This window comes from Anomaloglossus baeobatrachus, chromosome 5, assembly GCF_048569485.1.
Source record: "Anomaloglossus baeobatrachus isolate aAnoBae1 chromosome 5, aAnoBae1.hap1, whole genome shotgun sequence".
Lineage (NCBI taxonomy): Eukaryota > Metazoa > Chordata > Amphibia > Anura > Aromobatidae > Anomaloglossus > Anomaloglossus baeobatrachus.
The window spans coordinates 535,861,638-536,005,816 of NC_134357.1; the positions used below are offsets into that span (position 1 = coordinate 535,861,638).

The following is a 144,179-nucleotide window of genomic DNA, read 5'->3' on the forward strand; positions in this document are numbered from 1 at the left end:
CGTTTTTGCAACGATGCAACATCGCTCATCGGTGTCACACGCAACGGCATTGCTAATGCGGCCGGATGTGCGTCACCATTTCCGTGACCACAACGAGTTCGCATTAGCGATGTCGTAGCATGTAAAGCCCCCTTTAGGCTAGTTTCACACTTGCGTTGAACGGTATCCGTTGTATTGCGTTGTGTGACGGATGCAACGGATGTGTTGCATATAGTGGCACAACGGATGCAACGGATGCTGAAAAACAACGCAATTCGTTTTGTTTTTTTACAGTTTTACCGTCGGCAGACTACTGTGAACTATCAGCTGATCGCTAACAGTAGTCGGCCGCCGGGTGATCAGCCGATCACTCACAGTAGCCGGCCGCCGGGTGATCAGCCGGTCACTCACAGTAGCCGGCCGCCGGGTGATCAGCCGATCACTCACAGTAGCCGGCCGCCGGGTGATCAGCCGATCACTCACAGTAGCCGGCCGCCGGGTGATCAGCCGATCACTCACAGTAGCCGGCCGCCGGGTGATCAGCCGATCACTCACAGTAGCCGGCCACCGGGTGATCAGCCGATCACTCCCAGTAGCCGGCCGCCGGGTGATCAGCTGATCGTTCGGTCGCCGACAATGTGTGCGGGGGGCAGGGGCGGAGTGCAAAGTGGGTGGAGCCGAGCAGATTCCATGGCTGAGGACGTCAGTGCCGCGGGGACTGCATCGCTGGGGGACAGGTGAGAGTGTGTGTGTGTGTGTGTGTTTTGTGTGTCTGTGTTTTGTGTGTGTTGTGTGTAAGGGAGGGAGGGAGGGAGAGAGGGAGCGGAGCCGAGCGGGGAAGTGTCAAGCTCCCGGCACACGTAACCAGGGTTCCTTGGTTACCCGATGTGTACCCTGGTTACGGGTGGAGGGAGCCAGAGAGAGCATGCGCAGTGAAATCCAAAGGATTCCGCTGCTCAAAAAAACGTTACATGCTGCGTTCCTTCCGCCCGACGCAGCGTCAAAATAACGACGCTGCGTCGTCCGGCGGATGCAACACTGACACTTGCGTTACAGTGCGTCATCCATACAAGTCTATGGAAAATAGCGCAGTGCGTTAACGGACTGCGCTATTCTCCAAAGTGACGGACTCCGCTGAACGCAAGTGTGAAACTAGCCTTAGGCTAGTTTCACACTTGCGTTGGCAGGACTCCGTCAGGCCAGTAGCTGCGTTACAACGACGCATCCGTCAAACAACGAATCTTCAACGGACCCACTGACGCGTTATTTTACTGGAATCCGTTAACAGATTCCAGTAAAATAACGGATCCGTTGCGTCCGTTGCATCCGTTATGCATCCGTTATCCGTCAAAAAAAACGGAATCCGTCGGGATCTGTTTTTTTGCAAATTGGATAATTAAGGGGCGTTCATCATGAAATTTGCATTTTCAAGTGTATATATATGAGAGGAGGCACAGTCTATCTAACACAGCCCAGAAAAGGAGAGAAATGGATGTCATAACGGGGAAGATTGTCCAAGCCTATATCAAATATTCCTATCAGGCAAATGTCTTGGCGTATCGATTTTCCGTAGATCAACAGCACCGTCGTCGTCAACATCGAAGGCGTCGCTATTGGGTTCACCCCATTAATGAAAGCAGGATTTTCCGTGGTGTCTTCTACACTCTGTACCTTGAATTGAGACGGCACCCTGAAAAATTTGTCAACTATGTGCGCATGCCTGAGGAAACGTTTAATCGTCTGTTGGAGCGGGTGAATCCTTTTATCAAGCGCAAAGACACATTTTTCCATAAGGCAATTAGTACTGCCGAGCGTCTCCTCATTACTTTGAGGTAAGCATGTGGTACACAAAATGTAATGTAATTATTTTCCATGTATGATTGATTATTAATTTTTCTTTTGATCTTTTACAGATTTCTCGCTACTGGAGAATCATACTCCTCCTTACACTTTCAATTCCGAGTGGGGATTTCTACAATTTCTGGAATCGTCAACTCCACATGCCAGGCTTTGTGGGAATGTTTAAAAGATGAATATATTCCTCACCCCATAGAACAGCAATGAATGGATACAGCTGAGAAATTCTACGAAATATGCAACTTCCCTAATTGCTGCGGTGCCGTGGACGGCAAGCATGTCAGGATTCTTAAGCCACAAAACACTGGATCTGAGTAATTTCTGTTGTGCTAATGGCAATTGCCGATGCACAGTATAAATTTTTGGCTGTGGACATTGGGGCATTTGGCCGAGCAAATGATTCACAAGTTTTAAAAAATTTGGCAATTGGACGAAATCTTTACGGAGGACATTTTGCTTTCCCGCAACCAAGACCGCTTCCCCAAAGTGAAGGACCACCACTCCCCTTTGTATGTTTGGGGGATGAGGCCTTTCAATTGTCCCAAAACTTATTAAAACCATACTCAAGTCGTGGGTTAACACATGAGAAAAAAATATTTAATTATCGTTTAAGTCGAGCAAGGCGCATGGTCGAATGTGCTTTTGGGATCTTAACCGCTCGTTGGAGGATCTTGACAACTGCAATAAATGTTAAAGTAGAAACTGTTGACGAAATAATCAAAGCCTGTGTCATATTACATAACTTTTTGTTGTCCAATGGCGTTCCTCCACTTGAAGAAGAAATGACAAACTGTTACTTAACACAATTCAGCAACGTATCCTTCCGCACCACCAGAGAAGTCTTGCGTATTCGTGACGAGTTTGCGGAATATTTTGTGTCGGATATTGGTCGCTTGGAGTGGCAGGATACAATGATTTGATGTACTTAGATTTTAATCCGTGTCTGAGAATTTATATTTTGTGTTAGTTACATTTTAATCCATGTCTGACAATGTTTATTTTGTAAATTGTTGTTATTTTGATTTTAATCCGTGTCTGAGAATGTTTGTTTATTTTTTTATTTTGTGAGTTAGATTGTAATCCGTGTCTGAGAATGTTTATTGGGTTATTTTCTGTGTTTATAGTGTAAATTTTCCTAAAAGTTCTTACAAATGATATAAATATTGCATTGTAAATTTGATATTTGTTATTGGTTTTTTTTCAAAAAAGATTTTTTTTAAAAACAAAGTTGGTTTCAGTTTTGTATCATTATGACTGAAACCAAAACCAGTTGAACTTCAGCCAAGTTCCTACAGTGACAGTGTGACACCCGGGCAAACCTGGTAGTCTGATGACTGTACCCCCCCTGTACAGGAATCGCCTTCCTCCTTGTGAATTCACACCACACATCACATCTGCCACATACGTCGTTATGCTATACTATCCCCGTGTCACCACAAATCCCACTTGGCCCTGAACTACACCTCCTCTACCCGTGTAGTGGCATGCATCTTGCTATCCCACAACATCGGCACTAGCCACTGTATGTGTACCATTATCCCATTTTTAATATGTATTTCAATTAAATAACTTAAAATATAAATAAAAACAAACACAATGTAAAAGAAAAAATAATGATTTATTAAACGTGTGGTGCAGGGCATACAGTTTTGCTGTCCCACATCAGTAGCAGGCACTGTAATTTATTAAAATATGACTATAAAATTTAATAAACAAGACAAAACACTACAAATTTTGGTAATGTGGGGTGGAGACATTGCTGAAACCGCTCGCAGGATTGTTCCCTCCAACAGTTGGGGTATGAAGTGTGGATTGGGTAGGTGAAGGTTGGGTAAGAGGTAATGGTGAGGGTGTAGAAAAACTAAGAGAAGTGGTTGGAAGAAAAGGGCTTGAAAGACAAGATAGTTGAGGGCTGGGAGATGGGTGAGAGCTGGTAGGAGGGTGAGGTATTGGAGTTGGTTGAGGGGTGGTATAAGGCTGAGTGTTAGAAAATTGAGAGGTGGAGGTTGGAAAACATGTTGGGGTTCGGAAGGAGGAAGAAGAATGATGGAACGGGTTAGGAAGTGCAGGAGAGAGTGCGGTTGGGGATGGAGTTGTGGAAGTGTTGTCGTGTGGGCTTGAAAATGGAGACGGGGAATAAAGAGATGTTTGGACTGATCTGGTATTGTGCATAGGGTTTCTGGAATGTGTGAGTATTGTAGATTGTGAGTATTGGGCAGGGTGCATGTAGGTTTGGGGTACTTGGTGAGTCTGTGACGGAGGCTGTAAGTGGACTGGGGGTGGCATCTGAGGGGCTGTGGATAGATGTGGTGCAGTGGTGGGAGGGGGATGTTGATGGAGTTGCTGGATGGCATTCTGGAAAGCCCTCATTACGTGAATTTGCTGGTCAGACGGTAGGCTTTCCAGCTCACCGATAACAGAATGGAAAAAATGTTGACTAGGTGTTTGCCTTACAGCTGAAAGCACCTCATCCATCTTGCTGGTCAACACTTGTAAACTATGGTTTACAAGGTTGAAGCCAGCGATTATTTGGTCTGATAACACTTTGATGAAACTATGGATTGATGTGTTCAGGTGTAAGAACTCGGGGCTGCCCCTATTCTGACCACTGTGTCGCTGATGACCCGAACCTAACGCGGTTCAAGTTTCGTGAGCGTCAGAGTGGTCAGATAAGGGAACACCTACTCGCTGACCAGCCTCATGTAATGAGGTTTGCCAGTATGCCGATGGGCAGGTTGGGTAAGAGGGGAAAGATGGGAGGGTAGAGAGTGAGGAATTAGAGGGATTGGTAGAAGGGAGGGAGGGCTGTGAAGTTGAGGTGGAAGGGAGGGAGGGTTCAGAAGAAGCGGTAGAAGGAAGGGAGGGATCAGAAGTGGAGGGCCTGTTGGAGGGTTCACCGGTGACATTCAGTTCATCAATCGCTCCAAGAGGGTTCAGTTGTGATGCAGGCTCCACGGTGCTACTGACGGTTCTGTGGAATGAGAAAAAACAAAAACATTAACATATATTATTCACATTTGCCGTAGCATGTGATCGAATACAAAGGATACATACATTCATACATGGGGAAATTAAACACCAAAAAAATATATACATACCTTCTTGGAAGCATGCTGCCTCTTAGGAACGCAAGGGCACGGCCATACCTGTATTGTGTGCCCTTGCGTGCCGCCGAACTGCTTGGAGCCTGCATCTCGTTGTTTAAGTCCCTCTTGGAGCGATCACGAAGTGAACGCCACCAGGTCGTCAGACGGATAACTGAAAAGAGAAAAAAAAAAAAAAAAAAGAATTAAATACATCATTGAATATGGAAAGTTTTGCAAAACATGTTTGTAATACTTACTCTTTTACGGTTCCTAGTGTCAAGGTCCTCCCACCCATCTATAAGTTCTGCTGCCACTTCGTCCCAGAGCCGCCGGGTGATGAGAGAATTGGCATGGCGGTTGTCTCGCATGTCCCACAGCGGCTCACGAGCATGGACGAGGTCGATGAGGAGTTCGACATCTATGCCACCTCCCTCCCCATCCGAATCCTCGTCCTGCCTCCGGCGTGAGACCTGTCAACGAAACAAAATTAAATATTAAAATAAAGTTAAAAAAAACATGTTTAACATTTACAAACCATGGAAGGCATCAGAAAAAAAAAAAAAAAAAACACTCACATTGCTGCGACCACCGCCATGCCGACGATGACTCTGGGAGCAGCGAGGAGGACCTCTAATGTTCGGAACATCGACCTGAAAAAAACAAAAAAAACAAAAAAAAAACCCATTAACTAATGCAATACAATAGCTAATTGTAGGTAGTTAGTGACGATACCTCCATAGCTAACGTAGCTATGGTACTTACGTAGTTACGGTGACTACGCATCGCTATGTGTGTAGTTAGGGTAGCTATGTGTCAATAGGTATGTAGTTATGGTAGGTATGTAGTTAGGGTAGGTATGTGTCGGTAGGTATAGTATGTAGGCATGTATAAAGCTATGTGAGGTATGCATGTATGTAGGTAGTAGGTATGTCGCATTATTTGTGATGTCAATCAAGTGGATATACTTACATCCTGCGAGCTCTCTCCATGCATATCTGCACCCCTTTCTCGGACGTTTGCTCCAACCTCTGGTGGTGTGGCTGCCGCCGCCGCCGCTGCTGCTGCTGCTGCCGCCGCCTCCTCTGCTGTAGTTTCCTCCTAAAAAATAAACAAAATAAAAAAATTGATGTAAGAAAAAAAAAAAAAGAAAAAAAAGGTATTTAATTTTAATTACCTGGAATAGGTCAGAGCTTGGTGGGCTTGGTTTGGAGGACATTCTCAAATAGATCTATTTGGTGGGAAAATAAAAATTATTTAGCACAAAAAATAATTTAGAAAAGCGGTTATTAACACTCAAAGTATACTTACATGTTTATCGAATTCAAAATTTTAAATCATAGACCACAAGTCTGAGGATTCAACCGCGTAGGAAAGAGCTTCTCCAAGGTGGCGATGAATCTTTTCTTTGATTTAACCTATATTTTGGGAAATAAAAAAAAAATACGTTAAAAAAAAGAAAAATAAAGGAGGGGGGGAGGTGGTTTGGTGGGGTAGGTTTGATGGTGAGGGTGTTGTGTGGTTAAATTTTAAAAAATGAAAAAAAAAAAGCTTGAAGTTTTAAAAAAATTTTACCAAAAAAAAAAAGCAAACAAAATTTAAGCCAGTGACAGTAACTGGCATATTCTACCTTCAATAGTGCAGTTAGCATGATAAAAAAAAAAGACACCTATGTTTAGTTATTTCGCTCAACCACAGAAAATTAAAGTTTAAATTGCATCTCTTTCCCAAAAACCATTAAACATAGACTAAACAAGAGATAAAATTACGTGAAATAATGCAACAAACACTGCTTTTGAAAAATTTTATTTATATTTTTTCTTTTTACTTTTTTTTAAAAAGGTAAATTAACTCTTTATTGATCAAAAGAAAAAAGCAATACAAAGAGGGGGAGGGGTTGAAGCCTTAGGGTGGTGGTGGGGGCTGAGAGGGGTTTGAGAGGGGTGGGGAGGTGACTGAGGGGGGTGGTGGCTGAGGTTTGGGGGGGGTGGGGGAGTGTCTGGCTGAGGGTGGTGGGGGAGGCCTGAGGGTGGTGGGGGGGCTGGGGCTGAGGGTGGTGGGGTGGTGGGGGGCTGAGGGTGGTGGTGGTTGGGGGGCTGAGGGTGGTGGGGGTCAGGAAGGTTGTCTTCTTTTCTCACCAATGGAATCCCTCGTCCGTCGGTCCACAAGATGAGTAGTCGCTCCAGGCAGGGCTCCAGGCAGGGTTCTTGGAGTGATTATCTTGATCTTGCTGCTTCTTGCCACCTTCTGAAGATTGCCTGCCTCTGAGAGGTTTATTTATACCCCATCACTAATTGGGAGCAAACAAGATAATTGCCATAGCAAACAAACCATGCAGGATTCCGTTAACGGATTCCACCTCTTAAGGCCCCGTCACACTAAGCAACATCGCTAGCAACATCGCTGCTAACGAACAACTTTTGTGACGTTGCTAGCGATGTTACTGTGTGTGACATCCAGCAACAACCTGGCCCCTGCTGTGAGGTCGTTGGTTGTTGCTGAATGTCCAGGGCCATTTTTTAGTTGTTGCTCTCCCGCTGTGAAGCACAGATCGCTGTGTGTGACAGCGAGACAGCAACAACTAAATGTGCAGGCAGCAGGAGCCGGCTTCTGCGGAGGCTGGTAACCAATGTAAACATCGGGTAACCAAGAAGCCCTGTCCTTGGTTACCCGATATTTACCTTTGTTACCAGCCTCCGCCACTCTCACTGTCTGTGCCGGCTCCTGCTCTGTGCACATGTAGCTGCATGTGCATGCATACCCGATATTTACCTTAGTTACCAAGCGCAGCATCTTCCACGCGGCGCTGGGGGCTGGTCACTGGTTGCTGGTGAGCTCACCAGCAACTTGTGTAGCGACGCTCCAGTGATCCCTGCCAGGTCAGGTTGCTGGTGGGATCGCTGGAGCGTCACAGTGTGACATCTCACCAGCAACCTCCTAGCAACTTACCAGCGATCCCTATCGTTGTTGGGATCGCTGGTAAGTTGCTTAGTGTGACTGGACCTTTAATGCAGAGCGCAGGAATCCGCTACCATAGGACAACATTAGACACCTTGACGGATTCCAACGGAATCCGTCATGGTGCGCTATTTTAACGATCAAAAAAACGTTACATGCTGCGTTCATTCCGCTAGATGCAGCGTCAAAATAACGACGCTGCGTCGTGCAGCAGATGCAACGCAAATGTGGCGCCCTGGACAAGCCAGGGGCCACAGAGCACAACACCCACACACCCCACATTCCCAGCAGGCACACCGAAGTCAGACACAAAACCCTTGTTGCCTTCCTTCAGGGGCTGATGATCACACCAGGGGGTGGGCCAGGCGGTTGGTCCCGCCCACCGAGGAGTTCACAGTCCTGGAGGCGGGAAAACCAGGCAGATTAGTTGTGGAGTTTGAAGTGGAAGGAGGAAAGTAGTAAGAGAGCAGCCTGAAGTTGGTCCGGGTGTGTGGCCCGGACAGATCAGCAAGGTTGGCAGACGGTGGTGACCGTCTGCAGGAGTGGCCTATCAGAGTCTACCATAAGGACCGTGGACGGGCGGTGGCCCAGCGGTACCGGACCGGTACACCAAGACAAGCCAGCACCATCTGGCAGGGGCTTTTCGGACCCCGGCAAGGCTAGGAGTCGCCGAATCCGTTAGTGAAGGGGACCTCCTGGGTTTCCAAACAGTCAAGTCCCGACAGAAGGCAACAGTCCAACCAACAGAGGGAGCCACCGCCAAGGCAACCGTTTCTCAGGGCCAGCGCCTGCGGGCAAAAGGGGCTCCTCCGGCCCACATCCAAGCCGGGGAGCGGGTTACCGGTGGGAACCCATTGGAACCGTTTACCGAACATAGGTGCAGGGAAAGGCGGTCATCACCAACCTGCCGGGAGACAACAACACCGCAGCCTTCTGTGGGACCCGTCCATCCAGCCGTGTTTTACCGAGAACTGTGTCCTCATCATTGGCTGAGTGAGTACCACCGTGCCGTGCGGCACAGCGCTGCCCCCGCGACCCTGCACCTCACCAGGCCCTGCAACCCGCCTGCCGTCCATCCCTACCCCATCACCGGGCCCCGGGACCACCAAACCCCGTACCCACGGAGGGGAGAAATAACAATCAAGCTGCTCCCTGTCACCGCTCCCGGGATCCCCGTCTAGAGCAGCAGTGGTGTCACCAATATCCCCACAACCGTGGGTGGCGTCACGGACAATAATTCCCCACAACCAAAATCCTTTTCACTCACGGGCGAGGAGCGCCGCTCGAGTCCCCGGGATCCGGCTCACCGCTCGAGCCACCACCGAGCAGCAGCGGCAGCCGCAGCAGCAGCGGCCGGACCCGAGCAGTGGGAGAGCGCAGCGTCCCCTCCTCCGCCCGCGACACAGACACTTGCGTTACAGTGCGTCGTCCATACAACTCTATGGAGAATAGCGCAGTCCGTTAACGGACTGCGCTATTCTCCATAGTGACGGAATGCGCTGAACGTAAGTGTGAAACTAGCCTAAAATTGCCATACATAATGTTAATAATTACAACCAAGCACCTTGTAAGTATCAAAATGTAAACATGTTTATTCAACAATCAAGTTAGACAAGGATAAAATCACAGTGCAATAGAAGACATAGTATGCAGGAAAAAAAGTCTCAGAGAAAAGTTGTTCCCAGACAAAAGACATCTGCCACAATAGAAAACCTTAATGCAACAACATGGGCAAGCAGCAGACCCATGAAGACATGAGAAAAAGATTTTATTCATTCCAATCACAATACAAATAAATAGTGCACTTGCTGCTTACCCATTAACAAAGTGCAAGAGTGCTTGGCCAGTGCCAGGGCAGAGATCCAGTACAAGGAGGAGATGTGTGAAAGGGGCCTAAGGGGCCCTTTGCACACTACGACATCGCAAGCCGATGCTGAGATGCTGAGCGCGATAGTCCCCGCCCCCGTCGCAGCTGCGATATTTTGTGATAGCTGCCGTAGCGAATATTATCGCTACAGCAGCTTCACATGCACTTACCTGCCCTGCGTCGTTGCTCTGGCCGGCGACCCGCCTCCTTCCTAAGGGGGTGGGTCGTGTGGCGTCACAGCGACGTCACACGGCAGGCAGCCAATAGAAGCGGAGGGGCGGAGATGAGCGGGACGTAAACATCCCGCCCACCTCTTTCCTTCCGCATTGCAGACGGGACGCAAATAGATGTTCCTCGCTCCTGCGACTTCATACACAGCGATGTGTGCTGCCGCAGGAACGAGGAACATCGTACCGTCGCAGCAGCCAAAATAATGAAAATGACCGACACTACACCGATCATACGATACCAACGCTTTTGCGCTCGGTAATTGTAGTTAAAATGATTTACACACTACAATGTCGAGAGCGACGCTGGAAGTGCGTCACTTTCAACTTGACCCCACCGACATCGCACCTGCAATGTTGTAGTGTGCAAAGGGCCCCTAAGTCCTGCATGTCACTGATTCTTTTAGCTCATGTCAGTGCTATCAGTGATACAACTTTGAGGGTTAGATTTATTATTTAGGCTTCCTGCAGGGGTTCAAAGGAACTCCTAGTTAGAGCATCTAAAACAAAGTTTAAGGCTATGTGCGTACGCTGTGTTTTTTTGACGCTGCATTTTTGTGCATTTTTTGCCGCAAAAAACACACAAAAACGCACCCGTGGCAAAAGACGCATCAAAAAAAGCATGCGTTTTGGTGCGTTTTTGGCTGCATTTTTGTTCACTGCGTTTTCATATGTTTTTTTTCAGGGAACAATGCCATTAAAGATTGGTGAAGAACAAAAAAAAGATCGGATGTCATTTACTTATTAAATCTGTTCTTCATTCTCCACTAGTGTATGCAGGAGAGCAGACAGCTGCAGAACTACAAGGCTCAGCATGCTCCATCCAGAACTGTATGCTGGAGGGAGATGCAGGGGGAGCAGAACTACAAGGGGGAGCAGAACTACAAGGCTCAGCATACTCCATCCACTAGTATATGCAGGAGAGTAGACAGCAGCTGCAGAACTACAAGGCTCAGCATCCTCCATCCAGTACTGTCTGTATGCAGTTTTTTTGCTCAAAAACGTTAAAAAAAAAAAAAAAGACGTGGGCTTCGCCATATTTTTGTATGCTAGCCAGGTACAGCAGGCAGGTACGGGCTGCCCCCAACTCCCAGCTGCCTATTTGTACCCGCCTGGGAACCAAAAATATAGGGAAGCCCTTTTTTTTTTTTTAATAATTTCATGAAATAAATGAAAAAAAGTTGCGTGGGCTTTGCCCAATTTTTGTGTCCATCCAGTTACAACTAGGCAGCTGGGGATTGGAATCTGTAGCGCAGGGTGCCCAAGCTTTCTGGCCACCCCCGCTGCGAAATGCAATCCGCAGCCGTCCCAGAAAATGGCGCTTTCATAGAAGTGCCATCTTCTTGCGCTGTGTCCAACTCTTCCAGCTGCCCTGGTGCCGGGTGGCTCGCTGGGTAATAATGGGGTTAGAGCTAGCTGTGTATTATCAACTGGCCCTAAGCCCGAAATTCATGGTGTCACGCCAACACTAGACATGGCCACCATGAATTTCTAGTAAAGTTTAAAAAAACACAACACACAGAAAAATATTTTAATTAGAGATAAAACACAACACAATTAGTGACTCCATCTTTATTGAAATAAACCCCCCCCCTTCGCCGTAGTCCTGGGTCGAGGGTCCCGTGATGTCCAATCCGGATCCAATATCATCTGATCGGTTTGCTGGAAGGCAAAGCGATCAGATGATGTGTAAGATGTTCAAGGACCTGAATCACATGACACATCAGCTGATTGTATAAAAGCCGTTTATACAATCAGCTGATGCATCAGTAGGAAAAAAAACCCAAAAACTACCCACTTCTGTGCAGACAGCATCAGCTGATAGTTTAAGCCGGCCGGGCGGTAAAAAGCCGGTCTCACCGCTGGACTTATACGATCAGCTGATGCCATCAGGTGACCGCATCATCTGATAAACGGCAGGTCCTGCAGCCATCGCATGTGTTTCGGGAGTCTGCAGACAGGTGAGTATATTTTTTTTTTCTACTGTTCACTTTTCATTTCGAAGATGCTTCCACCTCCCGTCCAGACATGGCGCCGGACGGGAGTTGGAACCAGGGGTGGCGGTACTGGGAGGATTCACTCTTCTGTGTTTACCAACACAAGGAATCCTCTTCCTGTACACGTGACTGTACTATCCACCCCTTGTGTTTATAGCTGCGTTTTTAGTCATAGAAACGCAGCTATATTTGCAATTTGCGTTTTTCATTGCGTTTTTGAACATCTCATTGAACTCAATAGGTGAAAAACGCAGGAATAATTTATATGCTGCTTTATTGTGGGCATCACAAAAACGCAGCTAAAAAAAACCCGCTGTGTGCAGACAGCAAAAATGAAAACTCATAGACTTTGCTGGTGAAGCAAAGTCATGCAGTTTTCTGAACAAAGACGGACTCGAAAAACGCCACGAAAAACGCCTAGTGCGCACATAGCCTAAATGCCAAGGTGGAATCTCAGGACAAAATATAGGATTAGACCTATGACATGACTTAATAAATCTTGCAATCCAGCTATTGTGGCCGCAAGATTGCAAAATGAGGGTCCTGCTCGCAAATACTTTTATGAATAGATGACGTACATAAATCATTTTGTCCCTCTGATGGTAACGGGGCTTTATAAAAAGCACATTCCTTATTCTTTCGTTTGGCCATCCTTTCCTAGGCCTCTCCTATTGGAAAAGGGACAAAATAAGGTGTCCGCAATTAGAAGAAAAACACATCGAAGGTCACTCACTACCCATTATAACTCAAGGTACCAGATCTGGAGGCTGGATTAGGTCATAGGATTGATAGTTACTGGAATCTCTGGACCTTTGGCTGGACTTACTAGCATTCATGTTTCTGCGACTGCCACCACTGCCTTTCTGAAGACACTGCTGCTGACTCTGTGGGTCCTGTTGGTCCTCCATAAGTGGCACCTGCAGCATCTCCAGCCTCCTCCAGGCTCTGGAAGTCTCCCTGCAGCAACCTGAGCGACATGGCACGCCATGTTGTGGTGGGTCATGTGAATGCGCCAGGCGGTTATTTCTGGGTTGCTCAGCTCTATGTCATCAGAATATGCCTGCCGTGCACCGCAATTCCAGTCTCCTGTCAGCATTCCTCTGCCTCCAGCCTGCAGGACCTCCGGACCTCAGACATGCACCTCCACCACCGCCTGACCAGATATGTTCAAACTCGTATCACTGACTTCTAGGCGCCGGTTAAGGTGTTGTCCCTATCTCACCTTATCATTTAATCGGCCATGCCGACAGAGCTCCTGTGCCTCACGTCCTGCTCCATTGCTGACCAGGCCACACGCTACATATTATTTCTTATTAAGATCTAAATTTCTAGCTTTGTTATTTGTCATTACTGTTACTTCCTCTGTTATAGTTTTTTCTTATACAGTTCTTGAAAATATGTGGTTTCTCCCCATGATTTTGTTGCTGGTAAACAAAATATGATTTACAAGTAGAACGTTTCTCACCTTTAAGGCAGGATACTAGTATCTTCCCGTCTTATATATTGGAATTTATTGTTACTGCTTCTTTATGTTCCTTGAGAGCTGTTTATCTTCAGTTCTGCAGGTGGAGCAGCGAGACATGATTTTATCCATTAATTGTCGTACTTCACTGTTACAGCTGCAGTATTACAATCACAGAGGAGTTTGGACAAGTATGTGTGTTTGTACCCAATCTTCACCGAAGGAATTACAAAAAAGGAATGGATCATATAGATTAATAGTGATTTGCAATATGAACATATTTATTACTGTAAGTTAGATAAGTAAAAGAACTTTGTTCACAGAGAGATTGTGTATTAAAACACTAATAAATGGCAGATCGCTGAGTTTGAGTGTTAGGTAGAAGAGGGAGGAGGAAATGTTGGGTATTGGTGGTGTTTCAGGAGCAGGGTTAGCAATACCTTTGTCGATATATTAATATACAATGTGAAATATTCAATTCTCATAGAATATTACTTTTTATTTCCTTTTTAGATAGAAATATATGCAGTTACTAATATCTGTTAATTCTAATATAAGTTCAAAATTGTTTTCCCCTTGTCTTGTCTTTACTTTCACTGTCTCATAAGCTTTTTCTTATACAGTATGCAACAATATATCATTTTTCTTCATATGAGACTTTCGTGGTGTCCCAACAAAATCTGAATTTCAAGTAAAACACTTATTTTCTATATGGCTTCTCCCCATTTGAGATTTGTGATGTTCGAGAAGATACCATTTGTGGGTAAAACATTTTCGACATTCTGAACATAAAAAGGGCTTTTCCTCTGTGTGAGTTCTCTGATGGACAATAAAGTAATTTCTAATTAAAACATTTCCCACATTATGAACATGAATATGCCTCTAAAAACTCTAGTGAAGTTTCTGGTGTTGATTAAGAGTTGATTTATGTGAAAAACATTTTCCACAATGTGAACATGAAAAAGGCTTCTCCCCTGTATGAGTTCTCATATGTCTAACAACAAGATGTTTATATACAAAACATTTTCCACATTCTGAACAGGAATATGGCTTTTCTCCTGAGTGCCTTCTCTGATGATCAACGAGATGAGATTTATGTGCAAAACATTTCCCACATTCTGAACATAAATATGGCTTCTCCCCTGTGTGAGTTGTCCAATGATCGGCAAGATCTTTCTTCCGTGCAAAACATTTCCCACATTCTGAACATGAAAAAGGCTTTTCCCCTGTATGAGTTTTCTGATGTTCAACAAGATGTGATTTACGTGCAAAACATTTCTCACATTCTGAGCAGGAAAAAGGCCTCTCCCCTGTATGACTTTTCTGGTGCTGATCAAGATCTGATTTTAGTGCAAAACATTTCTTACAATCTGAACATGAAAAAGGCTTCTCCACTGCATGTACTTTCTGGTGCTGAACAAGATCTGATTTTAGTGCAAAAGATTTCCCACATTCTGAACATGAAAAAGGCTTCTCCCCTGTATGTATATTCTGGTGCTGAACAAGATGTGATTTTTCTGCAAAATATTTCCCACATTCTGAACATGAAAAAGGTTTGCCCCTTGTATGTATTTTCTGGTGCTGAACAAGCTGTGACTTAGATGCAAAACATTTCCCACATTCTGAACACAAATATGGCTTCTCTCCTGTGTGAATTCTCTGGTGATTAACAAGATGCGATTTTCTAACAAAATGTTTCCCACATTCTGAGCATGAATATGGCTTCTCCCCTGTGTGAGTTTTCTGATGTCTAACACAATGTTCTTTATTTCCAAAACATTTCCCACATTCTGAGCATGAATATGGCTTCTCTCCTGTGTGAGTTTTCTGATGTCTGACACATATTTCTTTTTTTCCAAAACATTTCCCACATTCTGAGCATGAAAAAGGCTTCTCCACACTATGTACTATCTGGTGATGAACAAGATGTGATTTAAGTGCAAAACATTTCCCACATTCTGAACATGAAAAAGGCTTCTCCCCTGTATGTATAGTCTGGTGCTGAAAAAGATGTGACTTAGATGCAAAACATTTGCCACATTCTGAACACAAATATGGCTTCTCTCCTGTGTGAATTCTATGGTGATTAACAAGATGCGATTTTCTACCAAAATGTTTCCCACATTCTGAGCATGAATATGGCTTCTCCCCTGTGTGAGTTTTCTGATGCCTGACACAAGTTTTTTTTTTTGCAAAAGATTTCCCACATTCTGAACATGAATATGGCTTCTTTCCTGCAATAACTCTCTTATGTGTAAAAATCTCTGATTTCTGATTAATATTTTTGCCACACTCTGAAGAAGAAAATCTCTTCTCTGTATGATTTTTTTGATGTGTTCCAGAAGACATTTTGAGGGAAAAACTTTTTCCATGTTCTGCACTTGAAAATGTCTGTTTTGCTGTAAGAGCAGTTTGATTATTAACGCCAGTTTTGTGACTTTTATTTTTCTCAATAGTCTGTGATGAATCAGAAGATACGACCTGTTTAATACAATCAGATGATAAATTTTTGCTGTATAGGGATGATTGTATATCTGGAATATTGACAGGTACTGCAGTTATATCTTGTATGCTTGCATGTTCATCTGATTTACAAATTGCAGATCTCAGTTTTCCCTGTGATCTCGTCGTACAGGCACCTGACAAGAATAAAGATTATAATTTTTTAATAAAATAACCTTAAAAATTACATTTTGAAAAAAATTCTGAAATATCCATTGAAATTAGGATTCAATTAGCGAAATTCAATTAAGACAAAAACAGTGCACAAGTTAACAGTAGATATCAGAGTAGGAACCACTACAGCATGATGTCTGACCCTTTTTGATAATTCTGCCTCCCAAATATTAGAATAATAGGTCACCAAAAAAATGTTAAGTAGGAATAAATTATAAAATAAAAACTTCTAATATGTTCCACTATTATCTTCCACATGTTTAGCATTGCTGTACTGGGAAGAATGTACTTAAAAACTTTGCTGTGTGCATTTGCAGGGTTCTGCAAATGATGTCCACAAGCTAATCCAACATAATCTGTGTCCTGTTCCAATAGCCAAATAGCGTTCCAACCCTTTGGAGCCCTGCCATGTGATCAAACATTAGGAAATTGTTGGATTCAGAAGTAGTTGCAAAATAATGGAAAAAAAAAAAATTCTCCCCCTTTCTCAAGAACATGGACCCCCAACACATGGCAAGATGTCTGCCCATGTTGCATATGTGTCAGTGTCTCTGCTCGAATTGGAACAGTTTTCCACATCGTCTTCACCTTCTATTCATGGACCTTTTTACACCGTAGTGAGAGTGGCGACCCTGCATAGCAGTATCCGAGACACAATGTGTTTGACGTTTGATCGTTAAGGTCTGATAAGTTTCCTTGGCAATTATTGTGACACAATTTAAGGGTTAAGAAATGTATTGAATATACGTGGTTTTTGATACTATGAGGAGTGCAATTTTCTAAGGCCCCTCCAAGTTACTTTAAAAGGTAATTTAATCCCCAAATTTGGTGAATACCGTATTTTTAAGACTATAAGACGCACTTTTTTCCCCAAAATTTTTGAGGAATGTGGGGGGTGCGTCTTATAGTCCGACAGCTGCAGGGAAGGGGTGCGGTGGTGGTGAGGCGGGTCATCGGCGGCACGAGCAGGCTGTAGCAGTGTCTACCGTGACCACAAGGGCCTGCTCATTTCATATGCACCGCATCCTCCCGACCATCATCTCTCAGCGCTGAAGCCGGCGCTGAGAGGTGGGTGGGATGATGGACGGGGGATGCGCGCATAATTAACAGCCTGCCCGCGTGATCATCCCTGGCAACTACAGCCTGGAATGATCATGTGAGACTATATTCACTGCCCCCCCCCGCATTTCATCATCAGCTCAGCGTTATATAGTGAATAGAACAGAATTCTAGAATGTTGGTTACACTTTATAAGGGTCTAGCTGTCCATAGCAACCAATCAGAGCTGAGCTTTCACTTTACCTCAGCAGTTTCAATGCCAACAATTGCATTCTGGTTAAATAATATAAGACAGAGTCTTATTTTCGGGGAAACACGGTACTGTATGAACCCCACATATTCTCCTATATACTGTATGAACCCCACATATCCTCCTATATATGTATGAACAAGTCTCCTATATACTGTATGAACCCAACATATCCTTCAACATACACTATAACCAGCACATAAGCCCCTATATACAGTATACCATACTCCCATCGCTCTAGTTGCCCTATGCTGCACTGCACTGACCCTCCATAAAGCAGACACACTGACCGATACGTTGATTGCTGGAATAAGGGGCCCTTAGGCCTTACTCCACCAGTGTATGCACCAAAAAAAGAGTGGAGGAGGTGAGTGGTTTAAATAAAAATATATATATATATATATATATATATATATCTATATATATATATATATTATATATATATAGATATATATATATATATATATATACAGTACAGACCAAAAGTTTGGACACACCGTCTCAGCTCTAGAACAACTGTTAAGAGGAGACTTTGTGCAGGAGGCCTTCATGGTAAAATAGCTGCTAGGAAACTACTGCAAAGGACAGGCAACAAGCAGAAGAGACTTGTTTGGGCTAAAGAACACAATGAATGGACATTAGACCAGTGGAAATCTGTGCTTTGGTCTGATGAGTCCAAATTTGAGATCTTTGGATCCAACCACCATGTCTTTGTAGAAAAGGTGAATGGATGGACTCTACATGGCTGGTTCCCATCGTGAAGCATGGAGGAGGAGGTGTGATGGTGTGGGTCCGCTTTGCTGGTGACACTGTTGGGGATTTATTCAAAATTGAAGGCATACAGAACCAGCATGCCTACCACAGCATCTTGCAGCGGCGTGCTATTCCATCCGGTTTGCGTTTAGTTGGACCATCATTTATTTTTCAACAGGACAATGACCCCAAACACACCTCCAGGCTGTGTAAGGGCTATTTGACTAAGAAGGAGAGTGATGGGGTGCTACGCCAGATGACCTGGTCTCCACAGGCACCAGACCTGAACCCAATCGAGATGGTTTGGGGTGAGCTGGACCGCAGAGTGAAGGCAAAAGGGCCAACATGTGCTAAGCATCTCTGGGAACTCCTTCAAGACTGTTGGAAAACCATTTCTGGTGACTACCTCTTGAAGTTTATCAAGAGAATGCCAAGAGTGTGCAAAGTAGTAATGAAAGCAAAAGGTGGCTACTTTGAAGAACCTAGAATACAAGACATATTTTCAGTTGTTTCCAACTTTTTTAAGTATTTCATTCCACATGTTTTAATTCATAGTTTGATGCCTTCAATGTGAATCTACCATTTTCAGAGTCCTGAAAATAAAGAAATCTATTTGAATGAGGTGTGTCCAAACGTTTGGTCTGCACTATATATATATATATATATATATATATATATATATATACACACATACATATATAAAATTGTATTCTCTTTTCTATGTTTATATTTGACAATCTTAATAATAAGACTGGAAAAAAAAAAAAGAAATTCACAGTTGGCTCTCACTGTACATGGACTGTACAAGCAAGACCAAAACATACGGAAATTTTTCTTCACGCGATTTTCTAAGTTGTCAACACATTCTACGTACCTGGTCATTGGGCTTTGCAGATTAGAGCTATGGGCAGCTAAACGTCAGCATCTTCAAATCACAGGGGCTAGGGTTCACCTCGAGGCTGCATAATTTAACTAAAACCTGTCTCACTCCAGAAAAAAGACTTAAAATACCCAAAAGTAATGGGGACAATTTTGGGTGGGAGTTGGTGACCACTTCATTACAATATGGGACTACACTGCTAATAAACCAGCCACAGCCGGTGACTGAGAAGAATCTGTGACTTCTCTGCATTCAGTGGTCACTGCTCACCTGGGTAGTCATGTGTAGGAATCTCCTCTTTACTTTGCTCATCACTCCTCATATATGTCTCTGTAGTATTAATAATGGTCTTATCTTCACCCTGAAACAAATATTGTAAAAGTCACAGACAGATGGAGAACTCACATCTATGATCAGCTCTAATCTTGCCATCTCCACCGCTCTCATTACGCAAGTATAAAACATATAATACTGGCGGATAAAACTAGACTGAGCACAAGACCTCACAGCCGTCTACACATCATAGGGAGATTTCATGGCACCTTCTCTCCATCTACCTGATGATCCTGAGGAACATTGGGATCTTCTTGTTTACAGTCCTGTGGGAGAAGAGGATGGGGACATCGCTCTGGTGTTGTCCTTTTACTGGATAGAACTGGAGGAAACACATACAGGGACTGAATTTGTTCTTTACAAACAGATAATTAAAGGCCGTGTGCATTTAGTCCTGTCTATTACCTGGTGATCTGAGGGATGGGGAAACCTCCATCATGAAGTCCTTGTACAGATCTTTATGTCCTTCTAAATACTCCCACTCCTCCATAGAGAAATAGACGGTGACGTCCTCACACCTTATAGGAACCTAGCACATACAATGATACCGTCACGCCCCAGATCCCTTCATAGCATTACTGTATAATGTCCCAGCATTCCCAGCAGTGTCACCTCTCCAGTCAGCAGATTTATCATCTTGTTGGCGAGTTCTAGGATCTTCTGGTCATTGATGTCCTCATGTATCGGGGGGTGAGGTGGAGGCCCCGTGATTGGGCTCAGGGGTCTTCCCCATCCCTCAGACACAGGGGCCTGACAGCGCTCACTAGAGGTCTTCTTCACTACTGTGTAATCCTGGTTATGGAGAGACACAGTAATAAATCTCACTACAGACATTTCCAGAGTCCTCACCTCTCCAGTTCGGTCCATCTGTTATTCCCATAGATAAGAAAGATGTAATGTGACGTCATCAGAATTTCTCACCTCTCCAGTAAGACGGAAGAGGATTTCTAGGGTGAGGTGTAATATCCTCTCCATCATCTTGTCCCTGTCCTTATCCATCCTTGACGGGTCAATCAGGAAAATTCTCTTATATTGAAGATCTCCACTGACAGGATCCGATATTGTAGGGACCTGAATAGAGGTAGCAGCGTGTTGATTATTGCCATTTGAGGCAGAAAAAATAATAATACATTAGATTCAGTTTTTTCAAAGAATTACACTGTTTTATCCAGTTATTCTGTGTTTTTTTGTAAAAGACATTTTTGGGTATCACAGTAATGGTACAATTTACAATGAAAATTGCAAAAATAATTATGTAATTGCTATCCTTTTTCCATTTTGCAAAAATTCATCAATATAAATCAATCAGTGAGTTCTATAGACCAACATGGAGAAAAAATAGTAATCATTCTGTCAGGAATGGGACATATTATTGTGATGCTGGCGGCGTGTATTGCAGTGCAGGAAGCTGGTGGTCTCTGTGCTGCAATACATCTGAAAATAGTGTGTAGGCAGGCTTCCCTCCTGCATGGGCCTGGTTGTGGTTACACCTCCTGCCACCATGATTTCTACAATCCTGGTGTCAATGACCCTTGTCTGTGTTATCCTCCCATTATTTTGCTTCCTCTGGTAAAAATGACAGTTCGGTAATAGAACTTTTGAGCTCCACTTAGGATGAATTTGCTCAATACCGAAGATTGCTCAATAAGAGGCTTGGAAACAAGTGGAGTTTAAAAAAAAAAATAAGAAGAAATTAAACCAGGGGTTTAAAAAAAAACAAAAAAACCCAACAAAACATTTTAGGCCTGTGTTTCATTTTCCCAACCTTTTATTATTTTTAACGGTTTGTTTGGATAATGGAGGGTAGAGATGGAGGTTTTTTTTTATATAGGTACAAACAACTGAATATCGCTGGGAAGATGTGAGCATGTTGGCCATCTGGAATCTCATGTTAAAAATCTGGAGGAGTAAACTACAACATTGAAGGCGATTGACAATACTGAGTGTAGCATGCTGCTCGCTGAGCAAACAATTAGTGGGTAAGATACGGAGGATGGTGAATACCTAAGAATAATTTTAAAAAATTAGACAGCAAGTGCAAGGAAAGTACCTCAAGGGCAGTGTTCTCTGAAATATTACAGTACCTGTGCCATGTGCAACACAGAATAATGACATATGCAAAAGAATAAAGGGGGAGACACGGGAGGCGCTCCATAGTGATTGATTTGCTGCTTAGTAAAAAGAGAGAGAGAAGATGTACAGTATATCACAAAAGTAATATCTTAACACCACCTCCCCACCCCCTCCACTACCAGAAGGAAAATAAACCTACCAACAAAAAAATAAAACAAAACAAGAGGCCTCATTTTCTGTATATCTTTCCTTTTCGATTTTTATGTACTACAATGAATGTGATGTTTTAATCTACCGTATTTTTTGTTTTATAAGACGCACCCCAAATTTAGAGATAAAAAAAGGTAAAAGAAGGGAATTTTGTTTACTTACCGTAAATTCCTTTTCTTCTAGCTCCAATTGGGAGACCCAGACAATTGGGTGTATAGCTATTGCCTCTGGAGGCCACACAAAGTATTACACTTAAAAGTGTAAGGCCCCTCCCCTTCTGGCTATACACCCCCAGTGGGATCACTGGCTCACCAGTTTTAGTGCCAAAGCAAGAAGGAGGAAAGCCAATAACTGGTTTAAAGACCAATTCAATCCGAGGAAACATCGGAGAACTGAACCATACCACATGAACAACATGTGTACCCGAAAAAACAGAAAAACCCCGAGAAAACAGGGCGGGTGCTGGGTCTCCCAATTGGAGCTAGAAGAAAAGGAATTTACGGTAAGTAAACAAAATTCCCTTCTTCTTTGTCGCTCCATTGGGAGACCCAGACAATTGGGATGTCCAAAAGCAATCCCTGGGTGGGTAAAAGAATACCTCATGATAGGGCCGTCAAACGGCCCTCTCCTACAGGTGGCCAACCGCCGCCTGAATGACTTATCTACCTAGGCTGGCGTCTGCCGAAGCGTAGGTATGCATCTGATAATGCTTGGTAAAAGTAAGTAGACTCGACCAGGTGGGTGCCTGACACACCTGCTGAGCCGTAGCCTGGTGCCGTAATGCCCAGGATGCACCCACGGCTCTGGTAGAATGGGCCTTCGGCCTTGAGAGACCCAGAAGCCCAGTAGAACTGTAGGTTTCAAGAATTGGTTCCTCGAGCCCCCGAGCAAGGGTGGATCTGGAAGCTTGCGACTGTTTACGCCGACCAGCGACAAGGACAAAGAGTGCATCCGGGTGGCGCAGGAGCGCCATGCGGGAAGTAGAACCTGAGTGCTCTCACCAGAACCAACAGATGCAAATCTTTCTGAAATTGATGGACTGGACGAGGACACAAAGAAGGTGAGGTGATATCCTGATTGATATGAAAATGGGATACCACCTTAGGGAGAAATTCCGGAACCGGACGCAGAACTACCCTGTCCTGGTGAAGGACCAGGAAGGGAGTTTGTATGAGAGCGTTGCTAGCTCGGAAACTCTCCTAAGAGACGAGACCGTTACTAGAAGGCCACTTCCCGTGAAAAACGGGAAGGGAGACATCCTTCAAAGGCTCGAAAGGCGGCATCTGGAGAGCAATTAGAACCTTGTTCAGATCTCAGGGCTCTAACGGCCGCTTGTACGGAGTGCTGAGAAGACAAACTCCCCGTAGGAACGTGCGTACCTGAGGAAGTCGTCGTTTCTGAAAAAATACAGATAGCGCTGAGACTTGTCCCTAAAGGGAACTGAGTGACAACCCATTTTCCTACCTAGATTGCAGGAAGGAAGGAAACATAGACGATGCAACCGGCCAGGGAGAAACACCCTGCGCCGAGCACCGAGATAAGAACATCTTCCACGTCCTGTGGTCAATCTTGGCGGACGTTGGTATGCTAGCCTGTCTCATGGTGGCAACCACGTCCTGAGGTAATCCTGACGACACTAGGTTCCAGGACTCAATGCCACACCATCCGGTTGAGGGCCGTAGAATCCAAATGGAAGAATGGCCCTTGAGACAGCCAGTCTGATTGGTCTGGTAGTGCCCCCGGTTAGCCTACCGTGAGGCACCACAGAACCGAGTACCACAACATCCTCGGCCAATTTGTAGCGACGAGGATGGCGCGGCCGCAGTCGGTCTTGATCTAGCGCAGTACTCTGGGCAACAATGCCAGAGGTGGCACCTAAGGTAGCTGGAACTGCGACCAATGCTGAACTAAGGCGTTTGCCGCCAGAGCTCGATGATTGTGAAACCGTGCCATGAAGCTGGCACATTGTTGTTGTGCCGTGACGCCATTAGATCGACGTCCGGCCTCTGTCAGCGGCGCCAGATCTCCTGAAACCCGTCCGGGTGAGGAGACCATACTCTTTCGGCCACACCTCAGCGACTTAGGAAGTCAGCTTCCTAGTTTCCACACTTGGGATGTGAATTGTGGATATGGTGGATGCCGTGTCTTCCACCCACATCAGAACCTGCCGGACTTCCTGGAAGGCTTGCCGGTTGCGCGTTCTTCGTTGGTGGTTGATGTATGCCACCGCTGTGGAGCTGTCCGACTGAAGTCGGATATGCTTGCTTTCCAGCCGCTGTTGGAAGGATTGTAGGGCAAGATACACTGCTCTGTGTTCAAGAACATTGATCTGAAGAGTGGACTCTTGCTGAGTCCACGTACCCTGAGCGCTGTAGTGGAGAAAAACTGCTCCCCACCCTGATAGACTCGCGTCTGTCGTAACTATCGCCCAGGACGGGGATAGGAAGGACCTTCTTTTTGACCAAGAGGTGAGAAGAAGCCACCACCGTAGAGATTCCTTGGCCGCCTGAGAAGAACGACGACTCTGTTGAGGGACGTCGACTCCTCGTCCCATTGGCGGAGAATGTCCCATTGTAGTGGACGCAGTAAAACTGCGCGAAAGGAACTGCCTCCATTGCTACCATCTTACGTAGGAAGTGCATGAGGCGTGTCAATGTGTGCGACTGGTTCTTAAAGAAGAGCTTGCAGCCCGTAGTGAATGCTGTTTGTCTAGCGGCAGCTTCACTATCGCTGAGAGAGTAAGAAACTCTATGCCTAGATATGTTATCGATAGGGTCGGGGTCGGATCTGACTTTAAAAAGTTGATGATCCACCCAAAACTCTAGAGAGTCTCCAACGCAACGTTCGGGCAGTGTTGGCATGTTTCCTAAGAGAGTGCCTTGACAAGTAGATCGTCTAAATACGGGACCACAGAGTGACCCTGAGAGTGCAGGACTGTGACTACTGCTGCCCTGACCTTGGCGAAGACCAGTTGGACTGTCGCTAGCCGGAAGGTAGAGCTACGAACAGAGGGTGTTCGTCTCCTATAACGAAGCGTAGAAACGCTAGTGCTCTGGATCAATCGGCACGTGTGGATAAGCATCCTTGATGCCTAATGATGCTAGGAAATATCCTTGGGACCTTGAGGCGATGACATGGCGGAGGGATTCCATCCGGAACCGCCTGGTGTCCACGAGCTTGCTGAGCATTTTTAGATCCAGAACGGGACGGAACGGCCCGTTGTTATAGGTACCGCAAAGAATTTGGGGTAAAAACCGTGACCTTGTTCCTGAAGAGGAACGGGGGTCATCACTCTTTCTGCCTATAGAGTGCACCCTGTTTGCAGAAGAGCAGCGGCCCGGCCGGGAGGTGGAGAAATTCTGAAGAATCGAGTTGGAGGACGAGAAGTGAGCTCTATCCTGTACCCGTGAGACAGAATGTCTCACACTCAATGGTCATTGACCTATGGCAGCTAAATATCGCCAAGGCGGGAGAGCCTGCTACCGACCGAGGCCGCAAGTCATGAGGAAGCCGCCTTGGAAGCGGGTTTTCCGACTGTCGCTTTTTTTGGGCGAGACTGAGCCCGCTAAGAATCTTAGCTCCTCTGATCCTTTTGAGTCCACCTTGGACGAGGAAAAATGGGACCTGCCCGAGCCTCGAAAAGGCCGAAAACCCCGACTGCCTCTTGCTCTGTTGGGGTTTGTTGTGTCCGGGCTGAGGAAAGGATGAATCCTTACCCCTGGACTGTTTGATGGTTACATCCAACGCTCACCAAACAGTCGGTCAGCAGAAAAAGGCAACTGGTTAGGCAACCTTTTTTGGAAGCAGAATCTGCCTTCCATTCACTTAACGAGCAGACCAGGCTCTGCTTAAAAACACGGAGTAGCGGAGGCTACCGCCACACGGTTCGCAGAGTCCAGGACAACCTGAATCGCGTAAGAAAACAAATGCAGACATTTGAGAGGTTAAGGATGCCACCTGCGGCACAGATGTACGTGTAACCGTGTCAATCTGTGTAAGACAAGCTGAAATAGCTTGGAGTGCCCCAATGGAGAGAATGCCGGAGCCAACGGTGCGCCGACAGCCTCATAGATGGCTTTCGACCAGAGATCCATCTGTCTGTCAGTGGCATCTTTGAGTTTGCAGTTCCATCTCCCACTGCAACTATGGATCTAGCTACAAGTCTGGAGATTGGAGGATGCCGCTCGGGACATTGGGTCCAGTCCTTGACCAAGTCAGGGGACAGGGATAGCGTGTATCCTAAGCCGTTTGGAGAAGCGCATATCTGGATAAGCGTGGTGTTCCTGGACTGCCTCTCTGAAGGCAGAGTGGTCCAGAAAAATACGTGAAGCTGACTCCTCCACTGGAGGAGTTGTGAGAAATAACCCACATTCTATAGATGGACGCTATAAGATTATTTACTATGGCGTCACAATCAGGTGTATCCAGATTGAGAGCGGTCTCAGGATCAGTATCCTGAGCCGCTACTTCCGCCTCATTACACAGCGAGTCCTTCTGTTAGGACCCTGATGAAACCGAGGCCGCTCATAGCGAGCCCACTTAGGCTGTCTGGGACTGACGTCCGTGCAGAGCCGTGACTCTGGGATGCGTGTGACATTCCCGGAGCTGTTAGTTATTCACACTGAGGGGGGCCATGGATCAATGATTCAACAGTGCCCATATTGTGAGAGACATGTCCGGACTGCTAGGCTTCTAGTATCATAGCCATAGTCTCAGAAAAACTGTCAGTAAATACTGCAGACACCGTCCTCATCCCCTGGCCATTAGTGCATACAATGGGAGTCTATGTACCTGCCGGCCGTATAGCCGTACATGCTGTACCAGCTGTATAGAAAAACATGTGGTTCTGCACCTTTGTTTTACACAGAGAATATGCTGATAACTCCTCCGCATAATCCAGGAGGGTATATACAACGTGCGACCAAACAGTGCAATGTATATAGTACAAGCATATCTATAAGTGCACTTCTGCACTAGTGGGGTTAGCACCACAGGTGCTGCTTAACGCCTGTTACAGCGATTGTGTGACTATCAGAATGCCAGGGTCTTCCACACTTGTCTCTGTATCGTACAGAAACTGACACTAATGGCTGCCGGTGTCCTTGTAGAGAAGGAAGCCGTGGGCGTGCCTGAGAAAGTGCGGGAATCCGGATTCATAGTGCACACAGTGAGAGGGGTGGAGTATGCAAAACATACTCCAGCTCTCAGCTCTGCTCTATGCAGCGTCACGCCCCTACCCTGACTGTCAGGGCTGTGGGCGGTAACGAAGGGAGACTAGGCCCAGAAGCCGGGGACTCGAGTTAACAGCGCGGCCGCCGTAAAAGCGCGGGCCGCGCTGAAGTCCCCGGCGCACCACAAGTGCCAGCCGCGCCGCAGTCCCAGCGGCCGGCGCGACCGCTCTAGAAGTGGCCAGCGTCCCGCCCCTCTCCTGACTGGCAGGTCTGGGGGCGGGAACGAACTAAAGCAGGCCGCAAAAGCCGGGGACTCGAGTTATCAGCGCGGCCGCCGTAAAAGCGCGGGCCGCGCTGAAGTCCCCGGCGCACTACAAGTGCCAGCCGCGCCGCTGTTCCAGCGGCCGGCGCGCCCGAGTCCTAGACGTGGGCAGCGTCCCGCCCCTCTCCTGACTGGCAGGTCTGGGGGCGGGAACGAACGGAAGCAGGCCGCAAAAGCCGGGGACTGTAGTTATCAGCGCGGCCGCCGTAAAAGCGCAGGCCGCGCTGAAGTCCCCGGCGCACTACAAGTGCCAGCCGTGCCGCAGTCCCAGCGGCCGGCGCGGCCGAGTCCCATAAGTGTGCCTGCTTCAGCTAAGCTGAATGAGGCTATGGCACAGGCGCCGCAGCGCTGATGTCCCCCGGCGCACTACAACACCCAGCATGCTGCGGTGTGAGCGCCAAATGCACGGGGACACAGAGTACCTTGAGGAAGCAGGGCCATGTCCCTGATGTACTCCGCTCCATCCAGCATCTTCTCCAGGGGCTGTAGATGGAGCACGGTCTCAGTGCCTGGAGACCGGTAAATCCCACTTCACCCAGAGCCCTGTAAAAAGGGATGGGGAAGGAATCAGCATGTGGGCTCCTGCCGCCGTACCCGCAATGGGTACCTCAACCTTACAAACACCTCCGACATACAGTGGGGTGAGAAGGGAGCATGCTGGGGACACTATATGTGTCCTCTTTTCTTCCATCCGACATAGTCAGCAGCTGCTGCTGACTAAAAAGTGGAGCTATGCGTGGATGTGTTGCCTCCTTCGCACAAAGCACAAAACTGGTGAGCCAGTGATCCCACTGGGGGTGTATAGCCAGAAGGGGAGGGGCCTTACACTTTTAAGTGTAATACTTTGTGTGGCCTCCAGAGGCAATAGCTATACACCCAATTGTCTGGGTCTCCCAATGGAGCGACAAAGAAAAAAAAGAAAAAATGGGATCCGCCTTATATTCCGGTGTTGTCTTATCAGAGGATTGCGGCAGCGGTGGTAGAGCGGGGTCATAGGAGGCAGAGGCTGTGCTGGCAGCGGGTCAGTGGTGGCAGCGGAAGGTGCAGTGGTTGTGTGGTGGAGCAGGCTGGTGCGGCGAGTGTCCTAGTCTGTCTGTGGTCCGGGCTTCAAAGAAATTGCGCCTGGAGCAGCTCGTGCGCAGATGGAACTCTCATACAAAAGCTCCATCTGCGCATGCTCTGACTCCCGGCGCCATCATTTGAAGCTGGGACCGCGGACAGACTAGGAAACCCGCCGCACAGCTACCGTAGTCCGCATAGCCACCCGGCCGCACAGAGTGGCAGGCAACAGCCGGCCGCCCACCCGCACAGAGTGGCCGCCAGGACAGAAAGGCAGGCTCCACCGGCACCCGGTGGTCCGCACGCACCGACAGGCACCCTGCCGGCTGCGGACAGACTAGGAAACCCGCCGCACAGCCACCGCAGTCCACACAGGCACCCAACCGCCCAGAGTAGCATCCAGCAGGCCGCCCGCCCACTCGCACATAGAAGCAGCCGGCCGCCGGGCTGAGATGCAGCCGTCTGCAGGCACCAACAGGCACTGGGCTGCCCGCACGCCCCGACAGGCACCCTGCCAGCCGCACACAAGATCTGCACAGACAGCCCCTGCCAATTCACCTCCCGGTAAGCTACGGTATATTCAGATTTTAAGGCACATCCCTCATTTTCCTTCTAAATTTTTGGGAGGAAAAGTGCGTCTTATAATCCGAAAAATACGGTACTTCTTTTTGCGGTTGATGAAATTCATTCTCCTTTTTCATGCCTCACACACTTAGGATGGAGCCTCAAATTGTTCCTCTGCTCTGATTGATTTGGATGACACGAATTTCATCATCCACATACCTGAATGAAGTCTTGCGCCTGCGCAGCAGCATCACTGGCCACACAGATGCATTTTGCTCTGCCCTATTGCATGCAAAGCATAGGTCTTTTATGAGCAGAGAGGAGGAACAGACGCCTCAAGGTCCCATCGGTCCGGACCAGCCTCATTTAAATACTGTGCAGGACGAAATCAAATAGAATTTTTGGGGTGTACAGGGGAAGACATCAGACAATGTAATCATTTGTTAAATGCCTAAGAAAAGCAGTAAAAGGTTATTTGTTGTGATATTAAAAAACTGGTGACAGGCTCCATTTAGTAGCAGCAACAGTTGATGATTTTAAAAAAAGGCAACCATTTGTCATATGAATCTGCACACTGAGGCCCTGTGCGTACTAGAAAATGGAGGAATTTTTTTAAGAAAATTCCGCAGGCTCTCAAAGATTTCCGCACCTGCGGAAAAAACCCGCACCAAATCCGCACCGAAATCCACATGCGGTTTGTTCACAGGTTGTTCCCTGCGGGATTTAACAATTACATTAGTGAAATCCCGCAGCTACCTGCGGAAAAGAAGTGACATGCAATTGTTTTTGCTGCGGGAATCTCGCAGCAAAACCTGCAGCTGTCAAAATCAGCCTAGTGCGCACAGCATTTTTTTTCCCATTGGATTTGCTGGTGAATCACTGCAGAAAGGTTAAGAACATTTTCTGCAGCGAATCATGCAGCAAATCCGCGGGAAATCCGTGGGAAAATCCGACTAGTGCGCACAGAGCCTTACAGACAGAGGGAGAAGTCATGGCTCTAATCCTGCCATCTCCACCGCTCTCATTACACAAGTAGAAAACATATAATACTGCAGGATAAAACAAGACTGAGCACAAGACCTTCACAGCCGTCTACACATCATAGGGAGATTTCATGGCATCTTTTCTCCATATACCTGATGATCCTGAGGAACATTGGGATCTTCTTGTTTACAGTCCTGTGGAAGAAGAGGATGGGGACATCTCTCTGGTGTTGTCCTCTTACTGGATAGAACTGGAGGAGACACATACAGGGACTGAATTCATTCCTTATATACAGATAATTATAGGCCGTGTATATTTAGTCCTGTCTATTACCTGGTGATGTGAGGGGCTGGGGAACCTCCATCATGACGTCCTTGTACAGGTCTTTGTGTTCTTCTAAATACTCCCACTCCTCCATGGAGAAATAGATGGTGACGTCCTGACACCTTATAGGAACCTGACACATACAATGATACCGTCATCCCCCGATCCCTTCATAGCGTTACTGTATAATGTCCCAGCATTCCCAGCAGTATCACCTCTCCAGTCAGCAGCTCAATCATCTTGTAGGTGAGTTCTAAGATCTTCTGGTCATTGATGTCCTCATGTATCAGGGGGTGAGGTGGAGGCCCTGTGATTGGGCTCAGGGGTCTTCCCCATCCCTCAGACACAGGGGCCTGACAGCGCTCACTAGAGGTCTTCTTCACTACTGTGTAATCCTGGTTATGGAGAGACACAGTAATAAATCTCACTACAGACATTTCCAGAGTCCTCACCTCTCCAGTTCTGTCCATCTGTTATTCCCATAGATAAGAATGATGTAATGTGACGTCATCAGAATCTCTCACCTCTCCAGTAAGCCGGAAGAGGATCTCTAGTGTGAGGTGTAATATCCTCGGCGCCTTCTTGTCTTTGTCCATATCCATCCTTGAAAGGTCAATCAAGAAAACTGTCTTCTGTAGAAGATCTCCACTGAGAGGATCCGATATTGTATTATAATGAGATAATTACTGAAAATAATAAGGGGAAACAAATGAGATAGAACATGAAGATGTTATATTCTCGGATTCTATATACTAGAATATCATAAATACAGACTACTCGCTGCATTTGTTACCACTCAGATGTGATAATAAAGGGGACTCTGATTCTCACTCAACTACCGAAATAGGCTGCAGTGAGCTAAGTGAACAACCAGTTCACTCAGCAAAAAAAATAAAGTTTTAAAATGTTTTTAAGTGAATTTTTTTTTTTTTTTAAACAAGACAGAAAGAGAACATTCTCCATTCTTGACGAGGAAAGAGAAAAGGCATCTTCCATGTATCTGAGGTAACGGAGAGAGCAGCCATTATCTATCTGAGGCATAAAAAGAGATAGAGAAATATACAGCCGCCTCCATCTTATCTTACAAGAAAAATATATCTTTGTACCTCAATATCCAGTAGATAGAAAAATAATCAAAACTGAAAGATCTCAGTAGTTGATGAATGTTAAAGGTTGATTGAAAAGATGGAAACAAATATAATTTAAAGTGATGAAAATGTGACGCCCTGGCCTATCAGGTCGTCACAGAGTATTGTGCAATCTGCCCTTCAGCACAGTATCCACCCTCCTTGGTTACGGGTCCTGGTCCTTTGGTGTTGCTAACAGCTGAGCCAATCAAAACCCTAGGAACATGTTAGGCTATGTGCGCACGTTGCGTTCTATTACGCAGCGTAAATAGTCACTGCATGTGCGTCTCAGAACGCAGCCGAAAAGCTGCGTTCTGAAACGCATTCGGCAGAACGCAACGTGCGCACATTCCTGCAGAATTCAAGCGTTCTGGATGCTTTCTCTGCCATGGGAAAAGCATCCAGAGTGCACATTTTTGACAGTGCAGTCCCACTCGGCTCTGCTGCATCCCCATAGACTTGCAGCAGAGCCGACTGGGACCGTAATGCCAAAAAGAACACATGGCTGGCTGCGGTAGACAGCCGCGCGATCAGAATGAACTCGGGTGAACTTCACCCGACTTTATTGTGATCGCGCGGCTGTCTGTGTGCCGCGGCTTGATTTGCGGTCACAGGTGAAGGACTCACCTGTGACCGCAAATCTGAGTGACTGCAGTGAGCCACGCGATCACCGGTGCCGTCACTCAGGTTACCCGTGGCCAGCTCGAGTCCTCCACCCGAGACCTGTGGCCGCGGGTAACCTGAGAGACGTCACCGCACACATCCCGACATTCCCGCCTACATCCTGACTTTACCGCCTTCATCCACGCACACATCCCGACATCCCCGCACACATCCCGACATTACCGCCGACATCCCCGCACACACCCCGACATTACCGCCAACATCCCGACATTACCGCCGACATCCCCGCACACATCCTGACATTACCGCCTACATCCCGGCACACAATCCGACATTACCGCCGACATCCACGCACACATCCTGACATTACCGCCGACATCCCCGCACATATCCTGACATTACCGCCGACATCCCCGCACACATCCCGACATCCCCGCACACATTCCGACACTACAGCCGTCATCATCACAGCACACACACCGGCATTACCTCAGTGACGTCCCCGCTGACAGCGCGATTCAATTCAGTTTCTGCATGGAGCGGACAGGAGCGGCGGTGTTCTACTGCCGCTCCTGTCAGCTTCATGTAGCAGAGCTGGATGCATCGCGGGACCTCGTGGATTACGCCGGACCTGGAGGGGTTTTTGGGGATTAATAAAGTGGTGAAAGAGGGTGGTTTTTGTCTTTTATTTCAAATAAAGGATTTTTCGGGTGTTTGTGTTTATTTACTTTCACCAGGTTAATCATTGGGGGTGTCTCATAGACGCCTGCAACGATTAACTAGGATTTAGTGTTAGCTATGGGCTGCCATTAACTCCTTATTACCCAGATTGCCACCGCACCAGGGCAGTTCTGGATGAGCCGGGTACAGTCCCGGGACTGTCGTATCTAATCCATGCGGCAATTCCGGGCGGCTGCTGGCTGATATTTTTAGGCTGGGGGGCTCCCAATAACGTGGGGCTCCCCATCCTGAGAATACCTTCAGCCGTGTGGCTTTACCCTGGCTGGTATCAAAATTGGGGGGGGGGACCGCACGCCGTTTTTTTTTTTTAATTATTTATTTATTTTACTGCACTACATAGACCCGCCCACCGGCAGCTGTGATTGGTTGCAGTGAGACAGCTGTCACTCAGCATGGGGGCGTGTCTAACTGCAACCAATCATAGGCGCCGGTGGGCGGGGGAAGCAGGGAATACGAGATTGAATAATGGGCGGCCGGCATTTTCAAAACCAGGAGGAGCCGCCAGCAGTGTGACAGCCGTGCAGCTGATCGGTGAGTATGAGAGAGGGGGGAGAGGGATAGACCGACAGAGAGAGAGAGAGTGAGAGAAAGAGACCGACCGACAAGGAGACACAGAGACCGACAGACAGACAGAGACCGACATTACAACCAATACACACAAAAGAAGTGACATGTCACTTCTAAGAACGTGCGCTTCGGGCACCAGCCGAAGCGCTGCGCTTTAATACGCCACGTGCGCACGGCTCCTGCCTAATCTTCATAGATTATGCTGGGGACGCAGGACGCATGCAATTACGCTGCGGTGCAGATCGCAGCGTAACTGCATGTAAATACGCAACGTGCGCACATAGCCTTACACTGTACCCACCAGCCACACCATTGGGGAGCCTGAAGTGAATAGGGCGGCCCACATGGGGAGTTGGTAGGGGAGAGTGAGAAAGTGAGAGGAGAAGTGAAGTGGTAGTGGAAGGAGAAGGAAGTGACTCTCGTGAGGAGAGGTCACAGGAGGAGCAAGGCTCCTGAGTACTGGGTGGCAGACGTTGGTCTGGGCCTGGTAGGAGCTGGAACCCCGGTCGCAGGGGATAGTGTCAGGGGGCACGGACTGCAGAGGAGGGCAGCCGGCGGCCTTGAGCTATCACCGGATAGGGGCCAGGGCACAACGGGGTACGTGGACCCTAGGCCGGGAAGTAGCTTCATGCGTCCTAGTAATTTACCCGACGGGGGGTGAAGACTTCAAGTGTCATCCCCAACCCGCTCCAAAATCGGGGAACTAGCACACCGATGAGATAGGACTTTCCCAATACAGTCCAAAGAAATCCTACGCGTGAACCCTGAGAGTTAGCCATACGGGTGAGCGAGACCCGAAAAGTTTCAGACTTGAGGGTCCAAAGAAGAAAACACAGGTGCCAAGGAAAGGGTCACAGACTAACCACAACACCAAGGACACGGACCGAAGCGTGCTCCCTCCCAACTGCAGTGGTGCTCAAAACTGTGGTTTACAAGCTGTCGGTGTGGTTATTTCTGGACTGAGTGAGTGTACTGAAAAACCCTATGGAAGGGTTAAAACACCTTGCTGCCATACCACCGCCACCGGGCATCCCCAACAGCAGCGGTGGTACCCTAACTTACCACGCACCGTGGGTGGCGTCACGAACTTTCCAAATCCCGTGTATATACTCCCCCACTCCTTCTTAATTCGAGTGTCCGCGCGGACCCCTGGGTCCGGAGACCCCTTGAGCCACCGTGGCTCCGGATCCGAGCGGCTCGGCTGCTGCTACGAGAGCGGTACACCTCGAAAAACCTGGCGTCACGAACAGGAGACGAGCAGGATCCACTTACCTGGGTGACGTGCGCCTTGAAAACCGAAGACCGCGAGTCAAAATTCTGTTTCCCGCCAAGTCCGCCATTTTTTCGCAACAAAATACCGTCTTCTCCGAGAAAGCACGCAAAGCCTAAGCCCCGCCCCTCGTCTTCCTAGTGAGGCCAGAACTGGAAGTTCCCAGAGGGTCACGTCAGCGAGAGAGTGCTGTGAAAAGACCGAGGGGCGGACCAGAATGTGTTACTAGCGGAAGTGGAGCAGGGACGCCAGGACTCTGCGACAATGTTCCTGGAAGACGCAGTGGCAAGATGGCGGAGTGAAACTGGTCTCCAGAGCGTGCTGTCCCTGGGACCACGACATGGATAGAGGAAGAAACAGAGCAGCTGTGCCAGAGGATGTGGACGCAGTTCCTCTTCATTCTGAGCCACTGACGGGAAGAGATGAGAAGCCTGGCAGTGGCGGTGCAAGCCCGTGAGATCGAAATCCCACGTGAAGAGAGGGTAAGCGGTTACCCAGTCCCTATTGATTGCACAAATCTGGCCAAAGTGGCTGAGGGATCCGGACCGTCCCCACTCGCAGTAAGCGTTCCATTACCGACTACCCCGTCCTCGGCGGGCGCCGAGCTGCCCCCACCAACCCCGGCAGCGGAACCTTCAGTCAATTCATCAGAATCTCCAGCTGCAGAGATCCAGGTCGAGGCCCTCATTCAAGCCACGGCAGCGGTCGCCCAGACACCAGCCAGACCAGACCCGGCCGCATCACCGGGCCCGTTCTCAGAGGCGGAGCACTGGGGCCCTGCAACTCCAGCTGTGGAGCAGTCGGTCTATCAGTTTACACCAGCGGGAGCGGAACCAAGATGCCCACCTGTTCCGTTGCCGCGCGGTATCCCGGCGGCTGTTGGGGCCGCCAGAGTCCAAGTGAAACCAGAGCCAGATAGGGAGCTGAAGCCGGATGCTGATGTCTCCTACTGGGAGCGACAACAGTACCAATTACAGTCAGAAATTGCAACGACGGGAGCTTGCCGCCCATGATCGAGAAGAAAAGGAGCAGATAAGGAGCGCTGCTTCCCGAGTAAAAGGGCCGCGGTGCCGTGGCCTTGTGGAGTGGTTTGACCCCTAGTAAGAATGGGGGTTCATCCGTGAAGCAGGCTTCACAGCGGGGATGCATGTGTCCCGACGAGATGTGGCGCAGCACGTTCCATGGGGCCACCCAGAGCGTAATCTTCAGCCTGAAGAGATGGTTACCTATACCCGGCATTGCGGAAAGCGGGGCTGGTATGCCCTGGAAGTAACCAAAAATGTGATGTTTGAAGAAGGGTATGTGTCGGCGTCAGTAGCACGTAGTCGCAAGGAAGCATGGCTATGGGACCCGACAGTCTATTATTAGAGTGTTAAAAAAAAAATAAAATGTTACAGTATCAGTAGTTGCGATGCCATAGAATTGTTAGATATCGGTGTTTTCGTTTATTATTTTCCATAGTTTATTATTTTTCATATAGAAAATGTTAGTGAATAAGTGCCTAATCAACCAGTTTTAATGAAACGAGTGAAAGTTACCTGATTTACAAGTAAATTGCTGAAAATGTACAAACGGTACATGGACTCCGTTAAAAGTTTTAAATATATTAAGTAAATATGGACCACGGTCACAGGACTGGCGTGACCAACACGAACTTGTGTCTTATATAATAGTTGCACCTCCTGTGCCAACCAGAGTCGTCTAAAATACAACATCCGGGACCTTAACCCAGTCACGGACCCACCTTAGGTTTCCAGGGGGAACAGGCTGTTTGGGTGGCACGTTATTGGGGTCCGGGACGTTGGGACTGGACTGTCGCAGGAAGGGGCTGCAACGGAGTAGGTTGATCCTCTGTTAACATAAAAACCGGTAGCGTCCCACCGTTGGGCGACGAACTCTTAACAAACTTTAGTAAAGTTTAAGTGCATTGCCTCCCCTGTGTGGGATGGATCCCGTTTAATAAAAGTGTGTAAATATGTTACATTTTTCCCCTTTCTACAGTTAAAAGCAAAACAAAAAAAACCCTCTGGTGTCCTGTAGCTCGGGGACGAGCTACGTCTAACCAAGGGGGAATGTGAAGCCCTGGCCTATCAGGTCATCACAGGGTATTATGCAATCTGCCCTTCAGCACAGTATCCACCCTCCTTGGTTACGGGTCCTGGTCCTTTGGTGTTGCTAACAGCTGAGCCAATCAAAACCCTAGGAACACTTTACACTGTACTCACCAGCCACACTATTGTGGGGCCTGAAGGGAATAGGGCGGCCCAAATGGGGAGTTGGTAGGGGAGAGTGAGAAAGTGAGAGGAGAAGTGAAGTGGTAGTGGAAGGAGAAGGAAGTGACTCTCGTGAGGAGAGGTCACAGGAGGAGCTGGGCTCCTGAGTACTAGGTGGTAGACGTTGGTCTGGGCCTGGTAGGAGCTGGAACCCTGGTCGCAGGGGATAGTGTAAGGGGTCACGGTCTGCCGAGAAGGGCGGCCTTGAGCTATCACCGGGCAGGGGCCAGGGCACGACGGGGTATGTGGACCCTAGGCCGGGAAGTAGCTTCATGCGTCCTGGTAATTTACCCCACAGGGGTGAAGACTTCAAGTGTCATCCTCAACCTGCTCCAAAATCGGGGTACTAGCGCACCGATGGGATAGGACTTTCCCAATACAGTCCAAAGAAATCCTACGCGTGAACCCTGAGAGCAAGCTCACTCCGTTAGCCATATGGGTGAGCGGGACCCGAAAAGTTTCACACTTGAGGGTCCAAAGAAGAAAACACAGGTGCCAAGGAAAGGGTCACAGACTAACCACAACACCAAGGACACGGACCCAAGCGTGCTCCCTCCCAACTGCAGTGGTGCTCGGAACTCTGGTTTACAAGCTGTCGGTATAGTTATTTCTGGATTGAGTGAGTACACTGAAAAACCCTTCTCCTACCCCCAACGGCACCCCTACATCACCATCACCGGGCTCCCGGGGCAAAAACCCCCCTACCCACGGAGGGGTTAACTCACCTTGCTGCCATACCACCACTACCGGGCGTCTCCAACAGCAGCGGTGATACCCTAACGTACCACGCACCGTGGGTGGCGTCACGAACTTTCCTAATCCCGTATATATACTCCCCCACTCCTTTTTAATTCGAGTGTCCGCGCGGCCCCCAGGTCCGGAGACCCCTTGAGCCACCGGCTCGGCTGCTCCTACGGGGGCGGTACAAAAAGACCGGAGGAGTCTGGAAAGCGGCTACTTGTTACCATCATTTCACTCATTAACAGGAATCAACTACTGAGGACTCAACTAGGATTTGTTAGGGGTAAGAATTAAGTAACCTGAAATACTTAATTCAGCCATTTCACAGACCCAGATACATAGTCTAGTTGATGTAGCCTAACATACATATTTATAAATGCTTTTGCTTTCTACTAACACACATATCTACACTGTGTGCAGAATTATTAGGCAAATGAGTATTTTGATCACATGATAATTTTTATACATGTTGTCCTTCTCCAAGCTGTATATGTGAAGCCCTGGCCTATCAGATCGTCACAGGGTATTGTGCAATCTGCCCTTCTGTGCAATATCTACCTCCTCCTTGGTTACGGGTCTGCAACTTATGGTGTTGCCAAAACCAGCTAATCAAAATCCTAGGAACACTTTGTACCACACCCACCAGACACACCAGCGGACGGCCTGAGTGGAATAGGGTCGCCCACTTGGAGGGTTGGTAAGGGGAGGTCAGGAGTGTCAGGTGTAGGCCAGCGTAGTGTTGGAGGTGAAAGAGAGAGGAGGTCAGGAGCCGGGCTCCTTGGAAGTAACTAGGTAATAGAAGACTGTGGAAAAAGAAGCGCAATAGGGTCTTACCCCAATAGGAAAAGGGGTTAAATAATGTGGCTGAACTCACCTATGGAAGTTGTGACAGTCACAACTCCTATATAAGCATGCAACTCCAGGTTAAGGCTGCAGTCCCCGAAATGGCTGATAGAGAGTAATAGAGATGGGTTTTCCAAAACCGCACCAATGACCAAAGGACGATTGTAATATAAGATTAATGTTGCTTTATTTTCATGCTCAGGTCAATGCGTTTCAGGAGACTCAGCTCCCTTCATCAGGACAAACAGGCAAAAGAACATCAAATCTTATGTGATTTGTTCTTTTGCCTGTTTGTCCTGATGAAGGGAGCTGAGTCTCCTGAAACGCGTTGACCTGAGCATGAAAATAAAGCAACATTAATCTTATATTACCATCGTCCTTTGGTCATTGGCACGGTTTTGGAAAACCCATCTCTATTACTCTCTGCTTGGAAGTAACTAGGTGGCAGACGGTGGTCTGGGCCTAGTAGGAGCTGGACCCCCGGTCGCAGGGTATTGTGACAAGGGGCACGGAACTGTCGAGGAGGACAGCCGGCGGCCTTGTACCATCACCGGGCTGGGACTAGGGCACGGCGGGGTACGTGGACCCTAGGTCAGGGAGTAGCTTCAGGCAACCTGACAATTCACCCAACAAGAACGGAGCCTTCAAGATCCGCTCTCCACCCACTCCAAAATCGGGGTACTAGCGCAACGAGGGGGATATGACTTTCCACTCAAACGGTCCAGAAAATCCCAAGCGTGAACCCTGAGAGCAAGCTCCCTCAGTTAGCCACACTGGGGAGCGGGACCCGATTAGTTTCAAGCTATAGGGGTCAACTAAGTAGAGAACAAGGTGCCAAGGGAAAGGTCACAGATCATCAGGCAACACCAGCAGGGACGGGACCCAAACATGCTCCCCTCAGTGGCAGCGGTGTCCAGAACTTTGATTTACTAAGTTGTCGGTGTCAGCTTTATGGACTGAGTGAGTACGCAAGTGACCCTTACCTCCCCAACGGCACGTCCCCATCACCGCGCCCCGGGGCATTCCCCTCTACCCGTGGAGGAGTTGAACACCTAGCTGCCCACTCCATCGCCATCGGGTGCTCCCAGCTGCAGCGGTGGTACTCCACCTTACCACACACCACGGGTGGCGTCACAAACTCTAAATACACCATCCCCTATAAATACCCCCTTTATTTGAGTGGCCGCACGACCCCCGGGTCCGGACGCCCCTCGAGCCACAGCGGATCCGGATCCGAGCAGCCCGGCTACTGACGTGGGGGCAGCACATATAGGCTTGAGAGCCAACTACCAATTAAGTAAATCAGGTGATGTGCATCTCTGTAATGAGGAGGGGCATGGTGTAATGACATCAACACCCTATACAAGGTGTGCTTAATTATTAGGCAACTTCCTTTCCTTTGGCAAAATAGGTCAGAAGACAGATTTTACGGGCTCTGAAAAGTCCAAAATTGTGAGATATCTTGCAGAGGGATGCAGCAGTCTTGAAATTGCCAAACTTTTGAAGCGTGATCACCAAACAATCAAGCGTTTCATGGCAAATAGCCAACAGGGTTGCAAGAAGCGTGTTGGGCAAAAAAGGCACAAAATAACAGCCCATGAATTGAGGAAAATCAAGCGTGAAGCTGCCACGATGCCATTTTCCACCAATTTGTCCATATTTCAAAGCTGCAACATTACTGGAGTATCAAAAAGCACAAGGCATGCCATGCTCAGGGACATGGCCAAGGTAAGGAAAGCTGAAAAACGACCACCTTTGAACAAGAAACATAAGATAAAACGTCAAGACTGGGCCAAGAAATGTCTTAGGCTATGTGCGCACTAGAAAAGTGATTTTTCTCAAGAAAATTTCTTGAAAAACTTCTGGGAGTTGAAGATTACCGCACCTGCGGTAAAAAACCGCGGGAAAAACGCATGCGTTTTTCCCGCAGTTTTGCCGCAGGTTGGTCCCTGCGGTTTTTTTATGCTGTAACTGCAATAAATAATATAGATAATAGATAGATAATCGATAGACAGATAGATAATGGATAGAGGGAAAGATGGATAGAGAGAAAGATAGATAGATAATAAATGAGAAAGACCTATATAATGTCCCACCTCCCTGCATATTCTAAGCTGGCACCCTTTAGTAACTTTCATGTGGCACTAAAGGGTGCCTAGCCTTGTATTTAGCCATGAAATAAATAATTAAAAAAAAAAACCACGTGAGATCCCCCCATCTTTTGTAGCCAGCTAGGGTAAAGCAGACGGCTGCAGCCTGCAAACCACAGCTGGCAGCTTTACCTTGGCTGGTAATCCAAAACAGAGGGCACCCTACGCTGTTATTTTACATTAAATAAAAAATTTAAAACAAAAAACGTGGGGTCCCCCCCAAATTGGATCACCAGCCAAGGTAAAGTGGACAGCTGTGGTCTGGTATTCTCAGACTAGGGAGGTCCACTGTTATTGGACACTCCCCAGCCTAAAAATAGCTGGCCGCAGCCGCCCCAGAAGTGGCGCATCCATTAGACGTGCCAATCCTGGTGCTTCGCCCTAACTCATCCCGTTGCCCTGGTGCAGTGGCAAACGAGGTAATATATGGGGTTGATGCCAGATGTGTAATGTCACCTAGCATCAAGCCCTGGGGTTCATGGTGTCACGCGTCTATCAGATACCCGACATCACCAACCCAGTCAGTAAGAAATAAAAAAATAGACAAAAAAAAAAGTTTTATTTGAAAAAACACTCCCCAAAACATTCCCTCTTTCACCAATTTATTGACAAGAACAATCAATTCCACGTACTGCGTAATCCAATAAGGGTGGGGGGGGCGGGGGTCCCACGGCGACCCATACCATAGTCACTGTCCCAGTCAATGAAGAACTGAATGTTCCCCATTGGCTGGGAGAGCAATGCAGTGACCTGAGCTAACATCAATAGCCCAGGTCACTGCAGGGGATGACGAGCGCTGCTGTCAGGAGGATAGATGAGATCATTACCTGCTGTGATCATCTCCTGTACTGCTGACGTCAGCGCTGTCACTGACTTCTATGCCCGCCGCGTTGTCAGCAGTATCGCGAGAGCCCGTGACGTCACCGCTAGTGACAGTCTCGGGCCGCTTGCGAGACGGGCATAGACAGCAGTGACCGCGCTGACGTCAGGAGGCAGGAGATCGTCACAGGAGGTAATGATCTCATCTAACCTCCTGACAGCAGCGCTCGTCATCCCAGCGGCTGCACGCACTGCTGTGTGTCAGTGTCTGCCAGCACTGCAGCGTGACAAGCTGCTGATACTGCGGGCAGACACTGACACACAGCAGTGCAGGCAGCCGCGGGGCTGGAGCGGGACACAGACTGCACGGGCACATGGAGGTCAAACGGAAGTGCTTCTGTGCGGTGTCCAGGGAGTGTGACGTGTGTGTTTACTCTACTCCGCTTCCTCTTCCTGGCATAATGACATCACTCCTTGCAAAACCACAGGGAGTGATGAGCATTACCGCAGGTAAATCGCGGCTATACTGAGGGTATACCGCACATCATTTGCTACCTGCGGTATACCCCCGGTATTTTGCGATTACATTACAGTGAATGGAGTGAAATACCGGGGGTATACCGCAGGTACCTGCGGAAAAGAAGTGACATGCACAAGAAATTTTCTCAAGAAATTCTTCAGAAAAAATTTTCTTGAGAAAAAAACGCAGTGTGCGCACAGCTATTTTTTTTCCCATAGGTTTTGCTAGGAAATGTCTGCAGAAAGATTGCAAACATTTCTCAAGAAATTTCTGCAGCAAAACCGCAGAAAAAAACGCCTAGTGCGCACATAGACTAAAGTCTGATTTTTCAAAGGTTTTATGGACTGATGAAATGAGAGTGACTCTTGATGGGCCAGATGGATGGGCCAGAGTCTGGATCAGTAAAGGGCAGAGAGCTCCACTCCGACTCAGATGCCAGCAAGGTGAAGTTGGGGTACAAGTATGGGTTGGTATCATCAAAAATGAACTAGTGGGACCTTTTTGGCTTGAGGATGGAGTGAAGCTCAACTCCCAGACCTACTGCCAGTTTCTGGAAGACAACTTCTTCAAGCAGTGGTAAAGGAAGAAGTCGGTATTGTTCAAGAAAAACATGATTTTCATGCAGGACAATGCTCCATCACATGCATCCAACTACTCAACAGCATGGCTGGCCAGTAAAGGTCTAAAAGATGAAAAAATAATGACATGGCCCCCTTGTTTACCTGATCTGAACCCCATTGAGAACATGTGGTCCCTCATAAAATGTGAGATCCACAGGGAGGGAAAACAGTACACCTCTCGGAACAGTGTCTGGGAGGCTGTGGTGGCTGCTGCACGCAATGTTAATGGTAAACAGATCAAGCAACTGCAGAATCTATGGATGTAGCCTGTTGAGTGTCATCAGAAAGAAAGTAGCAAGAATCAAATATCCAGCATCATGGAGAGTAGAAATAAAACTTGCATTTATTTGGAAAAATATAAAAACATGCAGACTGTGCAGTGGACACAGAGGCACAAGTGCAAAAGGGTGGAATTATCCGACGCGTTTCGACCAGGGAGTCTTATTCATGGCATTTCCAAATAAATGCCAGTTTTATTTCTACTCTCCATGATGCTGGATATTTGATTCTTGCTACATTCATTTCCGCCCGGGCCAGGGCGTTCCTTGCATCAGTGCAGAGTCCAGGAGTGAAGAGGGGTGAGCTGACATATTTCTTCTTTTCATCAGAAAGAAAGGTGGCTATATTGGTCACTAATTTTTTGGGATTTTGTTTGCGCATGTCAGAAATGTTTATTTCTTAATTTTGTGCAGTTATATATGTTTTCCTGGTGAATATAAATAAGTGAGATGGGAATATATTTGTTTTTTATTAAGTTGCCTAATAATTCTGCACAGTATATCCTCCTAACATAGCCAAATCTAAAAAAACCCAACTCCAACTTCCAAAAATATTAAGCTTTGGGTTGATTGAGAACATAGTTGTTGATCAATAATAAAAAAAAATCCTCTAAAATACAACTAGCCTAATAATTCTGCACGGGGTGTATATAAAAATATATATATATATATTCAGTGATTTTAATTAATACAATATGTTAGCACATGTAACTCAAAGATGGCACCTGCATCATGGACAATGCCGAAGATGATAAGGAGATTGAGAACACCCAAAGTTTGGACCAACCAATCCAGTAGAGACGATGCAAGTTGCTGCACGACCCGAGCCCGACCTGAGATATTTGATTGGACTATATTTTTGCCTACACCCTTTTCTTATCTAGAACTATAAAAGTTTTGTGAACAATAAACTGAGCGGAGTCTTTCTGGTGTTTGTCATGATAGGAAGCTATTAACCGACCGCAGTCTGTTATTTCTTCCCGCGTGCACACATGACATTCCACATAATCAGAAAAGGGCAGTCAAACATTAAGAGACCCTTGGTGTCTCACCTCAACAGATTATTTTTCATTTCTTCTTATGCAAATGGAGAATGCGGTGAAGGGAGGCCTGTGTTCCCCAAAGACACATCCCAAAATATCGCAATGACAGCCGGAGGCCTAACAATGGTGTCCTAGAAAGTGACATTAAAATATAAAGCAAATTAAACAATAGAAAGCTAAAATACAGCGACACTGACTGCAAAAGATAAAGTTCTAGTTTTGGAATAATCTGTCCCCAGAAGGTCTTCATTACCGTGTACAGTTCAGACCTCAGATAATGGCCCCTCATACATCTATAACCCCTGCCGACCGCCGGATCCACCAAACTGGGGAAACTGGTCCGGGAGGTCGGTGCTGTGTCCTGGGGTCACCGGGGTCTGCAGCAAGAATGGGGCTGAGTGAGGACCAGACTGTGGGGGGTTGGCGGTACTGTGGAAACATTACACTGTGGGGGGAAGGCAGTACTGAGGGAACATTATACTGTATGTGAGGGTATGGCGGTACTGTGGGAACATTATACTGTGTGTGGGGGGATGGCGGTACTGTGGGTACATTATACTGTGTGTGGGGGGATGGCGGTACTGTGGGAACATTATACTGTGTGGGGGGATGGAAGTACTATGGGAACATTATACTGTGTGTGGGGGGATGGAAGTACTATGGGAACATTATACTGTGTGTGGGGGGATGGCGGTACTGTGGGAACATTATACTGTGTGGGGGGATGGCGGTACTGAGGGAACATTATACTGTGTGTGGGGGGATGGCGGTACTGTGGGAACATTATACTGTGTGTGGGGGGATGGCGGTACTGTGGAAACATTTCACTGTGTGGGGGGATGGTGGTACTGAGGGAACTAATATTACACTGTGTATGGGGGGATGGTGGTACTGCGGGAACATTACACTGTGTATGGGGCGGATGGTGGTACTGAGGGAACATTATTCTGTGTGGGGGATGGTTGTACTGTGGGTACATTACACTGTGATTGGGGATGGCGGTACTGTGGGAACATTACACTGTGTGGGGGGTTGGTGGTACTGCGGGAACATTATACTGTGTGTGGGGGGGGTTGGCGGTACTGAGGGAACATTACACTGTGTATGGGGGGGATGGCGGTACAGTGGGAACATTATACTATGTGTGGGGGATGGCAGTACTGAGGGAACATTATACTGTGTGGGGGGGATGGCGGTACTGAGGGAACATTATACTGTGTGGGGGGGATGGCGGTACTGAGGGAACATTATACTATGTGTGGGGGATGGTAGTATTGGGAGAACACTATACTGTGTGTGGGGGGGGGGAGGGATGGCGGTACTGAGGGAACATTACACTGTGAGGAGGCCAAGAAAGCAGCTCCATACCATGAGAGCAATTAGAGCTTCCTCACTTCCTGGTTTTCAGAGTCTCTATCAAAGGAAAAGAAAAAAAAAAAACATTCTTATTCTTAGAAAGTGGCAAAAAAACCCCACTCAAATAGTCTCAGAGCTGAAGGGGTTAATGCTCAGTAATGGGGAATCTCCACATACCTCTTCCGGCAGAGCCGCACACTAGATATATGGTTCAGTCTAGAATGTATGGGCTCCTGAAAGGTTAGTGGGCGTGGCGATGTTTCCTCCCATCCACTATAATCATACAGGCTCCGCCCCCTGCTTCCTCCCCCATCTGGAGCTCTCACCCCCAGACCCCACTTTTATTGTAATCATCTCTATGCCCACGTGGACTTAGAAAAGCAATGTTTATTCCATCTGGAAAAGTCGGACTACATTTTGAACACTCCTCCCATCATGTGACAGAATTACGTCATACCTGTCAATTCTAGCATCTATCCTAGATTATATGGTTATTCTGTGCTTACAGGACCTGTGAAGATGTCACATGGAGGGGAGGAGTCAGGGGTCACATGGTCAGCTCCTCAGTGTATGCAGGACTCTGCTGTGCTGGGTGTCATGGTGCTGGGTGAGGGGAAGGTTATGTGTGGGGTCAGGAGGGGTTTACAGTGTGGATGTAGCAGAGCCGAGAGTGTACGAGGTGTACGGAGCGGAGCCGCGTGTGTACGAGGTGTACGGAGCGGAGCCGCGTGTGTACGAGGTGTACGGAGCGGAGTCGTGTGTGTACGAGGTGTACGGAGCGGAGCCGCGTGTGTACGAGGTGTACGGAGCGGAGCCGCGTGTGTACGAGGTGTACGGAGCGGAGTCGTGTGTGTACGAGGTGTACGGAGCGGAGCCGCGTGTGTACGAGGTGTACGGAGCGGAGCCGCGTGTGTACGAGGTGTACGGAGCGGAGCTGCGTGTGTACGAGGTGTACGGAGCGGAGCTGCGTGTGTACGAGGTGTACGGAGCGGAGCCGCGTGTGTACGAGGTGTACGGAGCGGAGCCGCGTGTGAACGAGGTGTACGGAGCAGAGCTGTGTGTGTACGAGGTGTAGGGAGCAGAGCCGTGTGTGTACGAGGTGTACGGAGCGGAGCCGCGTGTGTACGAGGTGTACGGAACGGAGCCGCGTGGGTACGAGGTGTGCGGAGCGGATCCGCGTGCGTACGAGGTGTGCGGAGCGGAGCCGCGTGCGTACGAGGTGTGCGGAGCGGAGGTGTGTACGAGGTGTACGGAGCGGAGCCGCGTGTGTACGAGGTGTACGGAGCGGAGCCGCGTGCATACGAGGTGTACGGAGCAGAGCCACGTGTGTATGAGGACTATGGAACTGAGTCGCGTGTGTATGACGGGTGCGGAGTTGAGCCGTGTGTGTACGGTGTGAATGGAACTGAGCCGTTTGTGTATGAGGTGTGCAGAGCTGAGACGTGTGCGGAGCGGATCCGTGTGTGTACGACGTGAATGGAAATTTTTTGTCTGTCTCAGATCTACATTACTGGGAGCCTGTAAACGTATAAATCAGCAGGGTTGGATGAAATGGGCGACTCCTCAGGTTCTTTGCTTCTTATCTGGTGTTTGACAGTTTGGAAACAGAAAGACTCGGGATAAAACCCTTTTCTGAAAACACTGAACCTAATATGATTTGGTGGAACATGAAAAGCGGTGAGAAATAGTAACATATTATCTCATTGTACTTTTCAGAATATATTTTTGAGACATGAAGAGAATATGAAGTCTGGATTACAAAAGGTAAATATAAAGTATCACAGATGCCGGAGAATGGAAGGATAAGGACGATGGAGGAGTTGGAGGTGATATTCAGCCTGGAGAAAGGACAATGGTTAAGTCTTAAATTATGTCAGGTCTTAAAGTGGGGAAAAAATATATAAGGTATATACACAAAATTAGAGAACACACAATTTCCTAAATGTTAAGGTCATTTTGTAGTCCTATGTGATTATATCCTAACCAAATGCAGGAGAAACACTGGGCACTGCTGAAAAAACTCCAGCCGTCGCTATTTGTTGTACCTTTATGGAGTAGACTGGGCATCAATGACAAAAATGATCTGGCTGTTTTTTTGGGATCTGAGAGAAAAAGAAGGGGAAAAAAAGAAAAATATATATATTTTTTATACCGTCTTTAGAGATAAATTTTGATATGAAAAATTGCTATTTAAAATGATAAAAAATGTATAAGATTATTGCATAATTACATGGAACCCTCAATCATTCCATCTATGTAACTGGTATTAGTAAAGAGAACACATGTTTTTAATTCACTTGTTAACACGGAGAATCCACGTTCCCAATAAGAGGTGTGGTCTCCATGCTTTACGTCACAGGACCTGCCGAAGCACAGTTGTGCGAAACGTCGTGCCGACGTCCTCACCCCACTTCCTCTCCTCACTTCCCCCCACTGCTGATGTATTTGCTGTGCATTTACGAATAAACTGGATACTGAAGTACGTTGATTGCTGCCTTTCTTTCTCTGGATGGATATACTAACATGAGTAAACTAGCAGTATTTTAAGCAAATTTCATAAACTTGAAACTTTCATAAATGGGAATTTATTTGAAAGCACATAAGAAAAATGTAAATGAGATAAATGAAAAAGAACAGTGATCAAAATTAGAGAACACTTTCAGATACCTGCAAGTTATTGGTGTTAATCTGGCACCTGGTTCTAATTTCCTTGATTGCACTGACTTTACAAAAAAGGTGTGCCGTTCCAAAGGGACTGAATTCATCCGGCAGCAGGTTGTTCAGATAAAGTACAAAGGAGTGACCCTATCAGCCATAGCAAGAGAAGTTGGTCATTCCAAGCCTGTGATTTCAAGAATATTGCATGTTTACAACATCACAAACTCATTTCCCCCAAGAAGGCTGGTCGCCCTCAAAAGACAAATGCAAGAGAGGACCGGATAATGCGAAGCATCTCCATGGATAATGGTTTCAACACTGCAGCTGGAATTGCTCACCAGTTCAGCACTGAACAGGGTAAGGATTTGTCTCTTCATACAGTATCATGACGTTTAAAAGCATTTGGACTGAAAGCTTACTCTGCAGTAACCAAGGAGCATGTTGTGTGGACAGAGAAGTGGTCCACAGTTCATTTTAGTGATGAAAGCAACGTTAATTTATTTGGGTCTGATAGGAAACCTTATGTTCGTCGACAAACTGGGGAAAGACTGAACCCAAAGTGTGTTAAGAAGTCAGAGAAAGGTGGTGGAGGAAGTGTCATAGTTTGGGGAATGTTTCCTGCAGCAGGAGTTGGACATCTTATACAGCTACATGGCAGCGTGAATGCAAGTGTGGATCAGAACCTTATTCAACAACACGTGGTTTCTTACTTGCGTTCATCACTCAACCAGCAATTTTCATGCAGGACAATGCCCCCTGTCACACAGCAAAACAGGTAAAGCAGTTCCTTGAAACAGAAAACATTGAAACAATGAAATGACCAGCCTAGAGTACTGATCTAAACCCGATAAAAAATCTCTGGAAAATCCTTGGTGATAAAGTTACGGCCACGAAAGCCACAACAGTCAAAGAACTGTGGAAGAGACTGGAAGAAGAGTGGATCAAAATCACACCAGAGCAGTGTGAGAGACTAGTGATATCCTATGGCCACAGATGTGCTGAAGTCATTTAAAGCAAAGGCCTGTACACGTCCTACTGATTGGTGACTGCGGTTACCTTCAGAAAATTTAGTTCTATCTTTCTCTGTGCTACAGTCATTACTGTTTTCTAATTATGGTCTTCACATTTTGGGCAAAATAAAGGTTGCTTAAACTTTGGATCTTTGTGAAAAAAAACTATTTGTAGAAGGGACTTAATAATATATGTGAAGATATTTTTGTGCTGGATGATTGGTCAAACAAAGGAGACCATGTGGTATGACGTCTTTACGTTTTTAGGTGGGAAGAGTCTTCAACACCTAGCTATACACGTGCCCCCTTGACATCACAGTTTAAAGCCAATCATAGAGGAAATTAATATTTGTCACAGGCCCCTGTCCTCATATCTTGTGATGGTCTCTCTCTTTTTGCTCTTCCCCTTCAGCTCTTGCCTCACAAGGAACAACATGGACATGTGACAAACATGGCTGAGTATCATCTCATAAAGGAATAGATAGTATCATATTTTAGGTGGGCTCTAACCGTGTGAATGTTATAGTGGCTAGTATGTAATTGTGGGATTAATATTGTATTTGTAAAGATATTATTTACTGGTGTTTTCCTGTATTGAATGTGTATATAATTTAGTATATGCTTTTCATATTGATTACATGTGCTAGTATTATATAGTATATTAAGCGTAGTCTTGTTAGTGAATAATAAACTTGTTATATTTTATTATTACAACAAAGTTTCCTGAGTTGACGCATGTTTAAGATACACCAGGTAGATTGGGCAAAGCAGTAATTAACAAAGAAATTATACCCTTGGGAATATATATAGTATATCTGTGATATTGGGAATAGATCCTTTGTGCATGAAAAAGTATAGGTTTCCTGCCCTTTTATTCCCCCTTCCACAAAGGTAATCTAGTCTTTTGCACAGTGGCAGGATTATTCCCCCTTTAACAATAAAAAGAAGGTTTTATGTAACCCTTTTACAATAACAAACCAGCTATTATTCTTTTAGGCTATATTCACACGTGGCATCTTGTTTGCATCAAAAATGCACCAAAAATGCTCTGTGGCAAAAACGCATTGCATTTTTACCGCATTTTTCCCAATGTGTTTTTAAGTCATAACTATTGACTGGAAGGGCTCCAAAAACAAGCATATACCTTTCTCATTAAGGAGCAACAACCAAGTGAGGTCTCATCAACTGATCCTGAATCTTCAGACACTGAAACTAGGAAAGTCAGGAATAGCGGTTATTCTAGAAGAAGATGGAGAGGAAATACAGACAGGGGAGGGAGACACTTTGCTCCTCGGGATGGAACCCCGGGATCATCAACATCCTCTTCATCCTCTGTATTACCATTGGCCACTACACCGTCTTTTTTAGAGATGAGAGATTTGGGTCCGTATGACCTAAGACAAAGACCTCCTTCACAAAACAGAAGGGTCAGGTAGATCTCTATGATTTGCGAATTATAAACCTCTCGACACATGCACTTACTAATATTGAATGCTCAGTATTACAGTCAGGATTGTCATTTATACCCACTGTGAAATTTGATGCCTTTACATGGGTAAAAGAAATCACCCCCTTTTTAAAGGGAACCAAACATCAGGTTTTTCGTGTATAAGCTGCAGCCAGTGCAGTACTGGCACTATCATGCACATTGGGTACATACCATCAGGGGGCAGCTCGGGTGTTTAGGCAGCGAAATCCAACTTTATAAAGTTTGAAAATTCGTGCACTTTTTGATTGACGTGTGCACCTCTCTCCTGATGTCCGGGCGTGTTATGCACGTGTATCTCCGCCCCCCGCTGCCTGTTCCTCCCTCTGTCTGTCTGTATTTAAATTTCCCTCTTCAGTGACATGACGTCGGAGTGCGTAGCGCTTATCTCCGGCGCCATGTTACTGAAGCCCGCTGTACCGTGCAGCCGGGTGCACGAGAGGGCGGCGCATGCGCCCTCGCTTCTTCAGATCCCGTTGTGACCGCGGGAGCGCGCGCGGTTACAACAGGACTGGAGATCAGCTGACAGGAGGACGCGATTGCTACGCTACCAGCACAGCAGCCGCCTAGGACACCGGGGCTCAGGTGAGGTGAGTTCACAATGCTGTGTGTGCGCCCCTGCGTTGACCTGAGCTCACCTTCTGAATGCCAGGTCACCGCAGGAAAGCACTCACAGCTGTGTGTCTGTGCTATGTGTGTGATTCTGTGCAGTGTGTGTGCGCATGCATGTGCAGTGTGTGCGTGTGCACGCACGCTGTGTGGTGTGTGTGTGTGTATGCTGTGTGGTGTGTGTGCGCGCACGCTGCGTGTGTGTGTGTGCGCGCGCGCTGTGTGTGTGGTGTGTGTGTGTGCACGCTGTGTGTGGTGTTTGTGTGTGGTGTGTGTGTGCGTACGCTGTGTGTGTGTGTGCATGCTGTGCGCACGGTGTGTGTGTGCGCACGGTGTGTGTGCGCGCATGGTGTGTGCGCGCACGCTGTGTGTGGTGTGTGCGCGCACACTGTGTGTGGTGTGTGCGCGCACGCTGTGTGTGGTGTGTGCGCGCACGCTGTGTGTGTGCGGTGGGTGTGTGTGTGCACGTGTGTGTGCGCACGTGTGTGTGTGCGCACGCTGTGCGTGTGTGTGCGCACGCTGTGTGTGTGTGCGTGCGTGTGTGTGTGCGCGCACGCTGTGTGTGTGTGGAGTGTGTGCGCACGCTGTGTGTGTGTGTGCACGCTGTGTGTGGGGTGTGTGTGTGCGCACGCTGTGTGTGGTGTGTGCGCACGCTGTGTGTGTGTGCGCACGCTGTGTGTGGTGTGTGTGCGCACGCTGTGTGTGGTGTGTGTGTGTCCTGAATCCAGGCCTGGCATTACTAGAGTTTCCTCTGGTAGCCAGTACGACGCTGCACTGACGTGTGTAGGTTTTTTTTCTTTCTTCAGATGATATTGGATCTGGATTCGACGGCGCGGGACCCTTGACCCAGGATTACTGCGGAGAGGGGTTCTTTATTTCAATAAAGATGGAGTCACTAATTGTGTTGTGTTTTATTTCTAATAAAAATATTTTTCTGTGTATTGTGTTTTTTTTATGTTTACTAGAAATTCATGGTGGCCATGTCTAATATTGGCGTGACACCATGAATTTCGGGCTTAGGACCAGTTGATAATATACACCTAGCCCTAACTCCATTATTACCCAGTGAGCCACCCGGCATCAGGGCAGCTGGAAGAGTTGGATACAGTGCCAGAAGATGGCGCTTCTATGAAAGCGCCATTTTCTGGGGTGGCTGCGGACTGCAATTCGCAGCGGCGGTGCCCAGAAAGCATGGGCACCCTGCACTGCGGATTCCAATCCCCAGCTGCCTAGTTGTACCTGGCTGGACTCAAAAATTGGGCGAAGCCCATGTCATTTTTTTTTTTTAATTATTTCATGAAATTCATGAAATTGAAATAAAAAAAAAGGCTTCCCTATATTTTTTAGTTCCCAGCTGGGTACAAATAGGTAGCTGGGGGTTGGGGGCAGCCGTTCCTGCCTGCTGTACCTGACTAGCATACAAAAATATGGTGAAGCCCACGTCATTTTTTTTTTGGGAAAGGGGGGGGGCAAAAAATCTTGCATACAGTCCTAGATGGAGGATGCTGAGCCTTGTACTTTGGCAGCTGCTGTCTGCTCTCCTGCATACACGAGTGGATGGAGTATGCTGAACCTTGTAGTTCTGCTCCCCCTGCCTCCCCCTCCAGCATACAGTCCTCCATATAGTAATGTGCCCCATAAAGTCATCCGTATAATCTAATGCACCTCATAGTCCTACATATATTATAACGCGCACCATAATACTAAGTGTCTGAAAACTACTACATGGGGGCAACAGAACCTATTCCCAAAAAACAAAACAATTATTTTAAAATGTTTGTTTTTTATTTAAACAAAGGTATTGAAATATTGAGAAAATGTACAAGAACTTGAGCAGCTTTGCAGACACATAACTCAATGGCTATGACAGCACGCTGCATCTTTTATACCTGTGGTCACAGAAACACAGCTTCTGACCAAAAAAAATATGAAAGATCAAGATTTTGGCTGCGTTTTTGTTAATGCATTTATCAACTTCTTAACAAATCCGTTTTAATATTTTCCGTCCCTGCACTCATTTTGGTAATCCACACTGGCAGACGCAGATAGCCAGCAGCGATCAGCGCAAATGTCAGCTGATTTGTGCAGCTAACGTGTGCCTTGCATGCGCGAGTGGATTTGCTATCCACCTGTACCTCTCAACCCCTTAAATAGCACTGTAAAAATCTCACAGCGCCATTTTAATGGCGATCGCTTTATCCGCATAAACACCAACCTCCACAGGAAGTCACGTGATGGGATCACGTGGATCCGATGGTTGTCGTGTTAGCACTGGGTCTTGTGATTACTCCTGTAGCTCACGTGACGCAGGTCCTATAACCAGCAGCCGAGTACTGCAGGTTACAGGAAATGAGCATTTCTCCTGATCTGAGCGGTTCTGCTCTGATAGGGAGAAAAGAATGAGTGAGCAGACAAAAACGCACCTGCGGGAAAAAACGTGGCAAAAAAGCATGCGTTTTTACCGCATTTTGGTGCTTTTTTGCTCACTGCGTTTTTATGCGTTTTTTAACAGTGAACAATTCCATTAAAGATTGTTAAAAAAAAAAAAGAAAAAAGGTCTGATTTCATTTCCTTCAATATGTTCTTCATTCTTCACTAGTCTATGGAGGAGAGCAGACAGCTGCAGAACTACAAGGCTCAGCATGCTCCATCCAGGACTGTATGCAGGAGGGAGAGGCAGGGGGAGCAGAACTATAAGGCTCAGCATACTTCATCCGTAAGTGTATGCAGGAGAGCAGACAGCAGCTGCCAAACTACAAGGCTCAGCATCCTCCATCTAGGGCCTAAAACACACTTCCGCAAATAAACCGTCCGTGTGACACTGTCCGTTTTTCGGGTCCGTGTTCCGTTTTTTTGGGGCGTTTCTCCGGTACATATGGCATCCGTGTGATGGCGTATGCGAGCCGTGTGTACGTGTAAAATGTCCGTGTTTGTGTGTAAAATGCCCGTGTATATGTACGTGGAATGTCCGTGTGGAATCTCCGTTTGCGTGTTGCACAATGTCGTTGATATATGTCGGCTGACAGCAGACAGAGTTGCGCGATGAGAATGAACTCGGGTGAACTTCACCCGACTTCATTGTCATGCCGCGGCTCTGTCTGTGTGCCGCGTACTGATTAGCGGTCACCTGTGAAGGATTCACCAGTGACCGCTAATCCCCCGAGTGACTGAAGTGAGCAGCCCTCTCTCATACTTACCGCTCCCCAATCACCAGCGCGGCGAGGAACAGCTGTGCAGAGAATACGCGGCAACAATTACTTTGAATATGCCAGCCGCTCATTAATCAATCTCGTATTCCCTGCTTTCCCCACCCACAGACGCCTGTGATTGGTTGCAGTCAGACACGCCCCCCACGTTGAGTGACAGCTGTCTCACTGCACCCAATCACAGCAGCCGGTGGGCGTGTCTATACTGTGCAGTAAAATAAATAATTTAAAAAAACGGCGTGCGGTCCCCCCCAATTTTAATACCAGCCAGGGTAAAGTCACACGGCTGAAGGCTGGTATTCTCAGGATGGTGAGCCCCACATTATGGGGAGCCCCCCAGCCTAACAATATCAGTCAGCAGCCGCCCAGAATTGCTGCATACATTATATGCGACAGTTCTGGGACTGTACCCGGCTCTTCCCGATTTGCCCTGGTGCATTGGCATTCGGGGTAATAAGGAGTTTTTGGCAGCCCATAGCTGCTAATAAGTCCTAAATTAATCATGTCAGGCGTCTCCCCGAGATACCTTCCATGATTAATCTGTAAATTACAGTAAATAAACACACACAGCCGAACAATCCTTTTATTAGAAAAAAAAACCACTAACAAATTGCCTTGTTCACCAATTTAATAAGCCCGAAAAAGCCCTCCATGTCCGGCGTAATCCAGGATGGTCCAGCGTCGCTTCCAGCTGTGCTGCATGAAGGTGACCGGAGCTGCAGAAGACACCGCCGCTCCTGTCAGCTCCACGCAACTAATAAAGGGAATAGCGCGATCAGCTGAGCTGTCACTGAGGTTACTCGCAGCCAACACTGAATACAGCTGATCGCGCTATTCCCTTCATTAGCTGCGTGGAGCTGACAGGAGCGGTGGTGTCTTCTGGGGGAAGAAAAAAACCGAGCGCCAATGTAAGTATGACTGAGAACAGCAGAAAAAAAGGTAAGTATACTGAATTTAATTTAAAAAAAAATAAAAATAAGATCGCTAGTGTAAAAACGCACACGCACGAAACGTGCTGAACACGGACATACTCCGTGTGCGGTCCGTGTAGGCACGGACCCATAGACTTTAGCGGGTCCGTGCCTGCGTGCTGCCGGCCAAAAACGGACATGTCGTCCATGCAGAAAAGCGCACACACGTACTTATCACACGGACACACGTTCCGTGTGATTTTACGTGTGTGTGCGCCATCTACCATTGAATAACATGGGTCTGGGTGTGTACGTGTCTCCGGTACGTGCAAATACGTACCGCACACGTACAAAAAAAAACGATGTGTGTTGCGGGTCTAGGACTGTATGCACACACCACACACAACGTGCGCGCACACACCACACACAGCGTGCGCGCACACACCACACACAGCGTGCGCACACACACCGTGCGCACACACACCGTGCGCACACACACCACACACACACAGTGTGCGCACACACACCACACACAGCGTGCGCACACCACACACAAACAGCACACACAGCGTGCACACACACCACACAGCGTGCACGCACACAAACACACTGCGCATACACACACTGCACATGCATGCACACACACACTGCACATGCATGCACACACTGCACAGAATCACACACATAGCACAGACACACAGCTGTGAGTGCTTTCCTGCGGTGACCTGGCATTCAGAAGGTGAGCTCAGGTCAACGCAGGGGCGCACACACAGCATTGTGAACTCACCTCACCTGAGCCCCGGTGTCCTAGGCGGCTGCTGTGCTGGTAGCGTAGCAATCGCGTCCTCCAGTCAGCTGATCTCCAGTCCTGTTGTAACCGCGCGCGCTCCCGCGGTCACAACGGGATCTGAAGAAGCGAGGGCGCATGCGCCGCCCTCTCGTGCACCCGGCTGCACGGTACAGCGGGCTTCAGTAACATGGCGCCGGAGATAAGCGCTACGCACTCCGACGTCATGTCACTGAAGAGGGAAATTTAAATACAGACAGAGAGAGAGAGGAACAGGCAGCGGGGGGCGGAGATACACGTGCATAACACGCCCGGACATCAGGAGAGAGGGAGGAACAGGCTGGTGGGGGGGCGGAGATACATGTGCATAACACGCCCGGACATTAGCAGCAGAGGTGCACACGTCAATCAAAAAGTGCACGAATTTTCAAACTTTATAAAGTTGGATTTCGCTGCCTAAACACCCGAGCTGCCCCCTGATGGTATGTACACAATGTGCATGATAGTGCCAGTACTGCACTGGCTGCAGCTTATACACGAAAAACCTGATGTTTGGTTCCCTTTAAGAAAATTGAAGTGGAAGAAATTCTTTGCTAATCATGATCGGGTGAAGTGTGCACAATTGGGGATACCAGTTGAGTTAATGTCTGACTATAATACTTTGAAGAGTTTGGAGGAGGAAAGCAATAGGCCAGAGGGAGAGGGGCCTTTTCTAATCTTAAACTTAAAAGTAATAGAATGCCCACTGTTAGCGAATTCAATAGTACTGATATTTTTTGTAAACTAGTATGTGAGGACATCAAGAAGATTAATCCAAGATGTACACCCACCACACCGAATCTCACGGTAGACCAAAGAATCGCTATTCAAAATCTTGGAACAAATTCCGATATAGTAATCAAACCCTCTGACAAAGGAGGGAACGTAGTGATAATGAATCAGAAGGATTATCTAATGATGTGCCAAGTTATTTTGTCTGATCGCTCTACCTATGAGACTTTGAAATCTGATCCTACTGCAATTTATATGAAAGAGCTAAGGGATATCCTGGTTGAAGCAAAAACAAATTGATTTCCCTAGAGGAATTTGATTTCCTATTACCTAAACATCCAATGGTGGCAACCTTTTATACTCTTCCTAAAATACATAAGGGAGTCAATCCTTTAAAGGGTCGCCCCATTGTATCAGGAATTGAGGCATTATGCCAGAATTGAAGTATATATATTTTGATGAAATTCTTCGTCCATTTGTAACCTCTTTACCATCACATTTGAGAGCTACTATGGACTTACTGAATAAAATTGAGGGATTGGCCGTTGATCCCGAAGCTATATTGGTATCCATTGATGTGGAATCATTATATAGCTGTATCCCCATGACATTGGCATGAGAGCTGTGGAATATTATTTAAACACCAAGGGGACCTATATGTTTCCACATAATGAGTTCATTTTTCAGCTAATTAAATTCATCTTGACACACAACTATTTTATCTTTAACGCGAAGTACTACCACCAACTCAGGGGCACAGCAATGGGGAGCCCTTGTGCTCCCACATATGCTAATTTGCTCCTGGGTTGGTGGAAGGATACTCTTGTTTTTGTAGATGGTGACATGATATGGTGCCCCCAGATTCAATTCTGGGGGCGCTATATAGATGATATTCTTTTAGTGTGGTCGGGATCGGCGGAGTCTTTTATTCAGTTTGTGAATCATCTCAATGTTAATAACTTGGGTTTGAGATTCACATATGAAATAGGTGGTAATAAGTTACCTTTCCTGGCTGTATTAATTACGAAGGAGACGGATGGCACTTTGAGCACCTCTATTTTTAGGAAATGTAATGCGACGAATATCTTGCGCAATTGGGAAAGTTATCATCCAGTGAGTTTAAAAACTGGCATCCTAAAGGGACAGTTCTTGAGATTGAGAAGAAATTGTTCAACAATCTCAGAATATGATAAACAGGCGGTGAATCTCAAAAATAGATTCAGAGAAAGAGGGTATCCATCTAACACGATAGAAAAAGCATATAAAAATGCCCTATATAGCAATAAAGTGACCTCTTGCTTACAACCCCAAAAAAAGATGGACGGGTAACGCGATTAATAGGAATCCATGATGACCAAAATAAGAAAATAATGGCCATTTTAAAGAAACACTGGGGGATCTTGAGGAGTGACACCGATATTTGTGACAGTGTGTCCATACACCCCTCGGTGACATATAAAAGAGGGAGGACAATAAAGGAAGAGGTGGTCGATAGTTATTATACCCCCCCCCCCCCCCCCCCGAAGAAAAGTGGCACCTGGCTGGATCAGAGGGAAGTGGGGACATTCAGATGTGGTTCCTGTATATTATTATTATTATTTTTATTTATTATTATAGCGCCATTTATTCCATGGCGCTTTACAAGTGAAAGAGGGTATACGTACAACAATCATTAACAGTACAAAACAGACTGGTATAGGGGGAGAGAGGACCCTGCCCGTGAGGGCTCACATATAGGAAATGGGTGATGGCACAATTAGTGAGGACAGAGCTGGTTGTGCAGTGGTGTACTAGACTGAGGGTTATTGTAGGTTGTAGGCTTGTTGGAAGAGATGGGTCTTGAGGTTCCTATTGAAGCTTTCCACGGTAGGGGAGAGTCTGATATGCTGAGGTAGAGCATTCCAGAGTATGGGGGAGGCACGGGAGAAATCTTGTACGCGATTGTGGGAAGAGGAGATAAGAGAGGAGTAGAGAAGGAGATCTTGTGAGGATCTGAGGTTGCGTGCAGGTAGGTACCGGGAGACTAGGTCACAGATGTAGGGAGGAGACAGGTTGTGGATGGCTTTGTATGTCATGGTTAATGTTTTGAACTGGAGTCGTTGGGCGATGGGAAGCCAGTGAAGGGATTGGCAGAGTGGCGAGGCTGGGGAATAGCGAGGGGAGAGGTGGATTAAGCGAGCCGCAGAGTTTAGGATAGATTGGAGGGGTGCAAGAGTGTTGGAAGGGAGGCCAGAGAGCAGGAGGTTGCAGTAGTTGAGGCGGGAGATGATGAGGGCATGCACTAATGTTTTTGCTGATTCTTGGTTAAGGAAAGCACGGATCCAGGAGATATTTTTGAGTTGTAGTCTGCATGAGGTAAAGAGGGCTTGGATGTGTGGCTTGAAGGATAGAGCAGAGTCGAGGGTTACTCCAAGGCAACGAACTTGTGAGACTGGGGAGAGTGAGCAACCATCAAGTTTGATGGAAAGGCTTGTTGGAGGAGATGAGCGAGGAGGAGGAAAGACAATGAACTCTGTTTTGTCCATGTTAAGTTTTAGGAATCCCGCAGAGAAGAAGGATGAAATAGCAGACAAACACTTTGGAATTTTGGTTAGTAGAGAGGTAATGTCAGGTCCAGAGAGGTAGATCTGTGTGTCATCTGCATAGAGATGATACTGAAAGCCGTGGGACTCTATGAGCTGTCCCAGGCCGAAGGTGTAGACGGAGAACAGCAGGGGTCCAAGAACTGAGCATTGGGGGACACCGACAGATAGGGGGCGAGATGAGGAAGTGGTGTGAGAATGGGAGACCCTGAAAGTTCGGTCAGTTAGGCATGAGGAGATCCAAGATAGGGCCAAGTCTGTGATGCCCAGAGAGGAGAGAATCTGTAGTAGGAGGGAATGGTCTACTGTGTCGAAGGCAAAGGACAGGTCCAGGAGGAGGAGGATAGAGTAGTGTTGCTTGGCTTTGGCGGTTAGTAAATCATTGGTGACTTTGGTTAGGGCAGTTTCAGTAGAGTGATGTGGTCGGAAGCCAGATTGTAGCTGGTCAAAGAGGGAGCAGGAGGAGAGGTATGAGGACAGTTCAAGATAGGAGATGGGAGAATGGATATGGGCCGATAGTTTGATACAGAGGATGGGTCAAGGGAGGGCTTTTTGAGGATGGGTGTAATGGAGGCATGTTTAAAGCATAAGGGGAATGCACAACTTGTTAGTGATAGGTTGAAGAGATGGGTTAGGGCTGGGATGAGGACTGCGGTGATGTTGGGGATGAGGTGCGATGGGACTGGGTCCAGTGCACAGGTGGTTAGATGAGAGTAGACTGGAAAGATTGTTTTCTGTCATGGTGGAGAAGCTGGATTTGGAGGAAGAGGGCTGAGTAGCTATGATGAGGGGCCATGGTGATTGTGGGCCAAAGATTGCTCTGATGTTGTCAATCTTGTGCTTGAAGAAAGAGGCAAAGTCTTCAGCTGAGATGAGAGGAGAGAGAGGTGGTGCTGGAGTACGAAGGAGAGAATTGAAAGTGTTGAATAGCTGTTTAGGGTTGTGAGAGAGAGAGAGAGGATATGAGGGATGAGAAGTAGGTTTGTTTTGCAGCAGTGAGTGTGGACTTGAAAGTGGTGAGGGACTCTTTATATGCAATGAAGTGCTCAGTGGAATGAGACCTCTTCCATCTGCGCTCAGCAATTCTGGAAGCCCATCTCAGTTCTTTAGTCTGATTTGTGTGCCAGGGTTGCCTGTTGATTGTACGGGTTTTGGTGTGTGTGAGGGGGACAGCTGATTCGAGAGCTGCAGAGATTGTAGTGTTGTATAAAGTTGCAGCAGCATATGCATCGTGTAAAAATGCAATGTCTGTGAGAGGGAGAAGGGACTGAGAAAGTGCGTGTAAATCAAGGTGTTTGATATTTCTGCAAGGGTGTGAAAGTTTGTGGAGGGGGGGTTGCGTACTTGGAGAAGAGAGGGAAGAGAATGTGAGTAAGTTGTGGTCAGACAGGGGGAGAGGTGAGTTAGAGAGGTTAGATAGGGAACAGAGGCGAGTGAAGATGAGGTCCAGCGTGTGGCCATCTTTGTGAGTAGCTGCAGAAGACCATTGGGTGAGGCCGAAGGAGGAAGCGAGTGTTAGAAGTTTGGAGACAGATGAGTGGGAAGTGTCAATGGGGATATTGAAATCACCCATGATGATGGTGGGGATGTCGGTGGAAAGGAAGTGTAGTAGCCAAGTGATGAAATGGTCAAAAAACGCAGTGGCTGGCCCTGGAGGGTGGTAAATGACAGCCAGTTCAAGGTTGGAGGGGGCGTAGATGCGTACGGAGTGCACCTCAAAAGATGAGAGAGTAACAGAGGGTGGTATTGGTGTAAAGGGGCATTGGTCGGACAGAAGCAAACCAACTCCTCCACCATGCTTGTTGCTGGGGCGGGGGGTGTGAGAGAGTTGGAGACCGTCATAAGAAAGTGCAGCAGGAGAGGCTGTGTCAGAGGGGGTGAGCCAGGTTTCAGTGATGGCGAGGAAGGAAAGTTTATTAGTGATCAAAAGATCATGAATGTAGGATAGTTTGTTGCAGACAGAGCGAGCGTTCAATAGAGCTCCTGTTAGTGGGACTGGGGGAGCGGGGGCTGGGTGGATGGGTATGAGGTTAGAGAGGTTGTGGAAATTTGTGATAGGTTGTGGATGAGGGTTTGAAGTGACAATAGGGATGTGGTGAGGAGGACCAGGATTAGGAGAGATATCTCCAGCAGTAAGGAGAAGCAGTGAGAGTGTTAGTAGGTGGGAGCAGGAGAGGCCATGAGATGGTTGTGTGTGTTTGGAGACACTGGGTGAAATGTGGAGGAAAATATCTGAGGGGAAGGTGAGATGGGTGGGGAGGATGGAGGGAGAAATGAAAAGTTCATTACTTGGTTTACGGATCAGAGGGGGCAGTACAGTCATGGCCAAATGTTTTGAGAATGCTACAAATATTAATTTTTACAAAGTCTACTGCTTAAGTTTTTCTAATGGCAATTTGCATATACTCCAAAATGTCATAAAGAGTGATCAGCTTAACAGCAATTACTTGCAAAGTCAATATTGGCTTAGAAAATGAACTTCAACCCCCAAAACACATTTCAACATCATTGCATTCCTGCCTTAAAAGGAGCAGCTAACATTGTTTTAGTGATTGTTCCATTAACACAGGTGTGGGTGTTGATGAGGACAGGGCTGGCGATCAATCAGTCATGATTAACCCCTTCAGCCCCAAGCCTATTTTGACCCTAAAGACCAGGCCATTTTTTGCAATTCTGACCAGTGTCACTTTATGAGGTTATAACTCTGGAACGCTTCAGCGGATCCCGGTGATTCTGAGATTGTTTTTTCGTGACATATTGGGCTTCATGTTAGTGGTAAATTTAGGCCGATATTTTTTGCATTTCTTTGTGAAAAAAACGGAAATTTCGCGAAAATTTTGAAAATTTTGTAATTTTCAAACTTTGAATTTTTATGCTCTAAAACCAACGAGACATATGACACAAAATAATTAATAAATAACATTTCCCACATGTCTATTTTACATCAGAACAATTTTGGGAAAAAAAAAAAAAATTTAAGGAAGTTATAGGGGTTCAAAGTTTATGAGCAATTTCTCATTTTTACAACAAAATTTACAAAGCCACTTTTTTTAGGGACCACATCACATTTGAAGCAATTTTGAAAGGTCTACATGACACAGAACACCCAAAAGTGACACCATTCCAAAAACGGCACCCCTCAGGCTACTCAAAACCACATACAAGAAGGTTATTAACCCTTCAGGTGCTTCACAGTAACTAAAACAATGTGGAAGGAAAAAATGAACATTTTACTTTTTGCAACAAAAATGTTAATTTAGCCTCAAATATTGCATATTCACAAGGCTAGAAGGATTAAATGAACCCCCAAAATTTGTTGGGCAATTTCTACTGAACACGCAGATACCTCATATGTGGCGAAAAACCACTGTTAGGGCGCGCGGCAGGACTCGGAAGGGAAGGAGCGCCATTTGACTTTTTTGAACAGAAAATTAGCTGGAATCGTTAGCCGCACCATGTTGCGTTTGGAGAGCCCCTGAGGTGCCGAAACAGTGGAGCTCCCCCACATGTGACCCCATTTTGGAAACTAGACCCCTCATGGAATTTATCTAGATGTTTATTGAGCACTTTGATCCTCTGGGGGCTTCACAAAAGTTAATAGAGTTGAGCCGTGAAAATAAAAAAAAACTTTTTTACCACAAAATTGTTACTTCAACCAGGTAGCTTTTTTTTTCACAAGGGTATCAGGAAAAATTGCACCATAAAATGTATTGTGCAATTTCTCCTGAGTACGCAGATACCTCATATGTGGTGGAACTCAAATGTTTGGGCGCACAGCAGGGCTCGGAAGGCAAGGAGCGTCATTTGACGTTTCAAACGCAAAATTGTCTGGGATAATTAGCGTATTCCATGTTGCGTTTGGAGACCCCCTGAGGTGCCGAAACAGTGGAGCTCCCCCACATGTGACCCCATTTTGGAAACTAGACCCCTCATGGAATTTATCTAGATGTTTATTGAGCACTTTGAGCCTCTGGGGGCTTCACAAAAGTTAATAGAGTTGAGCCGTGAAAATAAAAAAAAAACTTTTTTACCACAAAATTGTTACTTCAACCAGGTAGCTTTTTTTTTCACAAGGGTATCATGAAAAATTGCACCATAAAATGTATTGTGCAATTTCTCCTGAGTACGCAGATACCTCATATGTGGTGGAACTCAAATGTTTGGGCGCACAGCAGGGCTCGGAAGGCAAGAAGCGTCATTTGACGTTTTAAACGCAAAATTGTCTGGGATAATTAGCGTATTCCATGCTGTTTGGAGACCCCCTGAGGTGCCGAAACAGTGGAGCTCCCCCACATGTGACCCCATTTTGGAAACTAGACCCCCATGGCATAGAAAAAAAACCCAGCGGAAGATGGGGGGGAGGGGGCGGCAGATGGGGCGGCAGCAGATGGGGGGGCAGCGGCATCTAAAGGGAGCATCTGTGATTGTGAGACGGCGGCTGGGATAGGGTGGGGGCGGATGGGAGAGGGCGCAGTGGATGCAGTAGCGGCAGAGGATGGGGGGAGGGAGCGGGTTGGGAGGGATGGGTGGGAAGGGGAGTGGGAGGTGAGATTGGGGATAGTTACCCTACAGGATGGATCTAGGCAGCTGGATCACAGGAGATGAAGGAGGCAGCAGATCGGGGAGGGTGACAGGTGGAGGAGGGAGCGCAGCGCAGATCACGGAGGAGACAGGTGAGCAGAGCACAGATCACGGAGGAGACAGGTGAGCAGAGCACAGATCACGGGGGTGAGAGGCGAGGGAGAGCGGACAGCAGATCACTGGGGTGACAGGTGAGGGAGCACAGATCACGGGGTGACAGGTGAGGGAGCACAGATCACGGGGGTGAGAGGTGAGAGCGCGCAGATCACGGGGGAGACAGGTGAGCAGAGCGCAGATCACGGGGGAGACAGGTGAGCAGAGCGCAGATCACGGGGGTGAGAGGTGGAGGGAGAGTGGACAGCAGATCACGGGGGTGACAGGGGAGGGAGCACAGATCACGGGGGTGACAGGTGAGGGAGCACAGATCACGGGGGTGACAGGTGAGGGAGCACAGATCACGGGGGTGACAGGGGAGGGAGCGCACATCACGGCGGTGACAGCGGAGGGAGCGCACATCACGGCGGTGACAGGGGAGGGAGCGCACATCACGGCGGTGACAGGGGAGGGAGCGCACATCACAGCGGTGACAGGGGAGGGAGCGCACATCACGGCAGTGACAGGGGAGGGAGCGCACATCACGGCGGTGACAGGGGAGGGAGCGCACATCACGGAGGTGACAGGGGAGGGAGCGCACATCACGGCGGTGACAGGGGAGGGAGCGCACATCACGGCGGTGACAGGGGAGGGAGCGCACATCACGGCGGTGACAGGGGAGGGAGCGCACATCACGGCGGTGACAGGGGAGGGAGCGCACATCACGGCGGTGACAGGGGAGGGAGCGCACATCACGGCGGTGACAGGGGAGGGAGCGCACATCACGGCGGTGACAGGGGAGGGAGCGCACATCACGGCGGTGACAGGGGAGGGGGCGGGAGCTGACCACGGGGGTGAGAGGTGGGGGGAGCGTGCAGCACATCACATAGGGGAGGGGGCGAGCAGCACATCACGTAGGGGAGGGGGCGAGCAGCACATCACGGAGGGGAGGGGGCGAGCAGCACATCACGGAGGGGAGGGGGCGAGCAGCACATCACGGAGGGGAGGGGGCGAGCAGCACATCACGGAGGGGAGGGGGCGAGCAGCACATCACGGAGGGGAGGGGAGGGGGCGAGCAGCACATCACGGAGGGGAGGGGGCGAGCAGCACATCACGGAGGGGAGGGGAGGGGGCGAGCAGCACATCACGGAGGGGAGGGGAGGGGGCGAGCAGCACATCACGGAGGGGAGGGGAGGGGGCGAGCAGCACATCACGGAGGGGAGGGGAGGGGGCGAGCAGCTCATCACGGAGGGGAGGGGGCGAGCAGCACATCACGGAGGGGAGGGGGCGAGCAGCACATCACGGAGGGGAGGGGAGGGGGCGAGCAGCACATCACGGAGGGGAGGGGGCGGGCACCGATCACGAGGGGGAGGGGCCGGGCAGCAGATCGGAGGGAGCGGTGGCACTGACAGATGGAGGAGGACAGGGTGCACGATCCCTGTCCTCCTCCATCTGTCATAGTGCCACCGCTCCCTCCGATCTGCTGCACGGAGGTGAGGGGCCGGGCAGCAGATTGGGGGGAGCGGTGCCACTGTGGCAGATGGAGGGTGGCGGAGGCAGCGGATCGGGAGGTGTGGGGGTGAGGGTGCGGGCAGGAGATCGGGGAGACAGGTGGCAGATCGCAGAGGGCAGCGGCAGCGGCGGCGGATCGGGACGCTTTTCGTACAGTGCAATGGCAGCGCGGCAACTTCCGGGTCCCATGCTCCGGTCCATAACAGCATGGGACCGGAGCTTGTCGCCCTGCCATTGCACTGTGTACAGTCACTCACTATGCTCAGTGTGCTGGCGTGCTGCAGCGACAAGTGAAGCTGATGGGGGCGGTCACCGGCAACAGCTCCACTGTGATTGGAGAAATCGGTCACAAGGCCGATCTCTCCAATCAGAGCATTGGAGCTGGGGGAGGGTGATCCAGTGAGGTCACCCAGCTCCAGCCAATGGCCAGTGCTACAGCTGCACTGGCCAGGGCTGGATTTCAATGTTTCAGTCATTTTAAATGGCTGGAACATTACAGTGGCTGTGATTGGTTGAGCGGCGTTTGTCAGCCAATCACAGCCTCCGTAGGTCCGGGGAGGAGGCACCACCCCTCCTAAGGTCAGGAACAGATCCCCTCCTCCCCGAATCTGCGGTTTTTGTTAACATATTTCAGTCACCGGAGGCTCCGGTGCCGCGATTCCGCCATGACGGAAAGATCCGTCCTTGGTCGTTAAGGCCCAGGGCACAAGGACGGATCTTTCCGTCCATGGTCGTGAAGGGGTTAAGTAAGAATGACACCACTGGACACTTTAAAAGGAGGCTGGTGCTTGATATCATTGTTTCTCTTCAGTTAACCATGGTTCTCTCTAAAGAAGCACGTGCAGCCATCATTGCTCTGCACAAAAATGGCCTAACAGGGAAAAGTATCGCAGCTACAAAGATAGCACCTCAGTCAACAATCTATCGTATCATCAAGAACTTCAAGGAGAGAGCTTCCATTGTTGCTAAAAAGGCTCCAGGGCGCCCAAGAAGGACCAGCAAACGCCAGGACCGTATCTTAAAACTGTTTCAGCTGCGGGATCGGACTACCAGCAGTGCCAAGCTAGCTCAGAAATGGCAGCAGGCTGGTGTGAGTGCTTCTGCATGCACTGTGAGGTGGAGACTCTTTGAGCAAGGCCTGGTTTCAAGGAGGGCAGCAAAGAAGCCACTTCTCTCCAGAAAAAACATCAGGGACCGACTGATATTCTGCAAAAGGTACAGGGAGTGGACTGCTGAGGTCTGGGGTAAAGTCATTTTCTCAGATGAATCCCCTTTTCGATTGTTTGGGACATCTGGAAAACAGCTTATTAGGAGAAGAAGAGGTGAGCGCTACCACCAGTCTTGTCTCATGCCAACTGTTAAGCATCCTGAAACGATTCATGTGTGGGGTTGCTTCTCAGCCAAGGGAATCGGCTCACTCACAGTCTTGCCTAAAAACACAGCCATGAATAAAGAATGGTACCAGAATGTCCTCCAAGAGCAACTTCTCCCAACTGTCCAAGAGCAGTTTGGCGCCCAGCAATGCCTTTTCCAGCATGATGGAGCACCTTGCCATAAAGCAAAGGTGATCACTAAATGGCTCATGGAACAAAACATAGAGATTTTGGGTCCATGGCCTGGAAACTCCCCAGATCTTAATCCCATTGAGAACTTGTGGGCAATCATCAAGAGACGGGTGGACAAACAAAAACCAACAAATTCTGGCAAAATGCAAGCATTGCTTATGCAAGAATGGACAGCTATCAGTCAGGATTTGGTCCAGAAGTTGATTGAGAGCATGCCAGGGAGAATTGCAGAGGTCCTGAAGAAGAAGGGTCAACACTGCAAATGTTGACTTGCTGCATTAACTTATTCTAACTGTCAATATAACCTTTTGGTACTCATAATATGATTGCAATTATATTTCTGTATGTGATGTAAACATCAGACAAACACAATTAAAAACCAGAGGGCAACAGATCATGTGAAAATATAATTTTGGTGTCATTCTCAAAACTTTTGGCCATGACTGTAGAAAGTGAAGTATTATAGGAGTGAAAGCGAAGGTAAACACAAACATTGTTTACTGTGACTATGTATCCAGTTACCTTCCGGTCACTTCCGGCCCAATTCTGGCCTAATTCAATGCATCATACTTATATGGTGCAGACTTGTCTTGGTGCAGACAAAGTCTTGTTCAGACTTTTTAGTTGCCCCAATATATACATATACAAGTGCAATCAGCTGTGAAGTGGTGGGGTGCAACAAGAACCTCTTGATCACTCAATGAAAGAAGCCAGATGCAGCATCACATAGGCAGAGTAAACAAAGGTCATAAAAGGAAGGTGGGGAATAGGGGGAGAGAGGTCACAGTGAGATGCTGGAGCATGCCAGGGAGATATTGAAGCAAAGAGAGAACAGGTCAGATATATTGGTAAAGTAGGGTGGATGAATTAACATACCATGTATTAGCACACACAGCAGAGAGAAGGGGAGATCAGTTCAGTTCATGGGAAAGTAGGGTGGATGAATTAACATACCATGTATTAGCACACACAGCACAGAGAAGAGGAGATCAGCTCAGTTCATGAGAAAGTAGGGTGGATGAATTAACATACCATGTATTAGCACACACAGCAGAGAGAAGGGGAGATCAGTTCAATTCATGGGAAAGTAGGGTGGATGAATTAACATACCTGTGGGAAGATAGACATGGTGATTAGATGATGGCAGAGAAGTGATGGTAGATGATAGATTACCAAGTGCATCATAACAAGATCTCTGGCCTAATTCAATGCATCATACTTAAATGGTGCATACTTGTCTTGGTGCAGACAAAGTCTATATATTGTAAACACATTGTACCCTCCAAAGAATTTGTAAGTGTAACCACAGGAAGGATATAGAAAAATCGAAACTTTGCTAACTGTAAAACTGAGGGGGTTATATATCTTTGTACGTGCACATGTCCAAAGGACTATGTGGGCAAGACTAAAAGACAATTAAAAATACGGATAGGAGAACATCTGGGTGATGTGAGAAATAAACGCGACACACCCATAGCCCGACATGTGAATAACTGTCACAATGGAGATCTGGGATCTATCTCCTTTAGGACTATTGAAGTGATTCCCCTGTGTATTCGTTTGGGGGATTGGAATAAAAGGCTATTACAAAGTGAGACACGATGGATTTTCTGGTTGGAATCTACTAGTCCAGGAGGTCTGAATGAGCAATTGTTTTTTTCTAACTTCATCTGACTGTTTAGGCTATGGCTTATGTGGTTATAATATGATAACCTTGCAGCTAATATGTGGGACCTCTACGAGGCCAGTCTTTTATCCGGTATAGGTTGTCGACCACGGGTGCGTATATTTGATTTGTGGACGTATAGTTCACAAATAGTTGTCTCATGTGGACCTATTTGTCCACTTGCTTATCTTTTTAATTAGATATATCCCTACACATTAGTAACTGGAATATAAAGAGTTTCTCGGTAGTGGTTTCTCTGTGGTTGTGTGTTGGTAACATTAAGGGATTGTTGAATTGTTCCCTTGATGTCCATAACAGAGACCAACATATTTGGAGGAACGTTTGTTTAAATTGTATGTGTGCTTAAATACAGGGGAGATATATATTTTTACCTGTTTGAATATCTATGTGGAATAGCGAGCAGTAGGAAATATGTTCAGACCTTAATTTAGATATCTGGATAACGAAATGTATTTTTTCCGGGCATCTCTATTGTGAGTATATGTGGGCGGATATAGAATCGTGTGGTGGAGCGCAAAATGCGTTCCAGCACACGTCATTTCCACGTCCGTGATGTCCGTTGACACTCCCTGATGACGTCTCTCTGGAGAATGCGGAAGAATGACAGATACTATCAATGAAGCGCATGATGCGTTCCATCAGGCGCAACTTCCGCTTACGTCAGATCTGGTGACGTCGATAGTCGCCATATTCAAAAGAACGCTCATTATCTCACGCGCAGAAGCGGCGACTGCGACCGAGATTGTGAATGGCAGACTGTGGCCAGCCATCTGTACCCTATTGTGGGAGCCCCTGAAGAACCCCGGCAGGAATCTGAGCCGGGGGGAAACGCGTCGGGCGATTGGCTATTGAGCTAATTCTTTTTTGGCTATTGAGCTAATTCTTTTTTGGCTACCAGCAATCTGGCTGGATTGAAGTAACCTGGCGACCTTGCTCAAGCCTGCGTTAAAGCTAAGTAGTATTATATCTAGCAGAAAACTAGCCTGTATTATATTGCAGTTACGTCCCCTGCTGTGATTTGGCTCTTAGTGGGGTGGAATGTTTATCTATTTATCTCCAAACTTTATTTGCATGTTTTGTACGTTAATGCTCTAGTATGTGCCTTTGTTATACAGGAGTCATATCACTGCTATGTATGTACTGTAGTGTGATATGACATTTTTTCAGCATTGTTGCTATGAGTGCAATGTTTACATAGACCACTCTGTGAATATTTATACATTTGATAATCGGACCTGAAGAATTTGGTTTTGTCTGTCCTTTCCTTAGTTATAGGTTGTATATACCATATGTTTACACATGACTAAATACCGTGATGAATTATATGCACAGCACCTTAAGGCTTTAGTAATTGCATAGCACTAGTGCAGTTTATAATCTATATCGGTGGATATTATAGTCTTCCAAGGCATTCAGTACGTTATAAAGATTTGGAGTTTGTAACATAATAAAATACGTGAGCCATTTGATAGTTTTGTGGGTCAATACCTTTTCCTATTAATTTTGGAGTATTGATACTGTCATCTAAAGACAAAAGTTTTTGTTTTTTTTTACAGTATGGACATTATGGACTGATCTGTATTGCAGTAACAATTGATAATTTTTTGCACTCCTGTATTCCCAGACCAGCTGCATTTTAGCATAGTGCAGGGATAGGAGGGTGAGCCGACGGTGAGTGGGGGCGCCATTTCGTTTACTTAGGGTGCCGACGTCCGCGGCAAGGCAGGGGAATCTATAGGGTATTTGACCAAACCCCGTTCTGCACTACAGAACCTTATATCCTTTTTATCCATTTGTGTTATGGTTTTTGTGTGTGGGGAATTCTGATTTTAACCATATCCAATAAAAGTTTTTTTAAGGGTTTTTCTTTATGGTGTTCCACTTTAACTGTTGGGGAGACCTCCGGGTCTCTCTCAGGGTCACGGAGTAGGATTTCAAATCGGAACTGCGCAGATGTATATGAATCAGGAAAATGACCACACAGAGAAACGTGTCTCTATTTGGGAGAAGTGGAGGTCTTCTGCCCGTGTATTCAAAAGTATAACATTTTATACAGCTTTTTGGACAGTCCTGTAAAACAACATTCCTTTAAGTCATTCAGGTGTGTCTGGGAATAGACGAGAATCTACTCAAGAATATTGCTTATTCATGAGTCTAACTGGTTTTCAAAGAACCTGGTCTATTGAAGAATATCAGTTTACTTATTTATGGGACTACAAACTCATTACTTAGCCCTAAGCATAGTTTGTTTACATATACAATCCTTGCAACATTTCAGTCAGGTATATGTAGAAAGCAATACATAAAACATTCAAAATACAGATTAATCTTCTTATAATATCATACTGGAGAAACGATTCATAGCCTAGGCCTTCACATAACTACCCCTTAATAATGATGATCTCTACGTTTTTTTTCCTGGGGGGTGTTTTGCCACTTTCGAAATATCAGAATACTTTTTTCCCTTTTCCTCTGACACATGCAACCCAACTAATGATGTATCAGTCGCGAACGATCCGAAACAAAGCCGGCCCCTTGCTGTGACTTACAGGAGCCGGCACCCCAGTGACAACCATTAAATTCTGTTAATGGCTCTCACTGGGTGTAAAAATCCGGTGTGCAATGGATGAAACGGTGCCCACCTGAACGAAAACCCTCCCACTCAACAATTTAATTGGCCCATTGTAAGTGGGTGAGGTTTAGCAGCGGGTGGGCGGGTTTCGGCGGCGTTAATATAATCTTAAATATGTGTTCCCCTGGGGTGAACACATATTTACTGGGGATTCATTTAGGATCCAAAAGAGTCGGCTGTTTTTGGTGAGCAGAGCCATAGCAAAACCAAACTCTAAAAACCAGGAAGTGAGGAAGCACTAATTGCTCCTATGATTGAGCCCAGAATGTATGGGCGCTTTTCAGGTTAGCGGGTGTGACCGGCTTGGTTGGCAGGCGTGGCGATGTTTAGTCCTGTCCACTATGATGCACCCCCTCCTGGTGGACTTACCCCCAGACCTATGCTTCGGTTATAAACAACTCAAGGAGCACGTGGACTTAAAAAAAAAATAATGAATATTCCATCTGGAAACATCGGGCTGCATTTTGAACATGCCCCAATCATGTGACAGTAATTATGTCATACCTGGAAGGAGCCCACACATTGTAGCATCTACATTGCTCTCATAGTAGTAAGCTGTTTTCTTGGCCCATCATACTGTAATGTTCCTACAATAACGCCCCCTCCACAATATGGTATGACCCTTCCTACCTCCTAACATATAATGCCTTACTCAGCCCCATTCCTGCTGCAGACCCCGGTGACCCGAGGACACAGCACCGACCTCCTAGACCAGTTTTCCCAGTCTGGTGGATCTGGTGGTCGGCAGGAGCTATAGATGTATGAGGGGACATTATCTGCTGTCTGAGCTGTACACGGTAATGGAGACATTCTGGGAACAGATTATGCCAGAAGTAGAACTTTATCTTTTTTGTCAGTGTTGCTGTATAATGTAATATATAATGTATTGTCACTTTCTAGGACACCATTGTTAGGCCTCCGGCTATCATGGCGATGTTTTGGGATGTGTCTATGGGGAACACCGGCCTCCTCTCCCTCCTTTCTTCGTTTGCTTCAGATAAGATGAAAAATAATCCAAGTTGAGTCCTCAGAAGTTGATTCCTGTTATTGACTGAAAAGATGGTAATAATTAGCCGCTTTCCAGACTCCTACGGTCTCTACATCACTTTTATATTTCTTCCATTCTTTTCTGTCAGACATTAAAGACATAAAGCACTCAAACCCTGTTTTTTTTTTGTAAAGTCTGTGTTTACTGTTTGGTTCCGCTCGTCTCTACGCCCAATGTTACACCACTGGCGGACACAGATAGAAAAGGGCCCCTGAGCAAAACCTGTAAATGGGCCTTTTCAGTCCAATAACTCATCGAAATGCAAATGTACAATTCCACTGACTTTTGAGGTAAAAATGGACCCCCCCCCAAACCTCGTGGGCCCTTGTGCGGTTGCACCAATATGTCGACCCCCTTCGTCACAGAAAAACTTCACCTCAGCACAGCAGAGTCCTGCATACACTGAGGAGCTGATCATGTGACCCCTGACTCCTCCCCTCCATGTGACATCATCACAGGTCCTGGAAGCACAGAGCAGCCATATAGCTAGTGTGCGGCTCTGCAGGAGGAGGTATGTGGAGATTCCCCATTACTGGGGCAGGAGACATTTTCGGTACTGAGAATGTTTTGGTGAGTTGTTTTTTTTTTGCCGCTTTCTAATAATCAGAACATTTTTGTTACCTTTCCTCTGATAGATACAGACGACTCAACTATGAGATCCAGGAAGTGAGGAAACCCGTCTGCTCTCATACTACCACTTCTTTCTTAGACCCATACAGTATAAAGTCCCCACAGTACCTCCATCTCCTCACATACAGTATAATGTTCCCACAGTACCTCCATCTCCTCACATACAGTATAATGTTCCCACAGTACCACCATCCCCCCACACAGTATACACTGTGTGCAGAATTATTAGGCAAATGAGTATTTTGATCACGATACTTTTTATAAATGTTGTCCTGCTCCAAGCTGTATAGGCTTCAGAGCTAACTACCAGTTAAGTAAATCAGGTGATGTGCATCTCTGTCATGAGGAGGGGTGTGGTGTAATGACATCAACACCCTATATACGGTGTGCTTAATTATTAGGCAACTTCCTTTCCGTTGGCAAAATGGGTAAGAAGAGAGATTTGACGGGCTATGAAAAGTCCAAAATTGTGAATGTCTTACTGAGGGATGCAGCAGTCTTGAAACTGACAAACCTTTGAAGCGTGATCACCAAACAATCAAGCGTTTCATGGCAAATATCCAACAGGGTCGCAAGAAGCGTGTTGGGCAAAAAAGGCACAAAATAACTGCCCATGAAATGAGGAAAATCAAGCGTGAAGCTGCCAAGATGCCATTTGCCACCAGTTTGGCCATATTTCAGAGCTGCAACGTTCCTGGAGTATCAAAAAGCACAAGGTGTGCCATACTCAGGGGCATGGCCAAGGTAAGGAAGGCTGAAAAACCACCACCTTTGAACAAGAAACATAAGATAAAACATCAAGACTGGGCCAAGAAATATCTTAACACTGATTTTTCAAAGGTTTTATGGACTGATGAAATAAGAGTGACTCTTGATGGGCCAGAGGCTGGATCAGTAAAGGACAGGGAGCTCCACTCCGACTCAGATGCCAGAAAGGTGGAGGTGGGGTACTGGTAAGGGCTGGGATCATCAAAGATGAACTAGTGGGACCTTTTCGGTTTGAGGATGGAGTGAAGCTCAACTCCCAGACTTACTGCCAGTTTCTGGAAGACAACTTCTTCAAGCAGTGGTTAAGGAAGAAGTCAGAATCTATGGATGGTCGGCTGTTGAGTGTCATCAGTAAGGTGGCTATATTGGTCACTAATTTTTTGGGATTTTGTTTGCGCATGTCAGAAATGTTTATTTCTAAATTTTGTGCAGTTATATTGGTTCACCTGGTGAAAAAAAAACACGTGAGATGGGAATATATTTGTTTTTTATTAAGTTGCCTAATAATTCTGCACAGTAATAGTTACCTGCACAAACAGATATCGTCCTAAGATAGCCAAATTTAAAAAAAAACACTCCAACTTCCAAAAATATTAAGCTTTGATATTTATGAGTCTTTTGGGTTGATTGAGAACATAGTTGTTGATCAATAATAAAATATCCTCTAAAATACAACTTGCCTAATAAGTCTGCACCCAGTGTATATAATCCCATGTAATAATACAATCATTGGAGATTATGAGGGAAACATGAAGAGATATAATGTGTACACAGTGTAATGTTCCCACAGTACCGCCATCCCCCCCCCACACACCGTATAATGTTACCACAGTACCGCCATCCCCCACACAATATAATATTCCCACAGAACCGCCATCTCCCCCCACACAGTATAATGTTCCTACAATACTGCAGTCCCCCCACAAAGTATATTATTCCCACAGTACTGCCATCCCCCACACAGTATAATATTCCCACAGTACTGCCATCCCCCACACACAGTAAAATGTCTGCACAGTACCGCCATCCCCCACACACAGTATAATGTTCCAACAGTACCGCCATCCCCCACACACAATATAATATATCCACAGTACCGCCATCCCACACACATAGTATAATATTCCAATAGTACCGTCATCCCCCCCATAGTATAATGTTCCCATAGTACCGCCGTCCTCCAACACACAGTCTAATGTTCCCACAGTACTGCCATCCCCCCACACACAGTATAATGTTCCCACAGTACCGGCATCCCCCACACACAGTATAATGTTCCCACAGTTCCACCATTCCCCCTCACACAGTGTAATATTCCACAGTACTGCCATCCCCCCTTCATACAGTGTAATGTTCCCACAGTACTGCCACCCCCCACACACAGTGTAATGTTCCCACACTACCGCCACCCCCCCACAGTATAATTTTCCCAGAGTACCGCCATCCCTAACAAACAGTAAAATGTTCCCACAGTACCGTCATCCACCCACACAGTATAATGTCCCCCTAGTACAGCCATACCCCCACACACAGTATAATGTTCCCGCAATAACGCCATCGCCCCCACACACACAGTATAATGTACCCACAGTACCGCCATCCCCCCCACACAGTATAATGTTCCCACAGTACCGCCATCCTCCCACACACAGTGTAAATTTCCCACAGTACCACCATCCCCACACACACAGTATAATGTTCCCACTTTACCGAAATCCACCCCAAACACAAAGTATAATTTTCCCACAGTGCCACGATTCCCCCCACACAGTGTAATGTTTCAACAATGCCGCCATCCCACACACAGTATAATATTCCCACAGTACTGCCATCCCCCTCAAACAGTGTAATGTTCCCACAGTATCGCCATCCCCCCACACAGAATAAAGTTCCCACAATACCACCATCCACCCACACACAGTACAATGTTACCACAGTACCGCCATACCCCCACACAGTATAATATTCCCACATTACCACCATCCCCCCACACAGTATAATGTTCCAACAATACCGCTATCCCCATCTCCCCCACAGTATAATATCCCCACAGTACCGCCATCCTCCCACACACACTATATTCTTCCCACAGTTCTGCCATTCCCCCTCACACAGTGTAATGTTCCCACAGTACCGCCATTCCCCACACACAGTGTAATGTTTCCACAGTACCGCCATCCCCCACACAGTATAATTTTCTCACAGTACCGCCACCCCCCACAAACAGTATAATGTTCCCATAGTACTGCCATCCACACACACACACAGTATAATGTCCCCACAGTACAGCCATACCCCCACACACAGTATAATGTTCCCACAGTAACGCCATCCCCCCCACACACACAGTATAATTTACCCACAGTACCGCCATCCTCCCACACACAGTCTAATGTTCCCACAGTACTGCCATCCCCTCACACACAGTGTAATTTTCCCACAGTATTGCCATCCCCCACACACAGTATAATGTTCCCACAGTACCACCATCCCTCCACACACAGTATAAAGTTCCCACAGTACCGCCATCCACCCCACACACACAGTATAATTTTCCCACAGTACCGCCATCCCCCCCACTCAGTGTAATGTTCCCACAGTACCGCCATCCCCTCCCACAGCATAATTTTGCCACAGTACCACCATCCACCCACACACAGTATAATGTTCCCACAGTACCGCCAAACCCCCACACAGTTTATTCTTTCCACAGTACCACCATCCCCCCACACAATATAATGTTCCCACAATACCGCCATCCCCCCACAGTATAATGTTCCCATAGTACCGCCATCCACCCACACACAGCATTATGTCCCTACAGTACCGCCATCTCCCCACACACAGTGTAATGTTCCCACAGTTCCGCCATTCCCCCTCAAATAGTGTAATGTTACCATAGTACTGCCATCCCCCCCACACAGTGTAATGTTCCCACAGTACCGCCATCCCCCCCCACACAGCATAATTTTGCCACAGTACCGCCATCCACCCATACACAGTATAATGTTCCCACAGTACTGCCATACCCCCACACAGTATATTCTTCCCACAGTACCACCATCCCCCCACACAGTATAATGTTCCCACAGTACCGCCATCCCCCCACACACAGTATAATTTTCCCACAGTACCGCCATCCCCCACAAACAATATAATGTTCCCAAAGTACCGCCATCCACCGACACACAGTATAATGTCCCCACAGTACCGCCGTCCTCCCACACACAGTCTAATGTTCCTACAGTACTGCCATTCCCTCACACACAGTGTAATTTTCCCACAGTACTGCCATCCCCCACACACAGTATAATGTCCCCACAGTACAGCCATACCCCCACATACAGTATAATGTTCCCACAGTACTGCCGTCCTCCCACACACATTCTAATGTTCCCACAATACTGCCATCCCCTCACACACAGTGTAATTTTCCCACAGTACTGCCACCCCCCCACACAGTATAATGTTCCCACAGTACCACCATCCCCCCCACACACAGTATAATGTTCCCACAGTACCGCCATCTCCCCCACTCAGTGTAATGTTCCCACAATACCGCCATCCCCCCACACAGCATAATTTTGCCACAGTACCGCCATACACCCACACACAGTATAATGTTCCCACAGTACCGCCATACCCCCACACAGTATAATCTTCCAACAGTACCACCATCCCCCCACACCGTATTATGTTGCCACAATACTCCCATCCCCCCCACAGTGTAATGTTCCCATAGTACCGCCATCCACCCACACACAGCATTATGTGCCCACAGTACCGCCATCCCCCCACACACAGTATAATGTTCCCACAGTTCCGCCATTCCCCATCACACAGTATAATTTTCCCACAGTACTGCCATCCCCCACAAACAGTATAATGTTCCCACAGTACCGCCATCCACCCACACACAGTATAATGTCCCCACAGTACAGCCATACCCCCACACACAGTATAATGTTCCCATAGTAACGCCACCCCCCCCCACACACAGTATAATGTACCCACAGTACCGCCATCCCACCACACAGTATAATTTTCCCACAGTACCGCCATCCCTCCCACACAGTATAATTTTCCCACAGTACCGCCATCCATCCACACACAGCATTATGTCCCCACAGTACCGCCATCCCCCCACACACAGTATAATGTTCCCACAGTTCCGCCATTCCCCATCACACAGTGTAATGTTCCCACAGTACCGCTATCCCCCCTCATACAGTGTAGTGTTCCCACAGTACCGCCATCCCTCCACACACAGTATAATTTTCCCACAGTACCGCCATCCCCCACAAACAGTATAACGTTCCCACAGTACGGTCATCCACCCACACACAGTATAATGTCCCCACAGTACAGCCATACACCCACACAGAATAATGTTCCCACAGTAACGCCATCCCCCCACACACAGTATAATGTACCCACAGTACCGCCATTCCACCACACACAGTATAATTTTCCCACAGTACCGCCATCCCTCCCACACAGTATAATGTTCCCACAGTACCGCCGTCCTCCCACACACAGTCCAGTGTTCCCACAGTACTGCCATCCCCCTCATACAGTGTAATGTTCCCACAGTACCGCCATCCCTCCACACACAGTATAATTTTCCCACAGTACCGCCATCCCCCACAAACAGTATAATGTTCCCACAGTACCGCCATCCACCTACACACAGTATAATGTCCCCACAGTACAGCCATACCCCCACACACAGTATAATGTTCCCACAGTAACGCCATCCCCCCCACACACAGTATAATGTTCCCACAGTTCCGCCATTCCCCATCACACAGTGTAATGTTCCCACAGTACCGCTATCCCCCCTCATACAGTGTAGTGTTCCCACAGTACCGCCATCCCTCCACACACAGTATAATTTTCCTACAGTACCGCCATCCCCCACAAACAGTATAATGTTCCCACAGTACCGCCATCCATCCACACACAGTATAATGTTCCCACACTACAGCCATACCCCCACACACAGTATAATGTTCCCACAGTAACGCTATCCCCCCCACACACAGTCTAATGTTCCCACAGTACTGCCATCCGCTCACACATAGTGTAATTTTCCCACAGTACTACCATCCCCCCACACACAGTGTAATTTTCCCACAGTACTGCCATCCCCCCACACACAGTATAATGTTCCCACAGTACCGCCATCCCCACACACACAGTATAATGTTCCCACAGTACCGCCATCCACCCCACACACACTATAATTTTCCCACAGTACCACCATTCCCCCCACACAGTGTAATGTTTCAACAATGCCGCCCTCCCACACACAGTATAATGTTCCCCCAATACTGCCATCCCCTCACACACAGTGTAATGTTCCTATAGTACCGCCATCTTCACACACAGTATAATATTCCCATAGTACCGCCATCCTCCCACACACAGTATAATGTTCCCACAGTACTGCCATCCCCCTCACACAGTGTAATGTTCCCACAGTTCCGCCATTCCCCCTCACACAGTGTAATGTTCCCACAGTACCGCCATCCCCCCTCATACAGTGTAATGTTCCCACAGTACTGCCATCCCCCCACAGTATAATTTTCCCACAGTACTGCCATCCCACCACACACAGTATAATTTTCCCACAGTACCGCCATCCCTCCCACACAGTATAATTTTCCCACAGTACCGCCATCCCTCCCACACAGCATAATGTTCCCACAGTACCGCCGTCCTCCCACACACAGTCCAGTGTTCCCACAGTACCGCCATCCCCCCTCATACAGTGTAGTGTTGCCACAGTACCGCCATCCCTCCACACACAGTATAATTTTCCCACAGTACCGCCATCCCCCACAAATAGTATAATGTTCCCACAGTACCGCCATCCACCCACACACAGTATAATGTCCCCACAGTACAGCCATACCCCCACACACAGTATAATGTTCCCACAGTACCGCCATCCCCCCACACACACAGTATAATGTACCCACAGTACCGTCATCCCACCACACACAGTATAATTTTCCCACGGTACCGCCATCCCTCCCACACAGTATAATGTTCCCACAGTACCGCCGTCCTCCCACACACAGTCCTGTGTTTCCACTGCACTGCTATCCCCCCACACACAATATAAAGTTCCCACAGTACCGCCATCCACCCACACATAGTATAATGTCCCCACAATACAGCCATACCCCCACACACAGTATAATGTTCCCACAGTAACGCCATCCCTCCCACACACAGTATAATGTACCCACAGTACCGCCATCCCCCCACACACAGTACAATGTTCCCACAGTACCGCCGTCCTCCCACACACAGTCTAATGTTCCCACAGTACTGCCATCCGCTCACACATAGTGTAATTTTCCCACAGTACTACCATCCCCCCACACACAGTGTAATTTTCCCACAGTACTGCCATCCCCCCACACACAGTATAATGTTCCCACAGTACCGCCATCCCCACACACACAGTATAATGTTCCCACAGTACCGCCATCCACCCCACACACACTATAATTTTCCCACAGTACCACCATTCCCCCCACACAGTGTAATGTTTCAACAATGCCGCCCTCCCACACACAGTATAATGTTCCCCCAATACTGCCATCCCCTCACACACAGTGTAATGTTCCCATAGTACCGCCATCTTCACACACAGTATAATATTCCCATAGTACCGCCATCCTCCCACACACAGTATAATGTTCCCACAGTACTGCCATCCCCCTCACACAGTGTAATGTTCCCACAGTTCCGCCATTCCCCCTCACACAGTGTAATGTTCCCACAGTACCGCCATCCCCCCTCATACAGTGTAATGTTCCCACAGTACTGCCATCCCCCCACAGTATAATTTTCCCACAGTACCGCCATCCCCCCACAGAGTATAATTTTGCCACAGTACCGCCATCCACCCACACCGTATAATGTTCCCACAATACCGCTTTCCCCCACCACACAGTCTAATGTTCCCACAGTACCGCCGTCCTCCCACACACAGTCTAATGTTCCCACAGTACCGCCATACCCCCACTCACAGTATAATGTTCCCACAGTACCGCCGTCCTCCCACACACAGTCTAATGTTCCCACAGTACTGCCATCCCCTCACACACAGTATAATTTTCCCACAGTACCGCCATCACTCCCACACAGTCTAATGTTCCCACAGTACCGCCGTCCCCCCTCATACAGTGTAGTGTTCCCACAGTACCGCCATCCCTCCACACACAGTATAATTTTCCCACAGTACCGCCATGCCCCACAAACAGTATAATGTTCCCACAGTACCGCCATCCACCCACACACAGTATAATGTCCCCACAGTACAGCCATACCCCCACACACAGTATAATGTTCCCACAGTAACGCCATCCCCCCCACACACAGTATAATGTACCCACAGTATTGCCATCCCACCACACACAGTATAATTTTCCCACAGTACCGCCATCCCTCCCACACAGTATAATTTTCCCACAGTACCGCCATCCCTCCCACACAGTATAATGTTCCCACAGTACCGCCGTCCTCCGACACACAGTCCAGTGTTCCCACAGTACCGCCATCCCCCCTCATACAGTGTAGTGTTCCCACAGTACCGCCATCCCTCCACACACAGTATAATTTTCCCACAGTACCGCCATCCCCCACAAATAGTATAAGGTTCCCACAGTACCGCCATCCACCTACACACAGTATAATGTCCCCACAGTACAGCCATACCCCAGACACAGTATAATGTTCCCACAGTACCGCCATCCCCCCACACACACAGTATAATGTACCCACAGTACCGCCATCCCCCCACACACAGTATAATGTCCCCACAGTACAGCCATCCCTCCCACACAGTATAATGTTCCCACAGTACCGCCGTCCTCCCACACACAGTCCAGTGTTTCCACAGTACTGCCATCCCCTCACACACAGTGTAATTTTCCCACAGTACTGCCATCCCCCCACACACAATATAAAGTTCCCACAATACCGCCATCCACCCACACATAGTATAATGTCCCCACAATACAGCCATACCCCCACACACAGTATAATGTTCCCACAGTAACGCCATCCCCCCCACACACAGTATAATGTACCCACAGTACCGCCATCCCCCCACACACAGTATAATTTACCCACAGTACCGCCGTCCTCCCACACACAGTCTAATGTTCCCACAATACTGCCATCCCCTCACACACAGTGTAATTTTCCCACAGTACTGCCATCCCCCTACACACAGTATAATGTTCTTACAGTACCGCCATCCCCACACACACAGTATAATGTTCCCACAGTACCGCCATCCACCCCACACACACTATAATTTTCCCACAGTACCACCATCCCCCCCACACAGTGTAATGTTTCAACAATGCCGCCCTCCCACACACAGTATAATGTTCCCCCAGTACTGCCATCCCCTCACACACAGTGTAATGTTCCCATAGTACCGCCATCTTCACACACACAGTATAATGTTCCCACAGTACTGCCATCCCCCCACAGTATAATTTTGCCACAGTACCGCCATCCACCCACACCTTATAATTTTTCCACAATACCGCTTTTCCCCACCACACAGTATAATGTTTCCACAGTACCGCCGTCCTCCCACACACAGTCTAACGTTCCCACAGTACTGCCATCCCCTCACACACAGTGTAATTTTCCCACAGTACTGCCATCCCCCCACACACAGTATAATGTTCCCACAGTACCGCCATCCCCACACACACAGTATAATGTTCCCACAGTACCGCCATCCACCCCACACACACTATAATTTTCCCACAGTACCACTTTTCCCCCCACACAGTGTAATGTTTCAACAATGCCGCCATCCCACACACACAGTATAATGTTCCCACAGTACTGCCATCCCCTCACACACAGTATAATGTTCCCATAGTAACGCCATCCCCCCACACACAGTATAATGTACCCACAGTACCGCCTTCCCCCCACACACAGTATAATGTTCCCCCACAGTACCGCCATCCCCCCCACACAGTATAATGTTCCCACAGTACCGCCATCCTCCCACACACAGTCTAATGTTCCCACAGTACTGCCACCCCCTCACACACAGTGTAATTTTTCCACAGTACTGCCATCCCCCCACACACAGTATAATGTTCCCACAGTACCACCATCCACCCCACACACACAGTATAATTTTCCCACAGTACCACTATTCCCCCCACACATTGTAATGTTTCAACAATGCCGCCATCCCACACACACAGTATAATGTTCCCACAGTACTGCCATCCCCTCACACACAGTGTAATGTTCCCATATTACCGCCATCTTCCCACACACAGTATAAAGTTTCCATAGTACCACCATCCTCCCACACACAGTGTAATGTTCCCACAGTACCGCCATCCACCCACACACAGTATAATATTCCCACAATACCGCCATACCCCCACACAGTATAATATTCCCACAGTACCACCACCACCCCCACACAGTATAATGTTCCTACAATACCGCCGTCCCCCCACACACAGTATAATGTTCCCACAATACCGCCATCCCCCCACAGAGTGTAATGTTCCCACAGTACCAGAACTTTTTATAAAGGTCCGCTGATCTCTATTACTTTGAAGTTTGATTATTTTTCTATGTACTGGATAATGAGGTACAAAGCTATATATTTCCTCCAAGATAAGATAGAGGCAGTTGTATATTTCTCTTTCGCGCGCGCAGATAGAAAATGGTTGCTCATTCTCCATTACCTCAGATATATGGAAGATGCCTTCTCTGTCCTCATCAAGAATGGAGAATGTTCTCTTTCTTTTTTCCGAAAAATACTGATAAAAAAGATTCACTGAAAACCATTTTTACATTTTTTTTTTTTTTTGTTGAGTGGGCACTTACTCAGTTTAGCCTAATGCGGTAGTTGAGTGGACGAGTGAGAAGCGGAGTCCCCTTTACTATCATATCTGAGTGACGAGTGCAGCGAGTAGCCGGTGTTTATGACATTCCAGTTTTTAGAACCTGAGAATATAACATCTACACCTTCTATCTCCTTATATGTTTCCTTTTATTATCTCCAGCAATTGTCTTATTACAATACACTATCGGATATTGGATCCTCTCAGCGGAGATCTTCTATAGATAAGACAATGTTGACCTTTTCAAGGATGGATGTGGACAGGGACAAGATGGTGGAGAGGATATTACACCTTACCCTAAAGATCCTCTTCCGGCTTACTGGAGAGGTGAGAGATTCTGATGATGTCACACTACATAATTCTTATCTATGGGAATAACAGATGGACAGAACTGGAGAGGTGAGGACTCTGGAAATGTCTGTAGTGAGGTTTATTACTGTGTCTCTCCATAACCAGGATTACACAGTAGTGAAGAAGACCTCTAGTGAGTGCTGTCAAGACCCTGTGTCTGAGGTATGGGGAAGACCCCTCAGCCCAATCACGGGACCTCCACCTCACCCCCTGATACATGAGGACATCAATGACCAGAAAATCCTAGAACTCACCTACAAGATGATTGAGCTGCTGACTGGAGAGGTGACAGTGCTGGGAATGCTGGGACATTATACAGTAACGCTATGAAGGGATCGGGGGGATGACGGTATCATTGTATGTGTCAGGTTCCTGTAAGGTGTCAGGATGCCGCCATCTATTTCTCCACGGAGGAGTGGGAGTATTTAGAAGGACACAAAGATCTGTACAAGGACTTCATGATGGTGGTTCCCCAGCTCACATCACCAGGTAATACACAGGACTAAATACACACGGCCTATAATTATCTGTATGTAAAGAATGCATTCAGTCCCTGTATGTGTTTCCTCCAGTTCTATCCAGTGAGAGCACAACACCAGAGAGATGTCCCCATCCTCTTTTCCCACAGGACTGTAAACAAGAAGATCACAATGTTCCTCAGGATCATCAGGTAGGTGGAGAGAAGGTGACATGAAATCTCCCTATGATGTAGACGGCTGTGAAGGACTTGTGCTTAGTCTTGTTTTAGACACTAGTATTATTTGTTTTATACTTGTAATGAGAATGGTGGAAATGGCAGGTTTAGCGCTGGTCCGGTCCAATGGGCATCCTTCTTATGACATCTGTTCCTCCTCCCTGCTCATAAAAGTCATATGCGCTGCACACAGAAGGAAAACGCAAAATGCGCCTGTGTGGACGGCGATGCTACTGCGCAGACGCGAGACTTCATTCAGCTATGTGGATGATGTAGGGGTTGTCATCCACATCAATCAGAGAGGAGAAACAGATGCCATGAGGAGGACGCCCATAGAACCGGACCAGACTCATTTAAATACAGCGCAGGACCAAATCAGATGATATTTTAAGCGTATACAGGGGAGTCAGGGATCAATGTAATCATTTGTGAAATAGCTAAGAAAAAGCAGAAAATTGTTGTGGCATTTGTGAGATTCTATAAAATAAACTGGAGACAGGTTCCCTTTAAGAGTTCTTAAAGTATCTTCTTAGTGCAGGGGTGGGGAACCTTTTTACTGCCAGGGGTCATTCGTAAATTTCTATGAACCTTCAGGGGCCACACAAAATTATCAATGTGAAAATTAACCTATATTTGATCAAGCAATTAATTAACTCACCTCTACTGTGGTGGCCAGAGCAGCTTCACTTTTGTGCGGCGGTTAATATTTGGTGACTGATCACGCAACGTTGCTTTTCACAACTGCTTTTCCAGGTTTGTCTCTGTCTGGAGTGCTGGCAACTCTTTGTGATAATAAGATTGGTAAATCATATATATCACAAAACAGACGCTGGGACTGCTGTACATACATCACAGGAAACATTTGGGTCACATGCATCAAATGTAAATACCCCAGCCCCTCCTGTGATGTATATGCCTCCAGCTTCTCCACTGTAATGTGTATGCCCCTAGTCGCTCCAATGTGATGTGTATGCCCCCAGTCCCTCCAACGTGATAGATACATCACAGGAGGGGCTGGGGGCACACACACGCACACATCACAGGAGGGGCTGGGTGCACACACACACATCACAGGAGGGGCTAGGGGCACACACACACATCACAGGAGGGGCTGGGGGCATACACACACATCACAGGAGGGGCTGGGGACACAGACATCACTGGGAGGCATATATATATGGCTGAGGGGCACGGACAGAACTGGGGAAGCACGGACAGCACTGGGGGGCATGGACAGCACTAGCGAAAACGGATAACACTTCCAGAGCACAGTCATCACTAGGGCAGCACAGACAGCACAGGGGAACATGACATCACTGGAAGGCAGAGCACTGGGGGTGGTACACAGCACTGCAGGGTAGCACACAGCACTGGAGAGGGCACACAGCACAATGGGGGATTCACAGCACTATGGGTGGCACACACACAGTACTTGGGGAGGGGGCACACAGCACTGTGAGTTTCACACAGCACTGAAAGGCGGGCATACAGCACTGGAAGCCTTGAAGCTGCTGCTCATCTTCTGTGGGACGGGAGCGCAAAGCGCTAACCCCCGCCCACATGGTAAGTCCTGAGCGCACAGGCCAGTGTGAGGACCCAATGGTACAGTCACCCAGAGTTCAGTAGTGAACGCTCCTGCTGGAGTCACATATCTCCGCACACTTAGCAGACAGGAGCATCTCACCTGCCAAGAAATGCATGCAGCTGTGCTGCCGTGCCAGGTGATGCGATGTGAGATTTGTGCAAGTCACTGGCAAGTGTGACTCCGGAATGCGCGTTGTGGAGACACGGGGCTCAGTGGGTGCTCTCGTCCACTAAAACCCACCGGCTTTAGAAAGACAGCGTGGCTCAGGGCTCATCCCAACTGAACGCCGGCCTCCTTAACCGTGGGCGTAACACTACTCAGACAACACAGGGTGAGGGAACCACAATAATTAGACTGTATTGGATCCCCAAACAATTAACGGCACATAACACATAACCAGCAAAACACACAAATGTAACAGGCAACAGAGTCTCACCCTTCCGCTGGCTCACCAGGGATTTAGAATGTCCTTGCCTCAGAGGTTCCAGGGCCGCTTACTCCAATCCAGCAGCACCCCGCTTTTGGCGGGCACCCACCGAGAATGGAATAGCGCCAGATTTAGGAAGCTGGCTGATGTCTGCAAAGTCTGTTCCAGGTGACTGAACTGTCCCAACCTGAGTGTCCTCCTTAGGTAGTCCTGTATGATGTTACAATCCTGGTAGCCTGAGTCGAAATCCCTAGGCTGTGGATATGGTCTCCAACCGGTACCGGAGTCCCTAGATTGAAGCCATAAGATATCCTGATCCTCTAGTCAGCTCCAAAGAGCTTAGACTGGATCCATCAGCATCCATCAACAACAACCTGGTGGCTTAAAGAAATCCCTTTTATAGCCACAGCCTTCCACTTGGATACACTGCGTCCTCATCGATTGGTTGGACAAGATCGCCTCTCCCATTGGATGAATCTCAAGCTGCATGGACAATGTTCATTTAAATGATGTGCATAGAAAGACTGAAGATATCTACATGAAGTCTGCAAGTCACAGACTCAACAATGGCTACTAAGGTAATCACATTAGCAATACACAACTACAATACAATGGTTACTGGAAAAGTCTGGAGAACAATACGTCTGGCTTTCAGTGGCCAACACAATTACATTGAGACAACAAGAGTCTTGTAAAAACAATGAGGGACTTCTCCCCCGTCTATAGACAATCTATCGTGCTGTCTGGCTGAATTTTAAGAAACTTTAACCCATGAGAGTCCATGTCGTCACACGCGTCTTCGTAGCATACATAGGGATTTAAAGCGCCAGCGGCCGGCAAGATGTGATGGCTGGCCCAAGCACTGCGGCCACAGGAATCTGCCCGGGGGCCGCAAAAAACGTCCTCGCGGGTCGCAGGTTCCCCACCCCTGTCTTAGTGCATTAGTTTCTGTGACCTGGGCAGGTAAATGCTGTTGCCCTTTTTTGCTGTCTTAATTCCTGCTTTGACCAGCTCTTGAGGTAGACTATTGCAAAAATATTTTGGTAACGAAGGCTTGTCTGCTCAGCGGATTGAACCTTTCTTTGTCCAAACAGAGGTATTGCCCTTTTGTCATATTGAGGGGTCTTTACATGAAACGGCTTTTTACCATACTTTTTTTTTATGGGCCATGTATGTACTTTAGCCAGTTATTCATGTTCTCTCTTAGAAATCTCTTCTTAAGAATAAATACAATTAATTATTTTTGTTTTTCCTCGTAACTAAGATCCTCCATGTCCCTTATCAGTTTTGTGGCTCTTCTTTGCACGTTTTCTAGCTCCAGGGCATCCTGTATATGACCTGGTGACCATAACTGAACTGCATAGTCTAGATGAGGCTGCACTTATGCTTTGTAAAGTGGTAGTATTACATCCCTTTTCCTCAAGTTTATTCTTCTTTTAATACATGACAGTATTCTTTGGTTTAGAAGCCACTGATTGAGATTGAATGCTGTTATTTATTTTGTGATCTACAAGTACATCCAGATCCTTTTCTACAAGTGAATCTCCTAGTTTTACTTTCCTTGTGTCAAAGCGCTCTGTATATACATGTATGTTTTCATTGTATACGTGTGTGTTTGTGTATACTGTCACATCAACACCAGAGGCTACTCCTGCACCTTCTGCTTCTAGGCGGTGCTGGTGACAGAGGAAAAGTCAGTTCCAGTAGCTGGGACCTGCAGTACTTCTAGCTGGTTGTGGATGGGTGGATGGGTGTGCTTTCCAGCTGAAATTAGCTCCCAGCTCCAGCCTATGGGAAGATGGAAGACACCACGCCCTTCTTTAGCTTTCAGGTGTATGCTGGACCCTGTCAGATATAGTTTAGTGATTCTTCTCTGGTTCTGTCTGTGCTTTGCTGCTTTTGTCCCTTGTTTTGACCTTGGCCTCTTTTTGTGACGATTCTCCTGCCTGCTGATTTCTTTAACTTGCTGCCATCTTAGTTTTGACCCGGTTCCCTGACAATTCTTCGGATCCTGATTCTGCCCTCTTTTGAGCTCCTGGTTTTGATTCTGCCTGGTGACTACTCCCGTCTCTGGACTGCAGCCCATCTATAGACCGCAATCTACTGGACCCTGTAGTAAATTCAGATTCTTGTATAGGGGTAAAGGGTTTCAGTGTTTCTCACCATTTTGCTCAGCAGGTGGCTTTTGCCTAGTCAGTGCGAGATAGCTATTTTGTGCCTGTGACCTGACACAGACGTCACATGTATACAGCGTGGTCCAAAAGCAGGTGGACAGTGTAAAGTGGAACTGACTCAGATGCCCTTAGCAACCAATCAGATTCCACTTTTCATTCTTCACAGACTCTTTGGAAAATGAAAGGTGGAATCTGGTTGCTAAGGGCAACTGAGTCAGTTTCACAGATCCAGTTTTCACAGATAAATCTCCCCCAAATCTGTTTTCTTTTCAGATAACCCATAATGGCAAATAATTTAAATACAGATCAAAGAAAATGGGTTTTAAAAGAGTATTGGAAATCTCAAAATGCTGAAACCGTTAGAGCAAATTGTTATTATTTTTTGTCCACTTACTTTTGGACCACCCTGTATAATATGAATACATGTTTATTTGGGTATGTATATGCTCTGTGCATACATACTGTATCTGTGTATGTATATGCACTGTGTACGTGTGTATGTATGTGCTTGATGTACACTTGGGTGTGCATATATGTGCTCTCTGTACTTATGTTTGAGTACTGTATTTATGTGTGTGCTTTGTGTATACACAGAAAGACAAAAGCACAGAAACATCAGCTCACTACGTAGGGAAATGTCTCAAAATAGGGTGCGGTGCACGGCAGCCTGATTCTGGTTCCTGAGTGTGTGACACATGAAAAAGGAGAGAGAATTCCTCCAACTGCAAAAATTAGTAGATTAAAACGTCACATTCATTGTAGTACATAAAAATCCAAAGGAAAGATTAAAAATAAATACAGAAGACGAGACCTCACTTTACGTGTATACTTCCAAGAAAAAGTGAAAGCCCCAGGAAGGTGATTTCACACAGATCGAGATCCAGTGAATGAAAAAGTTTATTTAGTAAAATGATGCGTTTCGGCTATCTACGTAGGTTATAAATAAGCATACAGTCATTGCAAAATTGATAGACTTTTGACCATTACATACACCATATGTCTTCTGCTCTCTCGTCTTACCAAACAGTATATTATTAAGGAGAGCTTCTTGTGTCTCCCTCTTTTTTTTTTTTTTGCATATGTCATTATTTTATGATGCATATGGCACAGGCAATATTTCAGGGAACACTGCCCTGGAGGTCTTTGCCTTCAGCTTGCTGCCTAATTCTTTAAAATTATTCTTAAGGATTCGCCATCCTCCGGATCTTACCCACTAATTGCTTGCTCAGTGTACAGCATGCTCCACTCATGATTGTTAGTCGCCTTCTGTGATGCACTTTGCTTCTCCAGATCTCTAATTTGAGCTTCCAGATGGCCAACATGCTCACATCTGCCCAGTGATATTCAGTTGTTTGTACATATATCACAAACCTCAATCCTGCCTTCCATTAACCAAACAAACAGTAAAAATATAAGAAAAGGTTGGAAAATTATATACTTACAGGCCTATTTTTTTTATCCTAACACCTGTTTTATTTTGTATTTAAAAAAAAAATTAAACTCCACTTATTGAGCAAGACTCAGAATTGCGCAAATTCACTCCAACTGGAGCTCAAAAGTTCTATTACCGAACCACATAGCTTTCTCATGAGCCAGATCAGACACCCCATACTTTGCACTGACGAGGGGCAAGCACCCCGAAACACCGTGTCTGCAAATTGGGATTCTGATCTGGCATATATCCTGAGTCATATTGCAAAGGATTGTTAAAAATCCACTTGTGACTTTTAGGATCGCTACTTCCAATAGGTGGCGCTGCGCTAGAGTTTGTCTCCTTTACTGGAGAGACAATTTGAATATTACCGAACTGACAGCTTAACAAGAAGAAATGACATAACGGGAGGAGAACACAGAAAAGGGTCATTGGCACCAGGGCAGTAACGTTCGTGGTCGCAGGAGGTGTGACCACAACCAGGCCCATGCAGAAGGGAAGCCCGCCTACACACAATTTTCAGATGTATTGCAGCACAGAGACCCACCGGCTCCCTGCACTACAATACACGCTGCCGGCATCACAATAACATGTCCCATTCCTGACAAAGTAATTAGTATTTTTCTTATCATTTTAGTTCAATAAAACGCACTGATTGACTTTTATTAATATATTTTTCCAAAATGGAAAAAGGACAGCAACTACGTCATAATTTTTACAATTTACATTATAAATTGTACACTTACGGTGATGCCCAATAAGCATAGGGTTTTTTTGTTTTTAAAAACTCTTGCAGAAAAACTGAAGCAAAACAATATAATTGCTTATAAAAAAAAAAGCAAACTATTTTTTTCTGGCTAAAATGTTAATAATAGACACCCTGCTTCCACTATTCAGGTCCTTACAATATCAAATCTTCTCCCTGGAGATAGATTTATTCTAATTGACCCATCAAGGATGGATATGGACGAGGACAAGATGGCGGAGAGGATAATGCACCTCACCCTAGAGATCCTCTTCCGGCTTACTGGAGAGGTGAGAGATTCTGATGTCACATTACATCATTCTTATCTATGGGAATAACAGATGGACAGAACTGGAGAGGTGAGGACTCTGGAAATGTCTGTAGTGAGATTTATTACTGTGTCTCTCCATAACCAGGATTACACAGTAGTGAAGAAGACCTCTAGTGACCGCTGTCAGGCCCCTGTGTCTGAGGGATGGGGAAGACCCCTGAGGCCAATCACGGGGCCTCCACCTCACTCCCTGATACATGAGGACATCAATGACCAGAAGATCCTAGAACTCACCTACAAGATGATTGAGCTGCTGACTGGAGAGGTGACACTGTTGGGAATGCTGAGACATTATTCAGTAACCTCTGAAGGGATCGGGGGATGACGATATCATTGTATGTGTCAGGTTCCTATAAGGTGTCAGGACGTCACTGTCTATTTCTCCATGGAGGAGTGGGAGTATGTAGAAGGACACAAAGATCTGTACAAGGACGTCATGATGTTGGTTCCCCAGCCCCTCACATCGCCAGGTAATAGAGAGGCGTAAATACACACAACCTATAATTATCTGTATGTAAAGAATGAAATCAGTCCCTGTATGTGTTTCCTCCAGTTCTATCCAGTGAGAGGACAACACCAGAGAGATGTCCCCATCCTCTTTTTCCACAGGACTGTAAACAAGAAGATCCCAATGTTCCTCAGGATCATCAGGTAGATGGAGAGAATGTGTCATGAAATCTCCGTATGATGTGTAGACGGCTGTGAAGGTCTTGTGTTCAGTCTTGTTTTATCCCCCAGTATTATATGTTTTATACTTGTGTAATGAGAACGGTGGAGATGGATTAGAGCTGATCATAGATGTGATTTCTCCATCTGTCTGTGACTTTTACAATATTTGTTTCAGGGTGAAGATCTGACCCATTTTAATACTACAGAGACTTATGTGAGGGGTGATGAGCGGAGTAAAGAGGAGATTCTTACATATGACTACCCAGGTGAGTAGTAACCACTAAATCCAGAGAAGTCACAGATTCTTCTCAGTCAGCTGCTGTGAATGGTTTATGAGCAGTGTAGTCCCATATCGTAATCAAGTGGTCACCAGCCCCCACCCAAAATTGTCCCAATTACTTTGGGCATTTTAAGTCCTTTTGTTGGAGTGAGACTGGTTTTAGTGAGAGCTTGTGTGTCGCCCAGAGAATGGGGTACTCGGTCCTGGGCAGTACATACAGTTAGGGATGTCACTTTGGTGGCCTTTGCTCTGTTCCGTGCCCTGGGCCCCTTTTGTAAGGGGATTATTTACAGGGGAAATAAGAGTTAATTTTCATGTGACGCCACCTGTGGGTTGCGATTATGGAACACCTGCTGCTTAGGTGGGTACTTACAGGGCTGGTGATAGTGGCAGCTGTGATGGTAGGCCCTCCGCAGGTAGGGCTGAGCCTGGGAGATGTACGGTGCATTATTAAGAGGAGCCAGTCCATGGATTGTATTTAACAGTCTTGACTCACTGTGGACCCTGGACGGCTGGCTCCAGTCCCTGTATTGCCAGTGTCAGATAATGACTCAGTTGCTCTGTCCCCGGCACTCTCGGTGTAGTTGGGACCCCGAAGCTTGAAACTTTGGGGGTCTCCCAGCTGTGCTACAGTGGTCTGTCCGTTCGGCTGGCAGTGTGGACCCTGTGGGGAGGTATGTGTCCGAACCCTGATCCTCGCTTTACTGCTGATGCCCCTGGATCTGTAGGTCAGTGAGGACCGAGGAGAGCCCTCACTGTGCAGGTAATTGCCAGGCCATATGAAACTGTCACCTGACCTAGGGCCCTGTGCCCCGTACGTGCCCAGGTTCCAGTGGTGCTCCCTCGTACCGTCCCTGGGGTTTTAACTCCTGCCCAGAGGTACTTGCTGCCCTATGCTGGCAACCTGACTCCCGTGCCCCTGGGTTACCGTTTCACAGACCCAGCTAGAGGCACGTCTGCTCTCCTCACTACATTCTGACAGACTTCTCCCTTTTCTTCCTAGTCCCCTCCCACCAGGCTGGCTAGTTCCTGGGCTGGCTCTGCCCACTGGGTGGCCCTCCCCTTATCTGACTAACCCTTTGAGCCCTGGTGTGAGTGGCAACTGGGATTTTTAGACGTGTGTTGCTGTTACTGGCACAGGTGTTACAGGTCCCAGGGGGTAGGTCCTGCATCCCCGAGAGTATGCAGTTTCCTGTAGTGCCCTGAGTGGCTCAGTGGCGCTACACTTGCAGCTTGGAGGTCAACTCTAGCCCCTGGAATTAGACAATGCTGTCATTTATCTTCCGAGATCTCTAAATTGCAAAGCCATATGACAGCAGAGATAGAATGTGCTAACAACTTAGAAAATGATGTGATGAAAAATATTTGTACGTTGGGGCTTCACTTTTATGATTGAGACACCATTCCATGTGCAGTGAGAGCCAATTGGAGAGAGCTGAGTTTGTATTTTATTTTTTCATATGCATAGGAGTGCATACTGTATATAGTGGGCTATGTAAGTGTCTTGTATATAGGAGGCTGTGTGGGGTTCATACAGTATATAGGAGGCTATGTGGGGCGTATAATGTATATTGAAGACTATTTTGGGCTCAAGTATGAGGCTATTTGGGGGCTCATATAGTATGTAGGGAGCCATGTGGGGGCTCATACGACACATAGAGGGATGTCAGCATACTTAACTCTAATCAATATTAAATGATAAATTCATTATAATTATTTTATGTTAATTGTATTAAAGCAGAACTAATTTCAGCCTATTGGTTCACCCCTTCATACCAGTCACAGTCTCTGTGGCCCCTCGGGAAAATTAATTTTTCCCTCAGCCTATGACGACACCACTAGGGAGAGGATCCGCCCATCAAGGACAGGAAACCTACAGGATAAAAAAAAGGCGGTACCTCTCCCCGCATCAGTTGGTTTCTTGTCCTTGAATGGGGAACCACAGGATTTTGGCCCTGGAGGGCCTAATGAAGATCTTCATCGCTTACCCAGCCTTGGCGGTTGGTGATGGCAGCAGCACGGGACCTGCCTCGATCAGTGCGAGTTCCTGGAGGAGCCATGGCGGGTCCACGGGGGTTTCGACCATGAGCGAAATCCCCCCCCTGTCGGGGTAGCCACTGCATGGCGTCCCCGGCAGCATGAGCGGCAGCATGTGCTACAGCGTCGGGTGGCACCATCTTGGATATCGCCGTGTGGTCCCGCGCATGCACTGGAGCTCTGCCACCATCTTGTGTGGGGCGTCAAGTGCTCCGTCTGCACATGCGTGACGCACCATGATGACGTGGCCAGCCGGTGATATCAGACTCGGAAGTGGGTCAGGAGGCTCTGGGGGGGCTGTTGAGCGCCCCGTTCATTTAAAAAGATAGTGGGAGGTCCACGGCGGTAGCATTTTCTTCAGTTTAACCCCTCCAGCAGGATGGATAAAGACAAGGACCAGGATGAGCAGCAGAAATCAGTGCTGCAGTCATCATCCCCCTCTGCCACTAAGAAGTCTGACAATCATCATAAGCAGTCTCAGCGTCGTCGGAGCGGAACTGGATCCGGTGGGAGTCTTACCAGCAATCGTGGTGTCCAGTCAGCGGAGCTGTGACAAGTCCGACAGCAGAGGACCAGGGCAAAGTTGTTGGATTACAAAGCTACCTCCCCCGACCCGGTACTGCCTCTTTTTCATCAGGAGGTGAGTGATCTTCGGGAATGTTCACCTGTTAAAGAGGGTTTTTCTTTTATTGTGTCTCGCCCCCGTCCCTGTTATGACTAGGTGGAGAGGCCGAGGAAGTGTACTTCCAAGTCAAAAAATGAGTGTGCCCTCTGTAAAAAAAAAAAAAAAAAAAAAGGGCTAGCCCATACATGGACCAAAAGGCTCTGCAAGGATTGTATCCAGCGGACACTTTCGGAGGAAAGCCCGGGGTTTGCTGCTTATCTCCGTTCCATCATTCTGTCTGAAGTTAGAAGCTCCCTTCAGTCCCTGAAAGGGTCTCATCGTAAAAAACCCAGGCATGCATCACCCACCTCGGAAAGCTCAAGCAAATCAGAGGGAGAAGGTGGCTCCTTTGGTTCCACATCTTCCTCCTCTGACAGTGAGGCTGAGGAGCGCCAGTGTTTTCCTGTGGAAAACACGGACATACTAATTAAGGCCGTCAGAGGTACAATGGGCATATCAGAGGAGAAGCCGCAGCGTTCTGTCCAGGATATAATGTTCAGGGGTCTAGAGCAGAAGAAGTGTCGGCCCTTCCCGGTGGTTGACAGAGTGCAGTCGCTGATATCCAAGGAGTGGAAGAAACCAGATAAGAGAGGTTCTATTCCTGGCAACTTTAAGCGCAGCCTATTCTTCCTGGGATAGGGCTCCTAAGTTGGGCAGTAGCCAAGGCTTCCAAGAAATACTCCATTCCTTTTCAGGACATGGGGTCACTGAAGGATCCTATGGACAGAAAGGCGGATATCTTCCTTAAGAATGCTTGGGAGCCCTCAGCGGGTCCTTTACGTCCTGCTATTGCCGCTACGTGTACAGCAAGGTCACTGGCGGTGTGGCTTTCCCAGTTGCAGGAACAAGCTTAAGAAGAAGGTTCCACGGGAGGATATTCTATCTTCCTTACCTATGAAGCAGGGAGCAGCGACATTCCTCTGATGCTTCTGCAGATTCCATGCGATTGGCAGCCAAATCAGCAGCCCTTTCTAATGCAGCAAGACAGGCCTTATGGTTGAAATATTGCCCACGGGATCTGCAAGTAAAGGCCAAACTGTTCCATTCCCTGTCCAGGCGAATTCCTATTTGGACCTGTACTGGACGATGTTCTTGAAAAAGCGAGGGATAAGAACTTTCCGACTCCGCCCTTTCCCTCCTTCAAAGGGTCCTTTCTTACAAAATGCTACAACGGTAAGACATCCATCCAGGGACTGCATTGCCTGATCGGTTAAAAAAAAAAAAGATAAGGGCTTCATGTTCAAAGGTTCTTTCCAGGCCAAGAAGTCCTCTCAATGACTCCCTTCCCCAGGTTGGGTGGAGACTAACCCATTTTCTTCCGATTTCTTTGAATCCTTGGATCATCAGCGTCATACACTCAGGTCTGTCATTCCCATTTCAGGGGCCCCCTCCCCCGAAGACTTCTCCTGATGTCCCCAAGATCTTCTCCTGGCGAACAGCAGGCTTTAGAGGTGGAGGTAAAAAATCTGCTAGACAAATTAGTCCTGAAGGAAGTCCCGCTAGAAGAGGTGGGAGAGGGGTTTTATTCCCCTCTCTTTTTGGTTAAAAAGAAGGACAACTTCTTTCACAACATTATAAATTTAAGGGGGCTAAACAACCACCTACAGATTGTACCCTTCAAGATGGAGTCAATGAAGTCCACCATAAAATCTCTATTACCAGGTTGCCACATGACTCTTTGGGACCTAAAAGACGCTTACTATCACGTCCCCATAGACCCTCAATTCCAAAAATATCTGAGTGGCAGTTCATGTGGATGTGAAGATAAGACACCTGCAATACAGGGCCCTGCCCTTCGACCTCGCAGTTGCGCCAAGGGTATTCACAAAGCTTGTACTAGAGATCACGGCTCACCTACGGGAAGACAAAGTCCTTGTAATCCCATATCCAGATGACTTTATTGTTGTGGGCAGGTCGGCCAGCCATTGTACCATCATCCTTCAGAAAGTCTGCACCATGTTGGAGCAGCTGGGCTGGATTTTGAACTTGGAAAAGTCAAAATTATAACCGGACACGGTACAGATTTTTTGGGACTTGCTTTGGACTCTCAAATTCAAGAGTGTCGTCTTCCACCATCCAAGGTAGAGAAAATTCACAGTCTGGTGCTGCAGGCAATAACATTTCTACGCATGTCTCTAAGGGACGCTATGTCTCTCCTGGGCTCATTAACATCCACTATCCCGGCGGTCCTCTTCGCGCAAGGGCAAACCAGGACCCTCCAGTGGGACATCTTGAGGAATCAGGCGATTCTGGGAGACAGGTTGAACAGGAAAATAACACTGCGCTCAGACTCCATCAGCTCCTTTCAGTGATGGATGGACCAGAGGAACCAAACAAGAGGGGTTTCATGGTCTGCCCCCGTGTCCAGAAGAGTTACCACGGATGCAAGTGTCTTGGGTTGGGAGGCTCACCTACAAGACTGTCTGGTTCAGGGACTCTGGTCAACTCAGGAGGCAGCGTCCTCCTCCAATGTCAGGGAACTACTAGCAGTACTAAAAAAAAAAAAAAAAAATACCTTATGGTCCATTATGTATCCCGTTATCACACATGGCTTGGCCCCTTTTATAAGACATCACAGTTGAGTGGCTTTCATATGCCGGACTCTTCCTTATGCAAATTACCTGGTTCTAAAAAACCCAGATGCCCTATACATGATAAGTATTTGTTGGTTATACCAATTCTCTCATATTGCCACTTCTGAATTCAGATATCCATGTTTGGACGTATTTACCACCTTATACTGTTATCTAGTTCCCTACATAATCCATCTGATTATCCGATCAGACGAAGGCCAATAGACCGAAACGTCAATTTGTGGCAGACTATGACAATGTACAGCACTTCTCATTGAACTTGTTGCACCAATAAATAAAGAAAAGAAAAGAGCAGAATTCAAGTGTCTGTTTTCCTTGGGGAATCATTGGTGTGCCGGAGTTCTCCTCCTCTTTTCATTGGCTTCTTTTTCTCCTGAGCACCTAATCGGTGACACTGGGTCTTATCTCTTTTTTTTTGAACTGACAGTACTGAGTCTCCAACCCTTGTTAATAGGTCATACTCGCATTTTGTCAGACAATCAGGTGATGGTGGCTTATCTGAACCATCAGGGGGGCACAAGGTCCAGGTCCCTCATGACTATAGCATACAGAATCCTGCGTTTAGTGGAAACACATCTACTGGCACTGTCAGCGGTAGACATCACGGGGAAGTACAATTACACAGCAGATTTCCTGAGCCTCACCCAACTGAGACAGAGGGAATGGGTCCTCAAGCAGTCCATCTTCGATCACATAGCAGACAAGTGGGGAACTCCAGTCATAGACCTTTTTACCACTAAGCTGAACAGGAGGGTTTAACAATTTTGCTCTTTTTTTTTTTTAATCCAAATTTTTTTATTGTTTAAAACAAGAAGAAAGGCATTACAGAAAAGAAGGGCATAACATCATACAACGCCGAGACATCAGCGCCCTAACGGGCGAGTCAGGGCCACATGAATATTGAGCACTGGAAAAAGGGTGGGGGGGAAGGTATGGGTGGGTGAGGGGGGAGGTAACTTACAACAATACTCAAAGTTAACTTATTGCATAAAGAAACATAATTGGTACGAACGACACGTTATATGACTGCCAGTCCAACCTACTACACGAGCAGGTTGTTACAATTTTAGAGGGGGTGAGATCCAGGGAGAGGCCCAACGTTTTTGAATTTTTAAGGCCAAGGAGGCACTGCTGGCTAACAGAGTTTCATAATGGAAGTGCGTGTTGGTTCTAGCAATCACTTCCTCCATAACCGGTATCTCAGGGGATTTCCACCTAGCTGAGATGCACTGTCTGGCTGAGATTAGGATATGAGAGATGCACTGAGCAATGGGGGCTGGAAAGGTGTCAAAACCCATATGTAGAATCCCCATTTGAGGTGAGGGAGGGAGTCTAGTCTCACATACTTCTGCTATTAGGTCGAAGACTCGATTCCAAAAGCTGAGAATTTCCGGCCAAGACCACCAGAAGTGCCCCAGAGTCCCTATCATGCCACAACCCTTCCAACAGAGGGGAGAGTAATCTTCCGCAAATCTAGCTATCTGAGCACGGCACCTATACCATCCCATGTGTACTTTCTTAATCTGCTCCAAATGGTTGAGGCAGCCGGAGGACCCAAGCACCACCCGGGAGGCCGCATGCCACTGATGGGTTGGAAAGGAGAGGGATAATTCTCTTTCCCACTTTGTCATGTATGATAGAGTCTGTCCTTGCAAATGAGAGGTGAAGTAGTGATATAATAAGGATATGCCCCTGACAGATGTCGAGTCCTTCAGAAGAAAGTCTGCCAAAAACTGATGTCTTGATGTTGATGAACTCAGGCGGAAAGTGCTTAAAAAATGCCTATTTGAAGATATTGGTAGAAGACCTGCCTGGGTAGGTTGCATTTAGACACCAGCTCAGAAAAAGGTAAGAAGGACCCCCTGTCAAATAAATCTGATACTCGAAGGGACCCAATTTATTCCCAAGCCCTAAGGTCGACATCAGGAACACAAGCTTTTATGTCCTTAAAGGGCAGCCTCCAAATCAAACCGGCCATGGATTCTGAGGACCAATCCCTCCAGCGCCACCTCACCGCCTCGACCGTGCCCAGAAAGGAATGTGGGACTGCCTGATTTTGAATCAATGCCCCAAGCAGCTTTTTTGTGGATCCAAGTGGATTGAGGCATCCCTCAATCTGCAACCATCTATGATCCTCCGACTCTCTCCACCAGTCTAGTGTCGCTAGAGTCAGGCTTGAGTCAGGCTTGGTAACTGTAATTTTTCCAGGAAGGCATTTATAGCTGCCTCTGTTGCCTGCGGGGTGTTCGGGTCATCTTTTAAATTGTAAAGGCCTTGGTAGTAGTCTGCAAAGGCATTTGCAATATGGATAGGATTTTTGATTATGGAGCCCTTCGGTGTTTGCAAAAGTTCAATTCTGGACTTCATTTCCTGGCTTTTAACCCTCTTTGCTAAAATGGATCCGGCTCTATCTCCCAAAGAGTAGTGTTTGATTTTTTAAGCTCTAAGATTTTTTTCATATTTAGAGATAAGAATTTGCCTTAGTTGTGACCTCAGCTTTTTTAATTGGGCCGAACGCGAGGGTAAGGGGGCAGTTTTCTTTAGGGATTCTAAGGTTTGGATTTGGGCAAGAATATTCGCTGTCAACTGCTGTCTTTTCTTTTTTTTTTCCATAGCAGCAATTTTAATACAAATTCCCCTGATTACCGCCTTATGAGAGGACCAAAGGATCTCATCCGAGACTGAATTGTTCTCATTCAGGAGGAAATACTCTGATAACCCCTCAGTTATTTCTTGTATAACATGCTGTTTGGAGAGTAAGATATCATTTATTTTCCATCTATGAAAGATTGGGGAGTTGTGGCGCTCATTAATTGTTAGGGAGACGGGCGCATGGTCGGACCATGATACAACTCCTATTTGAGACTGTGCATTCTGCAAGGAGGCCACTATCCACCAAAAAATAGTCTATGCGGCTATAAGAGGAGTATCTAGCTGAATAATACATGTAGTCCCTTTCTTCAGCATGGGTGTATCTCCAAATATCATGTAAGTAATGCTGTGTTATAAGCTGGCCAATTTCTTTTCTGTGGGCAGTACTAGTGGAACAGTCTAGCTGTTTTGAAACAGGGACATTGAAATCTCTGCAGATCACTTTATGGCCCACTGCCACTTGGTCTAAGTTTTTTAGGAATCTACGCAAAAATCTGATTTGTCTCATATTAGGAGCATAAACCCCGGCCAGAGTATACTTCACATTGTTCAGGGAACACACTAAAATCAGGAACCTGCCCTCTGAGTCAGAATGCACAGAGTTTAAACGCCACAGTATGTTTTATAAAAATACTAACCCCAGCCCGCTTTTTACTGAAGTTAGCATGAAAACTATGAGGGAACAACCGATTGTTGAGCCTGAAATTGTCTGCTGCAACAAGATGAGTGTTACGGTTCCCGTTCTGGGTATCTGCGTGTCTCCTTTCCCTTTGCTGTGGCACTGGAGACTATGTTCGGATTTGTTGCTACTGCACATGTGCGAGCGCTGGAGACTAAGTCCTATCTTGAAGCCATTGCACATGTGCGAGTGACATCATCACTGACATGAGGTCACATGTCTCTGACACCTTCTAAGCTGATTGGCCGCTGGTCATGTGCTTGTGACACGAGGTCACATGTCTCTGACACCTTCTAAGCCGATTGGTGGCTGGTCATGTGCTTGTGATGCCTTACTCGGTGATAGGCCAGCGTTACGTCATTGCTGTCGTTCTGGCAGCGGATTGGCTCTGGTGTCCTCCATCTTGGATGAGGCACAGAGTCTATATAAGACCCTGATGCACACTGTTCGGCGCTCAGTCCTCTTGGTTCCTGCATAGGAGTAGACGCTCTGTGCATGTCCCTTGCGGCACCTATTCTATCTAGGTGAGCATTATTGGTAGGGTAACGCTCTTGTACCTTGCAGCTTATGCTGTGGTCGGTATCCTCGCACCTTAGTGGAGCGGACATAGGCAGGTGCTTGCTGCACATGGCCTGACTGGGCCTTGTGGTTCTACTCTGAGATGAGCGCTATCGGTAGGGTACCGCTCCTGTACCTTTCAGCCGTACTGTTGTCCGTGTCCTCGCACCTTAGTGGAGCGGACATAGGTAGGTTAGGTGGTCGTTGCCTTCTAGGGTAACGCTCCACTATGCTGCCTCCTGCAGCAGTCCGTATCCTCGCACACTAGGGGAGCGGTCATAGGCAGGAGTTTCAAGCTAGCAGTCTTGCTGCTGTCCGTATCCTTGCACCACAAGTGGAGCGGACATAGGTAGGTGCCATATTGCACACACTACACCTAGTCTCTGTGACTGTTAACTGAGACAGGTGCTTTCACGCTCACAGACTGTGAGACTTCTATGCACTTTTATGTTGTATTCCTCACTCTTTTGCATTTCCACTCCTATGTTATTCTAATAAGGTAGTCGCTGTGACTTAAACAGTATACACCGCTATTGGTCTTGGTGACACTGTGACGCAACAGTGTCAGTACCGTTTTGGTGGTACAGGTTTCCCCTATCCTCTGCCATGCTCTGCAGCAGAGCTCTGCACGGTGGACCCTGACTATCGGATAGCCTTCCATTCCCTTATTATCCGACAGCCCCAGTAACAATGAGTCTCCTGGATGCATAGAATATCACAATTTGTCTTGTAGACCTCTTTCCATAACATGTTACGCTTGGCCGGGAAGTTTAACCCCTTAGTGTTCAACGACAAGAACTTTAACCCCATTACAGTTTGTTTAGAATATTCATGTTACCAGAAGGAAGGGAGGGACGTGAGGGATGTGAGGGACGTGAGGGATGTGAGGGACGTGAGGGATGGGAGGGATGTGAGGGAGGGTAGAGGGGGGGGAGAGGAGTGGGAGTGGGGGAGGGAGAGCAGGATAAATAAAAGGAAAAGAGCAGTGAATGGCAAGAATAACATGTAGAAAACAGGACTTAAAACCAAAATACAGTTAACCTGAACAGTCGTAAACACAGCTTTATCAGAAAAGATGTTTCACCACCACCACAAAGTGGGGTAGCTGGTGGCTGAAAATGAAACTGAGCCACTTGGGGGTACCTGGTAACAATAAAAAAACAAAACAACATACCAGGATCTTGAGCAACTGTGAGCTGGCTCTTTACATTAGGATTGGATCCATTCCTCTGAGATCTTTGCCATCTGAGAATTACCCTTTGAGCAACTTGCAGCCCCAGGTTGTGGGAGAATGTTCCAGGATTCCATCAATTTTGCTAGTTGGGCTGGAGACCGACAAACATGAAGGGCACCATTATGTGAAACTGAAAGACTGACTGGGAAGCCCCATCGGTATCTTATTCCAGCATCTCTGAGAGCTTTGGTAAGTGGAGCATATTTCCTTCTTTTTGCAAGTGTCCCTGCAGATAGATCCGGGAAGACCACAAGGGCGGCATACTTTTGAGATAGATCTGGCTCTCTCCTCAGGGTTTGTAAGAAGGCTTCTTTAGACTTGAAAAAATGAAGTCGGGCTACGATATCTCGTGGGACGTCAGCGCCAAGCGATCTGGGCTTAGGCACCCTGTGAACCCGATCCACCATGAGGCTGGCTGACTTAGCCTCAGGGAGCACCACAGATATTCCGGCAACTCTCCATCAGATACCGACTCGGGGATTCCGCGGATCCTCACATTGTTGCGGTGGAACTGGTCCTCTAAATCAGTAACTTTAGCTTGTAGGTTGTTAACGTGATCCTCTAAAGCAGAGTGGGCATCTATAAGATCATTATGGGATTTGGTCAGCTCCGCCATCTTAGATTCTAAGTGAGCCGTTCTGTCCCCTATATCCGTTATGTCTCCTTGGATCTCCGTCAGCATACCTCTTAGATCCTCCTGTAAGGAAGATCTCAGTGCAACCAGCAGGCTTTGCATTGTTTTCTTCGTCAGCGGGATCTCTGTCAGGTCTGGTGCCATGTCAGAGGCCACCAATGAGGCTCTTCTAGAGGAACGAGAAGAAGTGGAAGCAGGGGAAGGCGCTATCTTTCCCTTCACCATGCTGCCATCTCTGAGGAAGAAATCTGTAAGTTTGGCTGGGGATGGACGCTTTGCAGCTTTCCCTCTGTTCATCTTGTTCCCTGGGGACTCGCAAAGGAATTCTTCACCCCAGGTCATGAGAGGAGGAGGAGGAATTAATCTGTTTGAGCTGATTTAAGAGCAGCTTGCACAGGAGCTCAGGAGTTATGCAGCCGGCACCATCAGCAGTCAGGCCACACCCCAACAATTTTGCTCTTTGAACCCCAGAGAGCACCTGTACGCGGCGACAAAGTTGGATTTCGTCCTAGCGTATGCCTTTCCCTCATTAGTACTTCTTTCGACAGTCCTGAAGAAGATCAGGGACGACAAAGCAAGAGTCATTCTAATTGCTCCCTTCTGGCCAAAGATACCATGGTTTTTTTGTCTAACTCAAATGTCAATCACCAGCCCATGGGTCCTTCCAGAAATCCCGGATCTCATATCCCAGGGACCAGCTTTCCATTGTCATGTGGCCACCAGAGGCCGCTCCTGCGACTTCTGCTCTGATCACCAGACGACCATAGTGTTCCCGCTGTGGATAGTGCTGGTGATGGGAGAGGAGTCGGAGTCGGTGCCAGTGGCTCTGGTGGGCGCAGGCTCCACTCATCCACTAAGCTGGGTTTCCCTGGGACCTGCAGTACCACTGGCTCACTGTAGGAGGCGTGTGTCTTCCAGCTGAAGTAACCATAATTCAGCTACAGCCAATGGGAAGACACCACACCCTTCTTATTCCCCCTCCTGTCTGCTTACCACTGCCAGAGATAGTTCTTTATTCCTGGTTCCTGTACTGTTTGTATTGTGATACCCATGCGTTGACCTCTGCTTGTTTTCTGACTCCCCTCCTACCTTCCATTTTTGTACCTTGGCACCAGACCCGAATTTGACCTCTGCTTGTTTTCTGACTCTCCTCCTGCCTGTCGTTTTTGTACCTTGCATCCAGTCCCAGATTTGACCTCTGCTTTGTTTTCTCATTATGCCTTGCCTGCCGATTCTGGTCCTGTATTGCATTTTTTTGTTTTTGACCCTGCCTGACTACCACGGACTACAGCCTACTACAGTTAGTGATCTCTGGGGCTCTGTAATTCCAAATCCCTGTATAGTGGTTAAAGGGTTGCAGAGTTCTCGGGGTCCTGCTTTGTGAGCGGCTTTCCTCTAGCCTCCCTTCACAGCCAGTGTGAGTCTGTGGCTCCAGGCAGGCATTACATCCATCCTCCGACAGACAGATTACACCTGACGGCCTAGAATTTGAAAGGGCGTTACTGAGTAGCAAGGGTTTTTCCACAAACATAGTTTCCACTTTATGGTGCTGTAGGAAACCAGTGACCACAAAGATCTACTTTAGAACTTGGAGAAAGTTTTTATCATCTACAGGTGCTAGTGTCACAGGGGAGGTACCAATAGGTTCCATTTTAGAGTTTCTGCAGAAAGGCTTAGAACGAGGGTTGGCGGTCAGTACACTCAAAATTCAGATTTCCGCATTAGCAGCTCTATATAATTATGAAATCGCGGGGAACCGATGGGTGGCTAGATTTATTAAAGCCAGTTCTCGTTAGAGACCTAAGCGTGTGGTAGCCCTTCCTCCTTGGGACCTCAGGTCCCCCGTTCGAACCATTAGACTCTATTTTGGTTAAATGCCTATCTCTTAAACAGTCCTCCTGGTAGCCCTGACTTCGGCTTGTAGGGTCAGCAACATTCAGGCCCTATCAATCGACTCTCCCTTCACTCAGATCTTGTGAAAATAACGGAATAGCAGTCAGATAGCAGCGCTAGGGAACAGGAAGACAGGGAGGATTTTAAAATTACAAACCTTTTATTTAGTTTAAAAACCCTCTAATGGGCACTACGCGTTTCAACAACTGATTGCTGTCTTCATCACCTGCTGTTCCCTAGCGCTCCTATCTGACCGCTACTCCGTTATTTTCACATACATTATCCCCTTGAGGGATTAACGGCAGGAGCAGCTCTGGGAGCGGCGAGTTTCTACAACAATTACCAGGACCCACGGTTGCTGTGACACTGGGTTGCTCTGACTTCCTAGGACCTGCTGTGACGCACTTCCGGGTGCTTGTGGTCACGTGACCAACCCGGAAGGACTCGCTCCACTCTGTTCCTTGGGATTTCAGACAGCTCCAGGCATCAGCGGGACCTCGTGGATCCTTTACTGCAACAACCGGGGTTGTGCACGGGTGCACAACTATTTGAGGTGAGCAGCCTCCAGGCAATACCATAATCCCCCTCACCACCGGGTGCTGCTCAGCGCATCTCCCTCTCTCCTTTGTTATTCACTCAGTCCTTGGAAGACAGGGTAGTTTTGAGACCAGACTCGGCATACCTTCCAAAGGTAGTAACCAGGTTTCATACTTCCCAGGAAATTGTACTACCATCCTTTTGTGATAAGCCTAAACATGTTGAGGAGAAGAGATGGCATTGTCTGGAAATGTGCACTGTCTGATTCAGTACCTTCTAGTCACTAGTTCCTGGAGAAAATATAAAACCTTGTTTGTCTCATTTTAGGGTAGTCAGAAAGCGGCTAGAGCTTCAAAGTCCACTCTGGCAAGGTGGATCAGGCATGCCATAGCCTTAGCGTACTCTTCTAGTGGTAAAGAGATACCTGTGGGACGGAAAGCTCATTCCACAAGGGCGGTGGTTTCTTCATGGGCTGAACGAGCAGATGTCCCAATTGAGCAGATCTGCAAGGCGGCTACGTGGTCGTCACACTCAACCTTCTACAAGCATTATAGGTTGGATCTCTATTTTTCCGACCTTACCTTTGGGAGACAGATTCTTCAGGCTGTAGTCCCTCCCTAGCGTTTTCTCGTGGTGCCCTCATAGGGTGAGGGAAAAATACATAATTACTCACTGGTAATGTGTTTTTTTCTGAACCCATGACGGCACCCTTATGTTCCCTCCCTGCACTGGGTGTTCTTCCGGTTAATTCACCTTCCTTTTTCCCCACACACACGTATTCCGGTGGTGGTCTTATATTAATCTTTTTCCATTGGAGGTCCTTTCAAACTCTGTAATCAACTGATGCGGGGAGAGGTACCGCCTTTTTTTATCCTGTAGGTTTCCTGTTCTTGATGGGCGGATCCTCTCTCTCGTGGTGCCGTCATGGGCTCTGAAAAAACACACTACCGGTAAGTAGTAACGGATTTCCCACCCCTTCTATAGAGTCAAATGTCAAAACAATATTCAGCCTCTCATCAACAAGTGTGATAACCTGTTCCCATAATTGCTTAATGCCCAGGCAGTCCTAATACATATGAAATATATCTGCTGTCACTGAATAACTGAATAACCATAACTTAAAATATTCTTTGATTTGACGTAGAGAAAAGAACATTAGCAGAATTTATAATAATTTCCCATTGTTTAAGGTAAATGGGTAAATCCAAGATCTGATTCGCAGAATTTAATATAGTCTGGTCTTGCCCCGGAGGTTGGCACCCTAGAAGCAACACAAGTTGTGGCAGCCTCCCCTCCACCACTCAAATGAGACTTAAGCCCTACACAAAATGTATCCATCAACAGCCAATATAATATAAAGAATGATGAAGTGACAAAATATAACCAAACCCAATGGTGATAAAACAGGAAGAGCCCTTCTCACAGCATACAAATCAATGTCCATATGTACAGTACAGACCAAAAGTTTGGACACACCTTCTCATCTCTAGAACAACTATTAAGAGGAGACTTTGTGCAGCAGGCCTTCATGGTAAAATAGCTGCTAGGAAACCACTGCTAAGGACAGGCAACAAGCAGAAGAGACTTGTTTGGCCTAAAGAACACAAGGAATGGACATTAGACCAGTGGAAATCTGTGCTTTGGTCTGATGAGTCCAAATTTGAGATCTTTGGATCCAACGACCGTGTCTTTGTAGAAAAGGTGAACGGATGGACTCTACATGGCTGGTTCCCACCGTGAAGCATGGAGGAGGAGGTGTGATGGTGTGGGGGTGCTTTGCTGGTGACACTGTTGGGGATTTATTCAAAATTGAAGGCATACAGAACCAGCAAGGCTACCACAGCATCTTGCAGCGGCGTGCTATTCCATCCGGTTTGTGTTTAGTTAGACCACCATTTATTTTTCAACAGGATAATGACCCCAAACACACCTCCAGGCTGTGTAAGGGCTACTTGACTAAGAAGGAGAGTGATGGGGTGCTACGCCAGATGACCTGGTCTCCACAGTCACCAGACCTTAACCCAATCGAGATGTTTTCGGGTGAGCTGGACCACAGAGTGAAGGCAAAAGGGCCAACAAGTGCTGAGCATCTCTGGGAACTACAGTTAGGTCCAGAAATATTTGGACAGTGACACAAGTTTTGTTATTTTAGCTGTTTACAAAAACATGTTCAGAAATACAATTATATATATAATATGGGCTGAAAGTGCACACTCCCAGCTGCAATATGAAAGTTTTCACATCCAAATCGGAGAAAGGGTTTAGGAATCATAGCGCTGTAATGCATAGCCTCCTCTTTTTAAAGGGACCAAAAGTAATTGGACAAGGGACTCCAAGGGCTGCAATTAACTCTGAAGGCATCTCCTTCGTTAACCTGTAATCAATGAAGTAGTTAAAAGGTCTGGGGTTGATTACAGGTGTGTGGTTTTCCATTTGGAAGCTGTTGCTGTGACCAGACAACATGCGGTCTATGGAACTCTCAATTGAGGTGAAGCAGAACATCCTGAGGCTGAAAAAAAAGAAAAAATCCATCAGAGAGATAGCAGACATGCTTGGAGTAGCAAAATCAACAGTCGGGTACATTCTGAGAAAAAAGGAATTGACTGGTGAGCTTGGGAACTCAAAAAGGCCTGGGCGTCCACGGATGACAACAGTGGTGGATGATCGCCGCATACTTTCTTTGGTGAAGAAGAACCCATTCACAACATCAACTGAAGCCAAAACACTCTCAGTGAAGTAGGTGTATCTGTCTCTAAGTCAACAGTAAAGAGAAGACTCCATGAAAGTAAATACAAAGGGTTCACATCTAGATGCAAACCATTCATCAATTCCAAAAATAGACAGGCCAGAGTTAAATTTGCTGAAAAACACCTCATGAAGCCAGCTCAGTTCTGGAAAAGTATTCTATGGACAGATGAGACAAAGATCAACCTGTACCAGAATGATGGGAAGAAAAAAGTTTGGAGAAGAAAGGGAACGGCACATGATCCAAGGCACACCACATCCTCTGTAAAACATGGTGGAGGCAACGTGATGGCATGGGCATGCATGGCTTTCAATGGCACTGGGTCACTTGTGTTTATTGATGACATAACAGCAGACAAGAGTAGCCAGATGAATTCTGAAGTGTACCGGGATATACTTTAAGCCCAGATTCAGCCAAATGCCGCAAAGTTGATCGGACGGCGCTTCATAGTACAGATGGACAATGACCCCAAGCATACAGCCAAAGCTACCCAGGAGTTCATGAGTGCAAGAAAGTGGAACATTCTGCAATGGCCAAGTCAATCACCAGATCTTAACCAAATTGAGCATGCATTTCACTTGCTCAAATCCAGACTTAAGACAGAAAGACCCACAAACAAGCAAGACCTGAAGGCTGTGGCTGTAAAGGCCTGACAAAGCATTAAGAAGGAGGAAACCCAGCGTTTGGTGATGTCCATGGGTTCCAGACTTAAGGCAGTGATTGCCTCCAAAGGATTCGCAACAAAATATTGAAAATAAAAATATTTTGTTTGGGTTTGGTTTATTTGTCCAATTACTTTTGACCTCCTAAAATGTGGAGTGTTTGTAAAGAAATGTGTACAATTCCTACAATTTCTATCAGATATTTTTGTTCAAACCTTCAAATTAAACGTTACAATCTGCACTTGAATTCTGTTGTAGAGGTTTCATTTCAAATCCAATGTGGTGGCATGCAGAGCCCAACTCGCGAAAATTGTGTCACTGTCCAAATATTTCTGGACCTAACTGTACTTCAAGACTGTTGGAAAACCATTTCCGGTGACTACCTCTTGAAGCTCATCAAGAGAATGCCAAGAATGTGCAAAGCAGTAATCAAAGCAAAAGGTGGCTACTTTGAAGAACCTAGAATGTAAGACATATTTTCAGTTGTTTCACACTTTAAGTATTTCATTCCACATGTTTTAAATTCATAGTTTTGATGCCTTCAATGTGAATCTACAGTTTTCAGAGTCCTGAAAATAAAGAAAACACTTTGAATTAGAAGGTGTGTCCAAACTTTTGGTCTTTACTGTATATATGCATAATTTGTACTGCAACCAGTCACAATGGATATGCCCAATGTACACATTTTCTTGCAATGGGATTATATAACTAGTTCACATGGTTTGATAAAAAGCATAAATCAAAAAAAGGGTTACTGAAGGGTAAAGAGTAAGATAGTCCCTTTTAAAAATGGCAAGAAAATAAAAATCTTCCCTTTTAGAGAGATGGTGGTTCACCCATAATTTTTATTTTCTAGATTGATATTATATTGAGAAACAATGTTTCTGTCGAATACCTTATGTTGGCAATAGTGCCTTTGAGAGGCGCTATTGCAGACTGCTGTTGCCCACTCTGTGACCCCCGGGCTTCGGGACCTCGGGGATCCGGTGACGTCATGTCAAGTACCGGATTATGTCACATCACTGCAGCTGGCCCCAGTCGTCCTGAGTCACTGGGCTGTGGGCGGGGTTTCACCCTCTGCCACGTTACAATGTATGTATGTATGTGTGTATATATATATATATATATATATATATATATATATATATATATATATATATAATCTCTAAGCTGTGTGGTGGCTCTAATATACATTTATTCACATTTTCAGGAGATGTGCTGGCATGAGCCCATTTATAATGGACCTTTTATTCTCCTATGAGTTCTGACCAGAAAGGTAGAAAAAGTATTAGCGGAGCCTTATGACTTTGGGTCTTCAACTCCTGAAAATGTGAATAAATGTATATTAGAGCCACGCACAGCTTAGATATATATATATATATATATATATATATATATATATATATATAGATATAGATTTAGATATAGATATATATCTAGATATAGATATATAAATATATATATAGATATATACAGTGTATATATATATATATACAGTCAGGGCCAGAAATATTTGGACAGTGACACAAGTTTTGTTATTTTAGCTGTTTACAAAAACATGTTCAGAAATACAATTATATATAATATGGGCTGAAAGTGCACACTCCCAGCTGCAATATGAGAGTTTTCACATCCAAATCGGAGAAAGGGTTTAGGAATCATAGCTCTGTAATGCATAGCCTCCTCTTTTTCAAGGGACCAAAAGTAATTGGACAAGGGACTCTAAGGGCTGCAATTAACTCTGAAGGCGTCTCCCTCGTTAACCTGTAATCAATGAAGTAGTTAAAAGGTCTGGGGTTGATTACAGGTGTGTGGTTTTGCATTTGGAAGCTGTTGCTGTGACCAGACAACATGCGGTCTAAGGAACTCTCAATTGAGGTGAAGCAGAACATCCTGAGGCTGAAAAAAAAGAAAAATCCATCAGAGAGATAGCAGACATGCTTGGAGTAGCAAAATCAACAGTCGGGTACATTCTGAGAAAAAAGGAATTGACTGGTGAGCTTGGGAACTCAAAAAGGCCTGGGCGTCCACAGATGACAACAGTGGTGGATGATCGCCGCATACTTTCTTTGGTGAAGAATAACCCGTTCTTTAATGTTTCCCACACATGGACTACTTTAGGACGTCCCATGGTCCTGTGTCCCCCAATGAGGCGTCAGAGAAAAACGGAATTTTGTGTACTCACCGTAAAATCGTTTTCTCTTAGCCATCATTGGGGGACACAGCACCCACCCTGTTGCCCTGTTGGGCCTTGGTTCTCTCTGTACCTTATTTGGTTATGACTCTTTTTTCTCATGTTCCTCTGTTGAGGTAAGTTTTTACTGTTTTTTTCTCCTACTGCTTGTGTACTCAAACTGAGGTTGCCTGGCCCGGCCAGGGGGTGTATACTGCAGAGGAGGAGCTATGCTTTTGCATCTACTTAGTGTCCTCCTATGGATAGGCAGCATAACACCCATGGTCCTGTGTCCCCCAATGATGGCTAAGAGAAAACGATTTTACGGTGAATACACAAAAATCCGTTTTTCTATGGATATTTTAGATTTTTTTAAAAAATATAATTTAAGGTTATTTTATTAAAAAATAATATTTTATTCTTTTCAGATTACTGTTTGACAAGATCCGAATTAAAACTGACATCTGCAATTTGTAAATCAGATTCAGATGACCTTATGGACATACAAGATATAACTGAAGAATCTGCCAATATTCCAGATGTACCATTATCCCTATACAGCAACAATCTGTCATCTGATCCTATTAAACAGGTCCTATCTTCTGATTCATCACAGAATATTGAGAAGAATAAAAGCGGAGTTAAAAATCAAACTGCTCTTACAGCAAAAATGCAATTTTCAAGTGCAGAATATGGAAAACGTTTTTCCCTCAAAACGTCTTTTGTAACACATCAAAAAATTCATACAGAGGATAAAAGATTTTCTTCTTCAGAGTCTGGAAAAATTCTTAACCATAAATCAGAAATTTTTAGAGGTGAGAGCGTTAACACAGGGGAGAAGCCATATTCATGTTCAGAATGTGGGAAATTTGATAACCCCTATCTCACTTTACATCAGAAAAGTCACGTTTCAGAATGTCAAAAATGTTTTCATACATATTCATGTTCAGAATGTTGGAAACGTTTTGCACGTAAATCACATCTTGTTCAGCACGAGAAAATACATACAAGGGAGAAGCCTTTTTCATGTTCAGAATGTGGGAAATGTTTTGATAGAAAATCAAGACTTGTTATACACTACAGAATGCACACAGGAGAGAAGCCATATTTGTGTTCAGAATGCGGAAAATATTTTGCAAATATTAATCTTGCTAAACATCAGGGATGTCGCGTAATGGAGAAGCCATATTCATGTTCAGAATGTGAGAAATGTTTTCAATGTAAATCACATCTTGTTCAGCACCAGGAAATACACACAGGGGAAAAGCCATATTCTTGTTCAGAATGTGAGAAATGTTTTGGACGTAAATCACATCTTGTTAGACATATGAGAACTCACACAGGGGAGAAGCCTTTTTCATGTTCAGAATGTGGGAAATGTTTTGCAGAAAAATCAAATCTTGTTCAGCACCAGAAAATACATACAGGGGAGATGCCTTTTTCATGTTCTGAATGTGGTAAATGTTTTGTAGAGAATTCACATCTTGTTAAGCACCAGAAAATACATACAGGGGTGAAGCCTTTTTCATGTTCAGAATGTGGTAAATGTTTTCTAGAGAAATCACATCTTGTCCATCACCAGAAAATACATACAGGGGTGAAGCCTTTTTCATGTTCAGAATGTGGGAAATGTTTTAGAGAAAAATCGAATCTTGTTCAGCACCAGAAAATACACACAGGGGAGAAGCCTTTTTCATGTTCAGAATGTGGGAAATGTTTTTCAGATAAATCAAATCTTGTTAGACATATGAGAACTCACACAGGGGAGAAGCCTTTTTCATGTTCAGATTGTGGAAAATATTTTTCACAAAAATCAAAAGTGCTTAAACACCAGAAAATTCACTATAGTTTTTAGAGCCATATTCATGCTGAGAATGTGGGAAATGTTTTAATCAGAAATCACTTTTAGTTGTCAATCTGAAAACTCACACAGAGGAAAAAACCTTTTTATGTTCAGAATCTAGAAAATGTTTTATCCAAAAATGGCATCTTCTTGTACAGTGAAGAAAATAAGTATTTAATCACTTGCTGATTTTGTAAGTTTGCCCAGTGAGAGAATATTCAAAATAAAATCCAGAAAATCACATTGTATAAATTTATTTGCATTTTGTAAAGAGAAATAAGTATTTGATCCCTCTGGCATACAAGACTTAATACTTGGTGGCAAAACCCTTGTTGGCAAGCACAGCAGTAAGACTTTTTTTGTAGTTGATGATGAGGTTTGCACACATGTCAGGAGGAATTTTGGTCCACTCCTCTTTGCAGATCATTTTTAAATCTTTAAGATTTTTAAACTTGGAGATTCAGTTCCCTCCGTAAGTTTTCTATGCGATTAAGGTCTGGAGACTGGCTAGGTTACTCCATGACCTTATTGTGTTTCTTTTTGAGCCACTCCTTTGTTGCCTTGGCTGTATGTTTTGAGTTATTGTCGTGCTGGAAAACCCAGCCATGACCCATTTTTATGTTCAATCCATTTTTATTGAAATTATTAACAGGATAACAAACTAAAATCACATACAAAGTCATATAAAGAGAGCATCAGCCAATGTCACAATCAAGAAGCATGGCAAGAGGAGATGAAAGAAACCGCATACAAAACAGGGGCACACCTGCTACAATAATGAAGGTTTATAAAGTAAGGCTTTATTCAAAACACACAAAGATAAAAACATTTAAAAACATGAAGGACAACACACTCTGAGCAGAGCTGATCCAGGGTATCCATGGTCTTGGGAAGCAATAGAAAAATGTACATACAAAAACGTGGTTATATGTATGAATGTACAATTGCACATGTGCATACAATCAAGCAAAGTCCGTAAAATGTCACAATGTGTTCCTAGGGATCTAATACCATAAAGGGGGGCAGCAAAATCCTGTGAAGGATGGTCAAAACATCACCAACACTGTTGTACAAGTAATGCGAGTAGATCACCAGTAAATTTAAGGCAATGTAACCGTGCTTATGTACATAAAGCTGAAGATTTAGTGTACATACAATAAAAACTAGTGGGAGGGGAAATGGGGATGGTCTGAAAATAATATAGGAAACGTGGCAGGATGTCCATTTTTATAACGTTCATCCTGCCCATCCATGATAGTTTTAGCCCCCCATAAGATTTGAAGTTTTTGATTGTATTCTCCAGCAGTGGTAAATGGTTGAGCGTGTAGAGCTTGGAGACATCCGCAGGTATATTGATGCCCAAGTATTTAATGGCTGAACACCGCCATTTAAATGGGAAGTTGGTCATTGCCCTTGTAACGTCATCTTGTGGCAGGGAGATATTTAATGCTTCGGATTTTGTAAGATTAACCTTAAAGTTACTAAGGAGGCTGAATCTTTCAAACTCTTTCATTATGGCTGGGCACGAAATATGGGGTTTGGCGATATATAGTAGCAAATCGTCGGCGTATAATGCAATTTTATGGTGTTTCATGACCACTACGTATAAGAGGGGGGATAAGGGGAAACCTTGTCTGGTCCCATTTCTCACCGGGATGGAAGAGGATAGTGTTCCGTTGATCCTTACTCTAGCTGGTGGGTTATCATACAGCACGTTAATCTTCTGTAAAAACCGGGGTCCCAAACCCAATTGCTTCAAAGCTGCCCTTAGAAAGCCCCAATGGACCCTATCGAAGGCCTTCTCAGCATCGATACTCAGAAGGCCCATTGGGATTAATCCTTTCTTAGCCCTGGCAATGAGAGATAGAGTTTTGATCGTGTTATCTCTAGCCTCACGGCCCTTAACAAAACCTACCTGGTCTGAGTTGATAACAGAGGGCAAAAAAGGGGCCAGTCTGTCAGCTAATATCTTGGAATAAAGCTTAAGATCTATGTTCAATAAAGATATAGGTCTGTAGTTCGGAGCTAGTGATGAGTCTTTCCCCGGCCTGGGGATCACACTAATATGAGCCTCTAAGGATTGCGGTGCAAGCCGTGTCTCTTCATCTATTGAGTTAAACGTTTTGGTCATGATCGGGGCTAATTGGTCTTTGAATATTTTATAAAAGGCCGGGGTAAACCCATCCAGGCCCGGAGACTTCCCTGAGGGGGTATTTTGTATTGCACTACAAATTTCTGATTCTAGTATATCTCCCTCTAAGGCCTTGACAGCGAGATTATCCAAATAAGGGGTAAGACTGTCTCCTGAACATATCTCTCAATTTTCCCCGCCAAAACCTCCTGTTGTAAGTCAGAGTACTGCCCTTTTATGTTATAAAGGTCTTCATAATAAGACCGGAAGACTTCCAATATTTCTGTCGGGTCGTGGGATTTTTTGTTGCCTCTAGTAGTAATACAGGGGATGTAAGAGGTGTTGGCCCGGGGGTGTCGTAGACGTGCCAGGGGGCGACCGCATTTGTCAGATGATGCGTAGTAATAGCCTTGGAGTCTCTCTCTGTGTCCGCAATATTTCTGATCTAACAGGTCTCTAAGAGTTGTCCGTTTAAGGACTAATTTGGCCAGGACCGTTTAGGTACGTGTTAATTTGTGCAGATTTTCTAGCTCGTGGATCTGTGCCAACAACTCCCCTACCTCCTTCGCCTTTTCCTTTTTGATCCTGGAGCCATGTTTGATCAGTACTCCACGTAGAACACACTTCAGCGCCTCCCATTGGGTAGGCAGAGAAGTCGTGTCAGAACTGTGTATCTGCGTAAAGGAGTCAATTGAGGTTTTCAACTCCTCTAGGCAAAGATTGTCCTTAAGTAAGTTATTGTTTAGCCGCCAGGTCCACGAGCTTTGGGGAAAGGATGGTACATGTAGGGATAAATAAATTGGGGCGTGGTCTGACCAGAGGATTTCCCCTATTTCAGCACTTGGATTCCAAGCCAAGGCCCCATGGCTTACCAAGAAAAAAATCTATCCTGCTATATGTATTGTGTGGTGGGGAATAGTATGTGTAATCTCTACCTTGAGGGTTTAGGATTCTCCACACATCGATCAGCTGGAGGGCGTGAAGAGTCCGATTCAAGGCACATAATTCACTGATACGGCTGTTGTTCCGTCCAGATGATGAGTCCAAGGCCGAGTTTATTGTGAAGTTGAAGTCACCGCCAATTACTAACGTCCCCTCTGCAAAGTCAGAGAGTAAAGAGTAATGCCAAAAGGGTTCTGCAATGAGAAATCTGATTAGTGTTGGGAAGGTACCAGTTTGCCAATGTGAAAAGCGAGTTTGCTATTTTCAGCTTAAGGAAAACATATCGACCCTGTTCGTCAATGCTTGAGTCAATTATAGTATGTACCAGTTGTTTATGGAGTGCAATCGAGACCCCTTTAGATCTAGATTCCGGGTTAGTGCTATGGAACCACACCGGAAAAAAATCTGTCCCGAAATGTGGGTACATGATCCTTCTTAAAGTGTGTTTCCTGGACCATAAGGACATGAACTTTTTTCTTATGCATAGAGTACAAGACCTGTGAACGCTTTTGGGGGGTATTAAAGCCTCGTATGTTAATCGAGCAACAATTAAGTGTAGTCATGTTGCTCTAGGGACCTCAGAGGTCGCAGGGAGGTAAACAGACAATAGGGAGGGTGCGGGAAAAACGCTAGGAAACGGGTAGGAGAAGAGATCTAGTGGGCTGGATTCAGATAAGTAGGTTAGGACCATCAGAAAAGGGAAAGAGAGAGAAGAAGAAAGAGAGAATAGAGAGGGAAGAGGGGAAGAAAAAAGAAAAGAGAAAAAAGGGGGGGGAAGAAGAGGGAAGTATTGGTAGACATACAGATGTGTATCTAAGTACGGCACTCAAGAAGTGAGCCGATGGGGGGGAGGAAAAGATGTTGAAGATTAGTAGATGTAGAATATATATAAGATGTTAAAATATGTATGTATAGAGGTGGGTTACTAGTATCTACTACTGTCTGCAGCGAGCAGAGACCCAAAGGGGGGACGGTCTTTCCACTAGGGACCTATTCCCCGCCGGACCAGCATAAAGACCAAATGCTGAACATGTTAGACCCTTGTCAGGTCGCATAAAGTCTTCAACAGCCAAAAAACTAATCAAAATCCTAAGCATAAACCATTAACTGGATATCCTGCAAGAATAATGCCTATATATGTATATATATGATATTATATTACGAAACCAAGTAGGACGTGTATGATTCTTGAAAATACTGCCTTCATAGTGGTGTTCAGTCGCACAATCAAGGCGATATGAAGATGATATGAAGATTGTCCTAAGAGGCCTTCTTCCGAATCTTATTGTAGGAAAAGCTCCTCAGAAAAGACTTGACAGGTTTCCAAATAGTACATTTCATTTCACCTCTGCGGTGAGGTATTAGGCCTTCCGATTCCTCCCCTGCGGGGGGCATCTCTGCTCCTCTGGTCACGGGCTCGTTGCGGGAGCGGAGGCATCGGGGCAGATGAAATCTCGGCTCTTCTATGTACGCAGGGCCAGTCTGCTGGCGAAATGTGGACCATTGGGATCCGTAGGGCCGAGCAAAATTCTGGGAGGTCTTGTAGGGTACGGAGCACTTGCAGGGAGCCTGCCTGGCGTACCTGCAGTCTGAAGGGGAATCCCCATGAGTAGAGAAGATTTTCTTGCTTCTAAATATCAAGAAGAGGTTTCAGTACTCTCCTTTTTTGGAGAGTATGACGAGAAAGATCTTGTAGAAGCAGAATAGGAGTATCTCTAAGTATAATTTGCCCCATTTGGCGTGCTTTAATTAGGATATCCTCTTTTTTCTTATATTTGTGAACTTTGAATATAACATCTCGTGGGTTAGCACCTTGTGTTGGCCTTGGGCCCAGCGCTCTGTGAGCTCTGTCCAGTTCCAATTTAGCATCTGGAGGGAGGCCTAGTATCGAATTGAACAAGTGGCGCAGTGTTCTGCCGAGTTCCTTCGGACCCACCGATTCAGGGATACCCATTATTCTAATATTGTTGCGCTTTCCTCTATTTTCTAAGTCGTCGAATAAGTCTGTCAGGTGTTCAATTTGGGAGGCCTGTTCAGTTAGAGCTTGATCCTGTGTGGCAATTAGTTGTGAGACCGTATCTGTGCGGTATTCAGATTTCTCTATTCTTTCTGTCAATTGTCTTATCTCAGATGATTCTGCCTTGTAAGTGGGCTCCATTCTTGTAATATAATTCTCCATCTCTTCCCTGGTAGGGATGGTCCGTATCTGTGCCTTTAAATCATCCCATACACAATCTTCTTGTTGTGAACCACCTTGTGACACCTCTCCTGTTAAACTGGAGGCAGGGGTCATGAGCATAGGAGGAAGCAGTCCTCTTTCAGGGGAGGATGGTAAAGACATTGTGGATGCTACAGTCTGCTTGCTTGACAAGGTGGTATCCATATCAATATCAGTATCAGGGGCCAGACAGGATTCCTTATTATTCCTCTGCTGTATTTTATTATTTGCATTAACTTCAGAAGGGCAACAGTATCTCTCATCAACTGAGCTGTGTGGCTTGGCCAGCCATGACCCATTTTTAATATACTGGCGGAGGGAAGGAGGTTGTCACTCAGGATTTTACGGTGGATGGCTCCATCCATTGTCCCATTGATGCGGTGATGTAGTCCTGTGCCCTTAGCAGAGAAATACCCCCAAAACAATGTTTCCACCTTCATGCTTGACAGTGGAGACGGTGTTCTTTGGGTCATAGGCAGCATTTCTCTTCCTCCAAGCATGGCGAGTTGAGTTAATGCGAAAGAGCTCAATTTTTATTTCATCTGACCACAGGACCTTCTCAAAATCGCTCTCAGAATCATCCACGTGTTCACTGGCAAACGTCAGATGTGCCTTCTTGAGCAGTGGGATTTTGCAGGCACTGCAGGATTTAAATCCATTACGGCGTAATGGCTTTCTTGAAGACAGTGGTCCTGTCAAGGAGAAATTCCATAGTTTCAGAAATCACCTTCTTAACAGTGAATGTCTGCTGAAATCTCTGATTAATAGTCACTGAGTGCCGGCAAATAGATTTATTTTACATAGCTGGTATAAACCCCCTTTCAGTGAGAGTATGTGCACAAGAGCGACATGCTTTTATTTTTACAATCCTTTTATAGAGCCATAAGGGATTAATCTCTTAGTAAAATTCATAAGTATGCCATTGGCTATATTAAAAGCATATGCAAAGATTCTGTGACGTTTATCTATTTTGGAACTACCTTTCTCCGTCCCTTCCATTGCTCGTGGAGCCGTTGTCACATAGTTCACACAGGCCATAAATTTGGACTTGCGCCAGATAGCCAGTCTTTCTTATCACATCTGTATTCCGTTGCTTTGTATCAGTCTCCAGCTGGTGACCTTGACATACACATACTTTTCCTGATATGCTGCAGTAACCAGAAAACGGACTGAAATATATATCCGACATCATCTGCAGGCTTTAAAACTTTATCTTGCTCCTCATATACAAATGAAAACTTGGTTATAGAAAGGTATATAGTGGTTATATAAAAGCATATAGAGAAACATACATATATATATATATATATACACATTGTACTCTAACAGTAGAAAAGCATATAGAAAAATATTTTGTATTCTCACAGTCCCAGCTGCCTTGAGATCATTAACCCCTTCCTTCCTGACCCTTGAATCACCGTATGCGTCATGAAAGTTGGTGCCTTCCCGACCCTTGACGCACCGTATGCATTATGGCGGGATTCCGTTCCTGCAGGTCTGGTGACCGGGGTCACTGAAATGTCACCGGCGCTGCAGGTACGCGAGGACCTGTAGTTGAGCCCAGGGGAGTGGCTTTGCCCCCCGTGGCTACGATTGCTCTGATTGACTGTTCAAATGTGAATAGCCAACAACAGGGATTGTACTGTTTTCAGCTAAAAACATGCCCAAAAAAGTGAGATCCAGCTATGAGGTTCTGCAGCAGATCATAGCTGGAGATCATCAAACACGGCGCCCCCCACCCCCTGCAGCACTGGTTGGAGCGATCGTGCTATTACGCACAATCGCTCCAATCAGCTTGCAAGGGGGTGGGCTGACCAGGCTGTGACGTCTCTCCCAAGGCCTATTTTAGCCTGGAGAGCCATCCCCCAGCCAGTCTGCGGCGTGCCCCTGCTGGGACTAATAGTTCCACGACGCTGCTGCACGATCTCCGCCACCCCCGCTGCACAGCCGCCGCCGCCGCTGCTGCCCGTCGCTGCTGCAGGTCTCTGCCACCGCAAGTACTGCCCCTCCTCCGAACTCTCCATCCGTCCCCCCTCCCCTAGCCAGTCTGTGGCGTGCCCTTGCTGGGACTTGTAGTTCCACACCACCGTTGCTGCTTTCCATCACCACTGCTGCCCATCGCCACTGCACGGCCTCCGCCGCTGCTAGTACTGCCCCTCCAACGATCTGCCTGTCCCCCCTCCTCCCCCATGGCTTTTCCTGTACCCCCCTCCTTCTGCCCCCTCTCCTGCTCCCCCCCTTTGCTTCTCCTGTCCCCCTCCGACGTCCCCTTGCCTGCTCGTCGGAGGTCTTCATCCATGTGAACTCATCTGCCAATGAGTGCCTCCATCACTGCTACTTCCTGGGTAATAGCTTCAGCCTTCGCTCTAACTGCCTGCTGCAGAGTTCCTCTGGTCACTGAACTTCCTGGACCTGTGAACCTGCAGCCGCTGATCGCCGATCCGTGATGCACATGAGAGATCGCGATCTGTGCGCAATTTTGGTCAGGATTTATTTTTTTCTCCTTTATCCCACATCGCTTTTTGCACCCCATCCGTCTATGCATCCTGCAGCCGAAGATCTGTGATGCCATTACAGATCGCCATCTGTGCGCAGTTTTGGGCAGGATTTTTTTGTTTTGGTTTTTTTCTGACTTCCGTTTAGTATGTTTCTTTTTTATGTTACCAAATCTGAATCTCCTTTCTATTTTCTCTTTTTCTTTCTAGGTTTTTTTTTCTACTTTATACACACACACATAGACAGACAAAGAGACAGACATACATACACACAGTTTATTATTATTATTATTATTATTATTATTATTATTATTATTTTTACATGCCCCACACTGTACACAATGTCCCACAGATAGGTTCCTTGGGGGAGGGGGTGGTCACATGTGTGGTATTTCCACTATTTAGGCACATCAGGGGCTCTTCTAACGCAACATGGCGTCCGCTAACTATTCCAGGCAATTTTGCGTTTGAAAATAAAAAGCCTTCCTAACCCTGCCGTTCGCCTAAACAGTGGTTTCCCCCACATATGGGGTATCAGCGTACTCAGGAGAAATTTCCCAACACATTTTGAGGTTCATTTTATCCTGTTGCCCTTGTGAGAATGAAAAAATAGAGACTAAAAACAATTTTGTGGTAAAAAATGTATTTTTTTCATTTTCACGGCACATTGTAAAATTTACTGAAGCACCTGGGGGTTCAAAGTGCTCAGTACACATCTACATAGGTTCCTTGGGGGGGTCTAGTTTCCAAATTGGGGTCACTTGTTGTTGAAGGTTTCCAGTGTTTAGGCACTTCACGGGGTCTCCAAACCCGACATGGCATCCTCTAATGATTCCAACTAATTTTGCTTTCAAAAATTCAAATGACGCTCCTTCCCTTCTGAGCCCCGCTCTGCGCCCAAGCAATTGATTTCCACCACATATAAGGTATCAGCGTACTCAGGAGAAATTGCATAATAAATTTTATGGTGCATTTGGGTTTCTTGTGCACACTATGCTGTTCAAAAGGTGCCTTTTTGTGGCAGAAATTTGGGCAAAAACTCAGCTTTGCAGTTCAAAACTCAAATGGCAAAAACATATGACATGTCAATTGTTTTTGCCATTTGAATTTTGAACTGCAAAGCTGAGTTTTTGCCCAAATTTCTGCCACAAAAAGGCACCTTTTTGAACAGCATAGTGTGCACAAGAAACCCAAATTCCCATAGACTTTGCTTGAAAAGCAGAACACATCCATTTTGGCATTAAACGCTGCAGTTGAAAAAGCAGCAAAAAAGCAGGTAAAAAGCAACGTGGACACATAGCCTTAATGGGGATCAAATACTGCACTTATTTCTCTCTGCAAAATGCAAATAAAGTTATATAATGTGATTTTTCTGGATTTTATTTTTGATATTCTATTTCATTGTTAAAATTAACCTACCCTTAAAATTATAGAATGTTCATGTCTTTGTCAGTGGACAAAGTTACATTAGAATTAAAAATACAAGCAGTTACAAATAGACATCTGTTATCTAACAAGCAATATTCTATGTGCATTTAATATTTCACATTGTATATTTATACTAGAAGGTGGCCCGATTCTACGCATCGGGTATTCTAGAATTTACGTATTGTGTAGTTAATGTATGATTTTTGTTATATATATATATATATATATATATATATATATGTTGTGTATAGTTACCAAGTGTTTGTGTAGGGCGCTATACATGTTCTGGGTGTTGTCTGGGTGTGGCGGGGGTGAGAGTGGTGTTGTTTGTGTGTTGCATGTGTTGCGTTATTTGTGGAGCGCTGTGTGTCTGTAGCGTTGTGTGTGTGTGTTGCGCGGTTTGTGTGGGTATGGGGTGTGTGTGTGTGTTTTGGAGGGAGGTATGTTTTGTGCAATGTGTGTGCTGTGCGGTATGTGCGTATATTTGTGTGTGCCGCGGTGTTTGTGTGTTGGGTGTTGTGTGTGCGTGCGGCGTTGTTTGTGTGTGTGGGTGTCTGTGTAGGGCAGTGTTTGTGGTTCCCAGTGTGTGTGTGGTGTGTTGTGCAGTGCGTGTGTGGCGTGTGTGTGTGTGTTTTGGGGGGAGGTGTGCACCCCCCATCATGCTCCATCCCCCATGCTGCGCACCCCCCATCGTACTCCATCCCCCATGCTGCGCACCCCCCATCGTGCTCCATCACCCATGCTGCGCACTCCCCATCATGCTCCATCCCCCATGCTGCGCACTCCCCATCGTGCTCCATCCCCCATGCTGCGCACCCCCAAACGTGCTCCATCCCCCATGCTGCGCACCCCCAAACGTGCTCCATCCCCAATGCTGCGCACTCCCCATCGTGCTCCATCCCCCATGCTGCGCACTCCCCATCGTGCTCTATCCCCCATGCTGCGCACTCCCAAACGTGCTCCATCCCCTATGCTGCGCACTCCCCATCGTGCTCCATCCCCCATGCTGCGCATTCCCCATCGTGCTCCATCCCCCATGCTGCGCACTCCCAAACGTGCTCCACCCCATGCTGCGCACTCCCCATCGTGCTCCATCCCCCATGCTGCGCACTCCCAAATGTGCTCCATCCCCCATGCTGCGCACCCCCCATCGTGCTCCATCCCCCATGCTGCGCACCCCCCATCGTGCTCCATCCCCCATGCTGCGCACTCCCCATCGTGCTCCATCCCCCATGCTGCGCACTCCCCATCGTGCTCCATCCCCCATGCTGCGCACTCCCCATCGTGCTCCATCCCCCATGCTGCGCATTCCCCATCGTGCTCCATCCCCCATGCTGCACACTCCCAAACGTGCTCCATTCCCCATGCTGCGCACTCCCCATCGTGCTCCATCCCCCATGCTGCGCACCCCCCATCGTGCTCCATCCCCGATGCTGCGCACCCCCCATCGTGCTCTATCCCCCATGCTGTGCACTCCCAAACGTGCTCCATCCCCCATGCTGCGCACCCCCCATCGTGCTCCATCCCCCATGCTGCGCACTCCCCATCGTGCTCCACAGTCACACATCAGACAGTATACACGCACACATCTGATCGCATACACTCACACACACCCCACTTCTCCCTGTGCCCACCGTTGGGCGGTCCCAGCAGCTGTGCTGCACGCCGTGCTCCTCTGCCGACACTCACAGATCCGATCGCATACACTCACACACACACACTCACACATCAGAACACACTCACACATCAGAACACACTCACACATCAGAACACACTCACACACATCCCATCGCATACACTCACACACACACACTGACGATATCGCATATACGCGCTCACACAATCCCAACATCCGGAGATACCACATGCTTCCGTCCATGTGATCCTCCGGCAGGTCCTGGAAGGTCACTGCACAGTATCGCCACCGAGAAGCAAGCGATATCACGGGATGTTGTGAGTATGTGGATGCAATCTGATGTGTGTGTGAGGTGTGTGTGTGAGAGTGAGTGTGATCTGATGTGTGTGTGTGTCTGTTCTTATGTGTATGCGTGTATGTGTGTGTTCCGCCGCTGTGTGGGGGGTGGGGCTAGAGCGAGCATGCAATGCGTGAGGGGGGCGGGGCGTGGCCGAGTTGCCAATGAGACGCTTGTCGCGGTAAGGACAGAATTTTGGAGCAAGACAGACAGACAGACAGAATAAGGCAATTATATATATAGATATTCAATATATGGACAAAGGTATTGCTTACCCCGCTCCTGAAACCCCCCAAATACCCAACATTTCCTCCTCCCTCTTCTTCCTAACACCCAATTTCAGTGATCTGCTATTCATTACAGTGTTTTAATTCACAATGTACCTGTTACAGTAATAAATATGTTCATATTGCAAATGAATATTAATGTACAGTTAGGTCCAGAAATATTTGGACAGTGACACAATTTTCGCGAGTTGGGCTCTGCATGCCACCACATTGGATTTGAAATGAAACCTCTACAACAGAATTCAAGTGCAGATTGTAATGTTTAATTTGAAGGTTTGAACAAAAATATCTGATAGAAATTGTAGGAATTGTACACATTTCTTTACAAACACTCCACATTTTAGGAGGTCAAAAGTAATTGGACAAATAAACCAAACCCAAACAAAATATTTTTATTTTCAATATTTTGTTGCGAATTTTTTGGAGGCAATCACTGCCTTAAGTCTGGAACCCATGGACATCACCAAACGCTGGGTTTCCTCCTTCTTAATGCTTTGCCAGGCCTTTACAGCCGCAGCCTTCAGGTCTTGCTTGTTTGTGGGTCTTTCCGTCCTAAGTCTGGATTTGAGCAAGTGAAATGCATGCTCAATTGGGTTAAGATCTGGTGATTGACTTGGCCATTGCAGAATGTTCCACTTTTTTGCACTCATGAACTCCTGGGTAGCTTTGGCTGTATGCTTGGGGTCATTGTCCATCTGTACTATGAAGCGCCGTCCGATCAACTTTGCGGCATTTGGCTGAATCTGGGCTTAAAGTATATCCCGGTACACTTCAGAATTCATCCAGCTACTCTTGTCTGCTGTTATGTCATCAATAAACACAAGTGACCCAGTGCCATTGAAAGCCATGCATGCCCATGCCATCACGTTGCCTCCACCATGTTTTACAGAGGATGTGGTGTGCCTTGGATCATGTGCCGTTCCCTTTCTTCTCCAAACTTTTTTCTTCCCATCATTCTGGTACAGGTTGATCTTTGTCTCATCTGTCCATAGAATACTTTTCCAGAACTGAGCTGGCTTCATGAGGTGTTTTTCAGCAAATTTAACTCTGGCCTGTCTATTTTTGGAATTGATGAATGGTTTGCATCTAGATGTGAACCCTTTGTATTTACTTTCATGGAGTCTTCTCTTTACTGTTGACTTAGAGACAGATACACCTACTTCACTGAGAGTGTTCTGGACTTCAGTTGATGTTGTGAATGGGTTCTTCTTCACCAAAGAAAGTATGCGGCGATCATCCACCACTGTTGTCATCCGTGGACGCCCAGGCCTTTTTGAGTTCCCAAGCTCACCAGTCAATTCCTTTTTTCTCAGAATGTACCCGACTGTTGATTGTGCTACTCCAAGCATGTCTGCTATCTCTCTGATGGATTTTTTCTTTTTTTTCAGCCTCAGGATGTTCTGCTTCACCTCAATTGAGAGTTCCTTAGACCGCATGTTGTCTGGTCACAGCAACAGCTTCCAAATGCAAAACCACACACCTGTAATCAACCCCAGACCTTTTAACTACTTTATTGATTACAGGTTAACGAGGGAGACGCCTTCAAAGTTAATTGCAGCCCTTAGAGTCCCTTGTCCAATTACTTTTGGTCCCTTTAAAAAGAGGAGGCTATGCATTACAGAGCTATGATTCCTAAACCCTTTCTCCGATTTGGATGTGAAAACTCTCATATTGCAGCTGGGAGTGTGCACTTTCAGCCCATATTATATATATAATTGTATTTCTGAACATGTTTTTGTAAACAGCTAAAATAACAAAACTTGTGTCACTGTCCAAATATTTCTGGACCTAACTGTACATCATCCATTCCTTCTTTGTAATTTCTTGAGTTCAAACACACATACTTGGCCGGAGTCCTCTGAAATTGTAAAATTACAGGTATAACTGTGAAGTAAGACAATGCAGAGGCGTATCTAGGGGAAAGCTGGCGGGGCATGTACCCCGGGCGCAGTGTCAGGGGGGCGCCGTTGGGCCGGGCTGATGCAGTGTCGGGAGACCACAGTGCAGATGGTGGCAGCTGCACTTTCCTGATTTGCTGGCTCTTAAATCCACCCCTGCACGCAGCTTTCACCGCTGCTTGCAGGGTCTATGTTCGTCTGTGGCAGGAGCTAGCATGCAGTGTGCACTATGCTCCCTTCCCACAGATGAAGGTATATGCTAGAATGTATGGGCTTCTTCCAAGTATCACTTAATTTGTCATGAAGCTGGTCATGCCCACTAACCTGGAAGGACCCCATACATTCTAGGCTTAACCCACAGATGAAGAGAGGAGCCGCAGCATAAACAACCCGCAGAGCTGTATGTCCCCCCCCAGTGCTGTACACCTTCAGAACTGTCTGTCCCCTGACCCCAGTGCTGTATACCCCAGAACTGTCTGTCCCTCCACCCCAGTGCTGTATACCCCCAGAACTGTCTATCCCTTGATCCCAGTGGTGTATACCCACAGAACTCTATCCCCTGACCCCAGTGCTGTATACCCCCAGAACTGTCTGTCCATAACTTTTCGGAAACTAAAGACACAACATATGTCCAGCCCAGTTTTAAGTCACAAGGTGGGATGGGACATTGGGGGGTATGTAGGTTCATAAAAATCAGAGCAGACATTTTGTGAGTGTTCTTCTCTGAGAGGTCATGTGCGGCACACGTGTGAGGAGTCCTAGGAAAACTTGTGGCTCCACAGCACCTGCCCTGTGCAACCCAGAACCAGGCCTAATCAGTAAGGAACAAGGTAACTGATCCATCTGTGTATCTGTTTGCAACCATAACTGATCTGTAACTGTTCTTCTGACATATCGGTAAATCCCATCTTGTATATGGTGTATTATCTAGTGTGGTCTTAAGGCGATTAAATATAAAATTTATCTTGGCCTGTTTCTTTTATCTTGATCCATGAACCTTATGTCTGTGAGCTCGGTTTAACATTACATGCTACCTGGACTGGTTTCTGGCCTGATATAGTCCTGAAAAAACAAAAAGCCAGCACCAAATGTGCACTTCAGCACTAAACATTCCAAACTGTACTTATTATAAAAATTTTGAGATTTTTGGCAAAAAATTGCAATTTCTTGAGCTGCCTCGCCACGTCACGGCAAATCTCATTAGAGGCAGTCCTACACTAAAATATTTTTATAAAATGTGCCATACGGCCTCATATATGAATAGTAGAACTGCTCTTAGCAGCACTCACCTGGTCTATTTCAATCCCGTACCCATGACTGAGTCATGGCTGTGGGCGGGACAGGTCCAAGCAAATGCTGCATGAAGTAAATAGCCTGTGGACAAAGCCTGATGACTTAATGTGAACAGTCACCAACCGCCAAAATCTAGACAGATGGAATACATCCCAAATTGGGGTGCATAGCAAGGTGGAGGTCAACCACCGACCAATTCAATGAAGAAAAAACAAAAAGCCAGCACCAAATGTGCACTTCAGCACTAAACATTCCAAACTGTACTTATTATAAAAATTTTGAGATTTTTGGCAAAAAATTGCAATTTCTTGAGCTGCCTCGCCACGTCACGGCAAATCTCATTAGAGGCAGTCCTACACTAAAATATTTTTATAAAATGTGCCATACGGCCTCATATATGAATAGTAGAACTGCTCTTAGCAGCACTCACCTGGTCTATTTCAATCCCGTACCCATGACTGAGTCATGGCTGTGGGCGGGACAGGTCCAAGCAAATGCTGCATGAAGTAAATAGCCTGTGGACAAAGCCTGATGACTTAATGTGAACAGTCACCAACCGCCAAAATCTAGACAGCTGGAATACATCCCAAATTGGGGTGCATAGCAAGGTGGAGGTCAACCACCGACCAATTCAATGAAGAAAAAACAAAAAGCCAGCACCAAATGTGCACTTCAGCACTAAACATTCCAAACTGTACTTATTATAAAAATTTTGAGATTTTTGGCAAAAAATTGCAATTTCTTGAGCTGCCTCGCCACGTCACGGCAAATCTCATTAGAGGCAGTCCTACACTAAAATATTTTTATAAAATGTGCCATACGGCCTCATATATGAATAGTAGAACTGCTCTTAGCAGCACTCACCTGGTCTATTTCAATCCCGTACCCATGACTGAGTCATGGCTGTGGGCGGGACAGGTCCAAGCAAATGCTGCATGAAGTAAATAGCCTGTGGACAAAGCCTGATGACTTAATGTGAACAGTCACCAACCGCCAAAATCTAGACAGATGGAATACATCCCAAATTGGGGTGCATAGCAAGGTGGAGGTCAACCACCGACCAATACAATGAAGAAAAAACAAAAAGCCAGCACCAAATGTGCACTTCAGCACTAAACATTCCAAACTGTACTTATTATAAAAATTTTGAGATTTTTGGCAAAAAATTGCAATTTCTTGAGCTGCCTCGCCACGTCACGGCAAATCTCATTAGAGGCAGTCCTACACTAAAATATTTTTATAAAATGTGCCATACGGCCTCATATATGAATAGTAGAACTGCTCTTAGCAGCACTCACCTGGTCTATTTCAATCCCGTACCCATGACTGAGTCATGGCTGTGGGCAGGACAGGTCCAAGCAAATGCTGCATGAAGTAAATAGCCTGTGGACAAAGCCTGATGACTTAATGTGAACAGTCACCAACCGCCAAAATCTAGACAGATGGAATACATCCCAAATTGGGGTGCATAGCAAGGTGGAGGTCAACCACCGACCAATTCAATGAAGAAAAAACAAAAAGCCAGCACCAAATGTGCACTTCAGCACTAAACATTCCAAACTGTACTTATTATAAAAATTTTGAGATTTTTGGCAAAAAATTGCAATTTCTTGAGCTGCCTCGCCACGTCACGGCAAATCTTATTAGAGGCAGTCCTACACTAAAATATTTTTATAAAATGTGCCATACGGCCTCATATATGAATAGTAGAACTGCTCTTAGCAGCACTCACCTGGTCTATTTCAATCCCGTACCCATGACTGAGTCATGGCTGTGGGCGGGACAGGTCCAAGCAAATGCTGCATGAAGTAAATAGCCTGTGGACAAAGCCTGATGACTTAATGTGAACAGTCACCAACCGCCAAAATCTAGACAGATGGAATACATCCCAAATTGGGGTGCATAGCAAGGTGGAGGTCAACCACCGACCAAATTAAATGAAGAAAAAACAAAAAGCCAGCACCAAATGTGCACTTCAGCACTAAACATTCCAAACTGTACTTATTATAAAAATTCTGCTAGCGGACCAGGCCTATATCTAACAAGGAACTGGCGGCAGACTACTGTACTGGACCTGCAGACTCCTGTTCCACTGGCTCCTGCACCGTCACTAACATTTTGTATGATACCATGAGCCGCCCTCGATCGCTGTACTCCATTGTGAGGTTTTCACTTTTTGCCATGTCTGCTGTCATTTTTACTTGAGTCTGGTTTTTTTCATCGGCCATCTTGCTTCCTGTCTTGCTGAATCCACCTTGCCCTCAATCAGTATGGAGTCCTTATCTTCTACGTTCCTGCCCTGTTCTCTTCCACTTGCCTACTTAACACTAGAAGTGCCAGAGAGGGGTCATTTGACATTTCTACTATTGGAATCCTATGGAGCTCGAAATTCCTGGGACTTCTAATGTTAAGCATCCTCAGTTGTTTAATCAGTGCTTCTGAATCCTGTTTGCAGCCTGTTTGGTCGGGGTTGTGAGAAAGCTGGGTGTCACGCCAGAGGTTGCGCAGCCTGCTCTGTCTACCTTCCCGTTCTCCCCTGTGGTCGTGGGGACAGAAGGTGTCAATGTTCCATTGCATCAAGCAGACCTTACGAACCACTCGGGGGCGTGAAACGTGGCACATTGGCGGAAGTCATGTGGCTCCGACATATTAGAGACGTCAAGATGTGGCTGCATGGTGCTGTTTCATCACAGATTAACAGGTCCACAACCGAATGGAGGGATCTTGACTGAGGCCTTGGCCTGGTTCATGACATATTGGTCACATCGCGGTGGGATTGATATAATAGTGTGAGACCCATACTCCCAGACACTAAAGACTGCCAGTAGCAGCTGTGGCTGCTGGGGTCTTAAGACCAGCTCAACACTAGAGTGTCAGATACTGTAAGGTGTGTGAGTGCATCAGGTTCCAGCTCTGTGTCAGTGACCAAAGACTGCAAGAATGGCAGAAAGCACAATAGCCAAAGCTAAAGAACTGGCCAATGCTATGGTTGGAGCAGATAAGGTGGAGGACGGTGTTGTTCGCGGTGAGGAGGAGCTCAGCCAAGAGTCCTCCAGGAGCCCAAGACCAGTTCACAGCTCTGCAGTGGACGGCGCACCACCTAGCGATGTTGTGTGCAATCAGGAGGAACCCAGTCAAGGGTCATCAAGGAGCCAGATGCCAGTCATCAGCATTGCAGTGGCCAGCGCACCACCTGGCTCTGCAGCGGGCTGCTAACCCCGTGGCTTTGCAGTGGGCAGCTTACCATCTGCCCATTCTCCCATCCAAGCAGGCTTGGATGCCCTCCTTCAAGCTGCTCTGCCCTGCATCTATGGTGAAGATCAGGACACGTAGAAGATTGTCATGGCAGAGCATGAGGCCGCCAAGCAAGTGTGGCAGGCAGAGCGTCAGGCTGCAGAATGATGGGCAGAACGGTAGGCAGAGCGGGAGGTCGCAGAACGACGAACAGAATGGCAGGCAGAGGGAAACCACCAGCTGCAGCTAGCTCAGCTCCAGACCCCATCATCATCCACCCTAAACAATCCAGAGACCAAGCCTCCAAAGGTCTGGATTGAGGACTTCCCAGTACTGGAGAAGGATGGAGACTTGGACTCATTTTTGCTGACCTGTGAATGAACTTGTCTGCAGCACGACCTAGCTAAGGATTAGTGGGCCAAGTAACTGACCCCCTGTTTAAGGAGTAAGGCCCTGATATCCTTGAGGACCTTGCCTACTGAGGCGGATCAGGGCTATGACGCCATCAAACAGGTCCTGATCCAACAGTACAACCTCACTCTAGAGTGTTACCACAAAAAATTCTGCAGCCTGAAGTGGGGACCGAAGGACAACTGAGCCGACATCCGGCGAGCTGTTGCGAGAGCTGTTGAACACTGGACCAGGGGCCTGCAGCTCACCACCGGCCCAGAGATTCTGGATTTGTTTATCATGGTACAATGCTTGTGGAACTGCCCTGAGGACATCCCCCAGTTCATCTGTGACCAGAAGCCAAAGGGGTAAACCGCTACGGCCACCCTGGTGGACGACTACATGAATAATCGGGCCGCTGAATCCAAGAAAGCGTTCAACAGCACCTGGAGAGGGGGTAAGATGAACCATGCAACTGTTTCCCCTGCCCCTAGACTGCAGGGGGTATCCCCCTTTACTCCCTTCTCCAGGCCCATGGTGTAACCCAAAAGGTACCACCTCTGCAATCAAGTCAGACACCTTAAAACCACATGTACACAGCGCAATGCGACCCCATTCACAAAATCATCCATGGTGTTGTCTATGGGTGGGGGTGGTGGAAAGTCCCTGGACAATTTCCAACCTGTCATCATTGGCCAGGCTCCGGCCATGGGACTGCGAAACACCAGCGCTTAGATGATCCTGGTATGGCCTGAGATGGTGTCACCTCAAAATTTGGTACCTGAAAATCCTTACCATCTCTTTGATTGGAAGCATTAAACTGGCGCTACCTGTCGCCAAGGTTTATTTGGACTGGGTCACTGGAAGAGGGATGTGGGAAAACTGTGAATATTGCTGCAAATGTTTTGCTTGGGACAGACTTGGGGCAGCTAATGTCCCAGTATGTGACCACTGAAACCCCAAGTGCTGATCCTTCAGCCAGTGTTGACCAGTGCCCTGTTGATGTCACTGGGTTTTCTGTGCCTGCTGTAAGGGAGGAGGGAGTGAGCTTTGAGTCTTTTGCTTACACTGACACCACAGACACATGCAGCTATGGCTGTGATAGGGGGGAGTTCAGAGAAAGTGTGACCATATGACCATGCCTTTAAAAGTAATCAGTCAGTGTGTTGGAACCTCTTGCACTCTGTAGGCATAAAGCAGAGGGCCGGATACTGCAGAAAGAGAACCAGTTCTGGAGGTGGGGGCTGCCACAGGAAATTCGAGGCCCCTGGATGAGACCTCAAGGCAGGGTTCAGCCACTGCTGCATGGAGAGTGCTGATTCATGAGGTGGGGGCTGCCACAGAAAAAGTGGGGCCCCTGGATGAGACACCACAGCAGGGTTCTGCCACTGCTGCAGGGGGGAACTGGCATTTGAAATTGAGGCTGTCCCTTGTGCGGAAGAACTGTCGCGGGCGAGGAGGAGTGTGTCAGCACACCGTGCTCACCCCTTCTGCTCGGGTCCGGCGGCTGCCGCTGCTCAGTGGTGGCTCGAGCTGTGGGCCGGATCCCGGGGGTTCCCGAGCGGCGCTCCTCGCCCGTGAGTGAAAGGGGATTTGGGGTGTTGGGATAATGTCCGTGACGCCACCCACGGTTGTGGTAATTTGTAGCACCACCGCTGCTCAATACGGGGGTCCCCGGGGGTGGTGATGTGGAGCAGCTAGGTGTTGTGTTGCCCCTCTGTGGGTAGGGGGTTGGTGATCCCAAGGCCCGGTGATGATTTGTAGGATGCAGGGCCTGGTGGGCGCAGGGACGCGGGGGCAGCGCTGTGCCTTGCGGCACTGTGGTACTCACTCAGCCTGAGACAGTGACACAGTTCTCGGTAAACAAACGGCTGGTTGGTCGGTCCCACGGACGGCTGCACTTGCTCACCCAGTTGGTAGCGGTGATGTCCCTTTTCCTTGCACCTAATGTTGTCTGTTGGTCGCGATGGGTTCCCACCGGTAACCCGCTCCCCAGCTTCAAGCTGGACCGGAGGAGCTCTACTCTTTGCCCGCAGGCGCTGGCCCTCAGAAACTGGTGCCCTGGCGGTGGCGGTGTCTCTGTTGTACAGGTTGGGCTGTTGCCTTCACTCGGGACTTGGTTGTTGGGGGATCTACGTCCCCTTCACTGACGGATTTGGCAAGTTTGGCGACTCCTAGCCTTGCCGGGGTCCGAGAGGCCCCTGCCCTGGTGCTGACTGTCTTTTGGTACGCTGCTCCAGACCGCCAGGTCACTACCCATCCGCGGTCCTTCCAGGAACTTCCAAACGGTCACCCCTTCAGACAATCACCACTGTTGCTGACCTTGCTGACCCTGTCCTGCACACAGCTGGACACACTTCAAGCTTCCTTTCTGTGACTGTTCTCACTTTCCTTCAGCTTCTCTTACTCCTCCTTTACCACTTCCACTTCGCTTCACTACTTTCACTTCCTTAGCTCATCTTAGCTGTTTACTCCTCTCCGTCCCTAGCTTAACTTCCCTCAAGCTCTTCCCTGAGCTGACTCTTCCACTCCTTCCACTTCCTCCTCCAAACTCTATCTGCCTGGTTTCTTCCCGCCTCCAGAGCTGTGAACTCCTTGGTGGGCGGAGCCAACCGCCTGGCCCACCCCCTGGTGTGAACATCAGCCTATGGAGGAAGGCAACAAGGATTTTAGTTTAGCTTTGGTGTTCCTAACTGGGATGTAGGGTGTGATGGTGCAGTGACCTGTGACCCCTGGCTTGCCCAGGGCGTCACATTCCCCCTTAGCAAAATGCAGACCGTCCGCGGGCTGCCGATCCAACACCGGTTTTATTTTTCTGTAAAAAGGGGTAACAAGGTTAATAAAACATAAATACATTTTTAATAACTCTTTCCTTACGGGAGGCACATTTCTTTAACGTTTCAAACAGTTTACGGTTACGGTTTCCGCTCTCTCCCACCCAAGTAACCTGGCCCTGATGCTGCCCCTAAAACCCAGGCAGCACCCCTTGACCCACAGTCCAGCACACGGTACCCGAGCGGGATCTGTCCTTCCTCTCCAGAGGGTAACCACCGGTCCCTTTGGTGGCTGGGCCCCAGCCTGCTCTGCTGCGGGCCCTCCCTCCAACCTGCCTCTCCGGAGGCGGCATTGCGGAAAACGGTAACGGTAAACAACTATTTACATGCCACTTAACGTTTGTGGTTGCCCTGCAAGTTCACGGGCTTGTCCATGGATAGTTCCCATGCATAGCAACTTGTAACGGTCCCCACGGGGACAACGGTGCCGGCTCCGGCCGGTTGCAAATCACATGGAAAATCAGATAAGGTACTCGGTAATCATTTCTCATTTTTCAAACTTTCAAACAACAAAAACTCAGTGGTGGTCCCAACGGGGACGGTGCAATGGGCATCCGCTGCCCTACTCCGGATGTTCAAGCTCTGGTGCTGCCGCCAAGGGAGGGAGTGCTGCGCTCGCTCGGGCCTCTGGGCCCCTCCTTAGTTTAGCATCCAGCGCGAACCACCCCCGCTCCCCAAAGTACCGGGTGTATTGCACGATGTCACCCGGCATCAGATTGCGGCCGGGATGCTCCTCAGGCAGGTGGGCATTCACATCCCGCCGGGCTATGAACACTTCGGCCTCCAGGCCCGGTTCGTAAATGAACCCGTAGCCCCGGCGGACATCAAACCGCCTAACCTGCCCCTCGTACAACGGTCCCCAGACACGGGCTGTTGCTTGCCGGAGGTTCTCTTTCTCCCGAATGGCTCTGGCCACCAGCTCGGCCTTCTTCCGTTCCCGTTCAGCGATCTCCAGGCCCAACGGTACCGGCTCCCTATCCCAATACGGCGCTGCTGCGAGCTCCGGCGCACGGGTCGGGCCCCGCGGGACATCCTGGACATTGCCCACTGTCAGGAATCTGGGCGGCATGTCCCGCGGTGTCTTGGCCTTGGGCGCTACCTTGCAGCAACAACCCGGCGCTACCTCAGCCGAGGTGTGGGGGATGGGCATAGGGGCTTTCCGCTGCTGGGCCTTCGGCTCGGAGCGGGTCATCGGCTCCGGCTCGGGGGACTTTTCAGGGGATGCCTCCGGTTCAACTTTCGGAATCTTCCACGGCAACACCTCCGGTTTACTACGGGCTCCGGCTACAGGTTGGCCCGCCTGGGCGGGGACGCTGGGTACTGCTACCGGTTGCGGTGGTAGCAGGCCTAATGGCGGGGTCACAGCCTCCGGGACGGGTGGCGAGGGAGGCAGCGAAGGGAGAGGGCTTGGACCGGGCCCCACAGCCGCGATGACCGGCCCTTCCAGGGCATCGGGACGTGGGTCACTCACCCTCCCTTTCTCCGCTTCCTCCTCGCGTCTCCGCACGGTGGCTACAACGTCCGCCATGTCGGCCTCCCACTCCTCCATGAGGAGCTGCATCTTCACCTGCAGCCGTTGGTAGAGCTGCGCGGTCCGGATCTCCACCCACGCCGCGGTTCCAGGCGCGGGGGCTACGGTGTCGCGGGACGGCATCCACATGGTGACTTCTTCTTCCAGGAACGGGATGTCTGCAGAGTCCTGGCGTCCCTGCTTTTATAGCTGCAGCTACATACAGCCAGCCGCCATTGCGTCCCCATTAGCTCTTTCCGGCCCCTCCTCTCTCGGGGCGGGGTTTTGGCCTTCGCGCCTCTGCTACTCAAGAAGACGCTCGAGCGGGAACTTTTCGCGCCAAAGATGGCGGCTTTTGAAATTTTTCAGCCGGATACCTCCGGCGGTAACAAGGCGCACCTCTACCAAACGGCAGAGCGGTAGGATCCTGTTCGTGACGCCAAGTTGTCGCGGGCGGGGAGGAGGGTGTCAGCACACCGCGCTCACCCCTTCTGCTCGGGTCCGGCGGCTGCCGCTGCTCAGTGGTGGCTCGAGCTGTGGGCCGGATCCCGGGGGTTCCCGAGCGGCGCTCCTCGCCCGTGAGTGAAAGGGGATTTGGGGTGTTGGGATAATGTCCGTGACGCCACCCACGGTTGTGGTGATTTGTAGCACCACCGCTGCTCAATACGGGGGTCCCCGGGGGTGGTGATGTGGAGCAGCTAGGTGTTGTGTTGCCCCTCCGTGGGTAGGGGGTTGGTGATCCCGGGGCCCGGTGATGATATGTAGGATGCAGGGCCTGGTGGGCGCAGGGACACGGGGGCAGCGCTGTGCCTTGCGGCACTGTGGTACTCACTCAGCCTGAGACAGTGACACAGTTCTCGGTAAACAAACGGCTGGTTGGTCGGTCCCACGGACGGCTGCACTTGCTCACCCAGTCGGTAGCGGTGATGTCCCTTTTCCTTGCACCTAATGTTGTCTGTTGGTCGCGATGGGTTCCCACCGGTAACCCGCTCCCCGGCTTCAAGCTGGACCGGAGGAGCTCTACTCTTTGCCCGCAGGCGCTGGCCCTCAGAAACTGGTGCCCTGGCGGTGGCGGTGTCTCTGTTGTACAGGTTGGGCTGTTGCCTTCACTCGGGACTTGGTTGTTGGGGGATCTACGTCCCCTTCACTGACGGATTTGGCAAGTTTGGCGACTCCTAGCCTTGCCGGGGTCCGAGAGGCCCCTGCCCTGGTGCTGACTGTCTTTTGGTACGCTGCTCCAGACCGCCGGGTCACTACCCATCCGCGGTCCTTCCAGGAACTTCCAAACGGTCACCCCTTCAGACAATCACCACTGTTGCTGACCTTGCTGACCCTGTCCTGCACACAGCTGGACACACTTCAAGCTTCCTTTCTGTGACTGTTCTCACTTTCCTTCAGCTTCTCTTACTCCTCCTTTACCACTTCCACTTCGCTTCACTACTTTCACTTCCTTAGCTCATCTTAGCTGTTTACTCCTCTCCGTCCCTAGCTTAACTTCCCTCAAGCTCTTCCCTGAGCTGACTCTTCCACTCCTTCCACTTCCTCCTCCAAACTCTATCTGCCTGGTTTCTTCCCGCCTCCAGAACTGTGAACTCCTTGGTGGGCGGAGCCAACCACCTGGCCCACCCCCTGGTGTGAACATCAGCCTCTGGAGGAAGGCAACAAGGATTTTAGTTTAGCTTTGGTGTTCCTAACTGGGATGTAGGGTGTGATGGTGCAGTGACCTGTGACCCCTGGCTTGCCCAGGGCATCACAGAACTCCCAGGTAAGATCTCTTTGCAGGGTTCCTCCACAACTGGGGTGTCTGGAAGCTAGGTAAGTCTGCCTGAACCGGCATTAATGGAGGTGACGCAGTCATGACCCATGGTACCGGCGGCCGAGTTGCTGTCACCTGCAATGGTACTGCTGAAGCCCAAGTAGCCTCACGGAGGTCTGACAGCTTACCCCCTTCCAACCAAGTGGCAATCGAGTCAGACGGAGGCCAGAACACAGGTCCCCGGGAACTGACAGAAGATGTGGCAGTTTGTCTACTCTGACCATGTCCAGTCAGGGTTTCAGGCAGCCTGAAAGCTCTTAAGAGCAGTTGGCACAGTCTCACGCAGACTCAGAGTGGGTGGTCTGGGACCAAGGACAGCTGTACCAGGTCCTGGTCTAGCAAGGTTCTCCAGAGGCATGCCCCAGGGACAGACAGTTAATGTTACCCACGGCTGGCCCGAATGGGGTAAAAATTCAATGCCAGTCTAGATGATAGGAAACTTATACTCACTGAATGTAAGGGTGATGGGAAAGCGGTCCCCATCACCTGTCAAAGTAGTGAGGAAGGGTTTTCTACAGCTTGTCAGGGTTATGTGAAAGGTGCACCCATAACCTGTCCAGATGATGGGAAGGATGTACTCACTGGTTGTTAGGGTGAAGGGAAAGTGGTTCATATAACTTGCCAAGGTAGTGAGGAAGGGCTTCCACAGCTGGTCAGGGCGATGGGAAAGTTGCACCCATAACCTGTCTAGATGATGGGAAGGGCTAACCCACCAGTTGTCAGAGGTATGGGAAATTAGTTCCCATAACCTGTCAAGGTTTTCACACAGCCAGTTAGGGTGATAGGAAAGTTGTACCCATAGCCTATCCAGAGGGCAAAGTCGGACCCACTATCTGTCAGGGGGATGGGACAGCTGTACCCATCACCTGTCAGAACGGTGAGGAAGAATTTTCCATCGCCTGCCAAGTTGAAGGACACAGATTGTCAGGGTGGTGGGAAATCGGTATTCCCAGCTGACAGGACAACAGAAATGTGTTGCCCCAAGCCAGTCAAGCTTATGGGAGGGTGTCGTTAATCCCAGGGAAGACGGCCTAGATAGCCGCTGTCACCCACAGACAGAGTAGCAAGGATGCAAGTAACGCACTGCTTTTTAGGCCTCCTCCTGAAGAATAACTGACCCAGAACAGGGCCCAGCGGGTCCCTGTAAAGGTGGGGCTCTAAACCTACTTCTCGCCATCTCTTGCCAGGGGTTCCAGACTGCCTTACCAGTAGGTGCCAGTCTTGAGGCATGGAGTGACCTCACGGAGGCGACTTTTTCTGAATGACAGGCCCTAGTGCACTCTACAGGGGGAATGTGTGAGAAAAATGATGAGGAATATGAAATTCATACATGTCACCATAATCTAGACAAAAAGACTCCCAAAATTCAGTCTGAACAGGTGGAAAGCTGAACATGACAACAAAAAAAGACAGTTGCACTCTGAAATGCAAACAATGAATGCAAGAATATAGATATGCAGCACTGCTTAAGGAAATCTAGGAAAAATTGATATTTAGCATACAAAAATAGCCATTTCTATATCTGCCCAGTAGCCACGTCAAGGCATATCTTGTATACTGGAAAACTACACTGAACTGAAGCCTCTTTCTGGGTTACAAAGCTACAAATGTATTGGCAAGTAGGACCTGCTACTAGAGAATAAAATCACCTGTGGTTAATGGGGGAGGGGTGCACAGTCAGAGGGTATGACTCCATAATCTAGACAAAAAAACTGACGGCACTCCCAAAATTCAGAGAGAGGCTTCAGTTTAGTGTAGGCTTCCAGTATTGAGATATGCCTTGACGTGGCTACTGGGCAGATATAGAAAGGGCCCTTTTTGTATGCTAAATATCTCGATTTTCCTATATTTCCTTAAGCAGTACTTCATATCTATATTCTTGCATTAATTGTTTGTATGCATTTGCATTTCAGAGTGCAACTGTATTTTTTTTTTATGTCATGTTCTTTTTTGCACCTATTCAGACTGAATTTTGGGAGTGCCGTTAGTCTTTTTGTATAGATTATGGATATTTTATATTTACATTTTGCAATCAAGACGTTATATTCGCTCAAAAATATGTTCTGGAAAGTGCAGTTTCCCCATATTGGAGGGAGAGCTAGTGTGTTAATAATTCTCACTGCTTTTTATGCTCCACCAAATCACATTAAACTGTTCACTGTTGGGTTTTCAGAAATTGGTTTTGTCCCGAGTTTTTTTGTTTCCAAATATAATACCCAATATAAGTAGCAAGGTGCGGAACCTGATGAGTCGCCCATTTCTTCCAAACCTGCTGATTTATACATTTCCAGGCTCCCTGTTATGTCGCTAATCCGTAAAGGTCCGTGGAGCCTCTGTTAGGAGTTTCAACACAGAAAATAGCCAGATATCCCTCCGGGAAGGACCTAGCCAAGAAGTGGCTCTTTTTTAGGGAAACCACCATAACCACCATATTAAGTGGCCCTTTTACTCAATATCCAACTCTTTGACGAGTTAAAGATATGACAAGGGAAATACCAAGGCCAGGTATCCATCCACAGACAGCTGTTTCGGGGTATTGCCCCTCATCAGTGTGGAGTAGGATTCTGGCTAGGTGGGATCAATGCCTAGTAGACCAGCAAGACAAAACAATCACTGATCTCGGGGAGACCAGCCAGAGAAAACACTGCCGGCAGCCAGCAAAGGTGCTCAACACAGTGAAATCCTAGGAGCATTGCTCTCTGGGGAGTATGCAAATCAATAAAGGTCCGTGGAGCCTCTGTTAGGAGTCTCGACACAGAAAATAGCCAGATATCACTCCGGGAAGGACCTAGCCAAGAAGTGACTCTTTTAAAAGGAGACCACCCTATCCCGGAGGGATATCTGGCTATTTTCTGTGTCGAGACTCCTAACAGAGGCTCCACGGACCTTTATTGATTTGCATACTCCCCAGGGGGCAATGCATCTAGGATTTCACTGTGTTGAGCGCCTTTGCTGGCTGCTGGCAGTGTTTTCTCTGGCTGGTCTCCCCGAGATCAGTGATTGTTTTGTCTTGCTTTAGTTATGTAGCTATAAAATAGAGAAAACATTTCAGACTTCCCAATCCTCCCTCTCTTATAGATTTTTAAAGATGAATCTTCAGCCTTGGGTCTTTACTTTTCCAAACAAGGTCCCTGAACAAATCTTTATGATTTAAATACTTTTATATTTTTATAACCAAATTATGATATTTGAGCGCAAATACAAAATGGTAGGAAGAAGAAACCTCCTAGGGGGCGTGGCCTAGGCACCTAACAGGGAAGAAGCACTTCACTTGGGCTCCTGCTTCTAGAACACAAAACTACCTTTTTAAACTTAACAATCTGCTGCAAAACACCCTAACTTGGGTCCCCTGCTACCCTGAAATATACCTGTAGGATTTAGCACCCCTAAATAGCCAACAAGGTGCAAGTCAGGATCCCCAACTATCACCCCAAGCTCTGGACACAGACCTGGGCTGGGAGCACAGCTCCAGGAGGGCTCCAAGCCAATACTATACCCGTCGGACAGCTCCTAGCGAGGTAAAGCCTTCTCCCCCGGAGAAGGAGACCCTTGGCCCCCTCCCTGAAATGCCATAACACCACCACATAGACAAAGTGCAGCCCAGAGTCTCACCTTCAGTGCTGTCCCAGTCCAAACACAGGAGAGACAGTGTCCCTGAGGAGAAGGAGACATTTGCAGACGATAGAGTAGTTGTACTACAGAGATACAGCGGCTGTGATTGCACCCCCCTCGGGATACCAGGGCTCCACATGGGTGACGTCATCTTGCAGGCTCTGAGAGCTGAAGAAGAAGAGTGCGGAAAACTGGGCTGCAGTTGCCCCAAAAAAGCTGGAAAGCCTTTACAGAGCTCTGCACTGCCACCTGCTAGATCAGGGGTCTCAAACTCGGCTGGGTGTATGGGCCGCACAGAGGAGAAAAATAATTTGGGGGGCCGTATTCTTTGCGGGACAAAGTGACATTTTTTTTGGTACCATATATATTTTTTACACACCTTTGGATCACTGATTTTCAACATTTTTCACTTGTTTATTATAACAAATGTGCACATTCTTTGGTTAAATATAAAAAAAAATAAAAAATTTTGATGGTAAAAAAAAAGTCATGTTTTATTTTTTGGTTTTTTTTTTACATTTTATCCCTTTCTTGTAACTAATAGTCTTACAATTATCACTATATAGAAATTTTGGCCAACATCTTTTAGTAATGTTCCCCATCCTATAGTAATGTGCCCACCTTGTCCCCATCCTATAGTAATGACCCCAGCCTTGTCCCTATTCTATAGTAATGTCCCCATCCAATAGTATTATGCCCATCCTTGTAATGTCCCCATCTTTTAGTAATGTCCCCAGCCTTGTCCCCATCCTATAGTCATGTGCCCACCTTGTCCCCATCCTATAGTCATGTGCCCACCTTGTCCCTATTCTATAGTAATGTGCCCACCTTGTCCCCATCCTATAGTCATGTGCCCACCTTGTCCCTATTCTATAGTAATGTGCCCACCTTGTCCCCATCCTATAGACATGTGCCCACCTTGTCCCTATTCTATAGTAATGTGCCCACCTTGTCCCCATCCTATAGTCATGTGCCCACCTTGTCCCTATTCTATAGTAATGTACCCACCTTGTCCCCATCCTATAGTAATGTGCCCACCTTGTCCCCATCCTATAGTAATGACCCCAGCCTTGTCCCTATTCTATAGTAATGTCCCCATCCAATAGTATAATGCCCATCCTTGTAATGTCCCCATCTTTTAGTAATGTCCCCAGCATTGTCCCCATCCTATAGTCATGTGCCCACCTTGTCCCCATCCTATAGTCATGTGCCCACCTTGTCCCTATTCTATAGTAATGTGCCCACCTTGTCCCCATCCTATAGTCATGTGCCCACCTTGTCCCTATTCTATAGTAATGTGCCCACCTTGTCCCCATCCTATAGTCATGTGCCCACCTTGTCCCTATTCTATAGTAATGTACCCACCTTGTCCCCATCCTATAGTAATGTGCCCACCTTGTCCCCATCCTATAGTAATGACCCCAGCCTTGTCCCTATTCTATAGTAATGTCCCCATCCAATAGGATTATGCCCATCCTTGTAATGTCCCCATCTTTTAGTAATGTCCCCAGCCTTGTCCCCATCCTATAGTAATGTGCCCACCTTGTCCCCATCCTATAGACATGTGCCCACCTTGTCACCATCCTATAGACATGTGCCCACCTTGTCCCTATTCTATAGTAAGGTGCCCACCTTGTCCCTATTCTATAGTAATGTGCCCACCTTGTCCCCATCCTATAGTCATGTGCCCACCTTGTCCCTATTCTATAGTAATGTACCCACCTTGTCCCCATCCTATAGTAATGTGCCCACCTTGTCCCCATCCTATAGTAATGACCCCAGCCTTGTCCCTATTCTATAGTAATGTCCCCATCCAATAGGATTATGCCCATCCTTGTAATGTCCCCATCTTTTAGTAATGTCGCCCACCTTGTCCCTATTCTATAGTAATGTGCCCACCTTGTCCCCATCCTATAGACATGTGCCCACCTTGTCACCATCCTATAGACATGTGCCCACCTTGTCCCTATTCTATAGTAAGGTGCCCACCTTGTCCCCATCCTATAGACATGTGCCCACCTTGTCCCTATTGTATAGTAATGTGCCCACCTTGTCCCCATCCTATAGACATGTGCCCACCTTGTCCCCATCCTATAGTAATGTGCCCACCTTGTCCCCATCCTATAGTAATGTGCCCACCTTGTCCCCATCCTATAGACATGTGCCCTCCTTGTCCCCATCCTATAGTAATGTGCCCACCTTGTCCCTATTCGATAGTAATGTGCCCACCTTGTCCCCATCCTATAGTCATGTGCCCACCTTGTCCCCATCCTATAGACATGTGCCCACCTTGTCCCCATCCTATAGACATGTGCCCACCTTGTTCCTATTCTATAGTAATGTGCCCACCTTGTCCCTATTCTATAGACATGTGCCCACCTTGTCCCTATTCTATAGTAATGTCCCCATCCTGCAGTAATGGGTGGTGGGGGCAGTGGCGGCGGCCTGTGAAAGGGGGCGCTATAATTTACCGATCGCTCTCGGCTTCCACCCACGGATGCTGGAGTGAAGGTGAGGGGGCGGTCTCCAGCCCCAGATCCACAGTGATTGGAGAGACCGGCCTTGTGACCGATCTCTCCAATCAGAGCTGGGGGCGGGTGAAACTGAGGTCACCCAGCTCCAGCCAATGATCGGTGCTACAGCTGCACTGATCAGGGCTGGATTTCAATGTTACAGCCATTTTCAATGGCTGAAACATTACAGGGGCTGTGATTGGCTGACGAACGCCGCACAGCCAATCACAGCCTCCGTAGGTCCGGGGAGGAGACACCACCCCTCGTGAGGCTCCCCCCTCCCCGAATCTAAGGTATATTTGCTATTTACAATGCAAACAGCGATCGCAGCCACCGGGGCTGCGATTTCACCATGACGTACTGGGTATGTCATGGTCCTTAAGTACCAGGGAGCCATGATGTCCCCAGTACGTCATAGGTCGCTAAGGGGTTAATGTGCTGTCCTTCACATACACAAAAAATAAAAAACCACCATTCTTCTCACCTGTCCCGCGTTCC

General features: G+C 47.1%; 2 protein-coding genes and 2 long non-coding RNA genes across 4 annotated transcripts; 2 read left to right on the plus strand and 2 right to left on the minus strand.

Annotated features, from left to right (window-relative positions):
• Window positions 1-5,908: 5,908 nt before the first annotated feature.
• Window positions 5,909-6,367, minus strand: LOC142310442 (uncharacterized). The gene is made up of 3 exons (XR_012754155.1): window positions 6,231-6,367; window positions 6,097-6,150; window positions 5,909-6,020 (listed from the first exon to the last, which is right to left on the minus strand). It is a non-coding gene; the product is annotated as an uncharacterized LOC142310442 (long non-coding RNA).
• Window positions 6,368-9,496: 3,129 nt separating this feature from the next.
• LOC142312178 (uncharacterized) lies at window positions 9,497-45,300 on the minus strand. The gene is made up of 13 exons (XM_075351077.1): window positions 45,238-45,300; window positions 45,073-45,117; window positions 43,714-43,835; window positions 30,613-30,774; window positions 30,304-30,483; window positions 30,098-30,221; window positions 29,917-30,014; window positions 20,303-20,452; window positions 19,994-20,173; window positions 19,787-19,910; window positions 19,606-19,703; window positions 19,319-19,409; window positions 9,497-16,069 (listed from the first exon to the last, which is right to left on the minus strand). Exons 4-13 carry the CDS (start codon window positions 30,688-30,690, stop codon window positions 14,322-14,324), a joined length of 2,871 nt encoding a protein of 956 aa, XP_075207192.1. The 5' UTR covers window positions 30,691-30,774; window positions 43,714-43,835; window positions 45,073-45,117; window positions 45,238-45,300; the 3' UTR covers window positions 9,497-14,321.
• Window positions 45,301-45,635: 335 nt separating this feature from the next.
• On the plus strand, window positions 45,636-72,297 carry LOC142312190 (uncharacterized). The gene is made up of 3 exons (XR_012754339.1): window positions 45,636-45,667; window positions 46,777-46,824; window positions 72,051-72,297. It is a non-coding gene; the product is annotated as an uncharacterized LOC142312190 (long non-coding RNA).
• Window positions 72,298-72,687: 390 nt separating this feature from the next.
• Window positions 72,688-113,410, plus strand: LOC142312182 (uncharacterized). Its single transcript, XM_075351081.1, has 11 exons — window positions 72,688-72,768; window positions 83,676-83,840; window positions 83,970-84,149; window positions 84,233-84,353; window positions 84,437-84,534; window positions 91,074-91,211; window positions 91,338-91,517; window positions 91,599-91,722; window positions 91,806-91,903; window positions 92,097-92,187; window positions 111,693-113,410. Exons 1-11 carry the CDS (start codon window positions 72,712-72,714, stop codon window positions 113,117-113,119), a joined length of 2,679 nt encoding a protein of 892 aa, XP_075207196.1. The 5' UTR covers window positions 72,688-72,711; the 3' UTR covers window positions 113,120-113,410.
• The last annotated feature ends 30,769 nt before the right edge of the window (window positions 113,411-144,179 follow it).

Excerpts from the sequence above, each read along its gene's own strand:
- LOC142312178 (XM_075351077.1), bottom strand. The coding sequence starts at position 30,690 with ATGGATATGGACAAAGACAAGAAGGCGCCGAGGATATTACACCTCACA. Across the intron at positions 30,222-30,303 it reads TTGAGCTGCTGACTGGAGAG|GTTCCTATAAGGTGTCAGGA; the intron begins GTGATACTGCTG and ends TGTATGTGTCAG. Across the intron at positions 20,174-20,302 it reads TCTTCCGTCTTACTGGAGAG|GATTACACAGTAGTGAAGAA; the intron begins GTGAGAAATTCT and ends CTCCATAACCAG.
- LOC142312182 (XM_075351081.1), top strand. The coding sequence starts at position 72,712 with ATGTGGAGATTCCCCATTACTGGGGCAGGAGACATTTTCGGTACTGAG. Across the intron at positions 83,841-83,969 it reads TCTTCCGGCTTACTGGAGAG|GATTACACAGTAGTGAAGAA; the intron begins GTGAGAGATTCT and ends CTCCATAACCAG. Across the intron at positions 91,904-92,096 it reads ATGTTCCTCAGGATCATCAG|GGTGAAGATCTGACCCATTT; the intron begins GTAGATGGAGAG and ends TATTTGTTTCAG.